This window comes from Curcuma longa, chromosome 13 (genome assembly GCF_044706935.1).
Source record: "Curcuma longa cultivar G26 ecotype Majalengka, Jawa Barat chromosome 13, ITB_CL_G26_1.1, whole genome shotgun sequence".
NCBI classification, from domain to species: domain Eukaryota; kingdom Viridiplantae; phylum Streptophyta; class Magnoliopsida; order Zingiberales; family Zingiberaceae; genus Curcuma; species Curcuma longa.
In genome coordinates, this window is record NC_133873.1 from 7,910,335 (window position 1) to 8,050,479 (window position 140,145).

The 140,145-nt window shown below is 36.3% G+C and overlaps 17 protein-coding genes, 1 long non-coding RNA gene, 1 other non-coding gene and 2 pseudogenes across 23 annotated transcripts in view; 6 read left to right on the forward strand and 15 right to left on the reverse strand.

Moving 5' to 3' along the window:
• Positions 1–2,885: 2,885 nt before the first annotated feature.
• LOC141843981 (putative 12-oxophytodienoate reductase 11) lies at positions 2,886–7,676 on the reverse strand (annotated as a pseudogene).
• Positions 7,677–13,839: 6,163 nt separating this feature from the next.
• LOC141844187 (pentatricopeptide repeat-containing protein At1g80270, mitochondrial-like) lies at positions 13,840–22,939 on the reverse strand. Its single transcript, XM_074732218.1, has 4 exons — positions 22,801–22,939; positions 21,301–21,407; positions 19,446–20,028; positions 13,840–15,304 (listed from the first exon to the last, which is right to left on the reverse strand). The coding sequence occupies exons 1-4, from the start codon at positions 22,882–22,884 to the stop codon at positions 14,060–14,062; spliced, it is 2,019 nt and encodes a 672-aa protein (XP_074588319.1). The 5' UTR covers positions 22,885–22,939; the 3' UTR covers positions 13,840–14,059.
• A 1,167-nt stretch (positions 22,940–24,106) lies between these two features.
• Positions 24,107–25,142, reverse strand: LOC141843982 (patatin-like protein 3; annotated as a pseudogene).
• A 1,209-nt stretch (positions 25,143–26,351) lies between these two features.
• LOC141844444 (large ribosomal subunit protein uL22z-like) lies at positions 26,352–28,822 on the reverse strand. Its single transcript, XM_074732497.1, has 7 exons — positions 28,781–28,822; positions 28,653–28,689; positions 28,431–28,471; positions 27,201–27,431; positions 27,024–27,126; positions 26,887–26,954; positions 26,352–26,558 (listed from the first exon to the last, which is right to left on the reverse strand). Exons 1-7 carry the CDS (start codon positions 28,781–28,783, stop codon positions 26,517–26,519), a joined length of 525 nt encoding a protein of 174 aa, XP_074588598.1. The 5' UTR covers positions 28,784–28,822; the 3' UTR covers positions 26,352–26,516.
• Positions 28,823–36,584: 7,762 nt separating this feature from the next.
• On the reverse strand, positions 36,585–39,024 carry LOC141844257 (protein FLX-like 3). The gene is made up of 5 exons (XM_074732294.1): positions 38,940–39,024; positions 37,619–38,157; positions 37,369–37,514; positions 37,029–37,108; positions 36,585–36,945 (listed from the first exon to the last, which is right to left on the reverse strand). The coding sequence occupies exons 2-5, from the start codon at positions 38,149–38,151 to the stop codon at positions 36,862–36,864; spliced, it is 843 nt and encodes a 280-aa protein (XP_074588395.1). The 5' UTR covers positions 38,152–38,157; positions 38,940–39,024; the 3' UTR covers positions 36,585–36,861.
• A 2,634-nt stretch (positions 39,025–41,658) lies between these two features.
• Positions 41,659–47,812, reverse strand: LOC141844113 (UDP-glycosyltransferase TURAN). The gene is made up of 16 exons (XM_074732116.1): positions 47,582–47,812; positions 46,528–46,561; positions 45,428–45,483; positions 45,205–45,339; positions 44,482–44,630; positions 44,313–44,402; positions 44,172–44,238; positions 44,040–44,103; positions 43,829–43,964; positions 42,838–43,004; positions 42,645–42,755; positions 42,492–42,553; positions 42,364–42,416; positions 42,212–42,287; positions 41,973–42,101; positions 41,659–41,886 (listed from the first exon to the last, which is right to left on the reverse strand). The coding sequence occupies exons 1-16, from the start codon at positions 47,687–47,689 to the stop codon at positions 41,875–41,877; spliced, it is 1,449 nt and encodes a 482-aa protein (XP_074588217.1). The 5' UTR covers positions 47,690–47,812; the 3' UTR covers positions 41,659–41,874.
• Positions 47,813–49,574: 1,762 nt separating this feature from the next.
• On the reverse strand, positions 49,575–52,512 carry LOC141844151 (BI1-like protein). The gene is made up of 4 exons (XM_074732170.1): positions 52,195–52,512; positions 51,198–51,311; positions 50,954–51,111; positions 49,575–50,134 (listed from the first exon to the last, which is right to left on the reverse strand). Exons 1-4 carry the CDS (start codon positions 52,454–52,456, stop codon positions 49,922–49,924), a joined length of 747 nt encoding a protein of 248 aa, XP_074588271.1. The 5' UTR covers positions 52,457–52,512; the 3' UTR covers positions 49,575–49,921.
• Positions 52,513–54,199: 1,687 nt separating this feature from the next.
• On the reverse strand, positions 54,200–61,832 carry LOC141844222 (protein ABCI12, chloroplastic). 2 transcript variants are annotated; one of them, XR_012603120.1, is made up of 8 exons: positions 61,439–61,832; positions 59,875–59,991; positions 58,344–58,580; positions 57,552–57,716; positions 57,352–57,427; positions 57,134–57,198; positions 54,568–54,987; positions 54,200–54,463 (listed from the first exon to the last, which is right to left on the reverse strand). XR_012603120.1 is itself a non-coding variant. In XM_074732252.1 (7 exons), exons 1-7 carry the CDS (start codon positions 61,682–61,684, stop codon positions 54,835–54,837), a joined length of 1,059 nt encoding a protein of 352 aa, XP_074588353.1. In that variant the 5' UTR covers positions 61,685–61,832; the 3' UTR covers positions 54,200–54,834. The 2 variants fall into 2 exon arrangements, 1 of the variants encoding a protein (XP_074588353.1); XM_074732252.1 differs by having other exon boundaries at positions 54,200–54,987.
• A 2,695-nt stretch (positions 61,833–64,527) lies between these two features.
• LOC141844555 (EID1-like F-box protein 3) lies at positions 64,528–65,437 on the forward strand. Its single transcript, XM_074732594.1, has one exon. The coding sequence runs from the start codon at positions 64,528–64,530 to the stop codon at positions 65,401–65,403; it is 876 nt and encodes a 291-aa protein (XP_074588695.1). The 3' UTR covers positions 65,404–65,437.
• A 1,967-nt stretch (positions 65,438–67,404) lies between these two features.
• LOC141844092 (zinc finger CCCH domain-containing protein 58-like) lies at positions 67,405–72,050 on the reverse strand. The gene is made up of 7 exons (XM_074732090.1): positions 71,788–72,050; positions 71,532–71,680; positions 71,224–71,289; positions 70,929–71,045; positions 70,544–70,828; positions 70,146–70,466; positions 67,405–68,096 (listed from the first exon to the last, which is right to left on the reverse strand). Exons 1-7 carry the CDS (start codon positions 71,837–71,839, stop codon positions 67,848–67,850), a joined length of 1,239 nt encoding a protein of 412 aa, XP_074588191.1. The 5' UTR covers positions 71,840–72,050; the 3' UTR covers positions 67,405–67,847.
• Positions 72,051–83,022: 10,972 nt separating this feature from the next.
• LOC141844253 (uncharacterized) lies at positions 83,023–89,784 on the forward strand. The gene is made up of 7 exons (XM_074732288.1): positions 83,023–83,154; positions 83,702–84,267; positions 84,382–84,496; positions 87,198–87,899; positions 87,979–88,106; positions 88,668–88,813; positions 89,591–89,784. The coding sequence occupies exons 2-6, from the start codon at positions 83,810–83,812 to the stop codon at positions 88,783–88,785; spliced, it is 1,521 nt and encodes a 506-aa protein (XP_074588389.1). The 5' UTR covers positions 83,023–83,154; positions 83,702–83,809; the 3' UTR covers positions 88,786–88,813; positions 89,591–89,784.
• A 1,979-nt stretch (positions 89,785–91,763) lies between these two features.
• LOC141844309 (F-box protein SKIP5) lies at positions 91,764–96,400 on the forward strand. The gene is made up of 5 exons (XM_074732347.1): positions 91,764–92,060; positions 94,508–94,652; positions 94,723–94,801; positions 95,589–95,647; positions 95,850–96,400. Exons 1-5 carry the CDS (start codon positions 91,919–91,921, stop codon positions 96,205–96,207), a joined length of 783 nt encoding a protein of 260 aa, XP_074588448.1. The 5' UTR covers positions 91,764–91,918; the 3' UTR covers positions 96,208–96,400.
• A 2,762-nt stretch (positions 96,401–99,162) lies between these two features.
• On the reverse strand, positions 99,163–100,388 carry LOC141844413 (uncharacterized). Its single transcript, XR_012603136.1, has 3 exons — positions 100,264–100,388; positions 99,660–99,823; positions 99,163–99,525 (listed from the first exon to the last, which is right to left on the reverse strand). It is a non-coding gene; the product is annotated as an uncharacterized LOC141844413 (long non-coding RNA).
• Positions 100,389–104,339: 3,951 nt separating this feature from the next.
• LOC141843983 (uncharacterized) lies at positions 104,340–107,826 on the forward strand. The gene is made up of 4 exons (XM_074731983.1): positions 104,340–104,978; positions 105,174–105,425; positions 106,254–106,305; positions 107,486–107,826. The coding sequence occupies exons 1-4, from the start codon at positions 104,340–104,342 to the stop codon at positions 107,824–107,826; spliced, it is 1,284 nt and encodes a 427-aa protein (XP_074588084.1).
• A 1,496-nt stretch (positions 107,827–109,322) lies between these two features.
• TRNAP-UGG (transfer RNA proline (anticodon UGG)) lies at positions 109,323–109,394 on the forward strand. The gene has a single exon. It is a non-coding gene; the product is annotated as a tRNA-Pro (tRNA).
• Positions 109,395–111,709: 2,315 nt separating this feature from the next.
• Positions 111,710–115,045, reverse strand: LOC141844226 (hydroxyproline O-arabinosyltransferase NOD3-like). The gene is made up of 9 exons (XM_074732257.1): positions 114,929–115,045; positions 114,313–114,855; positions 113,744–113,811; positions 113,439–113,640; positions 113,236–113,333; positions 113,078–113,147; positions 112,915–112,986; positions 112,687–112,800; positions 111,710–111,955 (listed from the first exon to the last, which is right to left on the reverse strand). Exons 2-9 carry the CDS (start codon positions 114,724–114,726, stop codon positions 111,890–111,892), a joined length of 1,104 nt encoding a protein of 367 aa, XP_074588358.1. The 5' UTR covers positions 114,727–114,855; positions 114,929–115,045; the 3' UTR covers positions 111,710–111,889.
• An 847-nt stretch (positions 115,046–115,892) lies between these two features.
• LOC141844307 (chromatin structure-remodeling complex protein BSH) lies at positions 115,893–120,864 on the forward strand. 3 transcript variants are annotated; one of them, XM_074732344.1, is made up of 11 exons: positions 115,893–116,006; positions 116,256–116,344; positions 117,432–117,526; positions 117,861–117,932; positions 118,039–118,086; positions 118,183–118,266; positions 118,357–118,395; positions 120,074–120,156; positions 120,239–120,298; positions 120,377–120,472; positions 120,562–120,864. In XM_074732344.1, the coding sequence occupies exons 1-11, from the start codon at positions 115,957–115,959 to the stop codon at positions 120,620–120,622; spliced, it is 777 nt and encodes a 258-aa protein (XP_074588445.1). In that variant the 5' UTR covers positions 115,893–115,956; the 3' UTR covers positions 120,623–120,864. The 3 variants fall into 3 exon arrangements, with proteins under 3 accessions (XP_074588445.1, XP_074588444.1, XP_074588446.1); XM_074732343.1 differs by having other exon boundaries at positions 120,074–120,155; positions 120,235–120,298; XM_074732345.1 differs by lacking the exon at positions 120,562–120,864 and having other exon boundaries at positions 120,377–120,476.
• Positions 120,865–124,213: 3,349 nt separating this feature from the next.
• On the reverse strand, positions 124,214–129,374 carry LOC141844032 (importin subunit alpha-1b-like). Its single transcript, XM_074732020.1, has 10 exons — positions 129,032–129,374; positions 126,952–127,048; positions 126,758–126,849; positions 126,535–126,666; positions 126,242–126,427; positions 125,979–126,142; positions 125,813–125,894; positions 125,524–125,652; positions 124,916–125,043; positions 124,214–124,769 (listed from the first exon to the last, which is right to left on the reverse strand). The coding sequence occupies exons 1-10, from the start codon at positions 129,257–129,259 to the stop codon at positions 124,397–124,399; spliced, it is 1,611 nt and encodes a 536-aa protein (XP_074588121.1). The 5' UTR covers positions 129,260–129,374; the 3' UTR covers positions 124,214–124,396.
• A 1,488-nt stretch (positions 129,375–130,862) lies between these two features.
• Positions 130,863–132,109, reverse strand: LOC141844346 (bZIP transcription factor 53-like). The gene has a single exon (XM_074732387.1). It carries the CDS (start codon positions 131,417–131,419, stop codon positions 130,982–130,984), a length of 438 nt encoding a protein of 145 aa, XP_074588488.1. The 5' UTR covers positions 131,420–132,109; the 3' UTR covers positions 130,863–130,981.
• A 911-nt stretch (positions 132,110–133,020) lies between these two features.
• Positions 133,021–136,182, reverse strand: LOC141844383 (DNA-directed RNA polymerases II, IV and V subunit 9A). Of its 2 annotated transcripts, XR_012603134.1 has the most exons (5): positions 136,072–136,182; positions 135,903–135,978; positions 133,589–133,747; positions 133,294–133,443; positions 133,021–133,188 (listed from the first exon to the last, which is right to left on the reverse strand). XR_012603134.1 is itself a non-coding variant. In XM_074732439.1 (4 exons), exons 1-4 carry the CDS (start codon positions 136,098–136,100, stop codon positions 133,363–133,365), a joined length of 345 nt encoding a protein of 114 aa, XP_074588540.1. In that variant the 5' UTR covers positions 136,101–136,182; the 3' UTR covers positions 133,253–133,362. The 2 variants fall into 2 exon arrangements, 1 of the variants encoding a protein (XP_074588540.1); XM_074732439.1 differs by lacking the exon at positions 133,021–133,188 and having other exon boundaries at positions 133,253–133,443.
• Positions 136,183–138,213: 2,031 nt separating this feature from the next.
• Positions 138,214–140,145, reverse strand: part of LOC141844457 (exonuclease DPD1, chloroplastic/mitochondrial-like) — a 2,048-nt gene continuing 116 nt past the window's right edge. Inside the window, 4 exon segments of the mRNA XM_074732507.1 lie at positions 138,214–138,572; positions 138,574–138,614; positions 138,974–139,179; positions 139,557–140,145. The exon segment at positions 139,557–140,145 is cut by the window's right edge and continues 41 nt beyond it. Of these exon segments, the coding sequence (XP_074588608.1) occupies positions 138,435–138,572; positions 138,574–138,614; positions 138,974–139,179; positions 139,557–140,145 (974 nt within the window). The 3' untranslated portion in view covers positions 138,214–138,434.

Below are 140,145 nucleotides of genomic sequence, written 5' to 3' on the forward strand. Positions count from 1 at the left end.
AAATCAAAATTATTTAAACTAGCCAAACTGTTCTCATCGATGAAAGCTATTCCATAAACCCCTCCTTGGTGAGCTCCTTTGATAGTGATATGACTTGATCATGCAGGCTTGCCTAATTCGTAACAATCAAATGGCTATCAAGAGAACAGGCTAGACAATTTAAATGTACAACCTCCTAGTTCTTAGAAGATGGTTTATTGAAATGTACAACCTCCTAGTTCTCAGTGGAACAATCTTGTGAACATGCTACCAAGGAAGCCTTCATTCTTCATGAAAAATTATATGTTGTTTTTGCTATGAAACCTCTACCTCAATGGAGAGGCTTCATCCAGAAGTTGCATTATGCTGGAGACATCAATTTGCCTATGTTTTTATGTTTGAAATGAAACTTTACTAGTTTACATTTACACGTACCTCTTTCTTCAAAACTGGTATCATTCCTGTCATCTGGGGCCAACAATCACCTACAGGTAGACCCGACCACGGTTCAGAATCGGTTCGGAACCGCCAGTCCGACGGTTCTGAACTGCCGGTTCGACGGTTCGGAACCGCCGGTTCGACGGTTTATGGCAGGTCGACCCTTAACCTTAACAACCCAAGACGGTTACGGTTCACGGTTCGGAACCGCCGGTTGGTTCGGAACCGCCGGTTCACGGTTCGATTCACGGTTCGCGACGGTTCGAGATTATTATATTAAAAATTTAAAATATATATAAAAGAAATATTGAAAAAAGCGAGAAAAATCGATGTAGTTTAGTGGTGCGTATTCCTTTTTCTCACGTGGGAGACTCTGGTTCGATCCTCACTAACGTCATGTAAATATAATTTTAAAATAAATATATAAATAAATTTATTGAATAAGTTTACTAAAGATGTTGTAGTATAGTGGTCTCTGTATCCATTTCTCATGCGGAACTCTCGGATTCGATCCCCACGCGTATTATAATATATTTGAAATAAATATATAACTATATTATATATAATATCGTATTGAAATTATGTATAAAAGTCATTGGGTACAGTGGTGAGTGTCTACGTCTTTGACCGGTGAAAATTATTCCCCATCAACGGCGTATTAAAATTGAATTAAATAAATATAAATATAGTATATATATAATTATATTAATTTTATAAATAAAAGATGTTGTAGAATAGTGGTGAGTACATGCGCTTGTGTCCTAAGATATCTTGGTTCGATCCACGATGTGTTAAATTATAATTTAATTAAAAATAAATATATTTTATATAAAAATGTATTGATAATATATACAAATATATTAAACAGATACTAAATCATAACCATTGATAAAAAACGATCAAACGATCTTAGCCATTGAAAAAAAAAACATAAAATTAAAAAAAATCCAAACCGACGGTTAACCTGCGGTTCACCGGTTTCAAATGGCTTGAACCGTAACCGGGCCGGGTCCGGGCTGGACTCGGCCCGTGGTCGAGTCTACCTCTTCCATATTCTTCTCTGCTTATCACTGCCTAAATAAATCAGGAAGTTAAACTGAGACATATCAACGAATATAAGATGAGCAGAACATCAAAGCATAGAGACAGAGCTTACAGTTTTCAGATCGGAGATCGTGAAAAGGCACAATACTGCCGCCGTTGCGCAGCTAGAATAAATAGCAAAATTGACACCTCCATCGCAAGCCGTGGCACCAAGCGACAAAGGTCTGCCAGCGAGTACATGAATGGGAGCCAACTCTGACCCCTCGATGACCACGGTCCCCACCTCGGCAGCGGCCCCACACACTGGCATTGCTCACCAAAGACTCTATCCTCCTCGAATCAGCAGAAACCCTCGACCTCAAGCTCACCGAATGCCTAAAAAGAGCACGTCTTCCTCCCATACCAACTGGAAGCCTGGAATACTTTGTCCAAAATAGATCGCAGTTGGCTGAGAAACTGAATCGTGAAGCAATCTGGGATAACGCCATCCGCACTGGGGATCGAGGGAGAGAATTGAAGAACGCAACAACGGAAAAAGAAGAGGAAGAATGCGTAGGGAATGGAAGCGAGCGCAAGGATTAGGCTTCCTCGAGGGTGGAGCACAAGGGAGGGTTGTGGGGGGCAGGTTTGTGCCAGTTTGCAGAAGCGGAGGTCAGGCGAGCTATGTATTTATAAGAGGGCTTCGCTCGTGATCGGGGATGGGAGAGAGTTTCGCTTGCGATCGGGGACGGGAGAGGAGGGTTTCACGCGATCGAGGACGGGAGCGCTTGCGGAGGGTAAGCGGACAGTTCGAGGGGTAATTTTGTAAAGAAAATTACCTTAATCCCGGAATCCAGAAAAACCAAAGTTTTCCTTGGTTTTCTAATTCCGGATTGGATGCCCTCTTTTGCTAACGTATGCTGACGTGTCGGGCATGAAACATTACTTGGGAATCGCCGATTACCTAAACCAAACAAGGTTTTTATTGATAACTTTAGATGGATAACCAAGGTAATCACAGATTACCCACAACCAAACGCACCCTAACAGTTATATATCATAACTACTACAATAGTGATTAAGTTGGAACGATTTTATTCAAATTTAAATAGATTTAACTAAGTTAGTGAAGAGATTTTGATATAAAAATACTTTATGATGAAGATGAACTTACATGAAATAACATATGTCAAAGGGCATCAAAGTTGTCGACAAAACTCCTCCAATGCCTAAGTTAGTCTCGGAGGAGGAGAATGATAGTAATGAAATCGTAAATGAAAAAAGAAAAGAGATAGGTTCAAATCCTCGTACAAGACAATTTCGTCTTCTCTCCTTTCCTATCCTGCCTAAAGACAAACAAAAGGGGAAGAAAGATATAGATAACACTTGTAAAATTCCACTATTGCCAACCTTAAAAGTTCAAGTCCAATATAATAATGTGAAAGTTTATGAATTCATATTGTTTTACATACAGCATATTGGGGCATTCCCTTAGAACATCGAAATCATTGACTATAAATCTGCTTTGTAACTTATTCTTAACAAAATAGAAATATTTATTGAAGGTTAAGTAAACACATTCCTATCCCACAGAAGAGTAGAATATAGAGTTGTATCTTTAATGAAATTATCGTAAATGAACTATCATAACTCAGAACTTGCTAGTTTATGAATCAAACTGAAGGAATGGATAGTCTGTATAGCCAACAACTAGATCACAAGTGTAGAAAGTTTCCCAGTTATACTTATTAAGTGGAGCATTCAACTCGAATCACCGAGGAAGGTCTGGGTTGGCCAAGAAAATGCGTCCATAAGCCACCAGATCTGCGTAACTGCTGATGGGAAAGTCTTGAAAAATCGTTCTGATAGATTCTTGCAGAACAAAAATTTTCTCGGAAACGATCTCAAGTTGCCCTCATAGTTGATTAAACTTAATTCGTTTGATCGACGCATTTAGATCATTGGGCTCTTGTGTTTGGTTTACAGGATCCAATATAAAAGGGATAATTTAACTTATGCGGAAACATTAAATTATACTTTTCTTCGAACTATTGCGAAGGATGTGGATGAAGTTTGTACCCGAAGACCTCTTGATCTTCTGCTGTATTCCTCTCCTCTTCTCGAACGTTGTGTGGACAACGATCCTTCGAGAATTATTCCACCAGAATTCTCCTCACCGATGGCTAGCTAAACTTTCCTTCCTTCTCTTTTGTCTGGAGAAAAGAGAAGAGGAAGAAGGGATTGGCTGCCGAGAGAGTCTCGGCCACCTAAAGCTATTAACTTCGTGTGTCTCTAAAACCCGTTGCAAGCCTCCTCTTTTATAGCCTAGTCATCTCACAAACTTGGTATGATTTGTATCATAAATATGGTATGATTTAAATCATAAACTTGGTATAATTATAATCAAATCAAATCTTCTTTTCCAGATTTGATTAGAAAATTCATAACCAATTTTGTCTGCGGAAGAGATAAAATTATGATTCTAATCAAATCAAATCTCATCCAGATTTGATTCTAATCAAATCAAATCTCATTCAGATTTGATTCTAATCAAATCAAATCTAATTATCCAGATTTGATTTCTAATCAAATCTCATTCAGATTTGATTCTAATCAAATCAAATCTCATCTAGATTTGATTAGAAAAATCATAATTAATTTTCTCTGCGAAAGAAAATTAATAATTTCGTAACAAAAATTTTAATCAAAATTTCTTAACAAAATTTTTCTTCGGAAAAATAATTTCAGAAATTCTTAAAATTTCCTATCTGAAATTTCATATAATTTTCTTAAGTGGATACGAGGTTTTATCCAGAGGCTACAGTAGGGACCTAGAGGAGAAATTGATTTTGGCCTCCTGATGGACTTGGGCTTCCTATGTTCTCCCTGAACACCCAAATTCAAGCCCATCAATAATAACTCATTCCACTAGAGAGTTATTATTGCACTACCGCACCAATCTCATATTATAGTATGGGCTCCTTTTTACTATAAGTACATTAATCTCTCTGAGTTTAAGATATCGTATGCCCGTTAATTAAATGAGTTACTGACAACTCGAATTTAATTAACTTATGTTTCCGAGAATAGTACCACTCATCCTTTGTTATCATGCGGATCTGAGTCCACCTACAGGGTTTACATGATAATCCTTTATGAGCTCCTCAAGGGGACGTCATCAGCCTAGATTATAGGACACAGTTTCCTTCTATAATCAATAATACACCATATACATAATACTATTTCCCAACTCATCGGGTCTTTTAATCTATCGCTCTAAATCTGACCCTTTGATGAATCAAGTAAGTATATATTAAGTACATGTGCTTGTTATTATATAGGGATTAAGAGCATGTACATTCATAGCAACAGAGGTTTAGTTCGATTATATAGTCAATATAAATCGAACAATCCTCAGATGGTCCTGCTCAATACACACTGAGTGTACTAGTGTAATTCTATAGTCAAGACAGACTAAGACCAAATTACACTACAACCAATCCAATGGTTTGTCCAATTCATCTTGGTTGTGAATACTGTTTATAATCTATAAGGAACTGATAACACGGTCTTCTGTGTGTGTCTCCGCACACCATGTTTATCTACAATATAGATTAAATGGACACTTGCATTAAATGCAAATTTTGACTAAATATGATTCTTATTTCAGAATGTTTATTTACATAGCTAGGATTCTGGTATACATCCCAACAACTGCTTGAGATGACATTGTTGCCTTCTTCTCTATCATAACCCCCAACGACAATAAAAGTTCCGTTGAATGCTTTCCTAATTGGAAGAAGACTCTTAGGGGCTTCCAAATTTTCCCCTACTGTCATCCTAGGCTCCAGCATATGACAGTATGCGATCCCATATTTGTTGAGAGCATTAACCATGTACAATCCGAGAGCTTTAGGATTGGAATCTCTAGCTTCTGAATAGTTAGCAAAAGGAGAAAGTCTTATTCCAACTCTGTCAGCTCCAATTTCATCAACAACAGCTTCAACTACTTCTAAAGCGAAGCGGCAACGATTCTCTAGGCTTCCACCATATTGGTCTGTGCGATCATTCACTTGGTCTTTCATGAATTGATCAATTAAATAGCCATGTGCTCCATGAATCTCAACTCCATCAAAACCTATGCGGCAAAGTAACACGTCCAAGTAAACAAAGCTTATTTTGGAAAAAAACAAACAGAGTCCCATAAATTGTGCTTGATTCTGATTCAAACTAGAAAATCAATTTTCAGGAATTAAGATGTAAAATTGCCAAGGGCAGAACTTTCCAAATAAAATAAGCCCTACGCTAAAATGATGTATAGTTATAAATTTTGTTTCAGAGTTATGCAGTTTGGTTAATCTAATATAATTTCCTTTTAAGCAAAAGGGATAGATATGCAAGATTATTTCATGAATTGGACACTATCAACATCAAGTCCCAAATATTTAGATTGATTGCATGGATTTTATCCTTTTATTAGACTCTAGTCAAAGCTATACAGTAGCAATATTCAATCTTTTAAATCATTTTAAATTGCATTAGCTAAATTTGTTTATAGGGCATGGGCATGCAAAGCCTTCAATCGAGCCAACTTGGGACTTGTTGGTTGGTTTTTAAGCATCTCAAGCAATGAAGGTGACTAGTGCAAGTCTAAATATCCTCCTAAAGAAATCTAAACAACCTTTAAAAAAAACCCTAACTACATTATCTTCGCTTTATAATTTTGTAAAATAACTTAGTTAAGAAAAAATATATATTTATTTCCTAAATTCTTCAAAACATCAACAAAAATACCATTAGGCCAACACTTTTTCACATATCTTATCCTAGTCTATCTTACAAACAAAGTTTATAATTTATAAGATTTTCTTAATTTTCAATCCTACAAGTAGATTCTGTAAAGAGTTCTAATTAATTGGTTTATAAAATATTCTTTTATAATTCCTAAATTTCATTATAATCAAGAAAATCTTTTGGTTTGTAGCTTTTGTAATCTAATATTTATCAAAATCTCTATATTTTCCTTAGTAATTTGATGATAAATACCCTTTCCTCATCCTTAATCCGAACTTGTCATATACTTTGAAAATTGCTATTCTTATGAGACTTCTGACTTTTAAACTTTTTTTTTATATATCCTTTATATCTTTTCACCACTCATTGCTAATTTTTAAAATATTTTTTACTTAAACAGATAACTTTTGTTCCCCGTACACCACACCACGACTATCATCTATCTTTAAATGTGGTATCTTTACCTCATGACAATCAAAAAATACTTTGCTCTAGTCTGAGGCTCACTAAGCTTAATTGATCCACGAACCATGAACCAATAAGATGAACCATGTAATCCTTATGTCTTACATATTGAAAGATCAAACTTGGCAAAAAAGAAGATATATGAAACTCTTAGAGAGCAGCTTGTGGCTCCAAGATATTTGATAATTGTGTTAGTATGGATGGAAAGGTGCAAATCTGGAATAATAAAATGAAGACATATATAAAAAAGTAGGTAGTCTTACCGGCTTCAATGGCATTTCTAGCAGCAAGTCTAAAATCATTGACAGCCAAAGGAATTTCTTCTGTCTCCAATCTCCGTGGAACAGAAAAATTCACTTCACCAAAGCCGTTGGCTGGTAGTTGAGGACTTATTGGAGCTTGGCCATTGGGCTGAAAATCTGCAAGAGGAGCATAGCGATATATGAATCAATGCTGAACATCCCCCTATATGGGTGACACTGGCAGTAATCCAGTCACAACAAGTAATCCTGAGCAGAATGGGTAGAGATACCTACCTCAGCATGTGTAGGATGTAAACAAATTTGGTCGATTAACCATAATGATGCAATACAATATAGATAGAAGGGGAAAAAAGGAATTAATTTTAGCTTAGGCAAGCCAACTATATCGACTAACATTCTTTCATACATCTAGAGGGTGTTCTCTTGAGAACCAACACAAAACTAGAGTGGTTCCAAACTTACAATCAGGACTTACACCTAAACAAAACATAATTTAGCCAAGAGAAAGGAGAAAGGCAGAGGTTTGAGACAAGTACCAGTGTTGGAAACCCTTCCGACGTGCCAAATCTGGCAAAAGAAGATGCCACCCTTTTCATGAACTGCATCCACAATGGGCGTCCAAGCTTCCACCTGTTCTTTGGTCCAAATACCGGGAGTGTCTTTATACCTTACCCAACCAGATTCAATGAGCAAACACAACAATAAAACACCCATAAACAGCGATCAAAATACGGACTTACACCAATGACTCTCAATCTCATTTTATTAAAATTTAATGATTCATTATCGACCTCTTTGTTCAGAATTCAAAATTTGAGATAATATCTTTTTGTTCTTGCAAAAAATCTACATCAATGGTCCAAATTAACTTTTATTTTTATTTTTATATATTATTTCTATATTATTATATGGCAGCTCAACCAATTCTACTCTTTCTCCTATCATGTTCACAGAAGACTTGTAGATTTATCTAACTCCACTTCTATTTGTCTACCAGCTTGAGCCACATAGAACGATCAATAGGAGTATCCTTGTAATCATAGTAACTTCCTCCCTCTAGTTCTGATTCTAGAAGCAACTGGTTCAGGATGAGGATCTATTACAGGTCATTTGATTCAAACTAGATATCTCTATTTTCTATGATTTTAAATAATTGTTTCATCATTTCATTTAGTTGGATATTCTCCATTGTTAGTTCCTTGATTCGATTTTGATGAGCAATACAGTTACAATATTCACAATTACTAGGGTATCTTGCTTCTATAGTATGTAATGTTTTGATGACAAGGGTCGAATCTCAGCGAAGCCGAGGCAATGCTCTTCTCCGTCGTGGCAACTACATCTTCTCAATTTACCTCCTTACAAATAGTTGTGGAGCCCACCATGTGAGACCGCTGGGGTGGTAAATTCCACCTTTTTGTTGAAATTAATGTCTCTAATGAATGTAGAGAATCATCGTGGTAAACAAAGTTCTCAATCCTTAAGAGAGTGAATATTAGGTAGTGAGAAGTCTTGGAAGAGTAAATTCTAAAGAAGTGAACCTTAGGTAATGAGACGTTTTAGAGGAATGAACTCCAAGTAAGAGAAAAAAAATCCTACGAGAGTGAACCTTAATGAGAAGTCTTGGAGTAGTGAACTCCAAGCAAGAGGAAAATCCGAAGAGAGTAACCCTTAGGTAGAGAGAAGTCTTAAGAAGTAAACTTCAAGCAAGTGTGATCGAAATAAATAGATTTTGGTGTACTAAAGTACAATGTAGGTAACACTGTTTTTTACATTACTATTATTGTTATTATACTAATTCGGTGTTGCAAGAAAGTCTTAGTGGATTGGGTCGATCAGATACTAAATAGAAAAAGTCTAAATAGGTTAGTTGGACCTAATATTTGGCAAGTAAGGTAAATCTTGGAGAGACCTTTCATTCTAGAAGACAGTGAGGACGTGCCCCAGTTAAGACAATCTTAGGCATTGATCTGACTGAAGAAACCAATGGAGGTTTCCGTTGGGACCGATGCGTGAACTAGATGGGGTAAATAACAAATTTTTCTGAACTTTCCTACGAGTTCATTAGCGGAAGCAGAAATAAAAGCAGAGAAACGATCACAATCGCTAATCCGTTGATTTATTACCTTAGGTAGTGAGACGTTTTAGAGGAATGAACTCCAAGCAAGAGAAAAAAATCCTAAGGGAGTGAATCTAGTGAGAAGTCTTAGAGTAGTGAACTACAAGCAAGAGGAAAATCCTAAGAGAGTAGCCCTTAGGTAGAGCGAAGTCTTAAGAAGTAAACTTCAAGCAAGTGTAATCGAAATAAATAGATTTTGGTGTACCAAAGTACAATGTAGGTAATACTGTTTTACATTACTATTATCGTTATTATACTAATTCGGTGTTGCAAGAAAGTCTTAGTGGATTGGGTCGATCAGATACTAAATAGAAAAAGTCTAAATAGGTTAGTTGGACCTAATATTTGGCAAGTACCAAAATATAACAAAGTAAGTAGTAAATCTACAATGTAGGAGAGACCTTAGTGGATTGGGTCGATCAGATACTAAATTCATTCTGACCTAATATTTGGCAAGAAGAGGTAAATCAGTGGAAGACAGTGAGGGCGTGTCCCAGTTAGGACAATCTTAGGCATTGATCCGACTGAAGAAACCAATAGAGGTTTCTAAAGTCGATATCAGACAATTGGATGATTGCCAAATGATATTATATTGTTTGTGAGCTAACTCGATTTTGCAGGAATCTAGGCAATCAGATAAATTCCAAGCGATTGGAGGTCTAGGCAACCTGTTCGTTTTCAGGCACCCAGATAGCAATTTTGTCAAGTCAGAACTAATAAAGTTGCGCTGGGGGTTTCAAGAAGAAAACCAGGACACCGGATGTCTAGGTGTCCGTAAGTGAATGTAGGTGACCGGAAGGGTTGATTTTTCAAATTAGCAAGCAGAATTTCTAAATCGACACACTAAATTGGAGTTACCTGGAAGGTAGTCCAAGCAACCAGAGTAGACCTATAAAAGAAGGCATGAGTTTCAAGGTTTAGTATCTTTCTTAAGCTTTCAACTCTTGATCTCTGTGCTCGTGTCACCATCCAAGCATATCTCTCGTTGTCGATATAATCTTACTTATTGTATTTTTCTTATTAAGAGAATTGTTAAGTGTAACAATCTTCTATATATTATAATCGTGCCCTCCTTTCTAAAAGTTATTCGAAAGGAGGATTTTAGTGATTTACCCACCGAGGTAGTCCAGTGTTGGATTACGGACCTTAGAGTAGCAATCCAATGAGAATTGTGAACCAAGTAAAATACTTGTGTGCCTTCTTTTTATTTTCCATTGCATTATTTGATTTCGAAAGTCTTTAAAAGAAAAAATTTTAAAATATGAGATTCACCCACTCCCTCTGTCTCGTCTATCTTGATCCAACAATATGTACCAGAAAAAAATAACACACAAATAAATATATACCAAATACATAATTTATAAAATACTAGAACATCATTAACTACTTCAACTCTATGGGTAGAGCTATCAAACAGGTTGACTCATGGTGGGACAGGGTAGAGTGGGGCGGACTAGGGGGTCAGCCTGCAGTCTTGACAGATTAGAAATTCCTCAATCCAATCCGGCCCGAATTAAGTTGAAAGTTAAACAAATCAAACCATAGGTCGGTCCACATGATAACTCTAGGTTGCATCCCCCATGCCCTCAACTTCCTCGGTGCCATCCAAGTGTTTGACTTGAGCTCCAACTCCTTGTCAGGCATTCAACATTCGACATCACTTGGTTCACTGCCCAACCATTGTTCTTGCCATTAGCTCCAACTCCCGTAGGTGCTCAGATCTCATGTCGCTACCATTATGGTTCTCTCTAAGACTCTTAACAAGAGAGAGAGAGAGAGTTACGTACGTCAGCTTGCAGAAAAGGGGGAGAAAAATAGACTCATGCCATGTGCCGACTGTCGAGCTCCTTCTCAACCCATGAGACAATCCATTTGGACCTACAATCCATGTGGATTGACCTGTTTAAATCTATTTTTAAATGAGTTGATAAAATTTTAATCCAATTTACTTAAATTATTTGACGGAGCGGACCAACCTGATGGGTTTAATCCAAATTAACAATTCTATCTTTAGGAATATATTTTATGAAACTCCTCAATTCTTGATTAATTGATTTTTTTTAAAAAATGAGCAAGAAGGAGGTTTTATTTGAAAATCTAAAAGTTTGAGATGTTGAATTTAATTGAAATATATTCATCAAACTTTGAATTTACTGAATATCTTATTTGTTCAAAAAAAATAGCAAAAATGGATTGTTTAATGATCGCTTTCGTTTATCATGTAAACGAACATAACCATGTTGCTTTCTTTTATTTCATAAACCATTAAAAAATACTATTAAAGTGACCTAAAATACTGATCTATTAGAGTTCTAACATCAACTAATGCTTATGATTTTGAAAAATAAAAATTAATAAAACGAAAAATCAAAATTCTCACAATCCAATAAATTTGAAGATGCACAAAGTATGATTACAAAATTTTAAAATTGATAAAACTCTATGTCCACCAACAAATTTTGATAAAAACTTATCAATAGATTTACAAACTTCAATAAAGCAGTATGGTTGTTAGGAACGAACAATGCAGATCGATACAAAATCAAATGGATGTAGACTAACATGCGAAAGATAAAATCTAAAAATATGTAAGAGATGGGGACTACCAGCTTTGGAGATAATCGTGTTCTTGCATCATTCTGCAACACAGGTATAATTTACAAGACTATGGTAGCGACTCAAAAAAATGATAAATCTCAGTCAGTCTCATGAACTCAATCCCTGGGAATGACCGGTCCGGTCCCACAGAAATTTCCCACTGACCACCAGGGTAAATCGGGAAGTGCATACGGCGGCCAATCCAGATGCCCAACATCCTTTGATTGCGTTCCCCATTTGGAAGAAAATTCTTGCAAACTATGGTAGCGATCCAAAAAATGATAAATCTCAGTCAGTCTTGTGGACTCAATCCCTGAGGGTGGCCGGCCTAGTCCCACGGAAGTTTCCCACCGACCACCAGGGTAAATCGAAAAGTGCATACGGCGGTCAATCCAGATGCCCAGCATCCTTTGATTGCGTTCTCCATTTGGAAGAAAATTTTTTGCAAATACGTCGTAGCTGGGGATCAAACTGTGGGTCCCTGGATCACAATCCGGATGTCTTACCGTTGCACCATTGCCCCGGGACAAACTATGGTAGCGATCCAAGATAAGAGAGGAGGGAGATGATCAGCAACAACAGGACACATAATGAGAAGACCAAACTAAATCCTAAACTTGAAAGGGAAAGAGAATTTTTATTAGCAAGTGAGTTTCTAGAAAAGAGGGGTGTTAGCGTAGTATATATTGACCTAATTAAGGATATGTATGAGGAAGTAACGACTAGAGTGAAGACTTCAGGCGGATTAACGGAAGCATTTTCAATAAAGATAGGGTTACATCAAGGGTCAGCTCTAAGTCCTTATCTTTTTACACTAATCATGGATGAACTTACTGGACATATTCAAGATACCGTACCATGGTGCATGTTGTTTGCAGATGATATTGTATTGGTAGATGAGACACGTGAGGGAGTAAATGCTAAATTAGAATCTTGGCGAGAAATACTAGAAGAGAAAGGTTTTAGGCTTAGTAGAGTAAAGACAGAATATATGGAATTTAAGTTTAGCAATATTGAACGTAGTGAGACAAATATTAAAATAGGAGATGATGAGTTGTCTGAAACTGAGAGTTTTAAATATTTAGGATCATTTTTGCAAGCCGATGGAGGGATTGAGAGAGATGTCTTACATAGAATACAAACAGGATGGTTGAAGTGGAGGAGAGCATCAGGTGTTTTATGTGATCGTAAAGTGCCTCTAAAACTTAAAGGAAAGTTCTATAAAACGGCAATTAGACCTGCCATGTTATATGGCGCTGAATGTTGGGCTATGACTCGAGCACATGAGCAAAAGATGAGAGTTGCGGAGATGAGGATGTTAAGATGGATGTGTGGACATACGAAGATGGACAGAATAAGAAATGAGAGCATTAGAGAGAAAGTTGGAGTTGCATCTATTGAGGGAAAACTCCGTGAGACACGTTTAAGGTGGTACGGACATGTACTTAGACGACCGATAAATGCTCCAGTTAGGCGGTGTGAAACTATAACAAATACGCATATCAAACGAGGGCGAGGTAGACCAAAAAAGACTTGGTTAGCAACAATAAAACAAGATAAAATTTATTTAAATATAAATGATGATATAATAGGAGATAGAGTTCAATGGCGTAAAAGGATCCATATAGCCGACCCCACTTAGTGGGATAAGGCTTGGTTGTTGTTGTTGTTGTTGTTGTGAGTTTCGACAAAAATCCTAACTTACTTTCAACAAGTTGATACACCTATAATAGGTTTTGACTACTAGAAAATTACTTTCAGCGAGCTGATAGAGAACGAAGAGATTTACTTTTCATGACTGGAGAAATTAAGATTATATACATCCAGCCAAAGAAATATCTTTTTTCAAATTGTGACTCGAATGCTTTAGAAAAAAAAGAACGGATCAGCTCTTAACGAGAGGATAAAATCAAACTATGCCCATTCAAAATTATGTAACTTTAAATACGCCCTTTAATCAATTAGCGAATAATAATTATATTTGAGGACACTCCACTTTCAAACTGAAGCAACAAAGTGCTCTTTTAACGATATGACTATTCTCTTTGTTGTTGTATACTTCAATAAATTTAGTAAGAACTTTAATTTTTAATATATCGATACAAAACATCAATTGTGAAATATACCTAAAATTCAATAGAACAAATGCATCCAACAATGAAGAACAAACGCAACATTCTTCTATTTTCATGCATTTAAACAACCACTACAGCCTTCAGCCAGAGTTCTCTTAAGAGGGCAACAGGCCTTGTTGCTATGCAATTCGATATGCATAAACAAAATACTACTGCCGAGATCAATTCGATATGCAATGCTCATGTGCAAGAATACATGATAGATTGCATCAACAATTTACCGGAAAATCGATTGTGATCTACCTTCAATCAAGCAACTTCGAGATCAGACTCTTCTTGAATGCATCGTTAGCCTCCAGTTGCGCGGCCATAGCCTTGTTAGGGAACATGTTGTCGGCTTTCATCCGTTCCAAGAAGCCATAGGCAGGTGTCTTTGCATTGACATAGGTCTGGAGCAGAGACTGGTATTGCTTGAATCTAGGGTCATAGCCGATCTGCTTCAGCATGTAGAAAATCTTTTCGGCATTATGGATATCGCCCCTTTGAGCATATTGATTCATCACAACTATAAAAGAGCCGTAGTGAGGTCTAGGCTTGCTTTGCTGAATAGCCTCGTGCAATACCGAGTCTGCTTTCTCCACCTCCCCGGCATTGACGAAGAGTTTCACTAGTGCATCCCAAGTCAAAGGATCGATTCGGCAGCCACTCTCAGACATCCGATTTACCAGTTCCTTTCCTTTGGCCAACAACTTGTTGTTTGCATAAACCTTTAACATGACGCCGTAGTACTTCGAAGGCAATTTCCAAGTCTTGACCATCTTCTCGAAGACTTCCTCCGCCTTTTCGATTTGCCCAAGCTTACCCCAAGCCACTATTGCAGCTAGGCACTCACCAAGATAAGGTTCTGTATGGCACACTTTCCATATTCTCGCGACGTCATCTGCTTTGCCCAAGGCAGCATACAGAGGGAGAAGAACTCTGCAAACGTATCGATTCTCCTGGATGTCATCGCCTTCGATCTCTTTCAATGTTGCTTCCGCTTGGTCCTTCAAACCAGCGAATATGTAAACTCTTGCAACTGAGGACTTGATCAGCAAATCAGGTTCCACACCTTCAGATTTCATTGTCTCCACAATTTGCTCCATACCTGATATGTCGCGGGCACGGCCCTTGACATCGACTAGAATCTTATAAGTGAAGAGCGTAGGTTTTATATTTTCCTTTTCCATCAACAAGAGTACATCTGCAATCTTTTTCCAGTTTTCCCGTTTGTAGAGCAGCAACAACTGGTCACAAACAAAAGGTGTGATTGGAAGACCGAGATCTCTGATTTTGTTGAACACTTCTTCTGCTTTCTTGACGTCAACAGCAGTAACACAATTAGCCAACAAAGTTCCGTAAACAACCTCATTCCTGAACGATTCTGGGATTTTATCGAAGTACTTTTCAGCCTTTTGTAGGCCATTAACCTTGGCGATCAAATCCAAATGAGAAACGTAGTGCCTCTGGGAGAATTCAATTTTCTTACTAGCTTCTAGCCATTCAACAAACTGCATGTCAACAAAAAAAAAAAAAGAAGCCAGAGTTTTAGATGATTAAAAACTCGAAAACATTTTCATTTCATATAAAAAACCAATAGTCTAAAGAACTATAAATATCGAGCTACCAATGAAAAAGTGCAGGAATAAATAGACATCAATCAAATAAGAGTCGTTATAGAAAAACAACAACCAAGACCTTATCTCACTAGGTAGGGTAGGCTGTATGGATCCTTCTAAGTCATTAAGTTCTATTTCCTTGCTATATCATCATTTATATTTAAATAAATTTTATTTTATTTTATTGTTGCTAATCAAGTCTTTTTTTATTTCTTTCTCGTTTGATATGCATATTTGTCCTAATTTTACATCGCCTAACTGGAATATTTATTGGTTGTCTAAATACATATCTGTACCATCTTAAACGTGTCTCTCAGAGTTTTCCTTCGATAGATGCAACTTTGACCGTTTCTTTAATGTTTTTATTTCTTAGTCCATCCTCGTATGTCCATACATCCATCTTAATATAGAAAATTAGTTCATCTCTACAATTCTTATCTTCTGTTCATGTGCTTGAGTCATAACCTAACATTTAGTTCTATATAACATGGAAAATTAAAACTTCCATTTAAATTTTAAAAGTATTTTACAATCATATAGAACATTCGATGTTCTCCTCCATTTCAATCATCTTACTTGTATTCTATGTAAGATATTTCTCTTAATCTCTCTATCTCTTAAAGCTCTCAATTCTCGACAACTCGTCATCTTCTATCTTAATAATTATCTCATTGCATCTAATATTGCTAAACTTAAATTCTATATATTTTATCTTTACTTTACTGAATCTAAAACCTTTCACTTTCAGTGTGTCCTGTCAAGATTTGAATTTAACATTTACTTCTTTACGAGTTTCATCTAACAAAACAATATCATCTACAAATAATATACACTACGGTACCGTATCTTGAATGTGTGCAATAAGTTCGCTCATGATTATTGTAAAAAGATATGGACTTAGAGTTGATCCTTGATGTAACCCTATCTTAATGGGAAATGCTTCAATTAATCCACTTAAAATCTTCACTCTTGTCGTTATATCCTCATATATATATCCTTAATTTGTTTAATATATGCTACGCTAACATCTCTCTTTTTCTGAAATTCTCTATATAATTTCTCTTGGACTCTATCATAATCTTTTCTAGGTCGACGAATATCATGTGTAGATCTTGTTTTTGTTCAAGTTGCTTGAGAAGATGTATAACTTCTATTGTCGACCTTCTAGACATGAATCTAAATTGATTTTCGATTATCGTGGTTTCCTTTCTTAATCTTTTCTATCTTTCCTAAAGTTTTATGGTATAACTCATCAATTTAATATTCTTATAGTTTGCACAACTTTGTACATCTCCTTTGTTCTTATATAAAGGAACTAGAGTACTTACCCTTCATTGATTAGATCTTTTTTTCATTTTCAATATCAAGTTAAATAACTTTGTAAATCATTCAATATGTTATCTCCTTAGACACTTCCATATCTTTATCAGAATATCATCTGATCCAACTACTTTTCGATTTTGCATCCCATGCACCACGGTACTGTGTCTTGAATGTGTTCAATGAGTTCGCCCATGATTATTATAAAAAGATCTGAACTTAGAGTTGATCCTTTATGTAACCATATCTTTATGGGAAACACTTCGGTTAATCTGTCTACAATCTTCACTCTTGTCGTTACATCCTCATACATATCCTTAATTAGTTTAATATATATTACGCTAACACTTGTCTTTTCTTTACTTAGGACTCTATTATAAATTTTTTTTAAGTCAACGAATACCATGTGTAGATCTTGCTTTTGTTCTTAATACTTTTTAATTGATTGTTTAAGAAGATGCATAACTTTTATTGTCGACCTTCTAAACATGAATCCAAATTAATTTTCGATCACCGTGATTTCATTTCTTAATATTTTTTTATCTTTCCTAGAGTTTCATGGTATGACTCATTAGTTTAATATGCTTATTGTTTGCATAATTTTGTACGTCTCCTTTGTTCTTATATAAGGGAACTAGAATACTTATCCTCCATTGATCAAATATTTTTTCCGTTTTCAATATCAAGTTAAATACCTTTGTAAGTTATTTAATATCTTACCTTCTTAAGCACTTTCTTACCTCTATCGGAATATCATCCAATCCAACTACTTTTCCATTTTGCATTTCATTTAAAGCTTGTTCTATTTATGAAGTTTAAAACGATAAAATTTTAAATTTTTATACTCATTTAATTTGTTTAAATTACCTAAGTTAAGTTGGTCACCTAAACTTTTATTAAAATGTTAATGAAAATACTTCTTCTACTACTAGTTTATTTCCTCATCATTTACTTCTTGGGATAAGATTTCTTGTCTTCCTCTCTCTCGCTTTAGCTATTCTATAAATATCAATTTTCTCTTCTTTTATATCTAATTTTCAATATAAGTGTTCAAAAGTTTCATTTTTAGCTTAATTTACTATTTTTTTATCCTTTTTCTTGACTACTATATATTTTTTTAAAGTTTTCTTTGTTCTTACAAGTATATAATAATATTTTTTCCTTCACTTTCTCCAATACTTTCTCATTCCACCACCAATATTCTTTATTTGGTAGTGCATATCCCTTTAACTCACCGAGTATACTCTTCGCTACTATTTTCAATTTAACCTATGTAGTTAAGTTTTCTCCAATGATGACCTTGTAATTTTTACAAAATTTTTTATCCTTGTTCCTAATCATAAGAAAGTCAATTTGCGATTTATTATTCATGAACGTGACCAAGCACTCTTTTCTTTTCTTAAAAAACATATTAGCTATAAGATCATATGTTATCGCAAAATTTAATATAGTTTTCTCTTTATTTCTTGTTCTAAACTCATAACCCTCATACACCATATCATATTCCTCATTTTTCCTTCCTACATGTTCATTCAGATCTCCTCTTATTAAAATTATTATGGTCGACAGAATATTTTATAATACTTTATCTAGGTTATCTCAAAATTTAGATTTGGTATGTTCATCTAACACTACTTAAGGTGCATATAAGATAATTACATTAATAGTTTCTTTTGTCGCCACTATCTTAAAAGTTATAATTCTATCCGTCTTTCTAACTACTCATACTACTTCATTCTTTAACGAACTATCGATAACAATACCTACTCCATTTTTTGCTTTACTCATTCCTATATATCATAATTTAAAATTTGAATTCTCTTTCATCTTTACCTTCTTTTCTACCCATTTTATCTCTTGTACACAAAATATTAATTGTTCCCCTAATCATCACATCTACTAGCTCCATTGCTTTACCAGTGAGTATTCCTATGCCCATGTTTCAAATCGTAGAAAATTAAATTCTCTATAATATTTGTTTTTACCCAACTTATGGTGTGAAAACTCTTACATATTTAACACTATACTCGAGTTCTCATGGAGATGTAATGGTTTTTACCATGACATTACAGTAGAACTCTGCAATGCGAATTCTTACATATTTAACACTACACCCAAATTCTCATAGAGATGTAGCAATCCTTGTCGATACACTACAGTCAAATCCTACAATGCGTTTCTTCCAAAGAACAACCTAAAAAATGGAGGATAATTTGATTCAAAATTTGATTGTGCAAAATGTAATGGTCCTCAAAGTGAAGACCAGCTATGCCCCTACTACAACTTCAATGCATTTAATGGATTAACATTTAACACAATACAGACCACATTCGGTCCTAGCGCAGCGGGCAATTTGCCTTTTGCTCAAGCATGTCCAATGCATTTAAATTAGACAATAGTGTAAATGCCTTTTGCTCAAAGTGAAGACCCTGTTTAGGATAGTATATCATGATGAAGTACCAGGATGAATAAAACTTACAAAAAGAACTAAATATTATAAAAACTAATTGCAAGTCCCGATCAAAATCTAAGAAAGAAGTTGTTTGTATGGTTTGACCATACAATCAGACAAATCGAAAGGGAAAGCCCTAATCCACTTGGTAGTAAATGATACCAAAAAGAAAAGTTTGATCTTCAATTAGTACACCAGAGGTCAAAATCAATTTTAGAAACATCATAACTTTAGGTAAGTACTAGGGTAAGATACAATCACCTGCAGTGCCATTGGGTAGGCACGTCTCTTCCTCAGATTAAACATAGCAAGAGATATCTCATCTGTCCCAAGAGGTTTCCCTTCCTCAACATACTTATCAAGTGCTCTTGTTAAAGAATTCCTCGGAGTTTCCATTATTATATCGAAAATTGGAGAATGCGAGAGCCTTGACCGCTCCTTTTTTGCCCCACCTTCACTTGCTTCAACATCTACCAAGTCAGGTGAACTAACTGCAGATTCATCATATTCTTCGGATAACTCCCCTTTGGAAATGAGCTCTTCATTGTCTTCTTTGCCTGAATTATCCACAGCATCAGCAGATTCCAGTGGTAAATCCAGGTCAGAAAATCCATCTTCTAGATCGTCTTCCCTATCACCTGAATTCGCTCCAGCCTGAGAAGATAAATATCGACTCCCAAGGACAGGTTTCAGAGAAATAGGTCCACAGGAATATGACTTCAGTTGAATTGAGCTGCTACTTATATTAGAGCCTCCTGAGTAAAGGCGCTCTCCATGCTTCAAGCTACCACATCCTACATGTGTACTCAAGGTAGGACTACAAGGAAAACCAATGCAGTTGCTCCTGAAATATTAATGCAAAAATGAGAATTCTATTCTAACCTTCAGTGCAAAAATCATGAATATAGCTTTTAACTCGTCGAATGAGAATGCTTCCAAAACTTGATGATAATATATTAGAAAAAATATATCCTTGAAAATATGCATATTTTGGAGGAAGGATAGATTCTTAAGCAAGCAAAGACAAAAAAAGACAACTTAAAAAGAACTAGGATGATAATGATTAGCAATTTGACCAAGCGTTTCTTTTAAGTTCGAACAAATTGAAGTCTGACAATTATATTAAGTTGGCTTGGACCTCAATTTGGCAATGATAGCCAAATGAATACAAGTAGTTTTGAGTTTGATCGATGCCAGTTGAAGCTTGATTCAGTTCGCCTGAGTTGAACACTTTTTGCTCAAGGTGGATTGGAAATTGATTTTAGCCCAAGATGCCCACAATCCAACCAAGGTGAATAGGTCGGTCTTCAAGTGAGCACCTTGAAATGCTTCTTACCACAAGACCCCAAGTTGACACCGGCTAATTCTACAAAGTAGCATGTGTTCGCACTATTGATTACCAAGGCCATACGTGTAGAAGCCATTTAAGGGTAGTCATGCTGATGGTTAATATTACCAGCACAATGGAAACTTATGTGAAGAGACATATTCTGTGTTAAGGAAATTGCAGCAATTGGGCCATCTACTACAACAACATAAGAAGAAACAACAAACAAATATTTTGAAAAGCAGCATAATTCTCCCCCCATTATGTTGGTGATGGTCAAAGTGATATTTAATAAGGAATCAAAATAAATTCTTATTTCGACTATATTCTGAGATCCGTATGATTCTTATAATGCTTTCATTAGATTTGTTTTGTTTGTAAAATCCTTATTCTTTATATTGACTTCATAGATGGGCAATTACTATTAGTTATCTACAGGGTACAGTAGCTAGGATGCTTTAACAATTCCTTTCAGGATATTTCATTTCCTTGAGGAAAAGCAAATAAACCAACTTAAGTAGATGCTCAAATGGTCTATTTATTCTGTGAAATCTAGTTAAACATCTTAGCTGAATTAAGGCATTTAATTGTTCAAAATAACTACTAAGATCCTCATCAACCCCTACTTACACTCTACCTCAAATTGGGACACAAGTTTGATCATGTAGTGGTATGGTAGCATTACAAATTTTAAACTTGACTGACAAACAAAAACTACTTTACCAACATTTAGACATCTTCACATTTGTTCTACTTTACTTTGGAAACTGAGTCACAGAAATATCATACCTTTTGTCTCTCAGCTTCAGCAGAAGAAGAGAGTAGCCGTTCTTCACAGGATTAGGATTTCCATTTTTATCACATACCTCAGTACCGACTACTACTCCATAATCACACTGTAGACGAAAGCACAGAGAAAATTAATAATTAAAAAAACATGAAATAAATTCTTAAGAAAAGAGGATGAGATAAGTTCTTCAAGTCCTATGGAGAATCAACATTAATGTCACCTGATTGACAATTAGTTAATTAAATAAAATCAAAACAGAAATTTACATGCACAAGTTGCATGCAGACATCTTAATTAAATTAGACTTTGTAGCTTTCATGAGCATGAAACCCAGACAAATTACCAAAACAAAAGATTAAAAATAAGTCAAAGCTATGTAGTTGTAAAACAATGTAAATATACAACACTAAAAAATCTATAAAAAATACCAAAACAAAAGATAACAGAAATGGTACAACTACAGAAAAAGACTATAGTACAACAATGTAATGCACAAAAGCCCCAAGAAAATTGTGTATTACATTGTGACTTGAATTAGCTGTATTACAATTGTATGTACTAGATATTACTAGAAATATCTAGTACATTGTCATATCCCAACAATGTAATTCAAATCTAGTAGTACAACTAGATGTTACTTAAATGATTCCCACCAGTATCTCATTAGTTGTGGAGAAAATTGTAAATGTAGAACTCAATCATAGCCACCTGATTACAGTTTGATGTAATTTTTAAAAAAATAATAATAAAATAATCAACTCAAATTCAAAGCGTGATTATCAATGCAAATCTGATGGACCTGTTTCTGGTTTTACCCGACAGAATATTGTGTTTTTGATTTGAATTAGCTGATGTCTCTTTACTGTTGAATGGCTATAATAGTACCTCTTCAAATCAAATTCGAGGTTCATGTTACCTTGTTCCTTTCAAATTCTTTAGAAGAAAACATAGTTCAAAAAGAATTATCATCTAGATAAATATCAAATGGGCAGACATCGATAACTAAGAGTAGGATGGGATACTGTCAAAGTGTCACCTAATCAGGTAACTATGTTTCAGTCAAAGAAAAAGTTATAAATAACACTAACACAAGACAAGCCTGAATGAATACTGTTTTATGTTCCTTCCAGATTCCACATATGTAGTGTTGTTAGGATCACGATACGGCCAGTAGGATCAAAGTCAGAAAATAAACAAACCCACCATCCAAAAATCAAGTGGAACATCCAAACTACAACCTTTGATATGAAATTCATAATTTCAATATCGGAGGATCAATAACCAACACATTTGGAGCGATTTCACAGTGGTATACCAACGCGACTACATGGTATCTTCCCTGATAAGATATTTACCAACAGTTGACACAAGCCACGGAGCATTGACACAGTGAATCAGGAACAACAGGCACAAACAACCGCACGACGTTGCCAAATCGCAAGCAAGAGTTTACCATCCAAATCAAAAGGCGATTAAAATCAAGGCTAAACTACGATCACCTTAGCTATCTTCTCTGCCTTGGAGGGAGGGACAGCCTTCTCCACGAGAACACGGTTGAGCAAAGGAATCTGACGCTTCGCCATTGACGTCAGCGAGAAGCAGAAGCGCCGGCGACCCGAGACGACGTCGGAAGTCCACCTTTTTGGGGACAGCTCGAACTAGAAATGGGGAACAGAGTGGGGGTCAGGTAGGGTTTTATCGGAGCGAGCCTTAAAATACTAAAATACCCTCAACTTTTAGCTAACTATTGGATTTTTTATGAATGAAATAAGGGGTAAATTTGGAATTTGGGATCTAGGGTTTTAGAGCCCACTGTGGTCGAATGCGTTTTGACTTTTCTTAGATTTAGCCCAACCGTGTGATTCAATAAAAATTTATTTATATTCATTTAATACATATAAACTGATTAAATTTAAATTATTTGTCATATTAAATAAATAAATTTAAATATATATATATATATTTATTTAATTTATTAATATTCGTGAATAACGAATAATATTCATGAATAATTTTTATAAACTATTTCATCAATAAACTCTTATAAACATATTAAACAAATAAAAAATATTTTTAAAATAAATATATTATCAAATTTAAAATGTAAAAATTTTAAACCATTTAAAAATTTTAAAATGAGAACTTGATAATATTTAAATCAATTATGCTCAAGCCAAGTGAATAAGAAAGTATAATCTATTTTTGTTATCTAAAATATTATTTTTTAAAAAAAATAAAAAAGTGTGTTATTGTATTTTTATAAAAAAATTAATACTCATATAAAATGCAAAATAATAAATTTAACTGGGTTTAAAAAATTTATAAATATAACAATTTTATACAATTTTTTTTTCAACTTGGATATATTTTTTAAAATTTATCAAAATCATAGATAAAATTATCGCAATAATATTATTGTAGACATCATTTAATAGTTACTATACATTCTAACCGCCATTAATTAGTTGTTATAATATTTTAACAACTTTATTATGATTATTTTCAGCATGCGATTTTAATTAAATTTAAACAATTTTAATAAATTAGTAAAAAAATTATATAAAAATATTCTACATTAGCATATAAAGTTATTTTCAAATCGAAAAATATAATAAGATGTCGTTGTAATTTTTTATATATATACGTGAAGAAGTTTTCAGTATTACTTATTTCACTTATCCAATTTTCATAATTCTAAAAATAAATATCACATTTTCGTTATATCCCTTCCTTCTTTATCAAAAACAAATAAACTTGCAAAGACTAAGACAGCCAACATCAACAACGTATTAGAACTTTTTGAATTCAAGCTTTAATTAATGAATGGGGAAAACAGAGTAGGAGCAGGATGCAAAGTGAGGCAGAGGAAGCTATCCGTACCACGTCGTCGACGCCTTCGCCTGCAATCCTCATGAGTTTCGCCTGCGATGGCAAGGACCTCCCCCTCCGCAGGTTCATTTCTTTTCCAATGCCGCCGGCGGTGGCGCTTTCGAGGGAGAGCACCATGAGGTCCCTCATCCTGTCTGCGAATGGGAACTCGCGCTTGTTGTTGAGCACGTGAGTGATGGCGGCGGCCGCGGGGTTGCCCATCGCTACGCCGCCGCCAATGGCCGCGATCCGCGCCCGGCCGTCCACCGACCGAAGTTCCACCGGCTCTGTCCCCGCCGCGCAAGTGGCGGCGCACACCTCCTGTAGGTGGAAATCGTATGAGTCCCCCTCCACCGCGTCCGCCCGCGAGAAGAGGAACGGTGCTCCCGTGGTCAGGTCGAAGCAGGGAACGAGCAACGGCTTCACGGTGTCCCGCAGCGTCGCGTCGCCGAACAATTTTCGGAGCGCCTCGGAGGCCCCCTGCGACCGCCCCCAAGCGAGCGGGCCCCGCCTCGCGGCCACGAACGACGACCGGCCGCTCCTCGCGAGGAGAAGGCGAAGCGCATCGGCGGCTGAGTGCAAGGGGCGTCCTTCGGGGCCGCAGGAGAAGAGCATGGCCGCGAGGACGCCTCCGACGCGGGACCTGGTGGCGACGTCGAAGAAATCGGCAACGCGGGGCAGAGGGGTGGCCGGAGAGGCGGCTGAGGGAGGACTCAAGCCGGACGAGGGAAGCGGCGGCTAAGAGGGCATCGACGGGGCATCCGCCACCATCGATAGAGAGGATGCGGACCCGACCATCGGAGGCGACGGGAGGGGGAAGAATCGCGACGGATGGGGAAGAAAAGCGACCCGCGGGGTACTGTCGTCCACGAGAAAAAAAGCGCCGCACGTGGGAATGAGTTTTGACGATAACCAGGGGAGGGGTAGGGTATGAAAATAGGGATATCATATCCTTATTTAGATATCCATTCATGTCTACCAAGCATTAAGAATGGGAATGAAATCTATTTCATTCCCATTTCCCTCTCCTAAAACCTGCGTACCAAGCGGCCCCTGAATCCTAGAACCCTTTAAGTCAAAAAAATTATCAAAATTTTAAATAATACAAGTTCATAAATTAATAAATTATATTCAAAAACCTAATCAAAATCAATATATTCCTACATTTCTCTTTAATATATACTTGTACTTAGATTTAAATTCGATAATATAAATTAAAAATAAATTTTAAAATGGATTTTAAAAAATTTAAACATGTACACATGCAATCCATGAAATAATTACATAGAAAGAATGAAAGAGAAAATGGATATGTGCTGCACATTTTTTAAATTATAAAAGTTAAAATACGTAAAATAGATAATATTGAAACTTTCTCTTCTAACCATGACTTTTGTGTCCAAAAAAATTTTGAAATTTAGTTTCTTTCACATATTTTTATCAATGTGCATTATATTATAGTAGTTTGAACTCAAACAACAGTAATAGTTTTCATTAATTTTAAACAAACTTCGATCCATGTTTAACGAGGCCATTAATTAAGTGAGATTGACACATAGTTTTTGATGAAAATCTAACAAAAACCGATGGCACCATCAAATTAATTTTTTAAAATTATAATAAATTGATTAATAGAGGTGAACGTTTGAGACACGAGCACAATTTCGAGGAAAAAAAATAATTGTACCCCAAAACATGCATGGACTATCCACGCAGCAAACTTTCAATTCAATGACTACAAACGACATCCATCTACGCTCTGATCAATAAAAAAATCATATCAATCACTTAAGATTAATTGAATCTTAAAAACTAAATACATAAATTCTCAAAAAATATAATATAGTAATTGTTCATTAACTAATGTTAATTCAATATATATATAATTAATTAAATAAATAAACTAGTTAATATTTATAAACATAAATAATAAAAAGTATTAATATAATAATTAAATAAATAAACTTTCAAAATCAAATTTACTAATTAAATAAATGTAAAATATAAAAATTTATATAATCAACCTCAAATTCATTAAAAAAAAAGTCAAATCAAATTTAAACATTGTTTCAATGATTTAATCGCTAGACTCGATTATCTTATCAGATAAGTAAACTTGAACTAAGTAAACCTTAATGACTCGTTTACAGCCCTACACAATTTCATCTTGAGTTACTGCCCAGAACAGAAGGGAAATTGAAACAATTTTGAAATCATTCATTACAAGGGTAGTCAAAATCCAACAAAATTCTCACAAAAAAAAAAACAACTCATTAAGATTTTAAGTAACAAGAACTTGAAAAAAGAAACAAACTCTTGAGAAGATTTACCTCACTTGTAGCTGTGCTCAAGCTTTCCTTGGCTTGGTGGTAGCAAGCTGGGCCTCAGGCTGCATCAGTATAATATACAGTAAGAAATCGACAAAACAGAAAGAGCATAGAGATCTTTGGTTGCTTTGTTTTTCTTTCTGAAACAGCTTGCAGAAAAGTGGATAAAACTTCCAAGATCAATCGATCCATTCGAGTGATTCGAAGAGAGAAAAAACAGAAGAACGAGGTAATAAGCAATGAATGAATAAGTCAGGTTAGATTTTCAGATTGTGGGAACTAATATAAATTGCACAATCAACATGAGAGGAAAAGGTATTTGTATTGTTACTTCCAAAGCCTTATGAAACATGTATTTCAAATAAGTCGACCGTTGAAGGAAGAAATTACCTCTTTCTTCACAGCCTCTTCCTTCTCAGACAGTATGAGTTCAATGTGGCATGGAGAGGACATGTAAGCTGCAATACAGAGTATTGCAGTCGATTAGATACTAAAACGAAACGCATTGACTCAACAAAGGAGCTTACGATTGATTCTTCCATGAGCCCGATATGTCCTGCGCCTTTGTTTCTGGGCTTGGTTCACCTGAATGTGAGAGATGTAAAGAGCATCAACATCCAAGCCCTTCACCTGCATGAATGAAATGAAAGTTAGAAATATAAGCAGAGCACTGAAAATGGAAGGTGGTAGAATATGAGCATTACTTCGGCATTGCTTTCAGCATTTTTAAGCAGATCCAAAATGAATCTAGCCGATTTCACAGGCCACCGACCCTGCCCGTTCGGGTGCCTGTTCTTGGCCTGAGCAGTTCGACCCACCCCTCTGCAAAACCTCCGGAAGGGAATAGCCTGCTTGTGGGCAATTACATCCTGGAGATATCGTTTTGCCTTGGATAATGATAGCTTTCTCACTGCATGGGCAGTCTCTCGAGTGTTCTGTTGACATAATCAAAATTGAAACATGTATTCCTGTCAGCCACACGCAATGAACTACACAAATTCTGTAGCAAAGATGAATCCTACTTACCATTGAGAGTACCATTTCATTATAAAAAAGGGAAAAAGAAGAAAATTTCATAACTAAACAGTAAATTATAAATACAATGAAAAAATAAAATCAAAACTCTTGTAGAAAATGTGATAAAGATCACAATAATTAGGAACAAAATCATTGATAGTCAATCAGAAAAGAAATGCATCAAAGGTAAACTCATAGAATTGAATTGATAATCACAATATATATATATATAAAAGAATCATTTGTGATCAATTACTTAGATATGTGAAACTAATGGATAATTTACAAATTTCTCCAATTTCTATTAGGTATATTACAGTCAAATGTTACATTATTACTATATTAAAAAATTTATACCAAAATATAATCATTATCTTTTGGCAGACATAAATCTAAGGATACTTTGCGTTTAAATTAAAACTATTCTACAGCAAAGCAAGCATTAGCATATACAGTTTTCTTCCAAGACTAGTTATAACAGTAAAACTAAATTGATATGGTGATTAATTCATTACCGAATAATCATTAATTATCATAAAAATAACCAGTTATAGGAATTGTAGTTCAAATACCAATTCAAAATGCGTACATCTATGTTTTATATATGAATTCAATTCAATTAGATAACAAAGAAGACAAGCAGACTTCTTCGTGAATCAAAATACAACATCCTTAATTACAATTACAATATCACTTTAAGTTTCTTGAGGGAAACAAATATTGCCCAGAGTCAAAGTCTTTCCAAATGATATGGAACTTGATTTATCATCACCCTTAATTTTTTACACATAATGCCTGCAGAATATTTTTTTCTCCAAAATCGGGGTTGCAATTATTCAATCAATCATCAAATTCTAAGAACTAGAAATACAGATTTTTTAGAACCTAGAATAAACCAATAAATGCCTGTAACGTACCTTGAAGTGAACCCTCAAGTCATGGCCCATGGCCTTGGCAGCTGCAAACACCCACAAAAATAAGTTTGAATAAGAATTCAATCACAAGCTGAATTCCATTTAGGAGCTAGATTTCTCCTCAAAGAAAACAGAAAAGTCCATTAAATAGATTAACTCGAGGATAAAACCAACTCAAAATCAAAACTCGAAGCGAAGAAGCCATCGCAGAAAAGTGAAACTTACACTTAGTAGGGTTGGAAGGCTCTCTCGAGTACTTCACCTGATCGAAACGATCGGCGCGCAGAGATCAAATCAACATTAGATTAGCAACAAAATTAACGTCTCGAGGCAACGCTAAAGATGGAACTCACCATGACTGCAGATAATTCTGAGCCCCTGCAACGGGAGGGAGAAGGAGACGACAGCTTGGAGTGGAACCCTATAGCGATCCCTTCTTAAATAGGCGAATGGGACGAAGTGGGCTGGGCTTAGGAATCCTAATGGGCCTAATTGGTGTTTAATTAATAAAATTCTCCGTTTGTCAAAATCCAAGGAAAATAATTTTTTAAAAATAAATAAATAAAATAAAAAAATATTGTAAAATAAAAGATAAAAGGAAATGATAGAAATGATTGTTTAGGCAATGAAATGCCAAGAACAATCAGAAATAATTATGGATAAATTTGAAAGGAATCAAACTAAATCAGATACGATGACAAGAACATTCGATATAAAATTAAAAATAATCCATTTATTTTATGGATCGTAACTTCTTTTTTTTTTTACGGCAACGATAAATTGACAAGTTTCAAGGAAGAAATCAGAAGAGCGCTTTTTTTATGATTTATTTTAAGCTCAATTAATATGGAGACGGATCTAGCGAGCGCTCATTTTTATTAAAATTATTAAAAGAGTATTTTTTGTTAATTTATTATCAAAACATTTCATTTCTTTAACACATTTTTATTTTTAAAATTATTTTTATTTTTGTCACGGAGGTAATAACTAATAATATTATTTTAATTTTAATGAATATTATATTATAATAATTATGAATGATATTATATTATAATAATTATAATATCATAATTATTATACAATTATGGTAATCATGATTAATAATAATTATATTGTATTGTGTCGAAGAGGTACTATCCTCACCTGGAGAACCCCTCAAGTATTGCCCAAAGTAGCTACTAATCATGTTACAATATAGGAATTTTTTTTTTGATTGGCCGGTCCGGTCCCACGGAAGTTTCCCACCAACCACTAGTGTAAATCGGGAAGCACATATGGCGGCCAATCTAGATGCCCAACATCCTTTGATTGCGTTCCCCATTTGGAAGAAAATTCTTACAAATACGCCGTAGCTAGGGATCGAACCGCGGATCCCTGGGTTACAATCCGGATGTCCTACCGTTACACCATTGCCCTGGGCTACAATTTTATAATTGGTATATGATTAATATTGTATTGTACAATTATAAAATTGTAGTTGTAACAACTATAGAATCACATAATTTTTTTTTTGATAATCCAAATATCCAAGTCGTACCCGACTAATTCTAGAGATAACCGATTCTAACACCACGTAAATTTCCCATCAACCATTAAAAGAACATCAAGAAACACAAATAAATCTTGACGGACCTATTATTATAAAATTTTCAAACTCCTCAATTATAATGTACATAATTGAGTTGGTTACGACGAAACAGAATTACTAAAGTGAGCAAAGTCGAATCTCGACGAAGTCGAGACAATACTCTCCTCTATCGTAGTCAACTGCAACTTCTCGATTTACCTCCTCATAAATGATCATGAAATCGACCGTATAACACTACTAAGGTGACAAATTCCAACTAAATGAGATTTGAATCCTAATTACCTAGAAAACCCGTCCTATTACCATCGTAATTTTAAATTATATAACTATATAATCATAATTACCACAACTTATATAACATCATGAAAATCAAAGATATTTTTAAAAATAAAAATAAACTAAAATAAAATAGAATGCTAATTTAATAATAAAAAAACACTTCATTTTAACAATTCCAATAAAAAAATACCCTTTCAATTTTTGCCCAAAACTTTATTTTGACCTCCTTCTCGTTATAATAGGTTTTCCATTGTTAATTTAAAATTTTCAAATTAAATTAATAGTTAGGAAATCAACCTAGAACAATAAATAGAATTAGTTTCATAGTTGATTGTATTTGTTTAAAATATCATTTAATAATTTATTAAATAAAATTATTCAAGTTTTGATTTATATTATTTATTCAATATCACTAAAACGATTTTTTCTCATAATTTTATAATTTTCATTTTCCCAAACAACCTTATAATTTTATAAATGATATAATAAAAAATATAACTCATCTCACCTGATAGAATAAAATTTAATTATTATATTTTCTTCATTATGAATTTTTTTCTTTTAGTATTATTTTCTAACTAATTAATGTATGACAAAAAATTCACAACTTACAATATCTCTTTAACATTAAATATATAAAAAATAATAATAAAATTACTTTGATTTTCAAAACATAATAGAGGAAAAATAATGCCAGATGAGAATGCAAAAGGTTGAGGAGCTGAAACTATACCCTAAACAATACCCTATTTTAGGGTATGGAGATATCAAGACCGCTATTCGTCACCGCTATTTAAAACCGTCACTATGACGGCCCTTCCAAAACGACCTCACACTTCATGGAAGGATATAAATCACGAAGAACTTCACCCAACAACGGTAGCATCTGCAGAGGGTGAGACAATCAATGAGACAACACACCAACCTATTAAGAATCAACTTCAAACCTATTGATCACAACACCCTTACAGAAACCATCTGCGCCAACCTATGAGAGCATTTTATGATCCTTTAGGCAAGAACCATAAGCTGTCGGTATCGCTCCATGTTCTCGGGGGCATACTCATTGTTTTGTGGTTCGACTCGGGGACAGTACTGCTCAAGTAAGCGAGGAGTCGATGGGTTATAGAATCCCCTTATCGGCGATATATGCAGCTGATAAGGAGGCATGGCTAGTTGTGACGATATAGAGCTCACCGAAATCATGAATGCAGCTGCCAAAAATGGAAACAAGTCGGTCAGCTACAAGTTTTATCATGTAACAAGCATGCTTGTATCGAAATCTCAACATTGCAGTAAATCTAAAGCAGGGTTTGAATCAAGAAGTGGCAGTATGATAATCGCGGAAGAAGAAACAGAGCAAGATCCTCATTTACGCTATCATCGATGATATTCAAATTAACGGTGCGGCGAAAGAGAAGCTTCGAGTGGGTTTTATCAGAAACCTTCTTAACAGACATGTAAAGAAACTAAATTGCCCAAGAGTTTATGATAATTCAGGATTAGCAATTGGCGATGATCTTATCGAATGAGAGACTAAGCTTAAAATACCAGACCAGAGAAGTTACCTGGAGCTTTCGTATGCAGTAATTAACGAAAAGGGAAATGCAAGATGATTTGCTAACAGAGACTGATGAACTTATGAGAATTGAACAAGGCACTTATATCCCGAAAAAACATATTTCAGAGTCGAACATATAGCATATTTATATCTACAAAGAATCGACATTTATCGAATTCATTTTCTATCCAGAGCAAAGCAATCAAAGCATATAAGGGGGTTACCTCGGCGATGCTGGTTCTCCTGGATGACAGTAAGTATAAACTCTGAGAGCAAAAGCAGTTGCAGATTCACCAATGATCAGGATCTTCGTTGGACGCGACACTAGCAACATTCGAATAAGAAGTTACCTCCCTCTGCAAACATGAAGAGATTCATTCATTTAACACTGGTTCCATTAACATCGACAAGCGAAGAACATGAAAACCAATATAGGCCCTTCCTAAGCAAAACTAGTTGCCCATTGCACCGAAAGACCTCATGTAGATGCAAGAAAAATAAAGGATTATATATGACAAAAAAAATCAAATTGCTACAAATTATAAATGTCAATTGATTGTGACCCGCTAAGCAACTCCTTAGAATACAGCCAAAAAGCAAACTGAACACAATGATCGAGTTTACAATGGTAATTGGCATACACAAAATAAAAATATAGAAGAGATGATAAACTATCAGACATCTCACTATATATTTATTATATGGATAATGCAAATGCAGAAGACGATAACTGTTCTTACTAAGAATAGACAAGAAAAAAATAGCACAAGTTCTTAGACTAGTGATATTTCATAGAGGAATCAATAGTTTCTAATGTCATATATTGCTTTCAATCTAAAATGAGCCAAGCTGTTCGCAAGTAGCACAAGTCTCAGCTAGTTGAGCTAGTAAAGTCTGACTGATTCTAAGTCCACTATCTAGACAAATCCACTCTACAACCATCAAAAACCTCAACCCTTGTAAGCTTGTGAACAATCTCCTTTGTTAATAAACAAGTTTTATCTATCAGCTTTAGGACATGATCCCGATAGCAACGCCGTCCGTAAGCTCGTATCTAATCTCCTCTAGAAGCAAACACACATTCTCATGTATAAGCTTCATTATGAATTTGTTTATTGCCTAACAATAAACTGATATAGCTGCAGAGGTGGATACACATCAAGATGGGAGGATCGACATTTAAAAGAGGAAACACATGGGAAATGGTGGTATTGACAGACCTGAATCGGCAGGATCAGCAATGCAGAAGCTGCAGCAGTTAAAGGATGGTGGAATCGAGAAAGTGGTTTCAATTTGGTACTACACAAGAACTTCCCAATCCAAGCAGGAACACCACTTCCTCACCTCCATTCTGGGTCCATACCATAATTTGATAAACAACTAAATTTTGGACTGTCAAATCTAGTTAGAGTTTCACTCAATCAAAAGTTTCAACTGAAGTCCAATTTAGTCCTCATTCTAATATTAGGGTTTGAGCTCAAGCTCAACAATGATGAAATTCAAATAAACTAAGCTTGAAATCAATGCGACACTTTGAATTGAATACACGATCACAGAGATCCTGAACCAAACATACACAAGCAAAGCTCGACTCAATGGAACTTGTTCACAACCATAGGTGTTAGGTGGCAACGCCTGCCAGTAAAACTTCTAATATCAGAACAGGGAAGCTTGACAAGTACCATGAAATTTCAACTCATTTGCAAATGAAAACCTTCGGTGAAGTTTTACTGAGCAACGAAAGCAACTTTGTTAGCCTAGAGTCAATCAGGTCAATCTTCAAATGGAACTCCAGACTTCTATATAGCAATATTTTGACTTCAAGTTGCTTCTCTCTCTCTCTCTCTCTCTCTCTCTCTGTCACTCTCGATCCAAAATTCCTGATCCTCTAAATGTGGTTTAGTTGTTGTCCTTGATACTTAACCCTACTTAGGCAAAGCCTTGCCAAACCAAGGCATGAACAAAACTAAAATTGCCCAACGTAGTACGCATTGAATCTAAATCAATATTTTAGAGTCTAGAAACTCATTTGCTAATTTAAAGTTTCAGCTAACAGAGTTCTAGGGCCATTTCTTATTGTTTAGGTAGTAACCCAACAAACTCTAGATAGCTAAGTACATGTCTGTCATTTCGATTTTTCAAGTCTTAGCATCTTCAGATGCAACTAACTAACTAAGCATACTAGAATAATGTTCATATAAAAGAATATCTCTAGAACACTACATATTCTTGCACCCAAAAACATATAGTGGCATTTGCATCAAGAGTAGAAAATGGATCGACCAGATACAAAGAGGAGTGAGGAAACATCAACCTTAGAGCAATATGAGAAGTCAAACAAGAATTTCAAAAAAGTATTCAATCAAAATTTAAGTACAGAAGAAATTACTTGCCTCTATAATTCTGATCATAGACAGTCCTTCTAAGATTCTGGTCATAAGCAGCCAATCAATTCCAAGCACATCATCTCTCCAAGATTTGACCGCTTAACCTAGATCTTCCACTCAGAGATCTGGGGCTTGATCTTGATTTTTGTTTAGTATGAAGGTACTATTTCATAGGTATAGTTACATACTAGGAAAATCCTCCAATTCAGGTGGAGCCATATGACGATCCACAACCTTTGGCCCACAACCTCATCTCCCATACTCACATCAATTGAAAGATTCAGAGTAGATTTCATACAGATCATTCTCACAGTGCAAAGAGAAACTAACAGAATTAAAATGATGTCAGGAATCCGGTACAAACTTGAGAGCAGTGATCCAAGTGAGGGAGAAAAATCAAAACAATATTGCCATACATCAGGAGTGCTTCTTTCACACATCACCCATCTAGTAATTCAAGTAATGCCTTGGACAATCACCCCCTACGAATTTAATGCAATGTCCCTTTTGACAACACATGAATCAGATAATTCTGACAGCCAGAATATGGACTGTATAAACCACAGGAAAATATTCCAATGCTGATTCTTCGGCAAGCTTGACATTCAAGCAAAAGCTCCTCCTTTCTCAGTCTAATCAACTTTGAAGAACTAATCTCTTCTTTGATCATCTCAACCAATATCTAGCAGACCCCCAACACTTCCATCAACAAAAGCAACAAAACAGTGCACATAGAGGTAAAACGTGTATATTAAATATCATGTAGCTACTTTCTATGATCCAACCTCCAGAAAATTTCATCACTTCAACCTTCCTTGGCTGGTTTGACTGCTTGTATCCAGACTATCTTAATGATAGTCTAATAGTTCACGGGCATTGCTATAAAATGTTATATATATTCTTTAACCTTGACTGCATTAATTTAAGTCTTGATGATTAACATCAAGTCTAATAGCAAATTCACTTCCAAACTTACCTAACAACTAGTCATCACATAGAGAATCAACCAAACAATTTTTTCCTCAGATCCTGATAAGCATTGAAGAACTACATCTCTGCCATATGTCACAGACTTGGGCAGCGCTTCCATTAACATAAGTCAACAAAAAACATTATATCTAAAAATTAAATAATGAGCTTTCAGGTAGTGCAGCCCTCCTGGTAAATCTAAGATCCAAACAACTAAATATTCTGTCACTGATTCCTTCAAAGCCTTAACCATCACATACTTCACATTGATTGGGAATGGTAAACCATCATAAACCAGTAAAGGACTGTTACTGTTCAGTTAGAAATGCAAAGAACAAGCATCCAATAGAAGTTCTCATTATAGTTAAACAGGTATGGTGGGTGTTGGTAGTATGGAAAGAATATAAGAGAAAACTAGTTGCATCTGAAGACCCAAATTACCAGCTTAGATAATTCAATAGGCCACACTATGCTTCCCCGTTTGAAATTTTGAATAACTAGTAAAAAAGATTATCAAAGCAATGTTTCAAAAGCTGTTGCTCATAAAGATCTAAAATAGGCTCTCAAAAATTCAAGAATTCACACACACACACACACACACACCCTATATGAATAATTTAGTAAGAACTTGAGCCCAAATATGGTATATGAAGCTTTGAGTGAAGATAAAAAAAAAAACTATTACCCCTAAAGGTCTAAATTAGCACCTTCAATAATTCAGGAATCTATATTCTCCCTCTACTTGAATAATTTAGTAAGTAAAAGGAAGCTGTCTCATTGCATGTAGGTCCTGAAATTTGGAACAGCCCACTTGGAAATAAATGTAGATTCACTTAGCAGAAGAAACTATGGAAATTCTAGATTCTTCCTCATCAATCTCAGTAAATATCCAACTACTATGTGTAACGTTGACAGACTAATCACTAATCTAAAAAACTCAAGCTGCTAGCAAAGAGAACAATTTATACATATATATCCTTAAGCCCTCCTGTACTGATATGATAACATAATTACCAAAGCAATCAAATACGAACTATTGTTCTAATACTACATAAAAGTGGATTGACTAATCACTTATCCTAAAAGCTCAAAGTGGATTGACTAATAACTTGACCTAAAAACACAAACTGCCATACTAGAAAAATGGCCTCACTAATGCATGTGATGCCCTTAATACCCTTTTCTTTCATTGTATTAACTGAACACAATAAAGTCAATTAGCACATGCCATGACTTGTAGAAATTTTTCTATAGTCCTAGGAGCCAATGACCATCGCAGACTTGCAGAACTGTACATGAAATATTTTCATTTTTTTTAATTATAAACAAAATGTTAACCAGCATCATTAGACTAATGAATAATCCAAAAAGGCTGCAAAAAAAATATGGTGTAGAAATAGAGATAGAACCACATCAAACATATTTGGTGCCCCATAATCCCAAGTTAAAATCACATAGAACATGTCAAAAATTAACTAAAAAGCATAGAGAATAACTGATGTTATCTAGCTCCTGAAAAGCATTCCAATAAGTGAATCTGGTGGACCATGCACCAATTGCAAAGCTAGAAAACCATCTATCCCTCTAGTGTGCAAGCATCAGGAATAGAAAGAGCATAGGTCCTATTTAAGGCCCATATGAACTAGATTCTCAACGACGAGCAAGGTGAGTCTTGCTGAGTGCTCCCCATGATCCAGATCCAGCACCATAGAGATTAGGCTTGTCAGTAACAGGCTGTAAAAGATATAATGGAAAAGCACATGAACAGCCATGAATCACCAAACTGGCACTGAACTGAATCTCCAAAGTAAATTTACCGGCTTATTGCCATATTCATATCCAAACGTTGAAGAGTAGGGTCCGTCAGAGCTGCCAAGTTTAGCCGCATAACTTTCGCCTTCAGTAAACCATCATAAAACAAAGTTAAATGAATCAATGAACAGATCCATAATTAGCTAAAAAAAGTATACAACAAGAACAACAACAGAACAAATGCAATGCAAACATGCAAAACTGACAAACAGATCAAATGTATACAAAAACCACAATCAGATGGCAGCATAACTGAAAATTTTTAGTTGGTTTATATCAAATATTCAGCTTTCGACAAGTCAAACTATTAAGGAAAATCAGAGTACTAATGGTCAGCAACATTACTTGCAGTCTGTGGCCTCCCCTCAGTGCTAGCTAAGTCAGAACGCAATTTTTCAATCTCACGTGCCATGGAAACCAAATTTTTCTCCATTGATTGCCTTTGTCCCATCAATTCAAAGTTTGATTTCTTCTCGTACTCAATAGACATCCTACACGAAAGAGAAGTGCGAGATTTTAAAATAAGGAAAGAGGCATGGGCATGAGAAGAGCTGCACAATTAGCAAAGTCAGCTGCACAATTAGCAAAGTCTAACCGAAGATGCATAAGTTCCTGATGAAGCCCGTCAATTTCCGCCTTCATGGCTGGGATCTGTTGATTCTCAGATTGAGTCCTTGTCAGATCATGTGAAAGAGAACGAACCTGATCATTGAGCTCTTGTCTAATGGCAGTTAGCTTCTTAATTTCTGCACGTTGTTCCATGGCCTCTTCTCTAAGAGGTTCAGCAGCTCTCAGATCAGCTTCTAGCTTTAATCCTTTTTCAATCATATCCCTTGCGTGAGCTTCTTTCTCAGCTTGGATATCTGCAATCACCAAGTTCATCCGGTTGAGTTCCTCCCTGGCAGCAGCCAACTCCCTGTGAAAAGCTGCACGATCCTCAGCTAGCCCACGGTTATCCGCCAAAAGTCTCCTTATGTCCATCATCTGCAATTCAAGCTCCTCTTCAAGTGCCGCAGGGTGAAGAGGCTGGGGAAAGGGTCCACCAACAAGTGGCCCTGCAGGAGGAGCAGGATAACCCCGCCGAACCTCTTCAAAAGCTTGGCGACGCCCACGAACTCTACCAGCCATCTGGATCTACAATCAGAAGAAGTCAAACCAAAATATGTATGAAAGGAAATGCTGTGCTTCATTAAAATCAACGAATCCAATTTCAAATAGGAAATAAAAAAAATAAAACATTGAATCAGAAATATGAATTCAATTGCGACTTGAAGGCAGCCACCGGCGAATTTGTCATTCAAATGGCAAATTTCTCATTCGAAAAGTACGATCTGGGGCCACAACAACGTTATCCTGTCGCTCATATAAGCTCCTAAAATACTGGATCAAAAAATTGGATCCATACCTGCTGCCGAAGAACTATTCTCCACTCTTAAACATGAATCTCAACAATTCAAAATACAGAGCACCAACTTTAGTGATTAAAAAGACAGAAGGCAACGGGAAAAAGCTTTGAAAAAACGCTTAAAGGAATCCCTACATGCAACCAAAGGAACTTTTCTCCACTCTGGGGCCACAACAACGTTATCCTGTCGCTCATATACGTTTCCTAAAATACTTGGATCAAAAAATTGGATCCATACCTGCTGCCGAAGAACTATTCTCCACTCTTAAACATGAATCTCAACAATTCAAAATACAGAGCACCAACTTTAGTGATTAAAAAGACAGAAGGCAACGGGAAAAAGCTTTGAAAAAACGCTTAAAGGAATCCCTACATGCAACCAAAGGAACTTTTTCTAGACTTCTCCAGATTACTCTATATGAAGATCCAAACAGAATCGATTAGAAAGTAAATATATATAGAAAAGCAGAAGAACTTTCCGTCTTCGGCCATTAGATCGTCCGAAACCTACCAACAACAAGAAGATCGAAGCTTAGCGAACGAAACGGCAGCGGAAGGAAGGAGCGCCGATTGAATTCGCGAGGGCACCGGCGAAACCCTACGGAAGCCTCAAAAGCTTTCCTTTTAACCAAATTTGTCTGGATTGCCGACTCTGGAATTTTGCATATTTACCCCTGTCACATAGATATTTCCTTGTTTTTACTGAAACTGACATTTTCGACATCTAATTTATAAATTTTTCTCTATCTACCCCACTGAAATAAGGGGAAAAAATTAAAATTAAAAAAATTATGAGGAAAAAAAATAGTGTTTTGTGAAGTTAATTTTTAATAGCAACTTAATTGATATTTGAATATATAATTAATGTAATAAAGTTTAAAAAGTTAATTTTTACTAACAAATTAATTGATATTTGAATACATAATTAATGTAATAAAGTTTTAAAGAAGTGATTATGCAAAAATGATATTTTTTTTATATAAAAAAACATACCTGGAAGAGCTTGGTCGTCTGAAGGATTTTGGATACAAGATTATTCAATGCTTTGCTGCAAGTTCTTTTAAGTGCCGACCAACTAGGACCAGTTTTTTTGGGAACAAGTTCACAATAGGCTGCTTTGCCCATTCTTTGTGAGATTTTACTCTGGATACAATGTTATGTACTCAAATGATTAGTGGATTGTTGGAAGCTTCTCTTTTTGAGGAAGCCATGTCTTTCCTTCATAGGATGAGGTCTAATTTTTTATGTTGTGACATATAGGACATTGCTTTTAGGGTTTCTCAAGAAGAAGCAGGTATTATCGAAGACAGGAAAATCAGAAAGCTTATTTTGACTCTACCAGTGCAATAAAGCGTGTATTTTCTACAATGAAAATTGTGAAGAATAGGTTGCGGAAAAAAATGGAAGATGATTTCTTATCAAGTTCTTTGATAATATATATTGAGAAGGATATTGCTCGCAGTAAATCGATGAAGTGTAGATTGCGTTGAATGTAACTTATTTCTTAGTTAATTCAAAATTTATTTTATTAGTGTGACAATGCGATGTTAGAGGCCTAGCATCTTCTATTGGATTAAAAGGGGTTGCTAGTATTTAACATTGGTCTAAAATACTCTGGCTACATAGACCATGTAGAAGCTACATACTAGATTTTATACAGTGAATCTAGATCAAATAAGTTTATTTGAAATATAATAAGTATTATAAAAATTTCATATGTTATTTTACTCATTGAAATACTATTTTAATCAAGTTATCACTGATAAATAAAATTAAAATGATATAAAATCACATATTTCTACATGTTATAGAAGCTAGTATCTAGCTTCTATATAATGTAAAAGTCTACAACGTGTAGAAGTTATATGTTAGCTTCAATATGTCCAATTATGATCAGATAATATTTATTTAAAATGTAATGAATATTATGTAATCTTCATCAGTTATTTTAATCAAATTATTACTCAGAGAAATAAAATCCAAATGATAAAGAATTTCTATTACATAAATTAATTATTAACTTCTACACCTTGTAAAAATAGCGCATGTAACTTCTACATGGTGGTGTAGAAGCTAGCATGTAACTTCTATACGGTGTAGAAAGTTATATATTAGTTTCTACACGATCGAGTGGATCAAATAATACAAAGATATTTTAGACAATACTTTTTGTGGAACAGTATTTTTTTTTTAAATTTTGCACGCTCAATTTGCATATTAAGTAAATTTAGAGTGCAATTTATACTTACTTAAAAACATATATATAATTTTGTAAATATTTTATTTTTATGAGCAAAAATTAAAAAATATCTTAATAATTTTCAAAATTATTTTTTAAAAAAGCATGTTTTACTTTTAAAAAATTAAAAGGACATCACATTATATATTTTTTATTAAAAATATTTTTATTCTCTTTATTCCATTATTATGGTAGCATGCACAAAATAACTACTATATATATAACGTATAAAAACTGCACTATAATTACTATAATAATATAATACTTACACTCCACCTGCTACATGTTGAAATACATCATTTTTCTTTTTAATTTAATTTAATTAAAAATATTATAATAAAACATTGTATTCTATTCTTTAATATATCATTATTTATATTTAAATAAATTTTATTTTATTTTATTATTATTAATCAAGTCTTTTTATTATCATCTTAAATCAGATACCATCTCAATTCTTTCTTTAATATTTTTATTTTTTATCTTACCTATTCTTATATCTCCATTTTATCATCCCCTTCACTGCAACTTTCATTTTTTTACTTAAGTACTCAAATCACAACTTAACATTCAACTCCATATACCATAACAAATCTAATCTCCATTTTATAAAATTTTTCTTTAAATTTTAAAGATATTTTACGATCACAAAGAACACCTAAAACTCACCTCCAGTTGAACCATTCCACTTTTATTCTTACGTAACTTTTATTCTTACGTAAGACATCTCTTTTAATTCCATCGTCCTTATAAAATAATCCTAAATATAATTCATCATCTTCTATCTTAATTAATATAAAATCATTTTAAAAAATTAAAAACATCATAAAATTATTACAATAATTATTTAATAACTACTACAATAATTCTAAAATAATTTTAATCTAATTAATAAAGAATTTAAATAATTTTTACCCAATTAAACCAATTTATTTTAACCTCCAAAGGTATCGATTTTTATCCTACTAAAAAATTAAAAAAGAAAAAAACAAAGGTAAAATCACAATTCTATACGATCAAAAATACAAACACTAGAACAAGCTCACTAGTTCTTGTCTCTTGTGTCAAGATACAGTTGTTGCACACAACACTTGAAATAGTTGCTGTCGAAAATGCAACAAGATGATTCCCACTGAATGGGCAACAACGGTGGTTGCGCCGAAACCGGCAGTTCGAATACAGTCATCATCGTCGTATTCGATGTTTTCTACGATATGATCTGTATCGAATCACAACCAAAAAACTCAGCTACTCAGTTTGTTGAAGTAGAGAATCCTTAGACATTACTGGAGAAACTTTACTTACCTCGGAAATAAGTGGCATGGCATGAGTTTCCCATTCAGTAGACCATTTGGAACTTGAGCTTGTAGCCAAAGCACCATCCTTCAAAGATTTCAGGGACTCGCATTTATCCGGGAAGCCTTTGAAAAGCATCTGCATCCAAACTCGACGATATCGAATGTTCAAGATTCGGGGATAACAAACAAGGTGGTAGCAACTAATTCAACTCGACTGGATGGTTCTCAAGGTTTTTCTAAACTAACCATAAACTCATCGGCGAGCTCAGATGGTGAAGAAAACAGCAGTCCATTCTTCTCAACCTTAACTAGCTCCTTGATGCTAGAGACATACATGGAAAAAAACCGTTTAGTTCGTAAATGCGAATAAAAAATCAGAAGTAATTTGAACATCGTACCATGAGTATGAAGCAGCGCATACGGGCAGTCCGCATCCAAACATATCGACAACCTGAAGGATTGAACTTTAATAACGATCGAGGAATCCCAGCAACCATCACCAGCATGAAATTCAACCAGGAGTTACCTTCATGGGAAGGTCCAAACCAGATGAAGAAGTGTGCAAGGATACGCCTAGATCGGCAGAGCCTGCACAAGGCAAAAAGTGAGGAACTACTTGATCATTTCGACATGATAAGCTTCTATAAGAAGTTACCGATAAATTGGTCTCTAAGCTCACCGAGTAATAATGGATAGTCCTCGGCTGATAGCCACATGGTTCTGAAGGCCACACGCCTAAGTTTTAACTTCTTTATCTGTTGTTCATATTTTGCTTTTTCTGGTCCCTTACCTTCATAATCGTACTGACATTTCAAAGGCATCCTATAACCAGCGATAAATATTGTACTTACAAAGAGTGCGCAAACACATACCAGTTATGATAAACAACAATCTAGGGTACAGTTGTTGTTCCCCCTTACTGATATCTGACCAAAGTTTCTCCTCGGCAATTGAATCATCCTCACCCAGAACCCCAGAAACACGTCGATCATACATAAGTGCCGCTTGTAGAAGTATACTAAAATCTTCATCTGGCGTCCTGTGTGTCATACGAAAATTCCCTTGAGCCACACCTAAGATCAATCAACTAAATATGCAACAACAAAATTCAATCAACTCTACGCGTACGTGTATACACAGAAGTCTAGGTAATGATTGTATGTGGACGTCTGAAAAGATAAACATATCATCCTCAATTAGTATAGTGAAAAAATCTGTTTTACGAGGAGGCAGATATCTTCGCTATGAATCTCAGTCTTGGCAACTAAGTTATTCCATGAAGATTGTCGATTTGGCCATAATATTGGATGTATGAATCAATACTATAAGCTCAGTACACTTATCATTATAACTTGATCTTTAATTTATTTATCAAGAAGGTCATTGAACCTGCACATGGAATACCATCCCATGTATGTAATTACGGTGATTATAAACGATTAGACACATTCCTAAATCAATATAGGCATAAATGAAGATATTACATGTATTCCAATAGAAAATTGCTTAAAATTTTCTTTTTTTCCTGTATGAGAAAGTTCCAGGGGAAAATCTTAAACATGTGTCTTATTTAAATTCCACCATGTCCTGGAACATTTTGAGATATGCACATGAAATTCTAGGGAATTGACAAAGTTAAAAGCAACAATATTTCTGTGAGCAACAGAAACTCAGTTGCTTGTATGGTAGTCGGGATGGACTAGCAGATTTTATCCTACTAGATTTAGGGAAGGAAAAGATTATGCGCACAACAAGATACGTATTAAACATCTAAAGTGAAGTTCAAGGAAGGATTTTCATACATGATATTAGGAGAAAAATGAAGAACATCATACTGTGAAGCTCCTCGCAGATGAAGCTTACCAGCTTGTGCTGCTGACGACAAGAGCAGGTCTGTTTGGTTTCAAGAAAATGTCATTGCCCACTTGAGAAGTAAACAATGAATCACTAGGATGATCCAACTCATTGCTGGCTTCAAAGCGGAATGACTTTTCATTCCCTACAGCATGGAGATAAAAGTGTTCAGAAAATTCATACCGCAATGAATTTGAATAATTTAGATGTAAAATATAACCTGTGTGGATGCAATCAAATGCTCCATTCGGCGGACAGATATCATTCTGCAACCTACAAAATAACTATGGCATGTCTCAGAAACAGATTTGCAATATAAAAACAAGAAAGAAATGCATGACACTACAGTCACCTCATGCTTCTCCTTCATTGAAGTAGGATGGAAGAACTCAGGGGGCTGATCATAAAGAACTGTTGCTCTGTGATATGATTATATGATTCAAAATGGATGTAATATAAAACCAGAAATTTTTAACAATTCAAGTTTACTCACTTGATTCCCCAATTTTCAGCAAGTTCGTGCTGCATTGCCTTTGTAACACACAATGAACCATCAGCCATCCTCCCAAAGTAACTTTCAAACCTAAAAAATACAATCCAGAAGAGGCAAAAATAATTTACCAAGATTAAAATATACACAAACCAAACCCAAGAATAATTACCAACGGTAGGTTTTCACAATGATATGATTTCTTCCATGGGACAACCCAAGAAGTGTATATCCAAAATTGTGCCAATCAATTATAAACTTGGACCGTCTTAGCCAACTAGATAATTTGACAGCGGCTAATGTGGGAACAGACGGTGGATTCTGACAATATAAAACACAAGGCATCAAATTTCTCGAGAAAGGTGGATGTTGCTACCTTTATTATGAAACAGAAATTCTGTAAGTCATATTTTAGGGGAAGAAATCAGTTTTTAATTGTTCACTTGTGTCCACATAATACTAAGAAGAATCTGAATATTTCACTTCATCAACTAACCAAGCACAACTGAACATTTTGGAACAAGAATAGTATTTGTACAAAAAAATTCAGTTTAATTGAACTTTCCTCTTTTCATGATTTTTTAGGGTGTTGAATTGCTTGAATAACACACTATCTACTTATACAATACAATGTAATATGGATTAATAAGATTTAATGAAGTACCATCATTTATACATCCATCCATTTTAGAATTTCTCCTGTAATTAGAGTATGCAATATAAAAGCAATACACAAGTTCATTCAACAGTTTCATAAGCTGACAAACTCCCATGAAACCAAAACAAACTCATATGTGCTAGTTTTTTTAGGGGAACTCATAAATGATTGTCATTCTAGAATTTATATTATCCAGCAATCATATAGGAATAAGAAATTCTTGAAATGGTGATGAACCTGAACAATGAAAGCATCTGGACGAGGAATCTTAACACAAAGAAACCAAACTAGGATAACAAATTGAATTGCAGCCTTGACTACTAGTGCCAATAAGCCTGATATCTTTGATAACCCTTTGAGGTGTACTGACCCCTGTAAGGGGAAAAAGTTTCTTAGCAAGCAAGCATCTAACAACATCTACAAAGTGCTTACAGAAGAAATAAAAAAAAGAAATATGTACCATTTGGTAAATATGAATTGAATGGTGCTCTCTTATGGACACATGAGGATCACTACCTGTACATAATGCCAATAATGAACAGAGGAAATGAAATAGAATAAAAATTTGTTCTATAGTCGCTAAATAGAAATCAGTTTAGTCCTAATGCTAAAATAACTCAGAATCAGGATGAGAATCCCCATCTGCAACAACTAGAAAGAGTTAGAGTCTATTACCATCGGAAAAGGTTGAACCATGTCTTGAATAAGATTTGTTTTTTCCATCAGTGTTTTTTTCAGAGAAAAAGACATGGATGTCATTTAAACTTGAACAAACAACAAAAATTTCAGTTGAGTTGAGCTTCTTAGAAACTAAAGTTCAAGATATTATTTAAACTGGTTAAACCCATCATGATTCATTTCACTTAAAGTTCACTTATTTCAGCCCTGTAGCTGGCAAAAGGATATGCTAATAGGCATGGTATATTTCGAGTAGTGTTGTGTCAAAACATATTAGAATGCAGCCAAAATATAGAAGAGCCATCCTTGTTATAGACCAAGCTGAACCTTAAATATAAATCTGGGACTAAGTTAAAAAGTATCAGTTTTAGTAAGATTTCAGTCAACTCAAGATGCATTTTCCAATTTAAGACCATTAATAGAATAACATCCACAATAGTCTAGGATATTAAAGCAACAAGAATAATTGACAATAAATCCTCCTATTGCCGCCTCTCTTTTGTTAAGCACTAGTAGCAATACATGCAGATTCTATAAGCCTTATAAACTTATTAACAGTTATCAGGTGTTCCTTGTAACTCTCTTCTGCATTTCTTTAAGCAATAGCAATTTTGTCCAAAATGGAGAAATAGGAAACTAATAAAATGAGCTTATGAGCAATTTGCTCAACAAGTTAAAAGCAACGACTGACAATCATCAAAATAGATAACAGATTATAAGCAATTTGTTCAAAAAGCCAATATTTTAGCATATTGCATTTCAGAAATAATACAATTCAACAGAGTGACCAGTAACATAACAACGAAACAAAAAATAATCCAGAAAGTTAGAGATGTAAAATAAGCTCAAAGACTCAGACCATGTAGCATATATAGATTGTACCTCCATTTGCAACAATGTCTACAAGTAAATTTTCCTGCATAAAGAAAAACAGATAACAATAAATTATATATATGAAAAAAACATGTCAAAAAGTAAAGGGAGAGGGCAAAAACGTCAGAGAAGGTTTAATATACAGTATGGATAAGGGCAGCAAATATTCCATAAATAGAACTTCGTGTTTCAGTTAAAAGTTAGATTCAGTAACATTATTCATAGGTCACCTGCTTCACAAGCAATTTATTGAATTCATGTACAACATTATAACAGACTCAAAACTCCTCAATCTTACAAAATCAATCTAAAACTTAAAACATACTTAAAGTTGTGGCAAAACACGTAAATGATGCATATGCAATAAGTCTGTCAAAGTGTTAAGAAGCCAAGGGGATTTTATGGATAAATTAAAAATCTTTAGACAGTACTGTATTTTTAGGCATGAAGTGAAATTTAACCAAAAGTATGAACATAAAAAGGATAAGTGACTTACAACAATTCCATCAAGAAGACTGCCAAAAGTGCAGTAATGGACAAGAGAACTAGACTTTGAGCCAATTACCTCACTACCAAGCATCTATGCTTAAATTTTACACAAAACACGGGCTGCTCCCAAGTTGGCCAAATATTTTTAGCAGAAAATTCAGTATGCTACAAGGGTCTCTATTTGGTAGGAAACTAAAATCCACACACGCGCTGTGGTATCTAAAATAGATCAACAGGAAAGAAAATAGCAATATCGACAACTCAAAAGAGGTAGAAAGATTAGAGTGTTCATTCCCTGAAAACCCTTTTTCTTTTCTTGTTTGAAGGAAGTAAAAATAAAATCAATATTATCAATCCAACTCGAGTGAACTAATTCAATAGAATTATCACAGAGTTTTTGAGTGATAAAGAAAATTATTTTCTCCATACAAAGGTCAATTAACTACGACGGGTGTGCATCGACTTAATACGCAGAGTATTATGATCATGGAACTATATATCTATCTTCCGGAATATGTGTGTTAGAGGAAAGCGACGAAACCAACGAAAGTAGTAGGATTCGAAAGAGGAGCACCTGGTCAGCAAGGGAGCGGGCGTGGTACTGCATGCGGGGGCTTCGACCAATGTCGCCAAGGACGACCACCGCGGCTCGGCATCCTCTCTTCTTCTCCGTCGATGCCATCCTCCGCGGCGAACAACGCCGTAGGAAGATCTAGACAATCCGATCTCGCATGCGAATCGGAAACCAACGGATCTTCGAAAACCAACCAACAACGAGGAGATCGAAGCTTCGCGAAAGAGGCGGCAGCAGTAGGGAGGAGGAGCGCCGATCAAAGCTTTCCGTCGACTTTATCCTTCGGATCACGGAATCGGGAAATTTGCATATTAACCCCTGTAATTTAGACATTCAAACTTACATTTTTGGTCAGGTTTGGTCGCCAATCTAATTGAATTTTGATAATAATTATTGGTTTATAAATATTTTTAACTTTTTATGATAAAATTAGAAATAACAAAAAGTAGATGAACAGATAAGTGTTTTTGGCCTCGAAATCGGCCGCCGGTGTCTGGCGGTGATTGTTGCCCTGGTTTCGGCTGGAATTCCGGCCGGATTCCGATCCAATCCGATCGAAATCCGATGCCGAAATGTGCGCCGGCGAGTCGCGGTTCCAACGGGTCCGGTCCGACGGTCGTTGGTAGTCAGACAGCGATGAACGAACGGGCGAAGCGCGTGGAGGTCGGCGGTCGGCGCGCACGGACGCGTAGGAAGCGGGCGCTCATAATTATATATATATATATATATATATATATATATATATATATATATATATATATATATATATATATATATATATATATATATATATATATATATATATATATATATATATATATATATATATATATATATATATATATATATATATATATATATATATATATATATATATATATATATATATATATATATATATATATATATATATATATATATATATATATATATATATATATATATATATATATATATATATATATATATATATATATATATATATATATATATATATATATATATATATATATATATATATATATATATATATATATATATATATATATATATATATATATATATATATATATATATATATATATATATATATATATATATATATATATATATATATATATATATATATATATATATATATATATATATATATATATATATATATATATATATATATATATATATATATATATATATATATATATATATAATAATAGCAAAACTGATATATATATATATATATATGAGAAATGATATACTGCGGGACTCATGTTGCACGACCCTGTGAGCGACACAGCCGACCTACCGCCGCTGTCGCCACCCCCACTGCGCCGTCCGACCATCAGCTCAGGCGCGATCGACGTGCCACTCGTCGGCGCTTCGATCGGCGTCAGATTTCGGACGGATTGTGGACGGAATCCGATGCAATTTGGCCAGAACGTGACCGACAGTGGCACGCGTCGGATTTCAACCAAATCATGATCGGATTTCAGCCAAATCACAAATCGATCTCCGACCGCGATTTGATCGGAATCTAGCGCGCGCCACTATCGACCGTATTTCCGACCAAATTCGTCGGATTCCGACCAAATCGTGGTCAAAATCTATCGGTAGACGGAGCGCTGGTGAACGGCGCATCAATCGCATCCGAGGCGGCGAACGATGATGGCCGGACAAGGCAGCGACAGCGGCGATGGATCGAAGGTGTCGTGCACGGGTCGTGCGAGATAAATCACGCAGGATATCAAATTTCTATATATATATATAATTAATATTTTACACGTCTTAAAATAGACGACGGTGCGCAACATAAAAATTAAAAAAAATTCAAACACCTAAAATAATAAATAATATTTTTTTTATTTTACAATTAAGCATACGATTAAATCATTTAATATTTTCTCTTTAAAATTGAGAGAGTGAATTATAGTATTAAATATAAAAAAAATTAAAATAAAATATATATATTTACTATTTCATACGTTCAACAGGCTTTCAAATATTTCAATTTTGATATTGCACACTGTCGCGTATATAGCTTCCAAACATGGCAAGGTTGACCTGGTTATAGTTAGACTAGGCCATAACCATAACCTAATTTAGGTAAGTGATGACTGAGTTAGGTTCGATTGACATATCGGACCTACACACAAACACCATTGTAGACATAGTTTTTACACTTCAACCTGACTCCAAAATATTACTAGACCCATAGGATGCTCTCCATAAGCATATACAATAGACAATAGATAGTAGTTTGAATGCATTCTGGTTACCCTTCCTCCGTGAAACTGTCTTAGGAGTAGCAACTCTACTTGGAAGTTACCATTTGAGATTCTCCTAACCATCTGATTGCATGCCCCTGAGCATGTTAAGGATCGAAAGGAACAGGTTGAGGACGTCGAGGTACAGAATAACGGATGCCCAAATGTACTCGTCGTAAGAGTAGCGCTTGATCAGGTTGTCGGTGTCGTAGACGATAAAACCAGAGAAAACCAGAGCCCCGAGGCCGCCAAATACTGCAACTGAGGTTGGACCGAGCGGGAAGAAGATCTGCAATAGAAATTATGAAGAAAAAAAAATCAAGGCTAGAGCAAGATAAATAGGACAACTTGTCATTTTGAGGGACTTCCAGTTTAAATAATATCGAATTCTTCTAATCATTTCATATGTTTTTACAAACCCCCTCTTGCAGTTGAGGGAATCTTCGACTAGTCTTTTCTTGGTGTATATCAGATGCTCTCGTAACCGGAGTTTTGTAATGCACAGCGTTCGTTAGATCTTGCTGATTCGAAGCTCAAACAAGCAAAGAGTCACAACTCTTTGATTTAGATGCTTTTCACTATGAGATGTAATTTTTCCTCGATCATCTTTTACCCCTCACTTCCAACTCTACTCATTCGTCAAAGGTAAAAGGAAAAGGTAGGCATTTTACGAAACCATATCTTTCCTGAGTCTGACCTCCATTGTCTCTAGGTTCTACTATTGTCATGACAAATTATAAAAGTGAGCCGAAATAAGATTTTAGTGTTGTTGATTCAAGTTCCAATTTCAGTTCCAAAACAAAGATTCAGTGTCGTAAAAAAGTGATTTTGACTACGTGCTAATTTGTTGGAGTTCGGTAATAAACTTATATTTGAAAGAGGAGTAACAAAAGATTTCTTCGTGTAGCAATTAGTAACTAACCTTTTATGTATATCATCTTAGCTTCACGCACTAATCAATCCTTGTGGTCATAGAGCATTAGAGTAGCAGTATTTGACAAACTCCAATCAAATAAACTTCCAGTTATAAAAATTATACGGTTCTATTGATGGCTTATCAGTGAATTCTATTTTTCATGCTATTGGAATCAACTTAATTTCGACATACCTGGATAAAAGTAGTCAGGAGAAGCACAATGAGACTAACAAACAAAATTGGTCCAAGGAAGCTAAAGTCCTTCCCCTTCCTTGAAGCCCAGAAAGAATATCCAGTTAAGGATGCTACGACAGCTGAGGTCAAGATCAATGCTTCCAGGACAATTCTTCCTGTAGAGTAATTGAAGCGCGACAAGGTTTACAAGAGACACACACACAAAAAAACTGTTAAAAGGACCATAATCCAGTAGCATCACCTTGGGTATTAGCACAGGCCACGCCAACGCTTAAGCTTAGACAAACAGTGAAGAGTCCAAGAAACACAAAGTTTAGTGGATGCTTCTGCTGATAATGGTACAATGGCCACAACACTGGGATATAACACTTGACCAATTAGCTATTACAAAATAAGATATGCATGACAAGAAATACAAAAAAATCCATTTTGGAAGATGATGAAAATTCATGAAAGCAGGTTGCAGAAGAACAAAGAGTGGTGTATTAAAGATTCCTTCAAACAAAAATTGTCAAATGGTGAAATTTGATGAAGAACTAGGATATAAACAAACATGATTAAGGGTACCATAGTTCAAAAACAAAGATGATCTAAAACAATTATTCTATGGAAACAGTTGGTAACTGCAATTAAAGTAACACAAGTTTGTCCTATGCTTGCATTGTACATCCTTTTTCATAACAATTTTATTGGCAAAAACAAAAGATATTTTCTTAGAACAAACTATTACCAAACTATCATCATTTTATTTGAGAACTTGTTTGATAGACACATTCATTCTTAGCACAAATCACTAGAGTTAATTAGATTACAAGCATCTTTAGAAAGCTTGAAAATTGTTAAAGTAGCAATATGATCCATTGTGAATAGGTCAAATTAACCAAGAGATGGGTTTTAGAAAGTCATCAATTTGGTGAATTTTGTGATCCCCATCTGATACCTAACCAAAATTCGGTGGTGGGATGTATTGCCAAACATCATCATCATTTCTTATGTGGAATCAAAAAATCCGAGATCTCTCGGATTTCAAATCAATACCAGCGGAATCACTGAGCTAATGTTGATGAAATATTGTTACAGCTAATCATGCCATTTTCGGCAATTCTAAGCAGTAAAATCCTATAGGCTTCCATGTACTACCTCAAATTGAAGATCTGAAATCTACAATAACAAATAGAGAAATTCAAAGAGGAAAACGAGTCGACAAAGATCAGATCTAGAAATTGAGGGGAGCGTACAGGCGAAGGGAAGGAGGGCGAGGAAGAGGGAGAGTCCCGGGCTGGAGATGAGGGCCAAGTTGAGGGGTCGGTGAAGGACGGTGACGGCGGAGACGGCGGTGGTGAGGATCACCTGCGTGGCGAGGATGCCGTAGACCTTGCGGACGAAGCCCCAGCGGAGCTCGTTCTCGCCGCGGGAGAGGCCTGGGTAGAGCGTGCCGCCGGCCTCGAGGTCGACATCGAGGCCGCCGGCCGCCTTCTCCACCCTCTCGTAGCCGAGCATTCTCGCCGGTTGACTGAAGTCTTCGCGGGGCGTTGGCAATTGTGGAATTGTGACCGCTCAACGAGGTCAAGAAGAAGACTAAGAACTGGGCAAAAATGTAAAAATAAAAATAAAAAATAGCTCTCTCTTTATTTGTTTATTTATTATTACTATTATTCTATTTTTAACTATTTTAAAATAGATAAAAATCAAGAGCACACCTGATTATTATAATGGTCCAAAAGATATTCATTTTTATAAAAATATTAAAAAATATTTTTCGCCACTTGACATATTAAAAATACTCATATTTCAAATCAATCTGTAATATTTTTTTAGTTTAATTTAAATTATTATATATAAGATACTTTTATATTAAATATTTTTTATTAACTCAATTAAAATTATATAAACTTAATTAAAATGGTTTCCGCTTAATTAAAATCTACAACATAATCAAGTTTGCACAATTTGACTATGGTGATGATATATTAGTGTTGTTTTAATATGTTTTGAAAAAAGGAGTATTTTTTTATGATTTTAATAATTAAGGATGACCTTTTATTTTTTTTCTTTAAAATGTTTATAATTATTATTGTTCCAGTATGAGATTGTGGTCCGGTGAATCAACAAGAAGATGTTGAGGTGGAGAGGAAGGTGACGTTGACGATGATGGAGTTAAGGATATCTGCAACACTCAAAATGAGAGTTAGAATGGACGTTGAGGTCGAACTCGACATGACCACTCCAATATTCAAGTTACACACAAGGGCTATGAAGAGACGAAAGCAGTGGAATAATGGAAAAAGAAGAAAACGTCGTCTATGTGTCCCCCTTACGCGTACCTTCTATAGGATATAGGTTTCTCCATCTACTAAGCATCTTCACGTCAAAGTCAATGTGAAGACTAGATCCGACAACAGTTAGCTACTTCTCTATCCGCTAAGTACCACGTGTTAAAAGGAGGACATCTAGGAGGTCAAATTCGACAATCGAATAATCGCTTCTCCATTTATCTTTTGAAGACAAAGTGGATCCTTTTTGAGTTTAATTATAAACTAAATTGATTTAGTTTAAATTAAAGGTGGTTTGATTTTGAACCAATACAATTAAATTTTTTTTGTAGTTTAGACTTTTGGGTTAATAGAAACAAGTAATATTTATGGAACTTATTTTATGACACTTGTTGTCTGACCAATTGATCCAACCCAACCAACTTGAGTACTTAGACCGACTCATATGTTTGTTAAGCCCAATCACCTCATTCAAGTTAACCAGTGTGTCTGGCCAATCTGACTAACCCAACCGACCTACTTGGTCACCCAACACATCTACCATCTACCCCTCTAGAACTACCTGACCTGACTAGACCACCGAAACTACACCCAACTTATTCGGTTCGATGTAAACAATAATTATTTGAAAATTTTAATCATACGCAAATTCAATCAAGAGTACGACAGTACAAGAATTTGTTGATACACAAATGGTCTATTGAACCCCACATACGTAGTCGAGTTGATACTCAAGTGATAGATTTATAATTATTGAGCAAAGTTCGAATCCCCACGAGTGCATGACTTTGGGGGAATTATTTCCTCCCACCTAGGAGCTCGTTCAGTATCGTGATTTATCTTCCTCCCATAAGGCCTTAGGACGGACAGTGAACGTTATCATCTTTTTGCAACGACAAATGATCTATTGAACCCAATCACAAACTTAAATTTCAGTGGCAAACATTGTGCCAAGAACACAGTGAAGAAGTTTGTCACATCCAGAACAGATGCTCTCTATTCAGAAGAACAACTGAAAGTTGGAAGGATCTACAAATCTAACAAACACACCATATCATAATTAGATCAATGGTTCCGATACTAATTCGTATTGATGTAGTTTGTGAATCGATTTGCGGAAACAAGATGCAATAGACAGGAAAGAAGAGCTCGACTCATACCCGAAGAACAAGAATGTCAACTGTATTGTTCATCAGCAATAGTTCTTCAAGATTCGCAGATGCTCTGTAAAATACTGCACCAAGTTCATCCGACTCTTGAGTGGTTATAAAAATCGCAATATCTGCAACTTGGAAAGGAATGTTAGTGAATGAAATCTTCTGAATGATTTCGACAAACCTGTGTTCCTTCTTCCCAATCTTGTACTGCATGAGTTTCACTAAATTCAGTGTCAAATTGGAGCTTCCTTAATCATAGTTTCAACAGATGAACACTTGCATATCCACTAGCAGAGAATACATTCTTGCTTTTTCGACGAGTACACATTCAGGTATGCATGAGAATGCTCGCGAGTTGAAGTAATGATATAACAGATGAGGATGTAAAATCTTCTTTTCTTCAGTTGCTATGTGGGATAGTGTTTATCAATTGTGCACTTAGTGTATGTTAAACAAGGAGCTGCTCTGACAATATCGCTGCACCGATTAGACTGAGAAGGCAAAATATCGAGAGGAAATCAACAAAACCAAGTGAGGAATCAGAGAAGAGGTGAATCTTGTGTGAATCACTGTCACCACGGAAACCTCTAGCGATCATCGCCTGCAGAAAATAGAGATTCAATAAATATGTTTACTTTTGACAGCTATGCAATATGGATTGATGCTTCAGATGAAAAAAAACAGTTGAATCTTGAAAAGTGAAGTTTTGATATCACCGTTTCGTTTCAAGGGCTACAACTAGCAATAAAAGTGAGATGGACAAAATCTAGTTAACAATTAAATCGATTCTTCAATCAAATAGTTTTGATTGATTAGTCACCATTCTTCCAGGAAAAGAGGTTTTCCCACACGGCCCAAAGAAATCAGAGAGCAGATAACCAAGTAACAATCTGACACTTCAGTTTAGTCTTTAGTTTACTCTAACATGATGAATTGTAGACTAATAAAGAAGCATTATGGACAAAATCTAGTCAACAATTAGATCGATTCTTGCAACCAAACAGTTTTGATTGATTAGTCACTATTCTTCCAGGAAAGACGTTTTCCCACACAGCCCAAAGAAATCAGAGAGCAAATAACCAAGTAACAATCTGACACTTCACTTTAGTCTTTAGTTTACTCTAACATGATGAATTGTAGACCAATAAAGAAGCTTTACAAAATTAGATGAGTGAGTTACGATTAACTTGGCTTAAACATTTTGGGTCATTGTTGAGCCTAACAATTCAATGGGCCAATTCTTTCATCTAAGTGATTTATGACAATCGATATTAAAGTGAATCTAATCCTAATTGTGTGATGGTGTAGCTGCCATTAGGTCTGACAAGCTAATGAACAGAGATGACCATGTACTATGAGTTCATCTGTGAGTCTTGTGGGTCTTGATGGGAATGGTAAACCTTGAGAAAAGGACATTCCAATCATCACATAAATTTTATTAATCTCAGAGGGGAATCTGATTTCTCACTCAAAATTGGACGAACAACAGCTGATCATAATCTAAATCGATAGTATCAGCCAATTTTGCCAAACATAATATTATTAATTTATCTAATGGCATAATTAGATGGTGGGCATGCCACATGTATGTCATATGTTTCCTCCAACAAGACAATTAATTGTGCTAATAGTTAAGGTGTAAGATGATAAGAGTTTATGGAAGGCATTTAGACTAGAGGTGCAAATGAATCGAGCTTGTTTGTGAACTTTTCGAACTGGCTAGAAAAATATTTGATTTGTATTCGAAATTATCGAATTCAAATCAAACTCAAACATGTTCAATAATTTTTTCAAGCCTAATTCAAACTCATAATATTTTGTTCGATTATTCACGAGCCACTTGTGAGCTGAATTGTATTTATTGTTTTCATAATTTTAGTGTAAATATGCTCAAATTAAGGTTCGAATAATTCGAACCGAACTCGAATTTAAGTAATTTCGAGCTATAGTTCAAGTCTGTTCAAATCAAGGTTCGAACAACTCGAGATGAACTCGAGTTGAACTTGAGTTCGAATTTCATTTTGAACCGAACTCAAGCCATAATCATTTATATTTTCGAGCTTCAAATCAAATTCTAATATCACATAGATTTTCAAGCTCTAACTTGAATATCAATATTTTTATACTATTTGGCTCAATTTGGATGATATAGGAACTTGGATATTTTGAAAAAGTCGATAAATTACATGGGCAAAAATGAAATTTTACTACTCATTTTAGCATAGACTGTTTACCTTGAACTAATGATGTTAATCTCTGGGGTAAATTGTATGGATTTCCAAAGATTTGAAGTGTATAAAGTTAAGATGGCAAATTCCGGAATGCAGAGTGAAATTTTCTCAACTAGAAATCCCCACTCTACAAATAGCATTGACTAAATATGTATCTGAGTTTGTAAATGAATCGATATCGTAGGTCACTACCCTAATACGAGGTGGGTTGCAAAGTAACTAGTCACAAACTGTAAAGCACAATCATCCAAAGTAACAAATAGCTGCTTGACTTAGAGCATCAATAGCAGTGGCAATAAAGCTCACTCGGTCCACTATAGGTTCCATCCACCGAAAATGGTCTGGTAACATTGTATAAAGTTCGTAACATGATGAACAAACAAACTGAATGCTCCCAAACAAATTGTATGCTCCATTTCATGTGGTTGTAATGTTGTTCCACTTTATCCAAACATATTGTATGTGAAAGTGAAGTATGAATGATGAGATGATGACCATCGTGGAGAGAAAACTAACCTTGGAAATTTGCTCTGCGTGACTAAATATGTTTTTGAAAATCCGGCCAACATACAGAAAGAAAACTGCATAATTTAATAAAACAAAAAGAGAAATTATAAGTATTTTTTTCATCATAATTTCTACCACAAGTTTTAATTAAATTGCTGCAACACCAGTTATAGCAAGTAAGCTTTCGATATTCACAGGCTATATATGTTGAAGAAGAAGATATGTACCATCCAATGTTTCCATTAGTGTTAACTGATGCCAGCATATGCGACGTGCAATAACACCTAATGCAGCACTCCGTACCTGCGAACATTAAGCACATCATAAGCATACAAGGAAACACTTCAGGAAATAACTAATGAATATTTAATTTACTTGGAAGTGCGTTTGACATGTTCACACCATAACGATTAACATCACAACTTACCTCATCAAAGACCAGACTGATGAATCTTAAAGAAAGCAGGAGAGTAAGTATTATCTCGGATACTGGGGTACCCAATAGAGATAGAGGAGCCATAAACCATCGAAGTGCAGAAGCAATTTGCTCAGGCATTGTCGTTGTTAAGCACAGGCTTGCACTTTGGAAGATCTTTATGAATGGTAAATGAACAATCAGTTGCCAGACATATGTTACAAATACATGTAATTGATATACTAAGATTCAGCTAAGTCAAAATAAAATGGTCAGAAGAGGAAAAATGAAATCAAACAATCCGCACGGATGAGCAACAGAGTAATTGACATTGGAATCAGAAGACTGATAGTGTGCTTAATCTGTGAGCAATGTATTTGACAGTCTTTGCCAGGGAAGGTTATCTTATCTGAGACTAGTTTTTCCTTGGAAACCAAGTATAAAACATTACAATAACGAGAATTGCACCATAGGGTTCAGAAATGTTGTCGAGCATTTGGATATTTTATTCCTATTCCATATCAAAAAAAAACAGAAATACAAGAAACATTTGCCAAGTGAGATTAAAAGATTCTCATAGCCCTTGCTACTTTCATATAGTTGTCTTCAATTAAACACCATATCAATTGCATGAATACTGAGTTTGGGCCTTAAAGCTTAGAATGCAATAAAATTTAGAGATTCCCATCGAATTCTATCCTACTGCATCAAGGCTTTATACTTGGTTAATGTTATGGTCATCCAACAAAAGATAAGAAAAATAAGAATGACCAGAAAAGTAAATAATAAGGGTAAGAATTATACAGTGAAGGATAAACAAGCGGATGTACTAGCCACTGACAATCCTTTCCTTGTAAATTGCAGTGGACCTAGCTTCATGATTGTATATGTGTAGCCTCTTAAGGATGATGGAACGTTTGGTAGTCCTGTGACGGATGGTGGAGGAGTTCTCAACTGGGCAAGTGAGGGTACAGTATCAGAACCAAATCCCAGCATGATGAACAAAATTCCTGAAAGCAATGCCACTCTGCCCAATTGATCCTACAAAGTAGAGAAAAGTTCATAAAAAGTTTCCAACTTTTCTATTTTTATTTTAATAGAAAAGGAAACAATTCATGAAACTTATATTTAATAGCACTTTTTTTCTTCTCATTTTTAGGGGAAATCAGACATCTTAATTAGAAAAATATAGTTTGCTCATAGAGAAGTCAAAAATATAATGATTTTAAAAATTATGTTTCCATATTCTCTATTTTGGATAAGTAGAACTGAAATTTTTTACAAGAAGCAAACACATCCTAGCTTTTTCGGCTTTGCAAAATGCATATGTGCCTTGAGCCGATATATCTCAATAAATAACCATGACAACACATAACAATTTTCCAAGATATTATTTCAAATACCTCTAAGAATCAATATTGTTGTTTAAGGTTTGACAATAATGAGTCTAATTATGCTTAGGAGATTTAGAATGGCAGAGACAAAAATACACATTCTTGGAGGTGAAATGAAAACCAAAGTATCTATTTAAGATGCTAGGAATGACCTTCTATAAACTCTATGATCTAAAACAAACTGAAGTAGATCAGACGATTTTGTTCAATGTAGCAATAGCTTGCATTTAATAAATGGTAGTTCTATGAATTCATGAGATGTGGAGTGTAGATAGAATAAAGAATCATCAAAAGAATGAGAAACCAAAAACTTCAGTGTATTCTAAAGTCAAAAGAAAGTATATGTCTAGAAAACTGATGCAAATTGAGGAAACTATTTTTACAGGTTTGCTGCAAAAAAAAAAAAAAAACCAAGCAATCCTTAATCCACCAATGTGAGGGCATCTGTTGTAAATGTTAGTAACCAATTGGTAATTTTACTGCTACATAAATTTTTAGATAAAACAAGAAGTGAATTTCTTTTTCAATATTTTAGCTCACCAGAAGTTTATTTGGTTCAAAAAGGAAAAAATGGTGCAAAAGCCTCATAAAAACTTAGTCAGAACTTGTGCATTCCTGCAAATCCACGTGTTCTTCTTATCAAGCATAAAATTTCAGTAACTTAACTTTGATGTTAACCTCCCCAAAAGAAATACAAAAAATTATTGTAGTAATTAAAACATCGATGATAAAATATAGATTGGACAGTGAAAATAATCAGAACTTGTGCTCCTGCAAATCCACTTGCTCTTCTTATCAAACCTAACATTTCAGTATTCCTGATAACTTAATTTTAATGTTAGCCTCCCCAAAGGAAAAACAAAAAAATATTGTAGTAATCAAAAGGTCTATGATCAAATGTAGATTGGACAGTGAGAAAAGCTCCAAACTTACAAGCTTACCATCCAAATACGAGTTGGAAGGATCCAGATTGACAGTACAGTAAGATATAAGACCAAACCAAGGCGCATATAGATATGTGATCTTGCTGGTAAGACAACAAGGGCCAACAACCATGCCTGCAACGCTAAAATTTTAAGCATATACAACTGAAGTTGCACATGGAAGGATAACATAACAAAATATAAATAAGAGAAGAATAGGCACGCCAATATGGATATAAGGATAGAACATTTGACATAATACAACGATCAAACAAAACTGAAACAGCGAAAAGTGTTGGCATAGTCTTACAGGTATTATTCCAACATCAAAACATAAGCAGAATACTTTGTTAACCAGATAAACATCAAAATACAGCAAATTACACTTGAGAAACTGATTTGGTATTGGAACAAAATAAATCCAAAAAGATAAAAATATACACTCATCATCACCATCAGATAAAAATATACACTCATCATCACACTCATTATTAATGTCAATACACTTAAATGTTTAAGAAAAGCTTTTGGATGACCAGAATTCTTGATTTAGCTAACTTGTTGAAAACATTATATTGATTTAGCATTCATAATATGGTTTTCATTATATTCTTGTTTCTCTAGCTCTTTAGCTAAAATATTGCTTCTTACCTCCCCACACTAAAATGGGCAAAGAGTGTAAGAAAGTGGTGGAAGACATTAGAAGCTGAGGGAAATTTATAAATTTGGAAGTAAATGCTGTTACAAAACTACAAGAAGCAAGAATCAGTTTCTCCTTTCTGGCTTCTTCATATAAATCTTACACAAGAAAAGAGGGAAAAGAAAATAAGAGCTGAAATGCACAAATAAAAGAAGGGAAATTATGAACGACCCCAAAGGAAGCTCATGCCCAGCCACTCATAGAAGAGCTAGAAGAGGCATCATATGAGTTGGCAATTCAGAATTAAGAAAAGCAATAGAACTCTAGCTTGTGACTTGTATCATGTCTAACGTTTATCATAAAGAATTGGACCTATTTAATGATTTAACAGAAAAACATTATGAAAATTTTAATACATGTTGTTTGGGTAGAACATTAAGATACCAAAAGGTGTTTACGTTTAATAACTTTTAGAAAAGCCCCCAAAGGTTTTATCAATGTCAAAACGCTCCTAAGGTTTCTATTTTGCTGTCAAAAAATCCCCTATTGAACACTAAAGTACCTATTTTACACTCTTAAATTACCACTTGAATCACTAAATTATCAATAAGGGGGTATTTTGATAACAAAATGGAAATCTTAGGGGATGTTTTGACATTAATTAAACTTTAAGGCATTTTGAAAAAAAATGTTAAACATTAAGGCATTTTGAAAATTCCTATTTTTCCCCCAAAACAAACTAACGCAATGCTAAGTTAGGGTTGAGAATTCTATAAATCAGGTCCAAGCAGCCTAACACTAACAAACTCAGATTAGTCATCGATCTAGAGATTCAACTACCATGGAGTGCTTTTCTCATAGTAACTCAAGAAATGCATTGTCAAGAGCAAGTTTTTGTTCAATCAAAGATAAGCAAAACTAAGAAGAAAATAAAACCATTACCAATTTGATACGGGGATCAACGGAGTGGAGAAAAGTGCGTGGAGACTCGATGAACTGGCAGATAGGGCTGGAAGTAGCCCCAGCAATGAGTCTGAGGACCTTCTCGGGCCCAACCCCGACGCCGCGTGGGATCAACGCCGCCCATAGAGGCTCCACCTCCTCCTCCTCCTCCTCCTCCTCCACCACCAGTTCGGTCCTTTCCGCCGTTCCGATCTGCCGCCGAGCAGCTGATGGAGAGGGCGCCATTCAGCGTTCTGGTGGCGGTGGAGCCTTGGAACCTTCCGCCGGATCAGGGTAGAAGCGTAGCACCGGCGACGAAGGGCGCCGAGTAGCGGTGGAAGGCGCGGCGCCGGCCGATGAGGAGAAGAGGAAGAGATGGGAGCAAGACACGACGCCGTCATCCCCCTTCGCTCAGCGTGAGGATCACGTGCCTTCGTTGAAAATAAAATAAAATAAAATTTTAAATTTGGTTTGATAAATACGATTATATAATTTATTGTTTTAAGATTTATAATTTAGTAAATATAAAAATGTGATTTTTATTTATCATATATATATATATATATATATATATTTAAATATCCAATTCTTATTTAATCCTACAGATAATTAATTCAATCCATAGAAATTTTTCATAAGATAAATCTAGAATCACATCAACTAACATCCTAAATTTTTTATTCTACAGTAGGAAAATATCCTATATTTTTTTTAATCAACTATCTAACTTTGACGGTCCGACTAATTTTAGAAATAGGCAACTCAGCTCCACAGATTGACCGTCAGGTAAATATAGAGAAGGACAATGGATCTAAAATTTACCATCCAACGGCTTCACATAGTCGATTCCACGATCATATATGAAGAGGTAAATCGAGAAGCTATAGTCGATTACTATAGGGAGGATATTACCTCACCTTTATCAAGATTCAATTTTTATCTACTTTAATAAGTATGTCCCATAGTAACCAACTTAACTATACCCAAGGACATAATTCAAATATCATAAACATTTGATACGTCTTGCTATTTATCAACTTCAATAAAAGATGAAATATGTCACTCCAGCAGTCTCACACGGTAGATCTCAAAATCATCTGTGATAAAATAAATCGAAAAGCTACAGTTGGACCACGATGGAGAAAGACATTACTTCAATTTATCAAGATTCAACTTTTGTCTTACTTCAATAAGTCTATCCTATCATAATCAATTCAAATATACTTGCTATTTACAAACGCATCATGCCAACGCATCATGCCTTGGAGGGCTAAAATATACATCCTAATTTTTATGTTAAAACTATTCATTACATTTACTTATTAGTTTTAACTAAAAACTATTTGAATATTGATTAAAATTAGTAAAACTATTATAAATATCTTATATTGTTGTATTAAAATATAGGACGTAAAATTTAAAAGACGCCCTTAATTATCTTAATAGCTAGAATGAAGTTAAAAAAAAAGTAAAAGTCAAAATAACTTCCCATTATATTTTTTTTATTTAAAATATTCTTATTTTAATGTTATTATAGTTAATTTTTTAATTTAATTTGATTAAAAATAATATACATAGAACACACTTTTACATTAAAAAAATCTTTATCAACCTATGAATATTATTTAATCTTATTAAAATCACTTTAAAAAGATTGCTATATTAATATTTACTACAACAATTCAATAAAAATAAAATCTATCACTCCAGTACTCTATATGATCAATCCTATGACCATCTATAAAGAGATAAATTGAAAAATTATAATTAGTAAAGATATTATCTCAACTTCATCAAAATTTAATTTTTATTTATTTTAATAAATCTATTTTACAGTAACTAATTCAATCATCTTTCGCATATAATATTTACTACAATATCATGATTTCAAAATAATTTTAATCAAATCCATAAAGATTAAATTGAATTGATTATTCAGATAAAAGTCGGACAAAAATTGATGTACAAATCAAGCGGAGCAACGTGGCGAGCGTTAGGCGAAGGTCCCCAGACACAAAAATACGCTTCCATTTTTCTTTTATGGGAAAACATAAAAAGGCGCCCTTTGTTTTCACACAATTTCGAATATAATTATTCAACTATTCTATTATTTTTATTATTATCCTGATTTAAGTTTTAAATTAATCAAATATATTATGATAATTATAAAATCGTAATTATTATAACAAGTTAAATACATTATAACAGTTATAATTTCATAATTATTAAAATGATAAATAAATATGATTAAATTTATATTATAATAATTATAAAATTATAATTATTAAATATAAATATTTATAAATAAATTAATTATGTATTATAATAGTTATGAAATTATAATAATTATTATATAAATATTTTAAAATAAGTTAGGTTATCTATTGTAATAGATTTAGATGAAAATTTAAATAGGAAATAATAATAAAAATAATATTAAAAATTAGACGGGATAATTATACTGGATTTTTTGAAGCGGGATGCTTTTTTATAAAAAATGAGAATAAGACGCCGGTTTTAAAAAACAGAGACGGTTTTAAAAAATAGAGACATTCTTTTTCACTTTAGTTCTTTTATTATTTTTTTGTCTCGCCTTTTTCCCGCAATAAAAGCATTAAATCATTTTTAAAAACAGTCCGAAAAGCAAAAAAGAAACTATAAAAAAAAGTGTTCAGGAAGCACGTGGACGGTGGGATCAACCCGCGCCCGCTTCCTGGCCCCTCGTCTAGCTCACACGTGTCCACGGACATGGAGACGTCACGTACTCCGCAGATATTTTCCCGGCCCCACCGCGGATCTATATCTGAGCAGCCCTGGGGGGCCCCACGTGTCCCCCAAGCTTTCCTCATCTTAAAGCACTCGTGTCCGTTAGGAATCGATGCTGGTTGCTATCACGACACGCGTCCGTGACGGCCCGAAGCGGCACGTGTCGAACAGGCAGTGGATCGCAAGCTGAATCCTCGAGGCGACACGCGTCCTGGCTCGCGTCGAACCGGACCGATAAATCGAACCGGCTCGGCCCGTGATTACGAGCCTAATTTCAACGGTCGGACCGGCCCAATCGAACCGTCTCCTCGTCGTCGTTGTCGATGATTGGTTTAATTGCCAGGGTCGAATCGAATCGACGCAAGGCGGCGGCGATGGAGAGCGGCGGTAAGCGTCGGAGTTGCGACTCTCGGCCGGAGAGCGGCGCCGGCGACGGGAACAAGGGGATCATGGACGAGACGGTGCTGTTCCTGGTGTTCCGGAGCATCAACTGGGAGCCGCGGGTGATCTGCTTGGCGGCCTGCGTGAGCAGGCGGCTGCGGGCGGTGGCCCGGCGGGTGCTGTTCCGGGAGCTGTGCGCGGCGCGGGCCCCGCGCATGGTGGCGGCGCTGACGGCAGGCGGGGTGGCGCCCGCGGGGCGGCTGGGCGGCGGGTGGCACGCGCTGGCCAAGCTGCTGTTCTTCTGCTGCGGCTGCGCCGCCGCCACGAGGTTCTTCGCGCCGGTCGAGAGGCCCGCGAAGGGGCACTTCGTGGAGGAGTCGCGGTTCTCGAAGACGTCGGGGAGGAGCTTCCTCCCGCGCGGGTGCTGGGGCGACCTGCTCTACGTCAGCGACCAGTGCGAGCACGCGGCCTCCGCCGGCGGGGGAGATGATCTGGGGGCGTTCAGGGGGGTGTTCCGGGGGTTCATGAGGTCGCGGACCAGGGCGTGGCTGATCGGGAAGCGGGCGGAGCTGGAGGCGCGGACTCGCTGCCCCTACTGCGGCGCCCGGGTTTGGAGCATGACGGCGGCGGGGCTGGTTCCGAGAAGCGCTTCGCGGAGGCTGGGCGCCCACCACGGCAGCTTGGAGTACTTCGTCTGCGTCCACGGCCACCTCCACGGATACTGCTGGCTGGCTCATTTATCCTCCTCCTCCTCCTCCGGCGAGGACGATAAACTTCAAGAAGAAGACGAAGGCGACGAGGGGAGAGTCCAATTCTGACCTTGCTCTCTGTTTTGCTCTGTTCACTGTTACACAGAAGAACTTTTTTTTTCTATTTGTTTTTTTCCAAAAATTATAAATTATATATTAGAACTTTTAGTTTTACTTAAATACGAGTTTGCTATACTGCGCACCGATTTCCTACGCGCTCGTGCGCAACGCGGGATCACCGTCCATCACGCGATCGCAAGCCTATCTAACCGTCCAAATGTGGGAATGTACAGTGTTCCGCCGTCGTCGCCGCGCTGTCCGGCAACCACCGATCGCCGGACCAAGCGTGATCGACGCGTTGCTCGTCGACACACCGTTCAGCGTCGGATTCCGACCGGATTGTGGTCGGAATCCGACCGCGATTCGGTCGGAATCTGATGCGGCCATTGTCCGTCGCGATTCTGATCGAATTCGACGAATTCCGACCACAATCCAATCGGAATCCGACGTCGGATGATGCGCCGACGAGCAGCGCATCGATCGCGCCCGGTCCGGCGGTTGGTGGTGGCTGGACGACACAACGACAGCAAGAGATCGCGGGTGTCGCGCACGAGTCGCGTATATCCTCGTCGTGCAGCATAGCATTCCCTCTACTTAAATAATATTTAAGTAATTAAAGAAAGTATTTGGAATGTAAATGATCATAAAAGAAGAGTAGGACAAAAGTGAGTTCTTAAGCATCTTTTTTTTTCTTAACTTTAACAAAAAGGTGCTGCTTATTTGGATAATTTAACTTGTTAGGTAGAGTTGGAATGGGGACTTGGCCAATGAAATGATAAGAATTATGGGTTGCTTTTTGGAAAAGTTATTTGGTAGATAAGTCTCACATCATTGGATGATTATGGACTATTTTAAAGATAAAGCAATCAATCTTAATCAAGTTGAAAAAAAAATAGGATCTTAATATTTATAATTTAATAATAATAATTAACATCTTATTTTAATAAAATTAATTATATAAATTATGTTTCTTATTCAATATATTATCATCTATATTTAAATAAATTTTATATTATTTTATTTTATTAATATGCATATTATTAAAATTTCATATCACCTAATTAAAACTTTTTAAAATTTTAAAAATATCTTAAGGTCACAAAGAATATCTAATATACTTATTTCGGCTGGATGTCATGGACAGTCAAACCACCAAATAAAAATATGCCACCTCAATCGATGTGAACCCCGTCGGAGCGAAGAACCTGAGGAAGAAAAAAATTGAACGAGCGAATTAACAAGATGCCGGAGATTCCCGACCGATTACTCCGACACTCAAGTCAGTAGAGAGAGAAAAGTATAAATATGCGTGAAAATTGCTGAGAATTTTCAAGAGAGATCATACCTGCAAGCCGATCGATTATATACTACGGAAAGGAATCTCCATGCTGACATGGAGGCAGACCTTGATTGTGCTTGAGGAGACAAATCCTGAGCATTACTGACAACCGAGCCAGTAGCATGGCATCTAAAGGACAAAACTTGCCAACCTCTTAACTGCCCTAAGGTTCGACATCCTTGATTATTCTTCCTCTTTTAGCTTTATGCTCAAACATGAGAGCTTTGAGAGGGACAAGTATGACAACCTAATAACCCTCCCGATCTTCTTGACAGACTTCACACGCTTGAAAGCTTTTGTCATTCTAAGATAAGGAAAGGAGTTCAAGCCCGAGAGGCCCGAGGGAGTTGAGATAGCCAAAGTGAACTGGCTGAGGTGATGACCAAGAGAGCCGAAGTGACAAAGGTCAAGCTAGCCGAGTTGATGGAGATCGAGCTGATCCGCCACATCAATACTCCATTTCAACTATCTCAAGCATCTCTATCAACCTCTTCATCTTTTTATAAAATGATCCTAAATATTTAAATCTTTTAATTATAAATAACTCATTCCTATCTTAATAATTATTTTATACTCAAATAATTTAAGATTACATATGTTTACATTATCTGTCGATAATGTTACCATTTTGTCACCCACATCTGATGATTTCAGATGAACACAAGTCTGAATAGAAAAAACTTCAGTTCATCAACAGATCTTATACCATATGCCAATGCAGTTGCAGAGGTGAGTCTATCAGATATAAGTCCTAACATGACTATGCTCAATGTTTACATATAGAATCTTAGAAGAATAAATAATCATTGATAGATAACGGGACCGATCGATCGATAATTTTCGATGAAAAATCAAGCAAGTTTTACAAGTGCTTACTGGGTAAACTGCTAGTCACTGCACCTGTTTGAAGAGAATGTCCTGGATTCCTCGACTGAAGAATTTTTGGCCTTCCAGCTTACTGAAGGGCTCCTGCATTTATTAGGGAGGGGAAGAGATCCCGACGAATGCCGCATCAGCATCAGTCTTAGCTTATTGCGAAAGAAGTTTGGCGACGTCTGTGGGAACAATGACGATGCAAAGAATGAAAGGTTGAAGTGAGAGAGCTGCAGCTGGGTCAGTTCTCAGATGGCATTCTGGAAGAGAAATGCTCTTGGTTAGCAACAAATTCAGGCTGCAGCTCTCTGGCTGTTGAAGGGGTGAATGCTGCGGCGGAGTATCCAGTAGGGTAAGGGACGAGTGGCATATCGGAGAGAGAGGACATTGATGAATTGTAGCTCAAGGTTGAAATCGGGTGATCAAATTTGCATGTCTGTCCAAACTTACACAAACCATGCTGCAGGTAGTAAGAGCAAGCTTGAGCACCCTGTCAGTCATAGCATCCAGACAAGAAATGAAGTTAACAATCCGACGATGAAACACAACTTTTTAGGATAAAATAAAAACAATATGTACTTTCTATGACATCTAATCTCGCTTATACCAAACATAAAGGATAGCTCGATGCGTGAAACTCCCACTAATACAAGATCTTAGGGAAAAATCCATTGTACACAACTTTACTTTACATTAAGTCTTATCTTAGTTTCTTCTAAAAAAAAGGAAATTATTATTTTGCAATTCTTCTTTTTTTTTTAAGTGGTCATTTGCGCCTTCTCTTTTCTTCTAAATCTTACTATCACTTTTTGTGCCAAGTCAACTAGGACCTTGGTCCGACCTTCCTCAACAAGAGTTTTTGGAAAGTGGCAGAATCACCTATGAATGACTGCTTCTTCGAGGTGACAGAAAGGCAAAGGTTTTATCTACTGAAAAGGAGAAAGCAGAAGCAGCTGAGATGTGAAGCACTGTTCCAATCAGGGGAGGGGTTGGAGAAAGGAGGCTTCTGAAGGAGTGGAGAAAGGGGGCTGTTTGGAGGTACTATTCTGCCCAAGAGGGGTGATAGGGCCCATCACTGCAAGGAGACATGCAGGGAAGAGAACAGAGGGGGTAGAAAGGATTGGAAGAGGCATTTACAGTTGACAAAAGGGATCAAGAGGTGCCTTCAACTTTTGGTACCAAATGTCAAAGGCAAAAGATTAAGAAAGGAAAGAATTGCTTGGTCATATTGTGCTGTAAACCTTATCCACACAAGGTTCTAAATTCAAATCAAATGCAATTATCAAGGATGCGCTGATGGTGTGTGGAATGAGCACAAACTAATTAACTGACATGGAAGAGAAGCACATAACAAATATATACATAGAAAACAAGGTACAAAGTTCAATAAGTTCATGCTAGGTTATATTAGTTAATTAGCCTCTTATATACAATATTTGTCTCACTACTTTTGATCTTGATATGATTAATTTTATGACACGACAATCTCTGTCGTTTTTCTATTGGTGAAAGAAAGCATATACCATGTTGTAACAGTGGGTTGGACTAGTCTGACATGATTTAAGTAAACTTTAGTCCCACTATTTGAGAAATACTAAATTTAATCAGTCACTATGCAGGGCATGTATTAGTATATGATCCATGTTGTCACTTAAAACCACGATTTGTTTCAGTAGACAAACTAATGCAAACTAGGAAACTAACTTAAAATCATGATTTGTTTCAGTGGACAAACTAATCCAAACTAGGAAATTTATTTATAAAAAACTAAATTTTCAAAAGTTTATTTTGGTAAGATCACCTCTTTAAGAGAATAAGTCTTCAAATATGGTTTCCAAGTTGGCAGTTGTGCTGTTTAGGATTGTATGAAAGTTTTGGTAAGAAGTCTAAGTTATTTTATTCCTAAAAGAGTATGTTTTCTATAATAATTTGATTGTAGTCTTTAAAAGGACCTCAATCCCCCTTGTGCAAAATCTTCCAATTCGTGCAGTTATTTATTTGTGCAAGATAGTTATCCCTTCTGTTGTGTCAATTTAGTTCCAACTCTTCATATCAATTTGGGTTTGATTTTGGTATTGTTCATAACAGCCAATTAAATACCCAACATAAAACCTATCAAAGACCACATACTATGTTTTTCTCATTTATTAAGCAGCTAGAGAGGCCAAGGCAATGTTTCTAAGTACCATATGTTCGTCTTTTTTCCCTTCAACAAAAAAAATGAAGAATTAGTATTCAATTGTTACCCTAAAATTGTGCCTAGAATAAGGATCCTGAAATTGATTAATTGGTAATTGAGGTGATGTATAATTTCATAGTTCTGACCTTAAAGGTTATTAACATTCACCTAGCTGATATAACATATAAAACAGGTTGGATAAACATGCTATGAAATGCATTATGCTTTAGACTATGAAATACGAGCACGTACTTTCAGATGTATAAGAAATTATATCTAAGGGACCATTTCAGCTCTCGGTAAGTCATTAGCTCATTTGTTTTTAGCATGATTACATTATAAAATGGTGTAGATGTGTACCGGACGAAGTGGGAGGCCTAGAGCATTTAGTACAACATTAGTCCTCGGCATGCTCCAATCTGATGGATGATGGAACTTACACATGGCCCCAAATTTACAATCCCCTGTCCTCATGTAGAATTGGCATTCAGGTTGTCCAGGTCTCACAGGAAACTTGTTTTCCCTTAGGTCAGTGCTTGAAGGCCCAACAGATGATAACGTAGATATTTGAGGTCCATGCAAAGTTGGTTTTGTGGAAGATAATTGGCTTGGTGATCCATATATCTGTCCTGCTTGAACTGATTGCTGAACAGAAGATGATGAGGCGGGATCAATTGGTGCCTGGGTAGCATAAATGCCATGAAATAAGATACTGGCACCTGATAATTATTAGTTCAAACACTAAAACTTCTACAAACCGCATAAGGGTTCCAGCCCTGAACTGGAACAATTCCAGGCGATAGAATACGAGGATAAGATACTGGCATATATGATCCAGGCAGTACAGAAGGTCTAGCAACTTGCCAACCAACATAAGTTGGATATTGATGATGGGAAGGAACTGATACTTGCTGCACCGTTGGGTAAAATGACGGTGCAGGAGAGGTGACAGATGTCCCAGCAGGTTGTGGGTGATGGAATTTACAGGAAGCACCAAACTTGCATTGTCCTGTCTTAATGTAGAAGGCACACTCTTTCTCACTCTGCATCAACCTCAAAAGATGCTCATCAGCAAAAATTTCAGATTGTATACAAATCAAGTAATTAGTTCTATTAAATGCATCTGCAACTTGAAAGTCTAACCGGTCGTAATGGGTATCCACTATAATTTAAAGAGACTCCAGCAGGTCCGCCTCCTTGTCTAGGGTGGTGATACTTGCAAGTAGAACCAAACTTGCAATTTCCAGTCCTCATGTAGTGCTACAGAAGACATTCACAACATTAACAATATAGAAATATAAGAGTACAAGACAGAATAAAATCACTAATGCACAAAATTTCAGTCCAAGTTGTTGTGCTGCAAGTTATTGAACAAAAGGTAATTTTTTATATGAACGCCCTCCATGTGATTGAAATATAATCTAATAAAAGGTAGTACCTCACATACGGGCTGACCAACTCGCTCAGGATACTCCACCGCAGCAGTCCTGCCAGCTCCAGTCAACTAATAATAGCATTAGAAACAACCAAAGTTAGTAACGCAAGTGTCAAACTGCAGGATATGAAAATCCAAGTAACTATTTTTGAAGTTCTGTAAATTTTGTGACTCAAAATAGCAACTTCATGGCAATCCATTTATTTGCCAAGCAGTTAAACAGTACTGCAACATTGTCAAAAGAGACTCCAAAAGGGCTAACTCAACCATTGCGTGAAGCAGTTCAAATTTTTTTTCAACAAAACGCTTACGGATGCACGATCCCGGGGATGATTGTAGCGGCACTTGTCCCCATAGCTACACGTTCCGGTCCTCATGTAGTAGGCGCAGTCCGGCTCTCCAGGCCGCTCCGGGTACTGTGCTTCCCCTCCACCGCCGAACCCCAATCGCCACATGGATTCTTCATCGCACAAAAAGAAAGAGAGAGAGAGGAAATTTCACATCATCCCAATCTCCGGCTACAGAGCTAAAAACCAAACCACCAAAAGAGATAATCAGGGGAGGTACCTTCGAGACCGGTTTCGGCATTAGAACCGCCTCCGTAGAGCTCCATTAGCATGGATCGGCGGCGGAGGGCGGCGATTGGCCGGGGGAGGGGTTTAGGGAGGGTTCCGGACTGTTTTAGGTCGCCGCGATGGATTAGGACCGGCAATGGGAGTGTATATCAAATAGATCGCCGTCTCAGTTGAAGTCTCCGCCGGTTCTTCTTCTTCGAGTCCCTTTTCTCCTCGCCGGCGATCCTTCCTCCCCTCTTCTTCGTCCTCCGCCTCTCTCCCTCTCTCTCTCTCTCTCCTCTTCTCTGTGCTGTGGTTATTATATACGCGCCAAAGAAAGGGAGAAAAAGAGCCTTATTTATTACCTGTCCCCTTCGTTTCGACCCATCGTCACAAGAATAAATACCTGCGTGTCCATTTCCTATTTTACCCTTCCATCTACTTACAAAATTAATTCAGCCCTATTTACTATAAATAGATTTGTTATGCTGCGCGTCGACTTCCTACGCGTGCGTGCGCGACATCAAGATCACCATCCATTACATGTGATCGCAAAAATCTGGCCGTCAGTGAGAATGCACAGTATTCTCTGCGCCTGACCTGCCATTGTCGCCTCGCCGTCCGACCACTGCCGGTCGCCGGATCGGGCCCGATCGGCGCGCCGAGTGGGCTGTCGATCGGGCCCAGTCCGGCGGTCTCCGGTGACCGGACGGCGTGGCGACGGCGGCTGAAGTGGCTAGCGTCGGACTGTCGCGTACGGATCGCGTAAATCTCCGTCGCGCAGCATAGAAAAACTCTTGCTATAAAAGCTCTCCATTCACAAGGCAGGTACAAAGCGGGTGGGGAATCCGCGCGTAGCCGGCCATTCGTCGAGATCGAATCCGCCTTCACGCGACGCCGCGATGAGCGACCGACAGCCACGCATTCGGGGGTCCGGAGCGACAGGTGTCGCTCGCCCAAAGGTCTAATTCGGAGCGCCCGTGGTCAGGTCGGCCCAGCGGATCCCTGCACGCGCCGCAGTGGATGTGTCGGCGGAGCGCAGCCAGCAGTGGCATTTCCGTAATTTAGTCGGGCGGAGTGGGAGAATCAGAGCGGTGATTATTGGGATTGCATGAGGGCATTTTCGACATTTGGCTTTGCAGGTCGTCGCCCATCCGCTGGTCTCGGCCCACCAGGCGTTGTTGTTGGACAGAGCCAATGGAGACCCTCCGCGTGTCCAAAGCCATGTACGCTTTTGGGGATATCACGGGGAGAATGGTCCCGGCGAATCGACGCGTGTGATTGGATGAGAAGGAGGCAAAGTCGCCGGTGGCAGTGTGACTAGCGTAGAAACGAGTCGAGATTGTTCGTGAATTTTCTAACGAATTTAAAAAATATTTAATTTATATTTAAAATTACTTAATTCTAATATGATCGATAATTTTTCAAATTAAATTAGAATATATAATATTTTATTTAATAATTAAAAATAAAAAAGAGCGTCCTTTTCTTTTAAAAGAGTATTTTATTTTTTATTTTTTATTAAAAAGGCTCTTCAATTCTTTACATAAATATTTTTTGATATATTATTCATTTCTGACATGTTGATAAGTGCATTAAATTGGGATATATTATAGGAGTTAGGAAATGATAATAACTACACATCTGTTATAACTGAACTACCACATAGTTGAGGGCAAGGTTGAATTGGTTACGATATAGCAAACTTATAGAATAGTGCAAGGGATTGAATTTTGGCGAAGCTAGGTAATACCCTCCTGCGTCGTGACTAACTTGTGCAATTTCTTGATTTACCTCCTCATAGATGGTCATGGGACCGACTGTGTAGGGCTGCTAAGGTGATAGATTCCACCTTTTTACAGAAGAACTACCACATAGTTATAGTAGGTATGATTTCGTAGCTGATACAACATATGTAAGGTTTAGGGAAAAGAGCTCGTCATGATCGGATAAATTTTGAAAGGTGATAATTTTTGACTCGAGGTTGAACTATCGGATGCATAATATATCAAATCGAAGTTCGTTCAAATCTATATTTTATTATGAGGTGAAATCTATAACAGTCTAGTTTCAAGCTCAAAAAATATCATTTAAAGCATTTTCGAAAGCTCTAAATAATTTTAATTATTTTTTAAAGATTTATTTTAATATTGTAGCAACTACGAAAAGGTAACTGCTACAATTGTATAGCAGTTACGATTTCATAATTGTTACAATTGTTGGACTCGGTAGCTCCGGAAGTACGCAAACTGATATGTATCGTCGAGGCTAGTGTTAGACACTATCTCCGTAAACGATATTGCTCCGCTACTGGTGCTAACGGATAGCAGCAACTCGTTCCCAAGATACAACGACGATCGCCTCGGAATAGTAGCACTCCAAATTCCGAGACCGACGAACTTGCTCGTAGGCTTTTTGGACTCCGAATGCACTAGATGGATGAATGCACAAGGAAGGCTTGAATCGATGAATTCGATGAGTTTTCCACCATCTGGAGAGTTCTATTTATACTAATCAAAGGGGTTTGAAGAGAGGATGTGTTCTTTGGATCTCATCCATCAGATCTGAGGGACACAACCCTCAGATCTAGCTTATTACCATCAGCCATCGGATCTGGATCCATTCACTCCGACGCTTCAGATCAAGTCTCTTCCCAAGCGGTCTGATCGTGACTCTTCGCGATCCACCGCTCCAGATCGCATCACAAGCGATCCATCACACCTCTTTGATCGACGGTTGCCATCTGCCTGCCCAATCAACAACACAGTCACCTCTACTTGCCCACGCGGATGCCACACAGGCAATGCCACGTCACATGCGCGCCCGACACGTCACCCGAGTGCCACGCAGGCACTGCAATGTTACCCGGAGCAATAAATTAAGCTCCTCGCGACGACGCGTACGTGCGAAGTGCAAAGTGCGCCTACAAAGCGCCCATTGCGCACATGCGCACATGCGCACGTGCGCACGTGCGCACGTGGCGGGTGGCGGGCTCACAGGTGCGAGCACCAGCTCGCCCATGGATAGAGAGTACCTGTGCTTCTTGTGTTAACTTCATTAACACAGCAACACATATAAGGAAACATTAGCTATCGCCGGTTAGCAATGTGGGACTAAAATCCCATCTTTCCCTTAATATTATTTTGGACACCACTTTAGCCAATTAATTTCTCATTCACCCATAATCGGTTTTGAGCAAATTAATAGTCTAGATTTATCTACGCGAAACGTAGATTTCGATTTTGAAGTCATATCAGACTTTCAACGATCGATGGCACTTTAATTTTGCCTTGCAAAATCATATCCAACAATCCCCCACATGAATGGAAATTAATGCAATGTATGTATGCATGCTGACACTTTACAAGAGTCCAATCGATAAGTCACTGCATCAGGAGAGGTAGCTTGTGGCTTTGAACCTTCCGTAGTGGAATGCTATCGAGTATACTAGGCTGCGCAGTGAACGTGATGTCTTGAACTGCTCAGCTGTTGGTGTATACTAAGACAATAACATCCACACAGAGACCTATCTCACCTACTTTAGGTTCTCATGGTTGGTTCCGTTTCGGCCATGGACACCATCTTAGATTCATGAGTGTTTCATTGAAGCGGCCTGTCTTCACACTCACATAGTTGACACTTCTATCAAGAGTATCCTACCATACTCCACCTTATAAGGTATAGAAGTCATTAAAAGCATAAGCTTAACCTCACTACATGTGGTAGGACAGCACAAATTCATCCTAGGATTGGGATAGAGATAAAATATCTCATGTGCTGTAACACAACTTCTGTAACTTCGTTATCCCATTGAACCAAGATCTTGGGATCTCCAGTCAACAAGGTTGGGTTACCGCTACAGTCGTTTTCAGTTGTAGATTTTTAATCCCATTCCTCTTGATGAGCAGTATACTTGATCTCGACTTAGTCCCTTCGTTAGGGGATCTGCCAAATTATCTTTGGATTTGACATAGTCGATTGCAATCACTCCGTTCGAGATCAACTGCCTAATGGTATTGTGTCGACGACGTATATGTCGTGACTTACCATTATACATACTACTCTGTGCTCTTCCAATCGCCGATTGACTATCACAGTGGATCAGTACGGCAGACACAGGTTTCGTCCAGCTCGGAATATCTTCCAAGAAATTCCGCAGCCATTCAGCTTCCTCAGCTGCTTTGTCTAGTGCTATAAACTCGGATTCCATAGTTGACCGAGCAATGCACGTCTGCTTAGTGGATTTCCAAGATACTGCTCCCCCACCGATCGTGAATACATATCCACTAGTGGATTTGGAGTCTTTTGTATCCGATATCCAATTAGCATCACAATATCCTTCTAACACAGCGGGATATTTTCCATAATGTAATCCATAGTTCATAGTATATTTCAAATACCTAAGAACTCGCATTAATGCTTTCCAATGGGTATCGTTTGGATTACTCGTAAAACGACTTAGCTTGTTGACCGCACAGGCAATATCCGGACGTGTGCAGTTTGTGAGATACATCAAACTGCCTATTATCCGAGAATATTCCAACTGCGATATGGGTTCACCATGGTTTTTCGCTAAGTGTTGACTTAGATCCATAGGTGTTTTTACTGTAGAGAGATCATTCGCATTGAACCTTTTCAATACTGACTCTACATAATGGGATTGTGTCAAAACTATCCCATCAGATGTCCTGAGAATTTTAATTCCCAATATAACATCTGCTTGACCCATATCTTTCATATTGAAATTCTTGGTCAACATTTTCTTTGTAGTCATGATTACATCATGATTTCTACCCATTATTAGCATGTCGTCTACGTATAGACACACGATTACATATCCTTCAGGTGTGTTTTTGACATAAATGCATTTGTCACATTCATTTATTCTGAATTCGTTTGACAGCATTACTTTGTCAAATTTTTTGTGCCATTGTTTAGGCGCTTGCTTAAGTCCGTACAATGACTTAACAAGTCGACACACCTTCTTCTCATTTCCTGGAGCCACAAACCCCTCGGGTTGCTCCATATAAATTTCTTCTTCCAACTCACCATTTAAGAATGCAGTTTTAACATCCATTTGATGTATTTCAAGGTCATACAGTGCTGCAATGGCTATTAGCACTCGTATGGACGTAATCCTTGTCACTGGTGAGTAGGTATCGAAGTAATCAAGGCCTTCTTCTTGCTTGTACCCCTTGGCTACAAGTCTGGCCTTATACTTGTCAATCGATCCATCAGCTTTATACTTGCGTTTTAGTATCCACTTACAACCTAATGGTTTATTACCAGAAGGAAGGTCTACTAATTCCCAAGTATGATTATTCATGATGGACTCGATTTCACTATTGACAGCTTCTTTCCACATTGGAGCATCGGGACTAGAGAGAGCTTCACTTAATGTTCTTGGGTCCATCTCTGACATAAAAGTCATGAAATCTGGCCCGAACGATTTCTCAACTCTAGCCCGTTTGCTACGACGTGGCTCTTCGCTTTGATCATCAATAGTTCTTTTATAACAACTAAGTTCGGTAACGTCATTTCCGTTTGAACTTCCGTTGTTATCACTTTCAACGTTTCCCTTCTTATTTGGGAATACGTTCTCAAAGAATATCGCATTCCGAGATTCTATGGTTGTTCCCACATGAATATCAGGAATGTCTGATTTGTGAATTAAGAAACGATATGCACTACTATTATGGGCATATCCGACAAATACCGCATCGAACGTTTTAGGTCCGATCTTTACTTGCTTTGGTTTAGGTACTTCGACCTTTGCCAAGCACCCCCACACTTTCAGGTATTTGTACGATGGCTCGCGGCCTTTCCATAGTTCGTATGGAGTTTTATCACTTTTCTTGTGAGGGATTTTATTGAGAATGTGATTTGCTGATAATATTGCTTCCCCCCACAAGTTCTGAGGTAAGCCTGAATTTATCAACAAGGCATTCATCATCTCCTTTAGTGTCCGATTTTTACGTTCGGCAACACCATTCGATTGAGGTGAGTAAGGCGCCGTTGTTTGATGAATAATGCCAGATTCTGAACAAAATTCATTAAACGGTGCACCATATTCTCCACCTCTATCGCTACGAATTATTTTAATTCGTTTGTCAAGTTGATTTTCAACTTCTGTTTTATAGGTTCTGAACGCCTCTAAAGCTTCGTCTTTACTTCTTAAAAGAAAGACATAACAGAACCTTGTGCAGTCATCGATAAAAGTAATGAAATACTTTTTACCTCCTCTAGTTTGCACGAATTTCAAGTCACATAGATCACTATGTATTAACTCTAGAGGAGTCGTTGACCTTTCCACCGAATGAAAAGGTAGTTTCGTCAATTTAGCTTCCACACACACTTCACATTTGTGTGTTTCGTCAACATTGACGTTCGGTAATAAATTTAATTTGACGAGACGTTTCAGCGTATTATTATTGACATGCCCAAGACGATCATGCCATAAATTGAAACACTCAACAATATAACTGGAAGCTTTTATTTTATTACCATTGAACTCACGGTGTACAGTCATTACAACCATTTTGAACAAATTTTGTTCCAAATATCCCTTACCTACGAAGACACCGTTCTTCGTAAGTACAAAGTTGTTGGACTGGAACACTAGTTTGAATCCGGCTTTAACAAGTGCCGATCCAGAAACTAAATTCTTTCTGATGTCCGGAACATGAAGCACATCAATAAGAGTTAGCTCCTTCCCAGACGTCATCTTCAGAACCACTTTCCCGAGTCCAACAATCGGGGATGTCATGGAATTGCCCATATAGAGCTTTCTTCCATTTATCGGGGTATACTTGGAGAACATATCCTTGTCTGAACAGACGTGACGGGTTGCTCCAGTATCGATCCACCATTGCCTCGGGTTGTCCACCATGTTGGCTTCGAACACGACTGCAGTGAGATCCAGGTCCTCAAGAGAGGTTGCGACGTGGTTCGCTGCATTCTTTGGCCCGCTGGTTGGCTTCTTTGGGCGTCTGCACTCCTTGGACATGTGGCCTGACTTCCCACAGTTGTAGCAGGAGCCCTTGAACTTCTTGACTTGAGCCTTCTTTTTGAACTGCTTCGTCTTCTTGGCGTTCGGCTCAATCAGATTGGACATCTCGTCGATAGTCCGCTTTGTTCCTCTAGAGTCGGATAACTTTCGATTATCCTCCTCTATTCGTAGCCTCAGGATCAGGTCTTCCAGTCCCATCTCCTTTTGCTTATGCTTGAGGTAATTCTTGAAATCCTTCCATGACGGAGGGAGTTTCTCGATTACCGCGGCCACCGCGAATGACTCGTTCAGCTTCATTCCTTCGGCATCCAGATCATGCAGTATTAATTGCATATCTTGGACTTGAGATGCCACGCTCTTGGAATCCACCATCTTGAAATCCAGAAACCGTCCGACGATGAATTTCTTCAGTCCGGCGTTTTCGGTCTTGTATTTCTTCTCAAGTGACTCCCACAGAGATTTTGCCGTCTCAAATGAACAATACACGTTGTACAACGAGTTGTCCAATGCGTTGAGAATATAATTTCGGCATAGGAAATCTCCGTGTGACCACGCATCGCTAGCAGCCTTGCTACCATCTGTAGCGGCTGGCGGGTCTTCACGCAAAAACCGTACGAGGTTTAGCGTTGTCAGGTAGAACAGCATCTTTTGCTGCCATCTCTTGAAGTCGGCTCCGTTGAATTTCTCCGGCTTCTCTCCGTGCGGAATTGATGTCGGCGGCATGGCGGTTGGAATGGTTGTCGGAACCGTCGGAACGGTCGTCGGAACGTCGTTGGTAGCCATATCAGATTGCACGAATATCGTTTACGACTGTTGACTCCGGTAGCTCCGGAAGTACGCAAACTGATATGTATCGTCGAGGCTAGTGTTAGACACTATCTCCGTAAACGATATTGCTCCGCTACTGGTGCTAACGGATAGCAGCAACTCGTTCCCAAGATACAACGACGATCGCCTCGGAATAGTAGCACTCCAAATTTCGAGACCGACGAACTTGCTCGTAGGCTTTTTGGACTCCGAATGCACTAGATGGATGAATGCACAAGGAAGGCTTGAATCGATGAATTCGATGAGTTTTCCACCATCTGGAGAGTTCTATTTATACTAATCAAAGGGGTTTGAAGAGAGGATGTGTTCTTTGGGCTGGATCGATCTGGATCGTCCAATTTGAAGGGTTGTAACCCTTCACACAGCCCACTCGAATCTCATCCATCAGATCTGAGGGACACAACCCTCAGATCTAGCTTATTACCATCAGCCATCGGATCTGGATCCATTCACTCCGACGCTTCAGATCAAGTCTCTTCCCAAGCGGTCTGATCGTGACTCTTCGCGATCCACCGCTCCAGATCGCATCACAAGCGATCCATCACACCTCTTTGATCGACGGTTGCCATCTGCCTGCCCAATCAACAACACAGTCACCTCTACTTGCCCACGCGGATGCCACACAGGCAATGCCACGTCACATGCGCGCCCGACACGTCACCCGAGTGCCACGCAGGCACTGCAATGTTACCCGGAGCAATAAATTAAGCTCCTCACGACGACGCGAAGTGCAAAGTGCGCCTACAAAGCGCACATGCGCACATGCGCACATGCGCACGTGGCGGGTGGCGGGCTCACAGGTGCGAGCACCAGCTCGCCCATGGATAGAGAGTACCTGTGCTTCTTGTGTTAACTTCATTAACACAGCAACACATATAAGGAAACATTAGCTATCGCCGGTTAGCAATGTGGGACTAAAATCCCATCTTTCCCTTAATATTATTTTGGACACCACTTTAGCCAATTAATTTCTCATTCACCCATAATCGGTTTTGAGCAAATTAATAGTCTAGATTTATCTACGCGAAACGTAGATTTCGATTTTGAAGTCATATCAGACTTTCAATGATCGATGGCACTTTAATTTTGCCTTGCAAAATCATATCCAACAACAATTGTATAGTAGCTCAATTGTAGCAGCTATGAAACCGTAATTACTGTAACTCGTCCGATCAATTTAGAATTTAAGTGGATAATATAGGCAGGATAATAATGAGAATGATACTTAAGGATAGTTGTGTTAGTTTACAAGGGTTGGTACGCCCTTTTAATAAAAAAAATCAAAGTAGAATGTCTCTTTGACAATTTTGAAAAAAAAACATTATTCACGAGGAGCTCCCGAATCGAGTTAGAACCTAACTCTATTCATTTTTTCATAACTTTAGTGTAAATATACTTAAATTAAAATTTAAATAATTAAAACCAAACTCGAATTTAAATCATTTCAAATTATAATTTAATTTTATTCGAATCAAGTACTAAAGCCAAACTCAAGCTCAAATTTCATTTTGAACCGAACTTAAACCATAATCATTTATATTTTCAAACTTTTGAATCGAATTCAAATATCACGTATATTTTTTAAACTTGAACTCAACTATTTGGCTCAATTTGGTTTTGCACCCTTAGTTGGAACGAGTGGCAAAGGCGATCAATGGGTTAGCAATCCACAACTTTTTCCGCATTCTTTACTCAGATATCTGTTGCCTTTTCAGTATTTTTGTCCCTTTTTTTTAGATCTCTAGAAGCTAAAAACCCCAACTTTCTTCCAAAGTTTGTCCCCTTTGTTGCATTTTTGTGCAACATGAAACTTAAAGAGGGAATTTTGCTATGGTGGCGACTAACTCTTGTTCTTTGTATTATTTTGTCAAATTTTGATCCTCTATGTAATGTAGATTTGCATATTGTTGAAATCCCTAGAACATGTCGTACCGATCGTGAGGTCGAATGTAATGGTGATGGCTAGGATGGGGAGGTGTTCTTCCCTGATAACGCAAAGATTAAGTTTTAACATCGATATCAATCTCACTCTAAGTCATAGGATGCGTTAGCTCTATCTTGAACTAGTCAAGTCATCTTATTGGATCACTATTATTTGAGTCACCTTTGGCTAACTCATCGAGTTAGTTCGAGCAACTTATTATGTTTTATTTAACGGGATCCATCGAACAAGAATCTAGATCCTCTTTCTTTTAAGAGGTGATTCTTGGGAAGAAAATGAAAGTGATTGATATCCTCTTACAAGGCATTCCACATCAATAGGCTTAATACGTGACATAGAATCCTTAATCCAAATGCAACGGGATAAGGTCTGTGTTGAAAGTATAAACGAGATAAAATCTACATCATCATATCGAACTCTATTGATTTTATTCTTAAATATGGATTCATCATCGAGCTAACTAATTAACTAGACACAGATTGTTAGATTATTCTTTCCAATAATAGTTTTTCATGTAGCATATGCTTTTTGTATCTATGATTAATTAGAGTTTGTGTATTTTTATGAGTAACTTGGGCTCCCTAACTTGATCCACCCCACTTAAACAACTCACCTATACACAACCCTATAAAAAAAAAAGCTTGCCAAGTAAATCAACTCACTTAGTTTATTCACCCTCATTGTTCCATCATGTTGCCTTTACGGTCTAATGAATTATAGAGGTGATCGGTCCGATTTTATAGAAATTTTTCATGATCATCAAGGTAAATCGAGAAGTGTAAATGGATTCGCTAGCATCATAAATTTTTAAAACTCCCTAGATGTAATGTACTTTAGGTGAAATTTAAACTTTTATTGTCTAAGGAGCTCATCTCTTCAGCAAAAAGGTAGAATCTGCCACCTCAGCGCCTTCAGACGGTCTACCTCACGACCATTTGTAAAGAGCTAAATCGGAAAGTTGCTGTTGGCTACTATGAGAAAGGATATTATCTTGGCTTCGTCGAGATTCGACTCTTACCTACTTCAATAAATCTGTCTCATAATAATCAACTTAACTTATGTCCTGAGGATGGGGCGTAAGGAGCTCATCTCACCTCTGAGCCCCCGGGCTTAACAAACTATTTATTAAATTATTTAGCAAGGCCCTCTCTAATTAGTTGCCCAATAAAATAACAAATATATATAATATTTTTAAATAATTTGTATATGCATAACAATAATTTCCATCCGTTCTTTTTCAGATAATTCTTAAATTATTAAACAAAATAGAAGCATTCGACTCGACCGTGGGCTTCGACGGTGCGGCCGGCCCACAAAGGCCCAACAACGAGCCCATATCAAGCACTGTGGACCCAGAAAAAGATATTTATTTATTTAGACCAATCAGAAGTCCTTATCCGATATGCGCCGCGCGAGGATGCATAAACAGATACCGTTCTTCCAGGTGTCGGGTCTAGAATGTTCCACACTGTTCCTCTCTTCCAGGCCTTTCCTTCCCTCGATTAGCTCTTCTCCGCCGGCGCCAGCGCCGCCCGGGTTCGATCCGAGCTGCTTCCCCATCCCCTTCTTCTTCCTCCGGTATCGGCGAAGAACAGCACCAGGTTTGACCTATTTCCTCCTTGGCGGCTTGAGATTTGCACTTGTTGGTGGAATTCGTGTTCAAATGGAACAATTTCAAAGCGATTTCTAGTATTGATTGATCTTCCGATGCCTCGTATTTGGAGCGTGCATTTGTTGGGGGAATTGATTCTGCTGCTTGAATCATTTCGGTATCATGTGTTTATTTGTAAGCTGAGTAGCTGTAGACTGCATTGTAGTCCAGATCTTCCGCTACAGAAAATTGCATGGTCATCTTTATTCACCCATACCATTTTTCAAAAGGGGAAAAAGAGTACGAAAGAAGCCTTAGTTTCTGAATTTTGCAACTGTTCTTTCTTACTTTGTTCCTCTTCGGGTACCATCGCGAGGCATCTGAACTTCGAACTATTTGTTATTTTAACTATATGACTATAATCACTGTCTTTGCAGCGTACCGCAGTGTGACGCTGATCTGTTATGTGAAATATTTAGCGAGGCATTCGTTTGTTATGCTTCTGGAAATTAGGTTTAGGTGTATTGACGAACGTCTACTTTGATTTTTTTTTTCAGGTAGAAGATGAATTTTCTTGTGAATATGGCAAAAGTCTAGATCATATGGTTAGTCGTACAGACGCTGATGCAATAGAAAGCACTTTGGATGTCTTTTAAGACGACAGAATGAAAGACAAGAGTAAGCCCTTTTGTGCTGGTGTGAGCGCCAGGACAATTTCTGGGAGTGATAATTGTCACTTTGTGGAGAATAAGTCTGTATCTAATGGATCGACAGATGTTTCCACTTCAAGTCTTGAAATTGACCATACTGAATGTGGCAAAGGGCAGGCTGATGCAAGTGACATGGATTTCGAGCAGACTGAGTGGATTAATGATCTTGTTGATTCAACAAATTTGAATAAAGTGAGAGATTCTACAATAGAATTTCGAAACACTGCTGCTATGCCTCATGATGAAGATTCATTTATGGCGAATGGATCACATAGTTACTCAACCACAAACTCAGTGCAGCTAGACAATAAACCCAAGATTTGTGCTGATAAGCATGATGATGCGGGGAGTGATAGCTTTTTGGACTGTGATTGGGACAGTTTTGAACATTTTGATCTAGATGGAATTTTCAGGTAAGTCAAATCACTTTTATTCTTGAACTTAGTTGTAGGGGATGTTTACTAGTTCCTGATACAAAATGAATGAGTGGCTATACCAGCATTTATGATTTTAACATGATTCTGCAGATCAAATGACACTATCAATGACATTTTTGGAAATGATACGGTTGAAACCAGTGATGGATTTCTCTCACCATCGGAGGGTCTAGTTGGTAGCTTGACTGATTTTGTTCCATTGCCTGTAAGTATTTGGGAATTAAACTTGAGATATTAAATAATTGTTCCTTCTAGAGTTCTACAGAAGGTTTAAAATCTCAACCTGTGTCAAGGTTTCGATCGTAGATCGGAATGATACGGTTTCGGTACCCTATTGTGCCGTGCCGATATAGTTTCGATATTTATTTATTTATATATATATATAGTAATTATTAGATAAATATGTTTATTGTGTATAATTTAAAAATAAGTAGGAGATCTAATCCAATAACGTAAGAGGACGCATATAATTGACCCCACTTATTGGAATGATAGTTATTAAGCCAAATGAAATGGGATTGCATATGCAATAGTCGATTTTTCAACCGAAGCATGATAGTCATGATAATTGACTTGCATGTAGATTTTGAGTGAACAAAATGTTTTGATTCCAAGTGAAGTTGATTGGTGTAGTTGACTCGGTAGTTGATTGGTTAAAGGATCGTTAGTTTTTTACTTGACTTATGATATATATTTTAATTTTTAAATAATTAAAATTTTAGAATTATTTACAAAATTTTAAAATTATTTATAAAATTTTAAAATTATTTCAAATATTTTAAATATTTTTTAGAAATTTTATTTTTTTTATTTACAAAAATAATCTAAGGTTTGATTTTGAATAAATTATTAATACAAATTAAAATTTTTAATTAGAATATTTTTATATTTTATATTATAATTATATTAATTGATTCATAGTTTATTTAATTAATTATTAATTTATATAATATATAGTTATAATTTATATAGTAATTAATTATTAATTAGAAATTATATATATAATTTAAATAATATGTTTTATAAAAATAATTATATATTTATAAAATTTTATTTTATTTTAACATAATGATTTTAATTAAAAGCATTATATTAATTAATAGTATAATTTTATTAGACTTTAATAAAGTCTATTTAAATTACCTCAGTTATAGTTGAGAGTTATTAAAATTTTTAATTTAATTAAACCAAAGTTCACAACCAGTGCTATGTTCCACACTTGTGCCGTTGTGCGACACCGTGCAACACCTCGGCACCACCGCACGAGCTCGGTGATGCCTCCGGAAGTGTCACGCGAGCTCGGCGACGCCTCCGAAGGTGTCCCATGAGCCCAACGATGCCTCTGGAGGCATTGCTCGAGTCCAACGATGCCTCGGGCTCGTCGCACACCGATGGGAACCCCTCCAAATGAGTCGTGAGGGCTCGACAATGCCTCCACGGGGCCTCGGCATGTCGGCACAGGAGACATGACTGTGTTGGTTTCGGTTTGCTAAACGAGATGTTTTGCTCGTATCAGACGTCCTTGAGATTTCATTCCTCTACGATCTTAATTCTCAAGCAAATAGAAGGTAAAATGTCATTATTATTTATTTATTTTTAATGTATGCAACATGCAACGCGATCCGAGGAATTACTTTCAGTTGAAGATCTTACCTCCCTCATATTAGGTGAACTGTGTGATGCTAAAGGAAATGCATTGCAGAGGAAGACGGTATGGGATTTTAGGAGAGAATCTGAATTAGATGTATCTGACAGCTCTGAGGCAAAGGTCAATTGCCAATTCAATACATAGACTATAGGGTATTAACTATAGTATATTCCTCAATCGAGTTCATAGGCTTATTCTTTTGAAATTGGTTACATGAATTCATAGAAGTGTTGCAATTAGGTAAATGACCATTGAACAATTTTGACGGCTGCCTACATGGACTTTTTTATTATGTTATCTCTCTTGTTTCCCTCCCATCTTCTCCCTCTTCTTTCCTCCTGCAATTTTTCATCCCACTTCATCATCCTCCCCCTGTTCCCAGGTGAGCTGTGCCTCTTCACTGTTCCCAACTTATCTTCCTCACTGCCACATCTGGTTTCCACCTACTCTCTTCTCTCTTCCTTCCTAACTCTTTATTTGATCGTCTCGCGGAAATGTCATAAAGAGCTCCTTCAACCTACTCTGCACTGGGGGAAGTGCCCATCGTAGATTCCCAATGTGACAACCAAAGAGGTAGAGGAAGGGGGAAGAAGGGAGAGAGAAGAGATTGAGAATAGGAGAGGGGTGAAGAAGGGTGAGGGTGAGGGGACAACCCAATGGAAATAGAAGCAGAGGGAGGAGGAAGAAGAGAGAGAGAAGAGAGGGGTGAAGAGGAGATACGAAACAGTTTGTGATAGCCACTTTGGTGCACAGTCAACTTTGTTTAACGGATGCATCCAATTTCAATAGTCAGATAAGTTCACGCACCCAATTCTGTTGCAGCATACCAATAGGAAAAGTAGCATATGAAAGTTATGGTCTGTATGTCATGCACCATCAACTTCGTGGAAGATGATATAGGGTAAACTACCATATGCCAATTGTGAAATCGACATGTTTTGCACTATCACCTGTGAAACCTTGGCATTTTGCTCGCTTGAATTAGGATCTTACCCATTAATGTTATCCACCTCCAAAGAAAGTGATGCTAGTAATCAAAAGAAAATTCTTACATGTTCAGATAGCATTAGGCTGATGTCTTTTTCTTTCTATAACTAGCAATATTTTCTTTTCACTAGCTAAAGTAGTTGGTTGGCACTGAGTTTGGTTGTACCTATTACACACGCTGCTACATTAGGGATGACTTTAAATGATCATGCTACTTGTTCACAGCAATTTCAAACGAATTATATATGCTACCATTCTATTATTTTTGCAGGTGGATGTGTATGAATATTTTTTGAAACCATGGGAAAGTGAAGAAGAAAACGATAAGAAGTCAGTTGTTTGTGGCATTGATAATCAAAAAAGTCCAAGCAATCTATTCCAGAGTTTTGTTTATGACACACAATTACCATGTCAGTCTCCAGATAGCAATATGCAAAGGAAAGCTAGTGATGAGGAGTCTGTTGTTTGTGTTGGTTCCTGCATAGATGTTGGATCCAATGACTCTGGAAACCCATCATATCTCATACCTGCCATTGAAGATGGATTTGATTGTGGTGCTGATAATAGTCAAAAAGGACAATTTTCATATAGTCATTGTTGTCTTGATGGAGGGAACCAAAATATATCCTTTCCTGGTCGTCAAAGATGTACACGCGCTGCAGTAACTGTCAAACCTGAAGAGAGAAATGTGAAACAGAGACTGGGACAACAAATAGAGTCCAAGTTAGAAGCTCAGCAGAAGTTTATGCAACACCGCAATCTGAAATCTGATTCTAATAGCTTAACCTCTCAATCATGCCTGAGTAACTCCAGGAGTCAGACAACTGAATGCCTTCTTGGATCTAAACAAACATTTAGTGACCTTACAGTCTTGGAGAAGAACATGCTCCCGGATTCGCCAAGGACCTTCAATACTATTGATGACAATTTCATGGCAGATACAATCTCTCAGTTTCAGGCTACAATATCAAAGGTCAGAAAATTTAGTCGAGTTGTGATGCATCTTCAACTATTTATTCTTTTCCTGTAAAATTCGTTTTTCCATTTTGTAGCTGGATCATAACTTGAAGTTAGCTATAAGAGATAGCATGTTCCGTTTAGCTAAAAGTGCAACGGAAAGACATAGCACTAAAGCTGAAATCAAAGCTACAGTAGATGAACAATCAGAATATAAACACAGGTATGCTTTTCCCTTACTGCAAATTCACTTTACTTGTTTCAAGGATTCACTAAAAAAAGTGTGTTTTAATGATTTGTTGCAAAACATTTTAGCGACGACTATTTTGGTACTATTTGGTGTCTGCCTAAATTTAATGGTTAAACTTAGATAACTTTATTTTATTATTGATTGATAAATTATTTTATGGCATTGTCACAAATATAATCATTATTAGTAGTTTTGTCTATGACATTTGAAATTGTTCAATATTTAAAGTTCAACATTTGAAATTAACTTTTGCACGATTAGATCAAACCCTTGACATCCGAGAAACAAACCATGCTATTGGTGATGGTTGGATCAAATTAGAAGTGAAAGAAAATATGTCACCTAAACTTCATGTTGGGAATAATATTTTTGTCTACTGACACCTTCAATTCTTTTACAAAAGAATTCATAAGTTGGCTCGTTGCTGGTCCATAATTCAGAATGATTCAAGATGAGACAATTTGTTTTGTTGTAAATAATGTAGCATGAGGGCAAAAAAATTAAATCTTATGTTTGATTTTTCCTTTTTTGCAGAGCTAGAAGTTGGGTATCAGAAACTGATACGAATCCTGTAGACAGGACTGTGGCTCAGTTGCTCTTTCACCCGCCTTCCAAGTTTTCTTCTTGCTCTCGCATCAAAGAACTTTCTTAGTTGTTCTACGAGTTCGTCCACGTAAAAGGTTAGAATTCATCTTTACTGCTGTCTTAGTTGTTGTTGTTCTTAGTTTTTACTGCTGTCTCAATTTTCTTAGAATTCATCTTTTCTTTATTACGAAATGAGTTGCCTTAACGTTAACTAGATGTTTTCCATTCTTTAGCAAGTATAGGAATGCAAAAAAATCACCAAAGGGGTGTCTCAAGTTTTTTTATTTCTTATCAAAACAACGTCCCATTCTACATATTTTTATTTCCGAAATCACTTTTATTTTTGGCGTTATTGTAGCAGTTGTGGGTTCATAACTGGATATAACATAGACGCTTAAAGTCTAATCAACGCTAATAAACCGTATTATAATAATTATAATTCATAGCTGTCATAATATAAGTATTTCATTACTAATCAACATTATGTATGTTGTAGCAATTGCAATTCATAGCTCGTAATATAAAATTTTTATCTCTAGTCAACATTGATTAATATTGATCAATATCATATTATAATAATTACGAATCATAATTGTTACAATATAGATAATTTATTTCTGAAATAATTATGAGATTATAGCTGCTATAATTTTATAGCAGCAATGATCTTGTAGCTATTATAATAATGGTAAAAAATAAGGATAGTTTTAAAAAGTGAAATGGATAGAGGCGGGATGAGACATCCTTATGATGATTCTAATAAAAAAATATGCCCTTTTAAGTTTTGCGAAGAAAAATATTTTGTGCAAAATGTTCTAACTTTTTTACATTCAAATTCAATCTCTAGCAGTCTAACTCAAGTATATCTCCAGTGTTCTACAGGCACCTGCTGTTTCCCTCACCGATCATGTTCAACAACAAATTTGACGCAATGCCTCACTTTGAAATTTAAATGCGATGTTAATGTCTAGTTAACAACATCTATGATATTGATCTAGATTTGATTAAGATTAAGATAAATAGTTTGTATATAACAGCTATGACTGTGGAAATGGTTTTACTTCTAATGATCTTGTTTTGTTAATTAAAAAAATGCTAATTTTGATGTGATGATTTAATAAGTTCAGTCTAATCCTTCACATGTTGCTTGTTTAAATCTTACCTTAAATAGCCCTTGTGATATGTTCTGGTGATAAGAGGTAGGGTGTTTCTAAAACAATCATAATTTAAAATTGATACGATGTTTGAACAATTAACGATGAGATGTTATGTGCGGAGTTATTTTATTTTTTAGATTTATTTGATGGATGAAATATGAAATTATTGAATATTTAATATAAAAAAATATCATATCTTACCGTTTTAGTATGGTATCTAAATTGTCAAAAATTTAATGTTATTCGACATTAATAAATATGTTATTTTATGTTAGAATTGTAATTTTATATGGCCATATAATGTAATATTAAAATTGTATCATTTTTGTTGGGTAGACTCCATGGTGGGGAAAAGGAAAGGAGAAGAAAGAAAAGAACAAGTGAACTCATGATCTTGCTCATGTTCGTGAGTAGGGTGTGTCAATTCGTATGGATTGAGTCAGATCAAATCGAGTTAGATTGGATCAAAATTAAAAAATTATTTAAAAAATTTCAATTCAAGCTCGATTTGAATTCGAACTCAATTTAAAAATTTTAAACTTAACTTGAATAACTAGATTTTTTTACTTTATTTTAATACTTTATCATTATTATATTAATATTATGTTGAACATCTTAATTTTTAAAATAAAATTTGATTTAACTTTAAATAAAACTCCTAAAACTTAAATTTTGATCAACCTACTCGATTTGAATCCAAAATGAAATGAACCGTACTCGAAAACCTTTAACTCGAATTCGATAAGTTTCAAGTTAACTCAGATTTGGTTGATGGGTCGGATTCATTTTTGACATCTTTAACCGTGAGCAAGGCTATTTGCAAGTGCGAGAAAGGTCTTTGTGGTTGTGGGTGGGCTTGCATGCACTTGTGAGAGCCCACAAGGTTAGATTTTTTATGAGGGCGGAATGAAAGTTCGTTTTTCTTGATTGAATAGATAAAAAAATATTTACATAACGATGGATTCTTGAATCTAGTTACGAGTGAGATCACAAGGTTTGCACGAGATGGATTTAGAAATTAGAAGTAGGTTGAACTTTGGGTGTGGAAGGGATAGACTAAACATTAAAATAAAATGAAAAAAAAAGAAAAAGAAAGAATTCATCAATTCTCCTTGATGCCAAATTATAAATTATAAAATATCTATATAAATTTTTTTTGTACTAGTAGAGTTAGATAGCCTTATCTTAGATCCACTTTGAGGTCTACACCATCGGAAGAAATTTTACTGGGAGGAAGGAAAGTTCATTTTATTCGATTTCGATGAAAAAAATATAAAAAAATTTACATGTGAATTTTTGAAATTATCCGTGATTTACTTTTCTTTCTTTCCTTCCTTCTACTTTTAATTCACATAACTATATTAAAATTGAATTATTTTCAGTAATTATTTTTTTAATAATTCAAGTATATATTTAATTTTTACAAATTGATTAATTCTAAAAATGACTATGTCAATTTCATGGAAGTCTTTCACCAACTACTAAGATAAATTGAAAAGAACAGATGAATCTTAATGGACGATTTATTGTCATAAAATTTTTAAACTTCTCAAGTATAATATGTTCCGATGAAATTTGAATATTCGTTGTTTAAGGAGTCTGACCTCTTATCATGACACCATAGCTCCGGAGACTATTTTTCGATCATTATTATTCATTGCTTGCTCTTGTGATATTTGATGGAGCGATAGTTAGTATACTTGTGCTCTGTTAGTTAGTTAGTTAAGGGAGAAGTTATCTTTGAGAAGAAGCCTTTGTAATTTGAGAGAGCATTTTGATAATTGCAGAAGCCCAGGGTGTTTCATAAAATCCACACAAATTTAGGAGTGTTTTTATAATTTTGCGACTATTCAATCTCAACACGTGGAAGGCCGCCGTCATAGTTTTTGCCCCAATCCGCTCCGCCTCGTCTCGGCCGAGCGTTCTCCGCCGACCGCCGCCCATGCCCGCGCTCCCCGCCCGTTGCTCTTTCGATCCATCGGGAAAGGGCGATCTCTGAACCGGAGAAAAGGCGGAGGAAGCCGCTTGCCCAGGGAGCTCACGATGGCGAAGAGGAGGCGGATGGAGCTCGCCGCCGCAACGCTGGCGCCGGCGTCGTATTCTTCATCCGCATCCTCTTCGAAGATTCATAGCCTCGACGATGGCTGCCTCATGCACGTTTTCAGCTTCCTCACGCCTATCCCAGGTATCTGGCCAGGCCCTATGGTTGCTACCCTCGTTACTAAATTTTAGGGTTTTCATGTCTGATTATGGTATGCGGCTGCGGAGCAACTCTTTTTATTCTACACCAACCACCGTTCCTGCTTTTGCCTGTTCCCGTTGATCTTCTTGTTGAGTGTCGTTGAAAAAATTGTTCTTTTATCTTCTTGTCCCGTTGGTGGAAGCTATAATAGGGAAAGCAGTTGATTTCAGTCAAAAACTGCAATCCATGGGGGATCTCTTCCCAAAGTTCGCATTTTTTGTAGAAAAAAAGGCTGTATGTTATCTTAACTGCAGTTATCATCTTCCTATAGGATGTTTACTAGTATAATCAATATTCAGTCAATGAATGCGATACAATAAGAGAAGAATTAAATAAATACTTCACATTCTAGTGGATCTCTGTCATCTTTGTTGCCAACTCCATGTTACTTGTAATCTAATGGAGGATTGAAATGCAAGAATCTCTCTGCTGGGTTCACAGAAGTAAAAGATTTTATATCTAGAACTCTGAAAGGTTCTCAGAAGTAATAGTTTCATATCTAGAATTCTAAATTTGTTCTTAATGATATTGACGCTTATGCAGATGAAAAGTGTTTTGATGAACAAACAATTCTTTAGCTTTTGTTCCTTGAATTACAGTTTTGTGATAATCTTGTTCAGTGAAGTCCTGTTTGCTTGTGTGACTAAGCAGGAAAAGGCATTTAATTACTTTGTAGCTGGTAGGCCTAGAAAACTTGTATTTGTGCAGGCACTTAGTTGTCAAGGGAGCTGCCTACTTACATTCTAGATTCTAATATGATTGATAGTCTTGGTTTGACTGGGCACCTCAGCTCCTGTTTAGCCAGTATTCCACTTGGCAGGTATATTTATGGTTGGAGAGACAATGACTACCTCTAATGGTTTTTTATTTCTATTGTTGTGTCATTCATTTGGTCTTCAATCAGGCTTGTCTTCATGTTTTAGCCCGGCTCCATTTTGCTAACCTGATTTTCGGCAGATGTATTGGAAGACACTGATGGGGACTATTTTGACTTGTTGGAGAAGACTAATAGAGTTTTTTTACCTGTTGTTTTTCCTATTTCCTCTTCACTTTCGAAGAGTTCCATAGGGATTTTGGTTGTTTTTGTGGTGGCCATGAACTCATGAGTGCAACCAAGAAGTCTTTATACTTTCCCTCTGCAGATGTAATTACTGCTCCTATTGGCAATGTTTGCCTACAAGTGATGAATGCCTAGAACTTCACACCACCTAGATTGTGGATGGTGAATTAAGATGCCTATTGCCCACTTTGAAATTATTTTCTTAAATATCATACATATATCGAAATTTACTTCTCGCTCATTGTTTCCCTTAACCCTGTTGCACCTATCATTCTTTTGATAGTTGATTTACATGGCAAATATTTGCTTATGATTTGTCATGAATCGTGATTTGCACATTATGTTTGTTAAAACTACATAGCTCTTCAAGTGGATTTGCCGATGAAGTTAGCATGAGGGGAATGCCTTTTGAAAGGGACAGTGATTTGACCAATCTGTCCATTGTTTTTGGGTCCTAGACAGGTCACATGGAATTGAATAATTGCTACATTTGTCTAATGCCTAAGTAACCTTCCTAAGGATCCAACCTGAGCTAACAAACTTTGAGAGGATGAACATTGGAGATTATTTATAACTTAAAGTAGTGAATGTAAAAAGTAAATTGGCTCGCCCTTTCCTAATCGCTTAAGATTTTGGCATAATTGGTCATTTGATCAGCTTTCTCTGAATTATTAGAAGTCTCCAAAGCCTTTTCCTGTCATTCTGTTTTTGTGATATCATAGGTCTTTCAAAACTGCTGTTTAAGGTGATCATTTGCTGTAGTTGATACAAATTAGTGATTTCCAACATCAGTTACTTTCTCTTTGTTTGCTTCATTTACCTGAAAGAAAAATCTTCCATAAGTATGTACATGTCTTTACTATGGCATTTATCTATTCAGTTAGTTCTTTGTTGGATCAGTCTAATCCTAGGCATGATAAAGTGTTCAGAATGGATGGTTGTCAATGGAAGAGCATCTATTAGGCCTCAAGTGCTCTCGATTAAGGGTGATTATATGTTATGACTTGGACTTCTAAGTGTTGATGGGGACATTAGATTGTGGCATCCTAGTTTTGTTTCAAGCTGAGAGTTGTGAGTTAATGAGGGTGCCGATGGTGCAGCACAGCAAGCTAATGGGTCAATTGTGCCATTTGGGTAGATTGTTACGCTGATAGTGTTACACCAATTCACATTGTCATAGATATCTCATGGATGTTGTTACATTCATAATTAAGGTATGCTAGAACTTCACTGAATTTTGTTGAACTTATATTTTATCTTTACAGACTTTGCATTTAGTTTCCGGGAGTTTCTGTGAATTGCTTTTAGCAACCTGCTACTCTCTTTGCAGATCGTTATAGCATTGCCCTTGTTTGCCACAGATGGCGCGACTTGGCATGCCATCCTCGATTATGGTTGCGTGTGGAAAGGTCCACTAAAAACACAAGTGAACCTGGAGTTTTCCCAAATCTTCAGGATGCAATTTCTGCTGCAAGGTTGGTGAACTTAATTTCCTATGAGAAGCAGAGAGTGTGATTTATTAATTGAATTCTGTCTCTGTTGAAGACCTGGTGATACCATTCTTATTTCGCCTGGTGGAGATCACGTTGCGTGTAATATCCAGATCAAAAAGCCTCTTTGCCTGGTAAGTTGATCCAATAACTAGTAGATTATTCTTCTGCTCTCTCAGATGCATTCTTAAACAAGTTTATCTTCCAATAATTTATCATTTATGGACTATACGAGAAGAAACATAAAGAGGAAATTGTTAGGGTTCAATTTGCATGGTAGTTTCCTCTGTCTATGTTTATCATTCATCAACATAAAATTTAGTTTAAATCTAGTAATACACCATATATACAATTAGCTATCTAATGTTTTACACTACAACCAAATGGACTTTGTTTATCTGATAAGAAATCAATTATCTGGAAAAGCACTTTATAACAATTTCAGAATTCTTTTTCATATGTGATGATCTGATCTTTCGAATTGTGACCACAATCACCTTGATAAGTTGTCTATCATTAAGTGACTGAATGATCTGACTTCGCTCCATGGATAACGAACAATAATAATAGCACCAATACCCTATACCACTTGTAACAATAGCGATGTTCTTCCATCTCGGAGTAGAAGCGACACGGAGGCTCAATTCACCAAGCTCCCTAGGTAACAACCCTTCTCCAAGACAATCTATACATTGGAGGATCTTTGAGTAAACTCCAAGCTTCCACAGTATCTGTGTCAAATTGGTTTGCCAAATGTTTTGTTACAGTTTTGACAAATTGCCATGGCAGTAAACTCCAAGGAATGTATGTGTTCCAGTTTCGATAATATGTTTGCATTTTTGTCGACAAAACTGTCATTCACACAGTCTGTTTTCGATAATCTTTCCATGGGTTTTTATCATTCCTTTTACTTGCACACAGATTGGTGGAGGTGAGCTCCCAGATGATACTGTACTGACATGTTCTCGGGGCTCAGAAAGGTTTGATCATTCATTCATGTTCTAGTTATGATCCCTAACAGTTAAACTTGATTCATTTCGGCTTCCATGTGTATGTGGATTATTTTCTTCCTTATCGATATTCCTAAAATTTGCAGTTTGCGGAAATTAACATTGTAGTATGCTTGTTATTTCTATTCCACTGTTTTTATCAACTGAGTCTGTCTGTCCGTTTCCATGGCAGCGCGTTGGAGTTCCTTTCGACATGCAAGATAACGAATTTGACGATCCGGACCGAGCTAGGATATTGCCTACTGCACCGCAGTGGGAGGTTAACAATCGAAGGATGCATCCTTCAGTGTGAAGAGAATCCTTTAGATTACCTCTCCTTTCCGATAATTAGCACAGCCAACATACCCAATGGATTTCGACAATCACTGAAGGGACACGGCCGCGACAGCATCACCGTTGCTCGGACAAGAATAGAAGGCGGTGCCAAGGCTGTTTTCACCAGCGGTAATCTGGCATTACAGCGTGTGCGGGCTATTTACACGCGAACTTGCATCTTTTTCTGGTTCGAAGTTGGGGAGCAGGAGATATAAGCACTATTATGTTGCTTCCGGTAGTGTTCATTCTTGTTAAGATTGGATAAATATCAACACTCTGAAGGTCGATTGTATGAATACTAGTTCTCACTTATTTTAGATCGACTATAAAGTCAATGACTTCATAGTTCACATGCTTGTTTAGATTGCTAAACTTTAATGAATCTGTGTGTAGTTTCAATTGTGATAAGATTGTGTTTGAACATTGAAACATTTCGATTCGATCTTTTTTCATGTTTGTGCTCAAGATAAATTTGTTGTCCAGTCTCTTTAGTAGTTTATGATAAATCAACTCTGCAACAAATATTATTTAGTGCAAATATTTCATTTTCATAATAATGTATTTCGCATATTCCAAATTTCTTTTAGTAAAATGCTCCACTTTCTAGTTTGGCAAAATAATGTTGGCAGGTAAATTGTCGTGGAAATTTATTATATTATTATTTATCTATTTATAGGAGTGTAATCAAAACTAAATTGTTTTTCCCTAAGCTCAAACTTTGATTCTAAATCATAAACCCTAAATTCAACTAACTTTAACTTTCACTTCATAATAAAATTAAATAATTTACAAACAATTCAAATTGTATTAAAAAATAATTCATTCAAAAATTAAAAAAATAATTTTCACTTTAAAATTTAAAAATTATATTATAAAATAAACAAAAAATAAATTTAAAAAATAAATTAATTATTAGATGTGTTAGGTTATAGATTTGATATACTGCGTAATGATTTTTTACGTGCTTGTGAGTGACACGAGATCCACAATCCATCACGCAATTGTACTTTAAATTTGATTGTCCAAATGTAGAAATACACCGTGTTCCGTCCCGATCTCTCGCCGTCTCGACCTCTCGCCACTGCCATCGCTCTCGCTGTGCCGTCTGGCCACCATCGACCATCGACCCGAGCACGATTGATGCGTCGCCACGTCAATCGATGTCGATGCCAATCTTTCCTCAATCAATCTCCGATCGCAATTTGATCGAAATTCAATCGCGATTTGATCAAAAATCGACGCGTGCTACTGCTGACCACGTTTTTGGCCAAATCGCAATCAGAATCAGACACGCACCACTACTGAGACACGCACCACTACGATCGCGTTCCGATTAAATTATATCAGATTTCAATCACAATTTGACCGACGATGTCGAAGCGCAAATGAACAACATGTCAATCCCGCCCGAGCCTATAGTCGGTGACGGTCAGACAGCGCAACAGGAGTGACGACAATAACGGTGGGTCAGCTATGTCACTCACGAAGTCGCACAACACGAGTCACACAGTATATTACTTGTCTAGGTTGTTATACCAAATCTCTAATGGTAAAAATTTAATTTTTTTACCATTCCAATAAAAAGGACATCTTTTTTACTTTTTATCCTTTTATTTATAAAATAAGTTGATCATATTTTTTTAAAAAAAACTTAATTAATTTTAGATCATATAAAATTAGTGCTTCTAAAATTATCTTTATATTAATCGAAATGACTTAATACAGATACAGATACGAACTAATTCAAAATTTTTGTGCAAGTAGCAAAAGAAAAAAAACATTATTTTAAAATTATGAAATGTGCATGATAAATACTGAAAGGGGAAAACTGCACTGTTTTAAAATCGACAGATAATATTTATAAAAAGAAACATTAAAAAAGTATACATTAATTTAATTCAGCAAACAAATCTTTCACTGTTCTATCAGAATAAAAAACATAGTACAAACCTCTACTTTCCTTTAAAAAAACAGGAATACTCAAACATACATAACAGAGGAAAAGCCTTTACAATTAAATCAACAAGAAAAGCTAGAAACTTCTATAACAATGAAGACTGTAAAATATTTAAAAAAAATTACGGATCACACAAATATCATATACTCACCCATATAGTCGTCAATTTAAATAGAATCTGTCCAGCCAACTAATGCCAACTAATTTAAATGGATTAGATTATAATTTTATTAATCTATTTTAAAATAAATTCAGATGAATTAAATCACTTAAGCTTATGATAAAACTGTCAAATAGAACAATCCATGACAAAGCGGATCAATCTATGACGATTCCGTCATATAGTAGAACAGAACAAGCCAACCCATCAACTTAACAGATTAAGAAATCTCCAACTCAAGAAGAGTCATAGATTAAGCAAGCTAACCCACAAGCCTATTAAAAAATAAAAAATATTAAAAATTTTAAATTAAAATTAAAATTATAATTGATTAAATTGAACATTTTAAATTAAATTATAATTTTTAAACTTAAATTATAATTAAAACCCACTAATTCATTAAATTTTCTACTTTGATTTTAAAATATAAAATAAATAAATAAAAATTTTCAACCTAAGTCTACCACAGCCAACTCACACAGATCACAAGCCAATCCATACGGGTCACAAGCCATGTGAACCTAGACAACCCATCTGAATTCATCATAAAATGAGTTGATAAAACTTCAATCCGTCCTACCCCGCTATATTATAAATTTTTAGTGGATTGACTCTCCCTGCATCATCATGAATTGGCTTAATTGAGAGCTCAACTTAACCTCGGATCATCATCTCACATTGAGCCCAAAGTTAGCTTCAATTTGATTTCAATCAGGAGTTTCAAATAGCAAACCAGTGAAATAATGAAACACACTGTTTTAAGATGGATTGAAGAATTATGAAAGAGGTTTGGGAAGGTATAGGGTTTAAGGCTAGATCTTTCACTAAGATAAATAACAATGTTTAATCTTGAACATAAACACATGAAAACGCTAAAATTTTGACATTAAATAAAAAAAAAAAATCTCCCTTGGAAAGTCTCCAAGAAGAAAAGAAACAAAAAAGGCTCAGACTTTAAACAGTTTCATCGATCATCTTATGATTTCTGAAGCAGAACTGGCTAATTGAAACTGAAATGATAGTCATCATCACAAAAATATACTAATCCAGAAATCCTATCAAGAAATTCAATCATTTCATAAGATGAACAAAAAATGGACTTTTAGAAGAAGAGATGTGGTAGAGTCCTTAACGGCAGAATCGTTTAGCAAGAATCTGCCTCATGATAACCCTGCAGCATTGATCTATGCCTCATTGACTGAGCTCTTTGGGTAATGAATCCCCAAAGAACTGAAGGTGTTGAGAGGCACGATTGCAGATAGAATGAAATAGAAAACAAATTCAAACGTACAAGTAGATGATTGCTGGTGCGAGATAGCTTTGCAGGTAGCTCCCAGAGAAGCCCATGGTCGAGGGTGTGGGTCGCCAATGTAGGAGAGACGGCAAAAAAAGGGTTTTGGATCCAGCTCCAGAACCCTAATCGCGAAACAAGCGCAGAAGCCGATTAATTTTTACAAATAACGAGAATATCGATGGCACCCTGGAACCGATTAACGGAAACCTTGCGAAGACAGGGGGAAGGAGAGGAGGCGAGAAGGATCAGAGAATACCTCGTGGCCCAGGCCTCCTTGCCGACCTCCGCGACGAGCTGCACGTCCCAGACCCCTGACGACGCACCGTCGACCTCCAGTTGCGCGAGGAAGCGGCGCGACGGCGAAAGATGAGGCCCATAGTAATAATCCAAGGCAAATTAGCATTGACTACAAGATCTTACCTATAATTATCAAACAAAAATTGAAGTAGAAAGAATCAACAATCCATTCTTTCAAGATTACGAGAAGAAAAGTGGTCTATTTTGAAATTTAACCTAAAAAACAAAATTTTCCATCAAATTGAGAGGAAAAAAGATTGAAATAGAGAGGATCAGCTGGTGCTCGAGTTAATGTAACCATCATATGGGTTATCAAATAGATGAATAAACAGTAAATAAACCATCATCATCTCCACTCTGTTCAATAGAACATCGTTCAAATCGCTATAAAACCAGCGGGAAAACAGAATAACACAGCTTTCAAATTGTTCTTAAATCTAAAAGAAATAAAAATGATCCATCAAAATCGCAACCATAGATTGATCCAGAAACGAAAAATAAGAAGAAAAAAGAGCGAATAAATTGGGATCAGATCTCCAAGGTGATACTAGACGCAAAATTACCGGTTCGGAAACGGAAGAGCCTCCTCATCTGGCGAGTTTGAGGCAATGGAAACATTCATCTATTGAAGAAATCGAAGAGCAAAAGGCAGAAAAAAAAAATGGAGAGTAAACTGAGGAAGACGAGGAGAGGCGGAGCAGAGAATGAAGAAAGCAAGTGCTTACGCGGAGTTATATAAAGCGAAGGAGGAGGATATTAGGGTTAGGGTATCGTTGATTAGAGACGATCTGAACCGTTCATTTAGGGACACTCCATGTGAAAATAAATAAAATTAAATATTTTTTAAAAATAAGATTTTTTATTAGCAAAAATCATTAGATAAGATTTTGAACACTCAAAAAATGTTTTGAACATCCGAAATAGAAATAATATTATTTTTTTCTTATAGGTAAATCATTTAAGATTTCCTCTTTAAAGGTTTAAGAGTTGATTATAATATTAAGCACAAAAAAATTTTAAAATAAAAAATTTTAATTATTCATGGAATGTGTCGGATTGTTATCTTAAAAGTTTTTCGTTGATTAATAAGGTAAACTGGAAAGCATAAATGAATCTGACGAATGACCTAACATCATAAGTTTTTTAAACTCCTTAAATAATATGTATCTGAGTGAGATTTAAATTCTCGTTATATAATAAACTTGTCCCACCACTTACTATGACACCATAACATCATATATATCTTTCTTAGTTGCTATAACAACCTATAAAATAAATAAATTATTTATTTATTTTAAAAAAATACATGGAACACTTATATCTCAAAAAATTCTTTATAAACCTGATAAAATTATTAATTGATCTATAATTTTTTTATAGTAAAATTCATAATATTACAATGATTTTTTTAATGAAGATTGAGCAATTTTAATTAAATTGGTCAAGATTTTATTCCGTAGTTGCTACAGTGATGGTGTATATACATTTTGGTGCTTTAATATTTTAACCTAGTATGCAGCTTAGTGTTAGTGTAGCTCGAGTGCAAGTTTCCTTCGGCTATTTAAATCATCTTGGTCATGGAAATATACTTTGGCATATTAAGTAAATGTCTTTAATGTCTAGAATGATTGAATTTAATTATTGAGTGGTCAACAGTGGATTCATCATTCTTTTAATTAGGGGATGTATACTGTATGACCATGACCATTTGTTAAAGAACATATAGAATTGTAGCTGTTGAAGTAGGTTGAAATATATGGTTCTAGAATCAACTATGATTTTTCGATTTATTAGAAGTCATGATGTACTATTTGATATCATTCATGATCAATCTGTAATTAATGGGTAATTATGAATGATTAACATAAATCGAGAACTTATAAGTCACACACACTATGAGATTCTTTAAGATACATAAAATATGTTTGAGAATTGGATTCTCAGATAGAAAGAGATTGAATTTGGTAGGATCCGACGAAAGATAAATATGGAAGATATTTTATCAGAATGGTAGCACAAAGGGACCACGTCTTTTGAAGACAAAGTGAGTCCTCTTTGGTTTAATTATAAACCAAATTAAGTTGGTTTTAATTAAAGGTGGTTTGATTTTGAATCAACTCGGTTTGGTCTTGAACCAAACTTAAAGCTATTGGTTTGAAATTTGGACTAACGGATGTAGATTTTTGGTTAGCAAACCAAATCCGTTAAAGATCTTTAAATATATCTTAAAAAAGAGTTATTTAGCATATTAAAAACCTAATAGTTAGGTTTTCAAATCATCCCCTCTCTTCTCTTCTAGCCACTCACCTCTCTTGTTGCCTCAGCCTTCATCTCCACTTGGATTTGTTGCCGTTGGAGTCTTCTCCAAGCTAAACTCTGGCTAAGGCTCTTTCTATAGGTAAGTAACCTCCCAAGGTCGGCAATTCCCAATAGGGGTGCAAACGAATCGAGCCGGTTCGCGAGCTTTTCGAGCCAGTTCGAATAATATTTGATTCGTATTCGAAATTATCGAATTCGAGCCGAACTCGAACATGTTCGAATAATTATTCGAGCCGAATTCGAATCTATAATATTGTGTTCGAGTATTCGCGAGCCGCTCGCGAGCTTTCATTAATAGCAGTATATAGAAAATGAATTAATAGATTAATATTTAATGGGTTAATAGATTTATTGGGTTAACGGGTATTATTCATTAATATCCATTTACAAACCCTAAAATCTCCCGATCCTTACTCTTTACCCTTCGCACATTCCTTCGGCCACAAAACGCGAGCAGCTGACGGCGGAAGCGAAATAGGGTTCCACTTCCATCGTCGTCCCTTCGGCCACAAACCGCGAGCAGCTGACTGCGGAAGCTTTCCATCGTCGTCCCTTCGGCTACAAACAGCGAGCAGCTGACGGCGGAAGCGAAATAGGGTTCGGCCACAAACCGCGAGCATGACGGCGGAAGCGAAATAGGGTTCCATCGTCGTCGTCGACCCTTGACTACCCACAAAGCTCTCCCTGCTTCCGCCCTTCGCGAGCTCACTGAGTGCTAGAGGAACGCAACGGCGGAGCGCTTCCCTGCTTCCCTCTCTGCGAGCAGTTGGTTAAAATGAAATTTGGCTTCGAACTTGGCTTTCTATGAAACATCACATCATGGAGAAAGAAAAACTAATCTGTGCAAGAAGTGAAGACATGAAGGTCCATGGAGGTGGACAAATCCTGGAAAATGGTGAGCCCTTGCCATAGATGTAGGCCAATTGTATATCTGTTTTCTTTCATCACCTGATGGAAGTTAATTTAATCAGGTTCTCATAGGCATGTTGGTCATAAATATATCTTTAAAAAAGAGTTATTTAGCATATTAAAAACCTAATAGTTAGGTTTTCAAATCATCCCCTCTCTTCTCTTCTAGCCACTCACCTCTCTTGTTGCCTCAACCTTCATCTCCACTTGGATTTGTTGCCGTCGGAGTCTTCTCCAAGCTAAACTCTGGCTAAGGCTCTTTCTATAGATCAGTAACCTCCCAAGATCGGCTATTCTCAAGCCAAAGGAAGCTATAATCGACAGTGAAATTATGAATGCATTCTGGTATTAGTTTCTGAAGATTAATACTACTATGGTGTTATTATTTACTTCAGCAAAAGATAGATCTTATCCGTCACCCCAGCGGCCCCACACGGTCGGTCTCATAACCATCTGTGAGGAGGTAAATCGAAAAGCTGTAGTTGGATACGACGGAGGAGGGCATTGCGTCATGCTTCGTCGAGATTCGATCCTTGTCCACTTCAGTAAGTCTGCTCCGTCGTAACCAACTCAACTATGCCCCAGGGCTATGGTGTTGTTATTCAAAAGATTAGCACCATAGTATTCTTCTGAATTATTAAGAATTCTTTATTTTTGATAAGATTTAAAAGTTTTATCTATTGGAAGTTGTAGTCAATAATTTTGTCCACGTCGTAGTTTGTCCGAGTTCTTAGTTTATTGATTTGTTTTAGCTCATATTAATTAGGATATAGGGGTTGAAATACTCTTCGGTAAAAGCCTATAAATAGGCTCTGTTTCTTTCTTTTAATACAAGCTGTTTGTTTTATCTCTTTCATTTTCCCTTGGCACGTTATCAGTGGTATCAGAGCGTTGATCGAGAGGCGAGTGTGTGAGATCCCTCTTCTTCCAAAAAAGAAGCGCAACCTTGATCGCTTAGGATCCCGTAGATAGTTTTGATCTTGTTCGGGCAACCCATCAAATTTGGGAGCAACAGAAACCTTCAGCAGAAACCTTCACCAACAGCACTGCTACAGATCCCTCACAAAATCAGAAATCGGCAGAAGCCTTTGGTGCACTAACATCACAGGAGGTCCAGAACCTTCCGGCTGTTGCTATTGTTGGCGTTATTTATCTGCATCAAGTAAAAGGCAAAGACCATCACCAAAGGCAGAAGCCTTTGGTGCACTAACAATTTGCCATTTGGGTATATTTCACAATTTGGAGACTTATGCCATCATTGGTATATTTCTCATATTTTTGGAGTTGATATTTTTCTCTCCTTATTTTAATCCCGAATTCGGGGGAGATCAGAAGTTTAAATAGTATTTGGATTTCGACGGTAGTGATTTATTAAATTGCTCCTATTTTGTGTGATAAATTGTCTTATTCAATGACATCTGAAAATAATTTTGTGCAAGCTGCGATTCTACGCTTTGATGGTCACTATGACCATTGGAGCATGTTAATGGAAAACTTCTTAAGATCCAAGGAGTATTGGCAAGTTGTTGAATCTGGAGTAGCAGAGCCAGCAACTGGAGAAATACTGACGAGTGCACAAAGAGCGGAGTTAGATGCATTGAAGCTGAAGGATCTTAAGGCAAAGAACTATTTTTTCCAAGCCATAGATCGAGCAACCTTGGAGACAATTCTTAGCAAAGAAACATCCAAGGATATTTGGGATTGCATGAAGAAGAAGTATCAAGGGAATGCGAAGGCTAAGCGGATGCAGCTTCAAGGTCTTCGAACAGAATTTGAGACTTTACGCATGAAGTCTGGGGAATCTGTTTCAGATTTCTTTGCAAGAATCATGACAATTGCCAACAAGATGAGGATATATGGTGAAAAGATGAAAGATGTCACCATTGTTGAGAAGATTCTTCGATCAATAACACCAAAATTTAATTTTATTGTCTGTTCAATAGAAGAGTCAAAAGATATTGATGAACTTACAATTAATGAGTTGCAGAGTTCTTTGTTGGTTCATGAACAAAAGCTCAACCAGCAAGACAAAGAGGAGCAAGCATTGAAAGTTTCAATAGAAAATCAGTCAACACAAAGAGGAGATAGAAGGCAAGGAAGAGGAAAATTTAAAGCAAGAGGAAGTAAATGATTAAAACGTGGAAGAGGAAGAGGAAGAGATAATCATTCAACAACTTATAAATATAAATAAGTAGATAAGTCCAATGTTGAATGCTATAGATGTCATAAGTATGGTCATTATCAGTCAGAATGTCGTACTAATCTGAATAAACAATATGAAGAAAGATCTAACTTTGTTGAAAAGGAAGAAGAAGTCTCTCTCCTAATGGTGTGCCATGTAAATGAAGAAACTCAGCAAAATATGTGGTATCTGGATACTGGCTGCAGCAATCACATGTGTGGAGATAAGACGACATTTTCTGAACTGGATGAATCATTCCGCAACACAGTCAAGTTTGGTGATAACTCTACAGTTTCTGTTATGGGAAAAGGAATGGTAACTATCCAAACCAAAAGAAATTCTTCTCATACAATATCTAATGTCCTTTTTGTCCCAGATCTAAAGACCAATCTCCTTAGTATTGGTCAGCTACAAGAAAAAGGGTATGAGATTTCTATTAAAGATGGAGTATGCCAAATTCACGATGCAAAGATGGGTTTAATTGCTCAAGTTAACATGACAACAAATCGCATGTTCCCACTTTACTTGAATAATAACACTTATCCATGTTTTTCAGCAAAGGTGAATGATATTTCATGGCTGTGACATTTTCGTTTTGACCATCTAAACTTTGGTGGACTGAAGACTTTGCAGCAGAAACATATGGTGGACTCAAATTATTGCTCCTTCTGAAGTTTGTGAAGAATGTGGTTAGCAAACAACATAGAAACCATTTTCCAAAAGGAAAATCATGGAGAGCAAAGAAAGCTTTAGAGTTGGTGCATTCTGACTTGTGTGGCCCAATTAATCCATATTCTAATGGAGGTAAGAGATATATAATCACTTTCATTGATGATTTTAGTAGGAAAACTTGGGTGTATCATGGGATTAAAAGGCAATTAACTGCAGCTTATACTCCTCAACAGAATGGAGTTTGTGAGCGAAAAAACTGCACTATTTTGAATATGGTGCAAAGTCTTTTGGCAAAATGTGGTATTTCAAAAGCTTTTTGGCCTGAAGCAGTCAACTAGAGTATTCATATATTAAACAGAAGTCCTACACTTGTAGTTCAAAATATGGCACCAGAAGAAGCATGGAGCAATCAGAAACCAAAGGTAGATTATTTCAGAATTTTTGAATGTATTGCTTATGCTCATATTTCAGATTAGAAGAGGATCAAGCTTGATGACAAGGGAGAAAAATGTATATTTCTTGGGTTAGCGATCAATCAAAAGCTTATAAGCTTTATAATCCTATCACTAAGAAGATTATTATTAGCTGAGATGTGGTTTTTGAAGAAAGAAAATTTTGACAATGGAATAACAACTTTATTGAAAAACAAATACCTACTAATTTTGATGGAATTGATGAAGAGCAGCAATCAACAATAGAAAATAACCAATAATGTTCATCAGAAAATGAAGTAGACATTCCAAGCTTACCAACAATAGAAAGTACTGAAGAACTACCTCAACGCATTAGAAGAAGACCTGCATGGATGACATATTACGAGGTAACTAGAATTGGTCAATCTGATGATCAACTTACATATTTTGCCCTATTTTCCAATTGTGTTCCTACAGTTTTTGAAGAAGCGGTTAAGGAATCAAAATGGCGAAAGGCCATGAATAAAGAAATTAAAGCCATTGAACAGAATAATACATGGGAGTTAACTGATCTTCCAAAATGGCATAAAACAATTGGGGTTAAGTTGATATACAAGACAAAATTTAAAAAAAAATAGTGAAATTGACAAGTACAAGGCACACTTAGTTGCAAAAGGCTACAAGCAAGAATTTGATGTTGATTACAAAGAAGTTTTTGCACCAGTTGCAAGACTTGACACAATTAGATTGGTGATAGCATTGGCAGCACAACGATCTTAACATATCTTCCAATTGGATGTTAAATCAACATTCTTGCATGGTGATCTTCAAGAAAAGGTATTTATTGATCAACCACCTGGTTATATAAAATATGGATGTTAAAATAAAGTTTATAGACTCAAAAAGGTATTATATAGACTGAAACAAGCTCCACGTGCTTGGTATAGTTGCATAGCTGCATATTTTTCAAAGGAGGGGTTTAAAAAATGTCCATATGAGCATACACTTTTTACAAAGATTAAAGATGGAAGAAAAATGCTTATAGTCTGCTTATATGTGGATGATCTTATTTTTACAGGAAATGATAGTGTCATGATTACAAAATTTAAAAAATCTATGATATGCTTGAATTGGATATGTCTGATCTTAGAAAGATGCATTATTTTTTGGGCATTAAAATAGTTTAATCAACAGCTGGAATTTTTATTTCACAAAAAAAGTATGCTCAAGAAATTCTGGATAGGTTTCAAATGGAAAATTACAACTCTGTTAACACTCCTGCTGAAGCAGGATTGAAGCTTGTTCAAAATCTTGAAGGAAGAAAGGTTGACAACACACTTTATAACCAAATTGTTGGGAGTTTGATGTATTTAACAGCTACAAGACCTGATATTATGTATGTTGTAAGTCTTATCAGCAGATACATGGAATGCCCAAAGGAGATACATCTTCAAGTCGCCAAGAGAATTTTTAGGTACTTGAAAGGAACCATTGAATATGGTTTGTTCTACAAGAAAAATGAAAAATCAGATTTAATTGGTTTTACTAACTGTGATTATGCAGGTGATCTCGATGATAGAAAAAGTACCTTCGGATATGTTTTCATGATGAGTTCAGCAGCTATTTTATGATGTTCAAAGAAGCAACCTATTATGACTTTATCCACAACAGAAGCAGAATTTGCAGCTGCAACAGTTTGTGCTTCTCAAGCAATTTGGCTAAAGAAAATACTTGAAGAGTTATATTTCAAGCAAGAAGGTGCTGTTAAAATTTATTGTGATAATAGCTCAGCTATTAAACTCTCTAAAAATCGAAGAGAAGCAAGCACATAGATGTCAGGTTTCATTTTTTAAGGGACTTGACGAAGGATGGATTATTTACTTCTGCACAAGTGAAGATCAAATTGCTGACATTATGACCAAGCCATTGAAGTTATCTACATTTCAAAGGCTAAGGAGATTGACTGGAGTATACGCATTTGATAATTCTTAAACATTGAAAAACATTCAGTTTAAGGGCGGGTGATGAGATTTAAAAGTTTTATCTATTGAAAGTAGTGGTCAGTAATTTTGTCCACGTCGTAGTTTGCCCGAGTTTTTAGTTTATTGATTTGTTTTAGATCCTATTAATTAGGAGATAGGGGTTGAAATACTCTTCGGTAAAAGCCTATAAATAGGCTATGTTTCTTTCTTTTAATACAAGTTGTTTGTTTTATCTCTTTCATTTTCCCTTGGCACGTTATCAATTTTTAGGTGATTCATAAATAAAATGTTAGTTATATATTTTTATTAACAAGATTGTAATCAAGTTTTTAGTTAAATAGACATGTAAAATAGTTTTTTTTTATGTGAAGGATTAGATTTAAGGGTAAACAAAAGTTTAGTTAAATAAATTAATGGATCGTATTCACTGGATTTAAAATTTTAATTTAGTTATTTTAAAATTTTAGTTTTTAAAATCGATTATTTTAGATAATTTGATTTGATTTTAATTTTAAAATTTTTAATTTGATTAAATTGAATAAACTAAAATTTTTAATCGAATCAGGCGAAACCATAGTAACATCATAATGATGTTGATTTTCAAAACTATCACCACAATTCAATTAATATAAATTTAATATTACTTCTAAAAAGATTATTTAGAGTGAATAATATTAATTTAATATAAAATATAAATTTTTTTTAAAATCATAATGATTTTTTAAAAAATCATTAATAAAATAATTAAAATTTTATTTTATTATCTATTTATTACATTTGTATTCTTTTGCAATTAGATATCAGTAGAAAAAATATTTTTAATTGACTTTTCTATTTTAAAAATTTTTATTAAAGTTTTAAAATTAAAAATGAATAAATTTAGAGGATTATTCTGAATTTAATAATTACATTAAAAAATAAATTTAAATCATGAAAAGTCCTTGATATTATAATTAATTTTTTTATATTGATATCAACACACGAGCTGAGAGAGAAAAAGAAAAGGGAAGAGAGATGTTAAATCATAAAATTATTTTTTTAAAAAATAATGGATTAAATTATATTTTTTCATTTATATTTGTTTGTGCCAAGCTAAATACTAAACATAATTATCAATTAAGTAACTTTTAATCAATATTACCACAGGGCATTTGGTCTAGTGGTATGATTCTCGCTTTGGGTGCGAGAGGTCCCGAGTTCGATTCTCGGAATGCCCCATTTATTTGATATTTTTCTCAAAATATGTAATTTTTTTATTTTATTTTTATTTTAAAATATAGTAGGGACTAACTAATAATCATTCTATTTTTTATTAGACCAATATTTCATATTTTTTAAAATGATAATGCCTAACTCTAAATGAGGTCGAATGTATTTATAATGAAAATTTATTATTAACATTTATTAAATTTGTTTAAAAATATTTTGATATTAATAAAATATTAAAGGTTATTTTTAAAAAATAATTTAATGTTCAATGTATTGTAATAAATATATTGTTCAATATTAAAGGTAACTAAAAGTTTGGGGGCTCAGAATATAAATAGTAATATTTTTATTTATTATTCATTTATTTTTTATTTAGTTAAGTCATTTAAAAAATTTCTTTTAAGATATAGGAGTTGGATAAGAAGTATGAGATAACAATTGGAGTAATTAATTTTTTTTATATTTAATATTATAAATCTAATTTTTAAATTCTAATATTCCTGTTGAGATCCGCTTTTGGGTGAGCAGCTATTTTTCCAACACCCCACTTGAGCTAGCTTGGGTGAAGACGAAGGTGGAGAGCTTCTGGATCCTGCGAGCACAATAAACGTGAGTAGGAAGGCCAGGGGTTATCCCGGCGCAACCACTCCGATGCTTAAGTTAGCTTCTGGAGAAGGATGAGGAGATTGAGAGCGAAAAGAGAAAGTATATGTGAGATTGCATACCTCCTCCAGTGCTAGGCTAACCTTTTATATAAACCGAAGATGTTATGTCATATCTCAAACGTGACTGAAGTTTCATCACCGTTATGAATGTGTCAGTTAAGCAGGATATAGTCAGCGTATATGTTTCATCGCTGACCTGTATTAAAACGGGGGTCATATCATGCACGTGCTTTACCATGATGAGTTGCAAGGGCGGCAGGAGAACATTCACAACCATGTAATAGGGGAGTGACCTTTGGAAAAAGAGAAACCTGTATAGGGCCATACCGGAACGGTAAGGTTGGTGGGCCTTATGTCCAAATGGATCGGTTTGGCTTGGGGCAGAGATAGCCGAGAATCCGGCTCGATCCGGATGCCGTGACGCTCTGAGCCTGACTCGACGATCCGGCTCGGTCCTACTATCAGCTCGTCGGACATTGCGCGGGGATTCGATATCGGGTACTCGGGAGGACGAGTCTTGATCTGATTACGGCGCCCTTGGTGAAGTACTGTAGTTCTTGTGTCCTACCTGATTCCTCCATTTCGATCCTTGGGACTCGATTCAGAATAGAAATGCCAGGATATCCGGACCGTCTCGGGAGGAGATGTCCATGTGGAACCGCGTCTTCCTGGAGGAGCCTACTTCCTTGTTGGTTAGGCGAGGTTCCCGTGCTGACTCGAAGGATTCAATAGGTGTCTGAGAGGGGGAGGTTGGATCTGACTACGAATGAGGATAAGGAGTCGGTGAGTCGGCTTGGTGGGCTTGACTGACCATGACCCGCTCCCTTATGCCCATAACATCTAAAAAAAATTTAAATTATTTAACTGTAAGTCAAAAAAAAAAAAATACTATTCATATTTTGAGCACTCACAAATTTTTTCAGACACTTTGAATATAGTATCGATTACTTTATTAAATTTTAAAGTAAATATCAAATAGATTGAATAAGGCTTATTATTCATAGTCTCGAACTTATAACCGACTCATAGTTGGGTCCGTGTCAGACCACTCCAACAAACAATATAATTTACAACAGATTTTAAAAAATAATTAATAATTATATTTATGAAACAAGATCATCTAAAATATTTTATTTATATTTAAAATTATCAAATTTAAATAAACCCTATATTTTTTAAAATTGAATTCGAATTCATAATATTTTATTTAATTATTTATAAATAATTCACGAACCGAACTTTAATTATTTTAACATAAGTATAATTAAAATATATTCAAATTAAATTTCAAATAATTCAAATCAAATCCAAATTTAAATCAATGTAAATTAGAATTAACTATCAAGATTCCAACTCAAATTTTATTTCAAATCGAATTTGAATTAAAATTATTTATATTTTTAAATTTTGAATTAAATTTGAATATTATAATTTTTTTAAATTCAAACTCAAATATCAATATTTTTATACTATTTGATTCGATTCAATTCATTTGCACCCCTAATCGAAACAATCAATCTCTTAATGATTCTAAATCTTACATGAAACAATCATTCTCTTCTATATTTGCACTTCATTCAGAAGCTTGTCTCATGTTACCCGGTAGAGATGCACCAACACAGCCATCAAAACTCATCAAGTGAAGAAGATCAAAACAATTCAAGTCACAACATTTATCATTTTTCAAAAAGAAGAATAAGAATGCACCAACAAACAGACTCGACATTGTTATTCGACTACTTTAGTTCTAAACCCTCACAGTATCGATCTTTGTCGTGCTACTTCTAACAAAACTTCCATGCTTTCCTTTCTGTACTCATGCGGCCTTCGAAATTTAGCTACCTTCCGTCGTCCCACCCGGGGATGCTAGCTGACGCCTCGTTAACCATCTTTACTAGCGTTACCTGCACCGAGAAGGTAGGTTGATGAGATTGTTCTTGTTCGATCGGTCAGTATAGAAAAGAGTTTTGCATTCTGAATTTGCAAGTAGCATTCTGAAAAGAGTTTAGTACATTTACTAGAGCATAGGTTAGCTTGTATGTACAATTCTTCTCATTTGTGCTCTACAATTGAAGAGGAATTCTGCATCCCTACTACTGAGCTTATTTACTTGTCGCAATAAACAATTCGGGATATGAACCGAAAGTATCCAACAGCCGTTGAATTTGAGATCATTAGAAACAACTTTCTACTTTTCCCCATTTGTTATCGCAGATCAAGCACTGACCATTATGTTTGACATCCAAGAAACAATATCTTGAAATCAGTCTATTAGGAGAACATGAACTACTTTCGATCAGATGTAATTAACCTGAGACAAACAGTTTAATAGTACAGAAAGCCATGCGATCAAAGAAGAACTCAACATTGATCTCGGCATTTGGAGTTAAGGCATTTCAGACTAAGGACCCAGGGTTTCGACTCAAACTATTTCCTCCCCAATTTTAAAAACTTGAAAAGAAGCAAGAAATCAATCACCATAATAACCCCAATCAACATAAAAATACTAATCCATGGATTGGAATGGAGGAGGAAACTATACGGTTCGACGTGTGTATGGTTGCAGCACTCGGTGTCTCCTAAGATCCAAATCTTATGCACTGATATCTCAATTTGACAACAAAACATTACATACCACACTTTCAGGTACTCCTGGAGGGGGTAAGCTTAGGTTCCTTGGCGGTGGACCGTGAAGATAGGATCTCTTGTCAAAGCGCCATTCTCCAATTTTACCATAAGTTAGTTCGCCCTGGCACAAACAAACAGTGACAGACTGATCTTAATGTTCATGTTCATAAGCGACAAGGATAGTTACAAATCATTGCTATGAAAAATGTAGGAAGGAATAGGCTGAGGAAGTCACCTTCGATGAATAGTCACACCCATATGTGAAATGGACGATGTAACTCTTTCCCAACTTCAAGTCCCAAGGGGGCTGTATCAAAATTTTAGAAAGTGAGATTACAACATAGCATTGTTGTGATCTAAACACACACAAGGGCGCACAAAAAGAATCGATAGAATACGTGTATCATGAAATCTTTACGAAGAATATGTTGCACACCATGTAATGCACTTGCAATGGCATAGGCGTACCTATACGATACCAAATCTTAAGATGCATTAGTATCTTCACGAATTCAAAATCTATTGATACACTGTAAGGAAGAACACAAGATCTCACATTTCCAGCACCCATCCAAAAGCTTTATCAGTTTCAGGGTCCTCCTTCATATTCAATGAAACATTCATCCATGTAGGAGCAATCTTCTCTAGCTCAGACTTAAGTGAGACATACAGAAATAGAGAAGCAGAGTATGTTATAAAGCCGAGGATGGAAGTTCAGGAAATCTTCCAATGCTTTCTTTACGAATAATAAAGGTTTACCTTTTTAACAATCACAGGAGAATTGCCAATCGGGTCGATACTAGTCAAAGGACCCTTCTCTTCTGGAAAAAATTTCCTTACTATTTGTACATGTTCTGTTGGTTTAATATAGAAGAATGGGAAGCCAGCAGGACGATCTTCATGAGCCAAGTTTGGCAATGGTTTGACGAAAATATGATCTGGTTCGGCCATTAATATATAGCTGCAGAGTTCTCATTCAACAAAACAAAGAAAGCCTTTTTAACACAGTGAAACTGAAATAAAGTCGAATGAAAGCATCTTCTAAATCAAACAAAAAAACTTACTCTTCCTCAATAGTTGCTTTCTCCAGCCATTGGACAAAAGCCCAAGGTCTATTCAGAACAATGTACCCCTGGAAAATGATACTCTCCACTGTCAAAGATTTACTACATCATCAACCAAACACACATTCAGTCGTCGTAACCACACATCGGCAAATGAGTTATGCCAAAACGAAGATGCGGGCATTCAGCTTATATCGTTAGAACAGTAGTAATTCTAGTGAATAAACAACTACCAATTGAACAACTTAATCTGATCCCTGAATAACCCTAAGCCACCAATTGAACAATTTCATTCCTTAAACACATTTCTTGAAGATGAACAGCATATAAACTAGTGAAAAGAATCTGTAGATTATTTATTGCATGCATATGAACAATTGGTAGATTCTGCATAGAACAAGATGTAACTTTTGCTTCATTTCATTCTTTTAGATTGCAGAAATTATCTAACAAATTCTATTTCTTCATTGTTTTCACAAGTTTGGGTGGATTATGATTCAACTAGTGTTCTAGATTGATGCAAGTGCAGAAACTATGAAAGAAGACCAATCACAGGGGAAAAATCTCACCCGATCGACTCCGGCTGGGAGGGGATCAACTACAAAGGTCGGGATCTCTTGCATTAGACTGTCAGGCTCGCCGGAGTGGAGCACCCTGGTGAACCCTCCCATCTCTGAACCCTCGCCGTCCTTCTTTTTCTTGTACCAGTAGTACATTACCCGGCACTGCCACTTGCTGTACGGCGCATCGGTGGCGGTGACCGCCACGTGAAACGGCCGCGTCCGACGGCCCGGTCTCCGCATCTCGGCCGCCGTCCCAGTGACCGGATCGCCGCCAGCAAGCTCGCTCCCCGACTCCCGCTTCTGGTGGTGGTGGTGGTGGAGCGCCATCGTGACCAGGTTGTAGGTAGCGATGAAAACCGCAAACCCTAGCAGCAGCAAGAACAACAAAGCCCCGTTGGCCGCGCTCTTCCTCCCGATCATCCTGATAACAAAAAAGCGAGGTTTTCCTCACCGCGAAGATCCGACTCACTGCCGAATCGCAAATCCCCAGTTTTTCAAGATCAGCAGCCGCCCACGAACTCCGAAAACACCAAACCACAGAACTGGAAGCTGAAGGAATCAATAAAGGACGTGATTCAACAAACCATCCGCTCGCAAAGGATCGAGGCGGTGGAGATCATACGCGAACAAATGCTTCTTTTTGAATGCAGATTTAGATGGCGACGAGCAGAAGGGACGCCATGGGAGTTCTTCGAAGCACAGCAGCGAGAGATCGACGAGTGATTGCAGCAGAAGAGGTGGAAGGCCTTCGAAGCACAGCAAGAGATCGACGAGTGATTGCAGCAGAAGAGGTGGGCCCCACCCTACACAGGAGAAAACAATTTACAAGACTGGTACATGAACGGGTCGGCATAGGTTGCGTTTGTTTTTGATTTTTTGTTTTCCTTTTTTTGGGAAAAAAATCTATTTTTTTCCCTTTTTATAAAATAAAAAAGATAATTAATTGATATAGTAATTGATGGGGTGAGAAAGGATATAAGAAATTTATTTATTTTATTAATATCGTAATGGCCTAGCAAATTCTTGACACGTGGAATGCTTGGGTTGGTGGTGTGATTATAGTAGATTCTCGGCTATGAGTTAAAATGGAGTATTTGATTAAAATTGGATTAAATTAAACTCCGCAATGTAATTAAAATTTAATTAAATCAATTTTTTAAAATTAATTGAAGCCCTAAATCAGCGTTGATATATTAACAAAATTTTTAATTAAATCAAATAAATCAATTAAATCGATCAAATTTAAAAATTTATTTTAATTATTTTAAAATTTTAATTATTTTTTAAAAATTTGATTAAATTATTCGATTTTGATTTTAATTTTTTTATTTAATTAAATTAAATAAATCAAATTTTAAAATCAAAATTAAACTAAATTAATTTAATTAATTCATTTTTAAAAAAAATAATTAAAATTTTAAAATAATTAAATTAAAATTTTAAATTTGATCAAATTTATTCGATTTATCGTGGGCTCTGCAGTGTGTAAAACAAAATTTAATGGGCCATTCAGGCCCAATTAATGGCGGCCCAGATTTTAACCGAAGCCCTCGCCAGCCACAAGGGTTCTAGCGTTCGATCCCTTCTCTTCCCGGAGCGAAAATATTTGAAGCGGAAGTGAGAGATCGTAAAAGAGGAAGCAAAAAAGCGATGAGATTCTTCACGCCAGGCGCTGCGAAAGCCTCCGTCAAATTCCGGATGTAAATTTTCTAACCGATTCTTTGATCTCGCAATTTTCCTTTGCTTTCGGATGTTTACCACTTCCTTCCTTCGAGTCTCTTGTAAAATCGCGATGGATTTTGTTATTTCGTCACAAGGTTTCCCTTTTGGCTTCATTGTCCGTAAAAGTTCGAATCTTGAAGCTCAGGATTGTTGTTCCTGTGAGCTGTGTTTGCTAGGGGGAGAAGCGAACGGGATGTAATGTGTTTGTTTCTACTTGTTTATCGCAGGCCAACAGCGGAGAATCTTGTGCCCATCCGGTTGGATATTGATGTCGATGGGAATCGCTTCAAGGATGCCTTCACCTGGAATCCCAGTGGTATTTTTTTATTCCATTTTTGTTTTGCTAGATCTGCAAGGTTTTGGACGGTGATTGATAATTCCTTGCGACGCGTTAAGTCTGCAGTTTTTTCTCTCTATTCAAAGTATAGTATGTTGGTGATAGAAATCATTTGTAGCTGTTGTGGTTTTGATTTATTTTGGACTTGCTGAAATTTTTTATGATTTGTTCTGTAAGACTACTGAAATTTCATCTCTTTGATTGACCCTTATTGTTTATCGTGCAACTCTTGAGCCTTCCTGTCATAATGCACTTTCTGTTGATTTTGAACTTTTATGGAAGATTAATAGTCATAGAGTGTCATGTAAATTTTCTCCACCTTTAAAGAAGCCAATATTTTTTTTTTTGCTTTTTGATTGACATAACAGAACTTTGTTTTTCTTTACATGCTGAATCAGTAAGTTCTGAGTAATTATTCTACTCTCTACTTGTCTCACTACAACCTTATTTTTGTTTATGACTTTCGATGTTCTGCTGTAGATATAGAGAATATGGAAACTTACAAAGTAAGAAAGCAATGAAGAGATCAAGTGAGAGGAATAGTTCTTAAGAAATGAAAGAAAAAAAGATAAACCTTAATACATAGTCCATTTCAGCTAAAATACTCCAGTTTCAATTATGAGTAACAGATGATACTGAAAAGAGGGGGTGGTGCTTAACAAATATAAAAAAAAATCATGGAAGTGGATGAAGTTCTGTTGCTGACTCAATTATATGACTTTATAACTAATTTTGGTGATCAATAATTTATGCATGTCAGAAGTTAGTTTTTATATGCTATATCTATATCTACTACATTGCAAATTGCAATAAAGTTTGTCGAATTACTCCTAATTTGTGACAACTGTTTTTTTTTTTTTTTACTAAAATAACTGGTTTAACTGATAGGTTTGAGTTTTCATTTGTTGTTTTATTGTGTCAGTTGAAAATTTAAAATAACACTTTGAGCTTCTGTGAATGTATAGACTCATTCCTTGCTGAGTATTTCATACTTATTAGCTTACTGCATATGGAAATGTTTATGATGTATCGTTGTACTCAACAATATTTTATGTTACTTTTGCAGATCCTGATTCAGAAGTGACCAATTTTGCTAAAAGGACTGTGAAGGATCTCAAATTACCATCAACATTTGTGGCTCATATTTCTCAGTCCATTCAAGTAAGCGATACACTATTGCGAATTAGTTCCTTTGCTTACACCTTATTTTATGGTTTCCTAGAATAAGTCATTTGATCCTACGACAATCAAATATATAACACAAACCAAGTAATGACAATGGAAAATTGTTGTTAGTTTCATTCTCTGCTTATCTTTCTTCGCTATGTTTTTTCCACTGTATAAAGTTTTGGGAGTGTTAAACTGGTCCTAATTTTTGTTCAGAGAAAAGGAAATGTTGTACTGATTTTAACGAATACAATAACAATATTGATATAAGATTTTAGAAGTCCTTTCTCATTGTGCTGAAATTCTCCAATTTTTCTTGTCGTGGCAGAACCAATTGGCAGAATTCCATTCATTTGAAGGTCAAGATATGCAAATCAAGGAGAAAATTGTTCCTATCAAGGTATGCCTGAAATAAATCTTCCAACAATAATTTTCACCTGATTTAAATCTAATATCAGTTGCCTGAATATTATCTTATTCTTGACAATCTTGTGATGATTTAACAGATTGATCTTCGTGTTAACAACACTGTAATAAGAGATCAGTTATTGTGGGTAAGTTAGAAATTTTATAAACCATAACTACTAAAATTTCATAATTGTACAAAGTGTTTTCGTATATTGCCAACATGAACTTGGATCATTCCATAGGACATGAGCAACTTAGAAAGTGATCCTGAAGAGTTTGCACGAACTTTCTGCAAAGACATGGATATTGGAGACCCTGAAGTTGGAGTAAGACTATGCTCATGAGGGAATTTCTTATGTGATAAGATTTTAGGTTCTTTCTTAAATCTTGACAATTCTTTGAATTAATATTTAAAGCCAGCAATTGCAGTTTCGATAAGGGAGCAGCTTTATGAGGTTAGCTGTCTGTTCTAGCCATATTGTTTTTGCTAATCAACATAAAGTGACGGTATTTTTGTGTAATTTGTGTCGCTTCATGCTCTTATTTCTTATTTGTCGATCTAGTCTACTTATAATATGGCTGCATGTTACTCTTGCTATTGCCTTGTTGATTTTCTTCTATATTGAGTATTATGCATCAATATGTCTCTAATTTGCGACTGCTCACTTGCTATTGTCTGTCAATAATGCATGTCTGAAGCAATAACTCGAGGTAGATCTTAATAGCTTGTTTACTTGGTGGATGAATATGAGAGGAGAGTGGAGGTGGCAAATGAACAAAAAATTGCATGTCGAATACATTTGTTTTACTGCTCCTTCCTATTCATATACGCAAGCAAATAAGTCATAAGGCTCTAGGTAGCTTCCCAAGCCCTAAGCAAGAGTTTCGGTAACTTCTTTGCTTGAGATTCCAAAGGCACCTGGAAAATAGCCAGTGAGATTATCTACTGCCTTGGTGAAACCTGTGAGAAACTTTTGACGTATTGAAACATTCGTTTTCCAAGTAAATTCGAAACTTTCATTGCTTATACTTCAGCTTATTTGAATAGTGAGAGAGTGACTCATCTTAAGATATGCTCGTTGTTACTTTTCCATCTGCAATTGCAAAATAATTTATTGTGTGTGCCTAGGTTGATTGCCAAGGTTAAAGTGGTTCATAACTTGCATTCACCTTTATGAGGTGGTGTCAGATGGGGTACCTGTAAAGTTTTTGCTTCCCAATACCCATACTCATGATAGTTGTTACTATTCTATCCATACAAGTCTCATCACTATTGGCGATTCCCGACTAAACCTGAACTTGGCTCAAGGTTAACATAACTTGATACCTTCAATATTTAAAACAATAGCAAGTTGAACCTCTAATTAACTAATTCAATCTTTCATAAATAAAATATGGCTAAAAGCATGGAAGTCAAGTTCAAATAATGATAATGCCCAATAAAATCAGAATATCCCTCAATTTAAGTTAAACATACCCGATAAATCTTCAAATATGTAAGTATATATTATCTATATATGGGTACCTGTGTGACTATGCAATTCCAAATGCGTCCTCTACCTGTGACAGGTATCTCCCATTTCATGCAAACGTGCCCCGAACCTGTTTAGTGAATACTCACTCAATTATACCTTACCAGCTCTTATATAGCATAATGAACAATTTGGGTACTCCCTTTGCTATGTCATGTAGTGAGGTGGGGAACAATTGTTTTGTATGGAATCTATCGCTTCAATTGCTGCATTGGAAATGCGTCGCTTTTAGTAGTTTTCTCATTTTAGGTTGTTCTCAGTCTGAAAACTAAAACTCAGTCACTTCTATCAGTCTTTTCCTTTTGAATTTCTGCTTTGTGCATTTCATTCACGATTCTGAGCTTGCTTTTTTAGTGCCGGGAGTAACTGCCCCACATTGAGTAACCTTGAAGTTAGCTTGACCTAAAGTAACATTATCGTCAAAAACAGTATTTCTGTTGCAAGGCTTTACTTAGCATGTAATTTTCAGTATCCTAATGTCGGTATTAGTGCAAGTTCAGCCACTTTGGTACACTTTTGCTACTAGAAATTATGTTGAATGTTTATCAGTTACTTTTTGACTAACTCGTAACCGATGATTTTCTGATATGTCATTGTTCAGATTGTAACTCAATCAGTTTCTTCAGCCAGAGAGACCAGAATAGGGAAAAAGGGTCGACGAGCATCAGATATTCTCACGAACAGGTTTTGTTTTCTTATGGCGGAAGAAACAAATGGAGCTCATTTTTCCTTGTTATCTTTATCGCTTTGCTTTGTGTTTTGGCAGTAAAGCAGGTATCACTATGGACTTAGGGAAGCTATTTGGTAGTAAAGGAAGTGTTGTTCGGTGAGACGATACTTTGTGCTATGGAATCAATATTTTTGAATGTCTTTTCCTAGTAAAGTCCTTTTTTTCCTGAATCAGAAAAAGGAAAGAATGGTATTTATACGAGCCCATTGTCGACATTTTGTCAAACGAGGAGGTCGGGGCTCTTGATGCAAGGGAAGAACTAAATGCGCGGTAAGTTTATCGTCCTAGCATAGCTCTATGGATGTGGTCCACATCAATTTATTCACTGATAATCGTTTCCCCATCGGAACATGCATCAGTTTGAAGAGAAAGTTGGATGAAAAAGATGAGAGCTTTCAGACTCGCTATTCTCACGGTTGAACCTATGCCGGCGATGATGGCCATAACCCGTTGAAGGTCTTCTCCACCGTAAGACTAAGGTTAGCAATTCCGACAGGAAAAACTACTCATGGACAAGTTTCTGTGTCATTATCAGTTTGATGTGTTGAAATCGAGAATGTTTCTTTCGACAAACTAAACATGTTTAGATGTAAAAGCTGTAGGACAACTTCTTCTGATGTGTTTGAAATTCTCATGAAGAATGTGAAAACTGCTCTCCTTAATCACTCGACCTTGCCGAAAGTAAACGATATGGATAGGCATACTTTCAGTCGTCAGATTTGGTTGGATTTGATCGTGCTATTAGCACCGGGGGCTGAGGATCAAATCCTGATCGAATCGGACTGCTGAAAAGGGTTGTATGTGCTCTGTCTGAGTTCCTTCTCATCTTCCATTAGATTAGAGTTGCATCCTTTTATCTAATATTAAGGATATCTTGAATCTCATTGTAACCAAAGACGGGCGACGACTAAGCAAGGGCTCAACATGACTCGGCGAGGTCAAGGACATGGTGTCGAGGTTTAAGGCTTGGTGATACTTGAGGCACACTTGAATGATCATCGAAGAGAGTCAAATGGATGTGTTTTTAGTTAAACTCTCATGTTCATCAAGCAAGTAAGCACTAAGGGGTCTATCTAGGATTGTCGGTGTGCACCGTATGCGATTGATGCGTCGTTGGATCTTGCTGACGATGCTTTCTACATAGATTAACACACATCAAAGGACTCACTGGGAGTTATTTCGGTGAGATCACTTTGATGCTTAAGTCATCAAGGATGCTAGAAGGAATAGAACAAAGAAGGTAGAAGATAGAAAATAATTAGGGTTCTCATACCATAGCAACTTTTTATAGAGAACCAAACTCTAAAATGCTATCGGAATATTGGATTTGCAGGTTGCGAGTTGTGCGCTGGAGAGACATTATTATCAGGTGGTATCGGTGATCGTATATGACTGTCAATATGATAAGAGTTTATTTATATTTATTTAATATATATAAAGTTAATTAAATCTTGAATAATTTATTAAATTAAATGAACAAACTTGAATAAATATTATAAATTATTAACAAACTAAGTTTATTAATAAAACTCTTACTAAATTTGTAAATAAATAAATAAGCTCTCAAACTAACAAACAAGTTTGTTATATCAATTAAACAAGTTTCAAAATGTAAAAAAAAAACAATCAAACAAACTTGAATTAAGAGTTAACAATATCAATTTCAGAGAAACAATAAAGAGGATCAAGTTTGAATTTCAGTAATCCTCCATTTGCGAGTACATTATGCTACAATACTCACTAAATGAAGCCCTCAGCAATCCTCCATTTGTTGATGTAATCTCTGTCATTGCCGCGATCGCCATTGGAATAGTAGCATCCCTTCCTGACTGATCGTGTTGCATTTTTATGCGCTGCTTTGCACTCGACATCACGAGATGCTTCGAAGACGGTAAATATTTCGCGGTCATCTCTTTTTACAAGAGCTCTAAAGAACAGAAGGATAGATGCCATTTGCTCTAGGATACACCAATTCCTTAAACACATCCAGCTATATATACTCTTCAAGTAAAGTAGCATACCTGAACTCATTTTTTTTTATTTCTGCCTATTGAATTTGGTGTTTGGCTTGTTCTTGCAAGACAATTTTGGTGGATCAAGTGGAATTCCTTTTGGTGGTTCAAGGCACTGCAAGTCAATGGTTGTTGACCAAACAATTACTATAATTTCAAGCTTTGTGATTGTCTTATTTCATTGATTAGGAATAGAGAGTTTGCATTGCATCAATTTACTACTATTTCTGGGCTAATGAAGAGGTCTTGTAAGCTTATACAAAGAATGAGCTACTATTAACTCAGGTTTACATATTTCAGGGAAGTGGTTGGATCTAGGGGTGAGCAATTGGTTAATAACCGAACCGATCTAATTGATTAAATCGAAATCAAACAAATTGATTATTTCGATCGATTATTGAATTAATCGATCTTTTGTGACAGTCGGCTAATGTTGTACCCATTAGACAGTCGAGTCGAAAATCAAAATTTCAAAAGTTTTTTTAAAAATATTGATCTAACATTATTCGTCGACTATTTATAATATATTTTTTTTATAATCTAATTTTGGAAGTGATCGGTCTGACAATAAAAATTCGAATCTAAGATATCTGATTATCTATTGAAGGGTCTAACCATTGTATTGTAGCTCGGGAGCAGCAATTTAATCAATTTTTGAATTTTCAAATTAAGACCGAACCGAATAAATAAAAATAATTAACAATTTTTGAGAAAAAAATTTCGAATAAACTGAACTGAACTTTCAAATTTGATCGAATAATTCAATTTAATCGATCTTTTACTCACTCTTAGTTTGATAAATTCAGAGTTTCTTCTTCATATTTTGGACCAATATATTAATCATCATATTACTAAGTACTAGAGTTTCTCTAAAATGATAATGATGGTCTTGTTGAATAGATTGTGACTCACTTCTTCTTTATCCATTGTGACACAACTCTCTTTGTGATTTATTATTCTTAATAAGTTGTTGAGTAACCTCTTGACTAAATGACTAAAGAGAGGATCTACAAAGTGGAGTTGGTGGCAAATTTAAAAAGCTAATTTGGTAGTTCAGGTTTTTGAAGGAAACTTATTATTATTATTATTATAGATTTTTATTGATCTGATTTGGTAGCATTTTAACTTTTCTCTATGCTTGACTGTTAGATCTTAAGGCCTTAAGGTACTCAGCTAGCTATCTACCAGCTAAGCTAATTCTCCATGACTGAAACAAGAAATCTCTGATTAAGCCTTGTGGAGAAGAGAAAACAACCAACATCCATCCTTTTTATTTTCCATGATGAAGTTGCATTTTGTTATTTAGGGCATCCACATTAGTTTGGTTTGAACTATACTACTCCCTTCATGTCACATATTCACATTAATTGCATTTAAAGAATTAAATATTGACATGTGTATGAGTATTATAACACTCATCCACATTGATCATAACATCATTTGAATATTATAATACTCACACATTAATACTAATGAACATGGTGTGCTCTTACCATATGTTTACTGATTAATTTTGAAAGTAAATGACTTTCAAAATGATATACAAAGTCAATTCTAACTATTACCATTCGATCATTTTGAACATCGAGAGTCAACCTTTGTGATTAACCTCGTTGGTGTTGCTCATCGATCTTATATAATCTAGATGTTCAAATTTTGCATGACTAATTTTGAAAGTAAATGATCTTCCAATTCCCCTAGTTCTCCCGATAAATATAAGATATAACAATAATAATAATAATAAATATGACACATTTCGGAATACTTCTCTTAATTTTATCTCCTATTAAAACCAAATTAATATTTAAATAGCTTTTTGTTTTTTAGAAGACTAAAATGTTAGCCAATTTCTAATATTTGAGGAAAACATACGATGGTGAAGACAATAATAATTAAATCATATATAATAAAATTCAGATGTAGATTTTTGTAAATTTTTTATAAAAAAAAATGAGAGAAAGACCTTCAATTATCAAGATAAACTCCAAAAATTTGCATCTATGATTCTCAAGAAATCAGTAGCTACTTACATTTCAAGAATACCGTTGCTGCACAAAAAAATCTGGTTTATGTACAGAATATCAGCATGATCTACACACAACACAAAATTAACCTTCAACCAAACTTGTGAATCAGATGTAACCAAAACTGTAATGGTCCGACACAACAAGCCGGCTCTCGATCATAAACGCTCAGTCGAAGTGAGATTAGATTGGTCGTCTCGGAACTCATACGAAGGTTCAGCGCATTCGGAAGTGCCTTGTGCATCCTGTGCTTCATCTTCTTCTTCGACCCAATACTTCTCGAGCATCCTAACAGCCTTCACAAATATCTCATCGTTGTCGTGCATCTGCAGCTCCTCAATCTTTTCTAATCCCTCGCATTCATCAACGAACCGAGCATACCGATTCAGTCCGCATTTATCGAGCCCCTTCTCCATCTCTCCGGCATTGAGTATATTATCGAGTCCTAGAAGGCATAGCATAACCATTTTGGGGTCTGAACAAACAAGAAGATCACAAAAAACCTCGATGCACCCCTGACTCACCAAATACCTGCAAGAATTTGCCTCCACTTTTAAGTCAATTGATGCATTTGTGATGAAAGTATGTTTTAGAGGAGAACAGAAAACCGATTCCAGGAGATTGTCTGAAGAGCACGAGCAAAACATATAGCGACAAACTTGGTGTACTAAGCTTACTGAATTTGAAAATTAGAAGCCCCAGAAGTCGCATTTGATAAAGCCCATGCAGCCTCTTTCTTGACTTCAAATTCCGCATGTCGCAATAGATAAACTAGAGGACCGATAATATTGGCATCGATAACGGCCTATGACAATTGAAAGATGAGATGATAATTATACAAGCTATTCTGAAACAATACAATATACCAGAACTAAATACCAACAGAAATTGACAATAATACTCAAACTATTTGAGGTCACATAAATAGTGCTTGGTGACGGACAGGGCAGAATGCCAGATCAACATATTTGTCTATATCATCGGCTGACCGGAACTAGTCAACTTAAGCGAAAAAGGAAAACATTACCAACTAAACGTCTACAGCATAATATTCTTTCCACTTAAGTTGGTTACATGGCATGGCTAGATTAACTGATCTGGCATCCTGCCACCAACTCAACAACAAATGAACAGAGAGCAGAGGGATAGATTTGATAAAATTTGAAACTATAACTTAAATGTTGTGATAGAGTTTTTTTTTTAAAGGTTACAATAGATATAAAATTTCCAACGGGTGTAGTAGATCTATCAAGCATATATAGTCGATAATACTGTGAGCTTTTACCTGAATTTGTGCTTGATTCCCTGCTGTAATGTTGGAAATGACCCAGCAAACTTCCCATTTAATGTGCTTTCCGTTATCTTCTGAAAGAAGTTGGAACAAGAAAGGAAGAGCGCCTTTATCTATAACAACCTGCAAATTCAATAAAAAGATATTTTCAACATTAAAATTGGCAGAGATTCTCTATAGCCAACAATCATTCGCAGTATAAGAAAGTATAGAACCATGATTCGTTAAATTAAATAGAAACATAGGACAGTTTTTGTATAGTAAATCCAAAATTAACATTCACCTGAGTTTGCAGATCATCTCCCATAACGATACTGCCGATTGTCCTAACTGTGAATTCAACAACTTGACGCGATGGATGCTTGCTACAGCATGGAGCTTATTGTTAAGAATAAACAAAAGCATAACAAGATTGATAAAAAAACAAACTGTGGGCGAGAATGCTTTACGACAAAAGTTCCACTAATAGAGGACAAACATCTGCCTCTATGACAGCTTGAATTCTTTCACTTGTCCCATCAGCAATGCTAGCCAAGGCTCGACAGGCATCTACTATAATTCTTTCATCCGATGAGAAAATAAGGTGCTGAAGTATCTGAATAGCTGGTTTTGTCTAATAAAGACACCAAAAGAAGAACTATGAGGACTTTGTATGTACAATGATACCCAAGAACCAATGCATTGAGAACATCAAGGAAATTAAGTTTCTCACATGTTCCAGTGCTGCAGGTGGACTCCCACAGCATAAATTGGATAACGTCCATGTGGCAATTCTAAGCAACGACATTTTAGAATGTTGGTTGAATAGGGTCATTAAATATAAGAGCCCCCCTTGAGTAAGAATAAGATCCCTAGCACTTGATGAATCACCAGCTATGTTACCAAGTGCCCACACAGCCTGTTGAATTTAGAATAAAAAGGAATATTGTCAATTTGTTTTGAATGATAATATGATTAAGATTTAAAAGGTGAGAAATCGCAAAGGCTAGCAAAGATAGCTTGAACCTGTTCTCTAAGATCCTCTGTTGGAGAATTGAGAAGTCGTATGAACATTGGAATTGCACCGTTTTCGATGACAACTTGTGTATGCTCGGAGGTTCCAGAAGCTATATTGATTAGTACCCAAGCAGCCTCAAGCTACAAAGGAAAGACAACATTAAGCTTTTTGGTCAGCATCACAAGGTTTTCTCCTTAGAAAAATAAAAATATTACGCCCTACAGAAATCACCTGCAATGGCGGACTATCATATCGTGAAAGAAATTCAACAAAACGAGGAACAACACCAGCCTCAATGACTTCTGTAATTGTCGGATTGTGATCTACAAGAAGTTCAAGAAATATGGATAACCTGGCTTGTTTCTTAATTCATGCAATCATGCAAATTCCAACTAAAATTCTTTCAATAGAAATAACAATCATACCGAATGATAGCATCATCCTGAATTGCCTAGTTGCTTCTAATTGCACGGTGGGATTTTCAGACCACACTTCCTGAGTTATTCTTTGCAGGCTTTCCGACTAGCATGGACAGCATATATCTTAGAATAGAAACAAAACTTTTTGGTTGGGCACTTGAGTTGCTTCAATCAAATATCAGCTAACAAGTACTATCTCATCTAGTAATCACACATCATAAGTTTAGTATGAAAGTTTCCATCTACATACAAACTTTTGCACTTGATAAACACATAATAATTTGAATTTTGGAAGGTCCTTGTGATCGTCAAAAGATGCTCCTAACAAGCTTCTCAAATTCGTGGAAAAATATTAATAAACTATTAACTAATAAAAACAAAATATTCGTGGATGACCATGTGTTGTTCTCTTTCTCTACAACACTTAGGTGCTAAGTTTACTCTCATCTCAGCTGCAGCAAGAGAGTAGGTTAGCATAGAGGACCATGAGAGACAATTCTTACAGTCCAGTTTCACCTGAAGGACTTCATATCAACTTTAGGTGACAATGGTCCTCCAAATATCTCAAATAAACCTGTTTTCAGTTATTAAATGCCTTACTGGCTACTCTCTTTTGTAGGAGGTTCTTTTCTCCCTAAAATAAAGAAACACCAATTTATGTGCATGATCCTTAATACCCCAGTTTATGATTTAGAAGAGCATATACATAGTTAACTTTGAAAGGCATCCAAGAAATTAGTTGTGAATGCATAATGCATCTTAATATAAATTTAAAAAATAGGCGGCATATTACAGGTATGTATCTTCATCTCTGAATATTCTCAACACAGAAGCTTCATGAAACTTGACAAAGTCCAATCGATGTAAATGAAGTTGATTTGAAAATCCCATTTGCTCACATAGTTCATTCTTACTTACTCCAAGAAAAACAATAGAATTTGAATTCTTTTCTTATGGCTGGTAATTTCCTCCTTTTGTCCTAACTGAAAAGTATCACATAGTTTTTCTTTTCTAGAGTTTGTGTCATCACAGAGCCAAATTCAAATATTTGTTGTGTTCATATACATTCTTGTAGCATTGCAACTTCCATCAATGGTGCCAATCAATATTGCTACTATATACCAGTCCATGTCGTCTAGTATAACTGGCTCACCTAACTGAAGTACATATAGCAAGTCATCCCTATCCTGAAATCAAGAAATACACTGACTTATATGTATGTACAGTAACATTGCTTCTCATCCATTCTCAAAGCATATATCAAGGTATCAACTTCAATTACTAGTCATTACTAGTATATGCTCACTTATAATGCAATCATGAAGCCTTTCAGTATATGCAGCGGATCCTACTTATAAGTTAGTAGAAGAGAAACACCTACCCTCCTACCAAAACAGTTGTCAAATAAGTTGATTTTATTGATTAATTCAATGAATTCATAGACTTACAAGTAACATTACTTTATTTTAGCATGGAAGACATACCACACTAAAAAATTTAGAAGCTGTAACACTTAGAAACCAGCCAATTACTGACTCAGATACCAGTCAACACAATCTTTTGGTAGATTCATGTAGTATGTCACTGTCATGGTATTGCTATAGGCTTGCAACAAGTATCACCAAGATTTCAGGTTTCTAAGAACTAGAGGTAATCCAGACCAAGAATGCATGGCATCTACTGCATCCAGTGCTTGTAATAACTCCAAAGAAAACTACTCTTGCTATGTGGTTTAGGCATAAAAGAACCATGTCTCTCAACAAGAAGCCACTGTAAAATCATGCATCTACTCATCGTTCACCAACCCAGCTACAGTTTGCCAGTTTCAATACAATCGTTTAGTGAACTTCTGTTGATAGTTAAGCTAGAAGAAATTCAGCAGGATACGAGCAAAGACCCAAGTGTAAGTTATCCGCAAAGATCATTACAAGAACTAGAAAAAAGGCGAGCGGCCATGAGGAGAGGATTTGAAGGGAAAAGAGAATAAGACGAGGCTATAATTCTTGAGCTGTGTAAGAAAATCAAGATCAAACCATAATCGCATCAAACCAAGCTCGCATCGCAAACAGAAGAAAAGCAAGAGCACCTTAGTGTCGACCCACGCCGAAGCGACCGCGGGAGACTCGTTCGGCGCCTGATGAGAGGAGGCCTGTACGTGCTCCGATCTCCTCTTCTTGACGAGGCTGTCCTCGCGCTTGGCCTTCCTGATCTCCACCAGGTTCTGCTCCCTCCGCCGCCGCTCGGCGACGACGTCCACTCCGGCCTTGTACGACTTCCTCCGCGCCGCGGCCTGAGTCCCGGGCCGCAGCGACATCGTGGTCCTCCGATCGGTCGTCTCCACGATGGATCGAACGGAGAAGTCTAGGGTTTGGGATTTCCCTCTAATGGTAACTGTCTGTCTCTCTTCCAGTTTGGGTTGTTGCGGAGAACATTACCTTTTATAGGAAACGAGGCTCTTTGAAGATCCATTTAAATGAATTTGAAAATAATTGATTGTTATCAGTTAATCAACGGTTGAGATCTGTTCCCCTAACATCCAACGGTCACACATGGATCTTTACACACAAGTATTATAAAAGATCTCTTCGTGCTAGTTTTTTTCCTTCTTTAGCTCGATATGGAATTAGTGTTCTTGTCTTGCATCGTGCTGACCATGAATTGCAGCTAGATCATGGTTTGCAAGCTCACGAGCTCATCGAGTGTCGTTGGTTAGCAAGAAAGTTTTGTTGTCGAGGAAAGAAAGACTTCCGATAAGTAAATCATATCGAATAGCACAAGAAAGACAATGTGGCATTTCCTTCCTTCGTAGGAACCGCAACCCTAACCGCGAGGATGAAACTCAAAGATGAAAACTATGAGTAGTAGATCAAGGTAAACAACAACTAGCAAGAACCAAACCCTAATTGCCAAACATTGACTATATTATCACATTAAACAATCACAAAAACTAGAACATGAATGACACTTTGTTACAACTAGATACAATGAAACAAGTGTTATGTGCAGAGAATAACCATGAAGACAATAATACTTCTACACTGATCCAGGAAGACGAAGCTCTAATCCGCAGAGGACTGATTCGAACTGAATTGTGCTTCGAACGATAACCGCAAGGTTTTAGGATTGTTTCTGGTGTCCAAGGTATGCCCATGGAGATAAGAAAGCATGAATGGCACTAATGCACAACACAGGACACACTATGATACACAGCAAGCTCAATACAAGTCTAAAGGGGAACACACTGGAATACCACACAACAAGCTCTGAAATAGAAGTTTAAAGTATGGAGACATACTTCAACACTGATCCAGACAGACGAAGCTCTAATCCGCGAAGGACTGATTCAAACTGAATTGTGCTTCGAACTGATAATCACAAGGTTTTGGGATTGTTTCTGGTGTCCAAGGTATGCCCATGGAGATAAGAAAGCATGAAGGGGACTAATGCACAACACAGGACACACAAACAATACACAGCAAGTTCAATACAAGTCTAAAGGGCGGCAACTAACCATGGAGAGGGACTATGATACTGAAGCAGACCAAGGGGGACACACTGGAATACCACACAACAAGCTCTGAAATAGAAGTTTATATATGGAGACATACTTCGACACTGAAGCTCTAATCCGCGAAGGACTGATTCTGAACTGAATTGTGCTTTGACCAATAACCACAAGGTTTTAGGATTGTTTCTGGTGTCCAAGGTATGTCCATGGAGATAAGAAAGCATGAAAGGGACTAATGCACAACACAGGACACACTAAAACAATACACAGCAAGCTCAATACAAATCTAAAGGGCGGCAACTAACCATGGAGAGGGACTCTGATACTGAAGCAGACCAAGGGGAACACACTGGAATACCACAGAAGTATGAAATAGAAGTTTCAAGTATGAAGACATACTTCTACCTGAACTATGCATCGAACGAACAGGTGAGGGTTTATGGCACAATTCTAAGCAACTAGAGGACACACTAAGATACTACATAGCAAGTCTTGAATCAGAGGCAAACCATACACTACAGCACTGGTTCAGACTTGAAATGTGTCAGCTGCAGTAGAGAGGGGTTGCACTGGCGAAGGCAACTGCCAAGGCTTCGTCATTGTTTCGGGCATCTCAGGAATGTCCATGGGCACCCCACACACTTCCTGAAAGATCTGAAGTATTGAATTCATCGACCGCAGCTTCTCTGTCAGCTCGCTAATTTGAGCCCTGAGGATGGTGTTCTCTGCATCCAGCTTCTCAAAATGTTGAGTCACTACATTGATCTGAACCTCAGCCTTGCTGTTTTGGGTTTTGATATCCGCCACTTCCTTCACCAGATCTTCCAATTTCTGCTGCTTCTTCATCCGAGATCTCCTTGCGGACTCCCTGTTCGAGAGCATCCTCTTTCTCTTCCTCTCATCGATCACAAGCCTCGCAGAGGAATCTCCAGAGCTCAAATCTTGATGGACCGGCGAGCAAGGCATTGCTTTTCTCGAGAACGGCAAAAATCGGATTTTTTCCCCCCTTCAATGTGTGTAACAAGCAACGAGATCTACTTCATGAGAAGACGTAAAACCAGAAGAGGAAGACCACTGAGAAGGACTGGAGGAAGCAGATCCGAAGAACAGCGAGATTCATATGGGCTAGATGATGGTTTTCTGCTCAATCGAGTGACAAAACATCGAGATCGTGAATAGAAACTCGTCAAGAATGAGATGTTAAGCCAGCTAAAGTTTAACCCTAAAAGATCAGATTTGGGGATAGATCTGCAAAGCAAAAAATGGATTCAACCAAAAGCTAACAGGAAGTAGCAGAATAATGCTGAAATATCAGATTTTGCAACGCAGAGACCACCTCGAAAACGAAATCAACCCTAATAGATCAGATTTGGGGATAGATTTGCAAAGAAAAACTGGATTCGACCGAAAACTAGCTGAATAACGCCGAATAATCAAAGAAAAACGCCAAATGCCGGCAAGATCAGATTTTGCACCTCAGCGACCACCTCGAAAACGAAATCAACCCCAGAAGATCAGAAAACTAACAGGAAGTAGCTGAATCACACCGACTAGCCGAAGAAAAGCACCAATCTTTGGGAAAAACAAGGAAGAAAAAAGGGGGAAACGGATAGAGAGATCAGAAGACTTATCCCAGGGAAGAAGACGACGGATCGCACGGTGCGAAGCGAAGGGAGAAAAGGATCGGCCTTAAACGGGCCTTTTATAGAGAAGAGAGCGGGATATTCCGGTAATATGCGAGTGTATTTTAAATATTATTATTAAACATTAATTGCGTCATAAATGTAAGCCAATAACGTCACGCTTGCGTTGGTAGATGAGATAGATTAAAGAGTAGGTAGTAAATACCTTCAATCAATGATTTTAATTAATATCTTTAAATAAGAAAAAATTTTTAAAAAGTATTAACTTTTATTTATTTATTTATTTTCTAAAAAAAGAACATCTACTAATAGCCACTTATTACTATTTTAAATATATATCTTGGAAAATAAAGATAATCGATTCATTCTAGATTGAATATTCGATTAAAATCGTAACAAATTAATTAAAAATTAAATAAACTAATTTTTTTTTTCAAACCAACCGAATCAATTAAATTTTTTAATAAAAATCAAACAAATTGAATCAATATTTTATCAGTTAATTTAAATTTCAAATAAATTAATCAAATTTTTTAAATATTATAAAAATTTTATTAATTAATTAAAATTTTATAAATTTATTTATTTAAAATTTATAAATTATTTTTCTAAATTAATTAATTCAATTTATTCAATTTAACCAAATTTTTTTTTTAAAATTGAACGAAATTAATCAATTTTTTTTAAAATAATTAAAATTCTAAAATAACCAAATCAAATTTATTAATTCGATCGATTTAATCAAATTTTTGTTCACCTCTAATTCATTCATCATCAATCTTACTCCAAATAAATTTGAACACCATACAAAGCCCAATTCAACCAACTTAATATAAATTCGATCGATTCGATTAGTCTCTCCATCAATAGCCACAACTCGGATGGCAACAGACGAAGAAAGAGGGTATATATCATGAAAAATAAAGATAATCGATTCATTCATCAGCAATCTTACTCCAAATAAGTTTGAACACCATAATTTGCAAAGCCCAATTCAACCAATTTATTCTTAAAACAAACCAAGAGGGAGTAAATTCGATCGATTCGATCAGTCTCTCCGTCAATCATCCCTTCCTCTCCCCAGCTTGTAGCCTACAAAAATAGGTTTGCAAAAACCAATATGTTCGATATATCTCAACTGAAATCTATGTTTAGGTTTGGATGTCAATAGCTGAAACCAAACTTGCATTTGCTTACATCTGAATATGAGTTCGATAAGAGGAGCTTGTAAATTAAAACAAGAGAGAGTAAATTCGGCCAATTCGATTAGTCTCTCCATCGATGGCCACAACTCGGATTGCAACAGACGAAGAAGAGGGTCATCCCTTCCTCTCCCCGGCTTGTAGCCTGCAAAAATAGGTTTGCAAAAACCAATATATTCGATATATCGCAACTGAAATCTATGTTTAGGTTTAGATGTCAATAGCTGAAACCAAACTAGCATTTGCTTACATCTGAAGATTCGAAAAGAGGAGCTTGTAAATCAAAATACCTGGAAGAAAACAGCCTCTGGATGACCACATACAGCACACTTGACGGCCTTGGTACGCGGAAGAGTAGGGTCAGCCGCAACGTCCTGCAAAATCTGCGTGCGTTCGCCTACCTCATGAGCTATCACATTCCGATATACGCAGTTGTTATCGGCAACCTCCTGAGTAACATAGTAAGCAAGGATATTTTACAGTGGAAAACAACCAAAAGACAAAAGTAACATCAACTTGAGGAAGGGACTTCTGGTATCGAAATGGTGTCGTGTGGACACAAAGTAGAACAAACAATTCGATGTAATGTACCAAGTTTTATTCTTGTTCCTCTCCAACATTTGCAAAATTCTACTTGGTTTGTTAGGTTTTGTTCCTCAACATCAAAAGAGATATATAATATCGGTTCTTTGTTTTTAGGAGCCGATCTCACTAGCCCCGCAATCAAACACTCGTTGATAAGTCCTACCTCATCTCTGTTTTTCTAACTAATTCAATTGACTAACTATTTCGACAGGGATTCTACAAAACAATAAGAATGCAAAGTGTAGGAGAAGATAGGAATCCACCAAATAAGTCGATACACATTTCGAAAGAACAGAAGTTTCAGCAATAACTCCTGAGTTTGTGTGAGCACAGAATCAAGAAAGAAAAAGGAAGCAAACATCGAGAATAGCCGCTACATAATGAGTCGTAAACCCACCAACTCAGGATCTCCCTTACAACTTCGACATTATCTTCCATGGAAGAGAAACAGTTCAACGAGCTGCTCATTTTTCAATCCGAGATCTACACGACTTAAGTAACTAGGCAAGACTTAACAAGCTTAACAAGTATCATGAACGAACATAATAAAATTGGTATTATCCATGAAGCAACTAAATGAAACAACGAGAGCACCAACACTATTCCATCCGATAGTTCCTTGGCTATTCACTTGCCTAGGTACCTCCACTCATGCAGGACTTCCCGATAGGGGTGAGCAAAAGATTAGTTAAACCAAATTAACCGACCAAACCGATCAAATTCGGAAATTCGATTATTCGGTTATTTCAGAAATTAAATTTTTAAATATATATATTGATTTTTTAAAATTTATTTGGTTTAGTTTTGATTTTAATTTCACAAATCGATTAAACCAAAACATCATTGGTCGACTGTTTACAATATAGCAATCGACTAATATATCTAAATCAGACTACACAACTCTGCAATTTGACTAATAAATCAGACTCATTCAATTATCCAATATGAGTCGACTAATGATGTCATCAGTCGACTGATTGGTTAATTTGATAACCGACCGAATTAAGCAATTTTATATCAGTTATATTTGTTTGATTTTGATGGCAAAATTTGATCGGTTCAGATTTGTCCAAAAAAAATTCAATTTAATTGGTTTCAATTTGTTCGGTTTTGAATCGATTGCTCACCCCTATCTCCCGGAAAGAATGGAAATGTCTCTAGATAAGCTAATTGGAGTGAGGCTTCACTAGCATTACCTCCTCTTATCACCAAAACAATGACATTCCTCTCACGACGAAGCTTATCCCCAATCAACTCATTGCTTGACTATGATCCCTCTTCCACCCCTACCTCCTTTATCACTAAGCTTCTTCACTAGATTGTAATATCCTCATCGACAAAGCTCATCCCCCATCATCTTATTGGGCCCTTGTCGTTGATTTCGGTTATCTCCCTCTTGCAAAGAATTATATTATCACTAAGCAACCATTTATCCCTCCCAACAATGAAGTTTATCTTGCATCATCTCACTATCTAATTTAGACCTCCCAAAAGGCAACAAAGGTATGCAATGGTTTCTCAGGCTCAACGGAGATCATCATTCGAGCTCCAAGGTAGAAAAGAGCTTCACTCTTTATCCTCTTTCCCCTATGGATTTCTAAGAAAAATAACTGCCCATTTGCCTTTTCAAGTCATATAGCAAGTTCTCAACAGCAATTCTTTCAGTAACTCAATCTAAGCAACCATTTATCCCTCCCAACAATGAACTCACTATCTAATTTAGACCTCCCAAAAGGTAACAAAGGCATGCAATGGTTTCTTAGGCTCGACGGAGATCGTCATTCGAGCTCCAAGGTAGAAAAGAGCTTCACTCTTTATCCTCTTTTCCCCTATGGATTTCTAAGAAAAATAACTGTCCATTTTCCTTTTCAAGTCATATAGCAAGTTCTCAACAGCAATTCTTTCAGTAACTCAATCTAGATCAAAACCCTAAATTCACCCCCAAAGTCTAAAATCTTCCACTCCAAATCACTGGAACAACCCTAAAAGTTCAAGCTCGAAGAAAGGAGAGGAAGAAACCTGGTGGTCGCAGTTGCGACAGGCAAAGAGAAGAATCTTTTGATCTCTGTCTTCCCTCGGATAAAGAATGTTGTTGCTGGGAAAAACAAGCCCGAGAAAGGGAAAAAAAATTAGGTTTTTGGAATACGGTGATGAAGTAGAAGAAGAGGAAGGCAGTGGAAGAGCTCACCATTCACGGCAGAACTTCATGGTACTCATGGCGGCTGCGGAGGCGGAGGCGGAGGCGGCGGAGATGGAGGTGGTGGTGGTGGTGGTTGTTTACTTGAGCTGGCGGTGAAGAGTGGAGTAGGTGAATGGAAGGTGAAGAGTTCATGAATGTGGAGGGTGATCTTTATTCATCCAGCAGTTAGATTTATTTTTTTCTAAATCTGGACTGTTCATTAGCAAATTGCAAGATTGAGAGAGATTTGATGGTCAAATTTGGATCTTTTGCATGGATTTACGAGAAGATTCCTTAGAACTAATTTGTTCAAATTTTATATAGGGTAATGATTTTTTGCATGAAAAACTAGCATGAAATGCTAGTATGAAAGACACAAGGGGCTGGGTTCCACTTGCATGCATGTGGGTCCCACTTCTATGCTTGTGTCTTTCATGCTAGTTTTTCATGCAACAAATCATTATTATTATTATTATTATTATTATCATTATTATTCAGATAGGAGATGAAAATAGTCATGTGGCAATCAATATTCGATCAACATAAGAGTAATGTGACAGATCAACAAGATATCATCAGTATTCAATCTGTCGAGTGAGTGCCTCAATCAAATGTCTGACTGAATTGCGCTTTCAAGTGCTCAAGTGACTGTACTCGAGTAAGATGACATCTCTGAGTACTTAACATCCCAAGTACTAGGACATCTCAGTACCATAGCATCCCTGATACTGTGACATTCCGACACAATAACTTCCCTATGTCCATGCCTGACCTCGAGTAGATAACATCCCTGAGCACTGTAGCTTCTTAGGCACCGTAGCACTCGAGTACTATAACGTGTGATATTGTAGCATGCTCGAGTTCGAGTGGGTGATGTTCTCGAACATTGTATCTACGTCATTTTGATTACAAGAACAATGTGAAGCGGGATTAGAAGAAATGTTAGTAATCGAAAAGGAGCATCAGTTGTAAGGGCGACAATAGTTGATCAAAAGGCATACCAGTTATCTTGTCAACATTTAGAGTGTCAAGAGAGAAAGGGGCATCAGTTGCACATCAATGTTCTCGTCAGTAGTAATGGTGCCAAGGGAGAAAGACGTGTTAATTGTAGTAGTAAATATCGTCGCCAACCGTCAGCAATAATGATGCTAGGTGACGAAAAAGATGTGACCGATACAGAGGGCGTGCCTTCTACCATTTTAGCGCTCCTCTATATAAGGTGATGATATTAATAAGGAGGATGAATATTCACAACCAACTAAAAAAATTACTATTTCTATTACGATTCTCCATTCTTTCCTCTGTTCTCTTCTCCAACTATAACTTGAGAGTTAGAGGGATCACATCAAAGTGCGTCTTGGCTCTCTCTAACCTCTGATTGATCTATTTTAGCAAGGAAGATGGACATTCAACGAGGCAAATTAAAGGAGTTAGTTCACCCAGTTATGCTCATCTTCTCTTCATTTGGCAATACGTGTCCGATCCGTTATGAGCCAATCCAATTGAAGAAGACAGATCCAATAGCAACCGATATAACAAAGTCAACAAAAGGAAAAGGGAGTTCCATTGACCCATCCCTCGTATTAAAATAATTATTATTAAAAGAGCATCCTCTCTAATGAATATATATATTAAATTAATATTTTATTTATAATTTTTTATTCAAAATATTTCTTTATTCTTAATCTATCTCATCCTAGTAATATTTATTTATTCTTTAATAATTTTTATTTTAAAAAAAAGCATTATTTTAATTTTCTATCAATTTTTTTTATTTATTTACTAGAAGTAAAATTAAGGAAAAGATAATTTATAATCCTATTTACAAATTCATTAGTTGTCTAACAAGCTTACCCTCTACTCGCAGAACTATTGGTCACACAACCATAAGCTCACGACCTTGTCGAGACCGCGACCTCATGAGCCCACCAACCTAGTCTCAAGCACATGAGTTTGTCGACCACATGACCGTAAACTCGCCGATGGTTATGATTACCATGAGTTATAATTTTCTTCCTTTTCGTTCACCAAGGTAAACAAAAGCTCTCCCTCTTTCTTTTCCTTTCTTTGAAGCTAATTTCAGAGATTTAACATTCAGATACAAGAGATTCACAGGGATTTTCCATTCATTTTCCACCAAGAATGATGACAAATTACAACAATGCTTCATAAACAATTTAAAGAGATAGTTCATACACGAAATTCCCATCAATACAGATCCCAAGGAAGAATCGGATCATATTAGATCTATTGTACGCAATCTTACTTGCATTTTTGTAAGCTTTAGAAACAAATTAACAACAATAAAATAAAAATAACAACAACAACAAAGCTCCATGTTTTATGTTTCATGGAAGAACATGTCTAGTGACTTAGGGCCGGAAAGCCTTCTCCAAGAGCTGAGGAACTGTCAATTTCAGGTCGAAAGTAAGTCTCTGGAGCACATAGCAGAGTACCGTGACATCCGGCATCGCTCTGTGAGCCGGTCCAGTCAGAGGAATTCCATAATGCTTGATGGAGTGCCAACAGTTTTGCAGAAGGAAGCTTGCATCCTGTGAAAGACAAAACAAAGGAAGAAGGGGGTGTTATTGAAGTCCAAGTTCTTCGGGTACTTTTATGGCTCTCTAATACAACTGAACAAGCTGAATACGATAAACACGCGAAAAAAGTGAAGAAATACTAAAATCAGAATGAATGGAAGTTAAAGTCAGATGTGTATAATAATACAAACTTAGAAGTAAAGAGCTAAGGCTGCCAGATAAAGTTTGATCGCCGCAGGTAATGTAAGAAGTTAATTTGGAAGAAGTTGAAGGCTTAAATACAATGAGAATTGATTTATTCATCCAGAGTTTGTCACATATTTCATTGACATAACCTTTTTATTCAGCTACCAAAGAGGTAATTGACATACCATTCGGCAAGACCAATTGGCGTGCAAGAGGAAGAGTATCGAGAAACCTCCAGTCTTCAGGAATATTCATGGAACAACGTTGGAATTCATTGACGAGGAATGGTACATCAAAGCCGCGCGCATTGTGAGCAACCAAGAAAACAGGTTTTCCAGGAATTTGGCGACTCTGAACGTACTGCAGAAGGATAGGAAGTAGCTCTCTGAACCTGAGATAAGGAAACAAAGTCTTCAGAAATATATAAAACATATTATGGAAATTAGAACAGATCAAAAGGACAAGATTATCAACGAGTTCCTCCCCAGAAAATAAGATACAATAGCACAGATTTGATGAACACACCTATTTTGCTATGCCAGAGTTCTATGAAGGTTACCATCAGTGCTAGATTTACATCATAAACACTACCAAAATAGAACTTCAAAAGTGACCGATCGAAACTCTTCATAAATGAATTCTAACACGGGCACCATAAATCTGACTTATTAGACAGATGTTTTAATAGTGCAAGTCAATCATTCGATCCATATTAGTTTAACAAGAGGATAATCAGTTAGAGAACATTCAAGATTTAGATATGCTTACGTTGGTACATTGGGCTTTCTGACCATATCATTCCGAATTCCATGAACATCTGTATTTGTCACAGGTTTCCCTGGATTAACAAGTGATTCAAAAGTACTGTTCTTGCCGCCATTAAGATCACGGGCTGCAAACTCAATGATCCTTTCAACTTCTCGGCTAAACCCTGTTGTTTCAATGTCAAAAACAAGAATAGTTGCAGGTCGGTCTGTGACTTTCCCAACAGAACTACCTGGTTCGTTATCATAACAATTAACAGCTTTAGCTCCACAGAGCTCTGGCTGCTTTGTGATATTTTTAGTTGATGCTCCGACTATTGGTTTCTCACTTTTCCGTGGAGTAGCTCCAATTGTGGATAACTTTCTTGACATCAACCTGGTAGTTTCATTTGACGGAGCTCCGACATGCACCAGTCCTTTTCGAAGATGCAGCAGAGGGTTGTTACATGTTGCACTACAACTATGTGGTTCTGATCTTGCCTCGTTTACTTTTGCGGAATTTCCTAGATTGTATATACTAGCAGGAAATTGCTTAGGACTGGTGTATCGGAGCTTGAGAAACTTAATAGTCGAAGTGCAGCCTAGGTTGCTCC

What these genes read in the sequence shown, in the direction of transcription:
- LOC141844187 (XM_074732218.1), bottom strand. Translation starts at nt 22,884, where the DNA reads ATGGCGAAGCGTCAGATTCCTTTGCTCAACCGTGTTCTCGTGGAGAAG. An exon ending in AGGCAGAGAAGATAGCTAAG is followed by an intron (nt 21,408 to 22,800) that starts GTGATCGTAGTT and finishes TTTCGTCTACAG; the next exon opens with TGTGATTATGGAGTAGTAGT. An exon ending in CCTACCCAATGGCACTGCAG is followed by an intron (nt 15,305 to 19,445) that starts GTGATTGTATCT and finishes GTTGACATGCAG; the next exon opens with TTTGTTGAATGGCTAGAAGC.
- LOC141844444 (XM_074732497.1), bottom strand. An exon ending in GCCTTCCAACCCTACTAAGT is followed by an intron (nt 28,472 to 28,652) that starts GTAAGTTTCACT and finishes GGGTGTTTGCAG; the next exon opens with CTGCCAAGGCCATGGGCCAT. An exon ending in GGCTCATGGAAGAATCAATC is followed by an intron (nt 26,955 to 27,023) that starts GTAAGCTCCTTT and finishes TCTGTATTGCAG; the next exon opens with CTTACATGTCCTCTCCATGC.
- LOC141844257 (XM_074732294.1), bottom strand. Translation starts at nt 38,151, where the DNA reads ATGGCTGGTAGAGTTCGTGGGCGTCGCCAAGCTTTTGAAGAGGTTCGG. An exon ending in CAGGAACTTATGCATCTTCG is followed by an intron (nt 37,515 to 37,618) that starts GTTAGACTTTGC and finishes TCTTTCGTGTAG; the next exon opens with GATGTCTATTGAGTACGAGA. An exon ending in ATGAATATGGCAATAAGCCG is followed by an intron (nt 36,946 to 37,028) that starts GTAAATTTACTT and finishes TATCTTTTACAG; the next exon opens with CCTGTTACTGACAAGCCTAA.
- LOC141844113 (XM_074732116.1), bottom strand. Translation starts at nt 47,689, where the DNA reads ATGGCATCGACGGAGAAGAAGAGAGGATGCCGAGCCGCGGTGGTCGTC. An exon ending in AGACATTGTTGCAAATGGAG is followed by an intron (nt 45,484 to 46,527) that starts GTACAATCTATA and finishes CATTATGTACAG; the next exon opens with GTAGTGATCCTCATGTGTCC. An exon ending in AGCTCGCCGATGAGTTTATG is followed by an intron (nt 42,102 to 42,211) that starts GTTAGTTTAGAA and finishes GTTTGGATGCAG; the next exon opens with ATGCTTTTCAAAGGCTTCCC.
- LOC141844151 (XM_074732170.1), bottom strand. Translation starts at nt 52,456, where the DNA reads ATGCTCGGCTACGAGAGGGTGGAGAAGGCGGCCGGCGGCCTCGATGTC. An exon ending in CGCCCTCCTTCCCTTCGCCT is followed by an intron (nt 51,312 to 52,194) that starts GTACGCTCCCCT and finishes GTTATATCCCAG; the next exon opens with TGTTGTGGCCATTGTACCAT. An exon ending in GGCCTGTGCTAATACCCAAG is followed by an intron (nt 51,112 to 51,197) that starts GTGATGCTACTG and finishes ATTACTCTACAG; the next exon opens with GAAGAATTGTCCTGGAAGCA.
- LOC141844222 (XM_074732252.1), bottom strand. Translation starts at nt 61,684, where the DNA reads ATGGCGCCCTCTCCATCAGCTGCTCGGCGGCAGATCGGAACGGCGGAA. An exon ending in TCAGTCTGGTCTTTGATGAG is followed by an intron (nt 57,428 to 57,551) that starts GTAAGTTGTGAT and finishes TAATGTTCGCAG; the next exon opens with GTACGGAGTGCTGCATTAGG. An exon ending in ACTAATGGAAACATTGGATG is followed by an intron (nt 57,199 to 57,351) that starts GTACATATCTTC and finishes TAAATTATGCAG; the next exon opens with TTTTCTTTCTGTATGTTGGC.
- LOC141844555 (XM_074732594.1), top strand. Translation starts at nt 64,528, where the DNA reads ATGATTGGTTTAATTGCCAGGGTCGAATCGAATCGACGCAAGGCGGCG.
- LOC141844092 (XM_074732090.1), bottom strand. Translation starts at nt 71,839, where the DNA reads ATGCTAATGGAGCTCTACGGAGGCGGTTCTAATGCCGAAACCGGTCTC. An exon ending in TTGGTCAGCCCGTATGTGAG is followed by an intron (nt 71,046 to 71,223) that starts GTACTACCTTTT and finishes TGTCTTCTGTAG; the next exon opens with CACTACATGAGGACTGGAAA. An exon ending in AGGGCTGGAACCCTTATGCG is followed by an intron (nt 70,467 to 70,543) that starts GTTTGTAGAAGT and finishes TATGCTACCCAG; the next exon opens with GCACCAATTGATCCCGCCTC.
- LOC141844253 (XM_074732288.1), top strand. Translation starts at nt 83,810, where the DNA reads ATGAAAGACAAGAGTAAGCCCTTTTGTGCTGGTGTGAGCGCCAGGACA. An exon ending in GATCTAGATGGAATTTTCAG is followed by an intron (nt 84,268 to 84,381) that starts GTAAGTCAAATC and finishes ATGATTCTGCAG; the next exon opens with ATCAAATGACACTATCAATG. An exon ending in TTCAGGCTACAATATCAAAG is followed by an intron (nt 87,900 to 87,978) that starts GTCAGAAAATTT and finishes TCCATTTTGTAG; the next exon opens with CTGGATCATAACTTGAAGTT.
- LOC141844309 (XM_074732347.1), top strand. Translation starts at nt 91,919, where the DNA reads ATGGCGAAGAGGAGGCGGATGGAGCTCGCCGCCGCAACGCTGGCGCCG. An exon ending in TCAAAAAGCCTCTTTGCCTG is followed by an intron (nt 94,802 to 95,588) that starts GTAAGTTGATCC and finishes ACTTGCACACAG; the next exon opens with ATTGGTGGAGGTGAGCTCCC. An exon ending in TGTTCTCGGGGCTCAGAAAG is followed by an intron (nt 95,648 to 95,849) that starts GTTTGATCATTC and finishes TTTCCATGGCAG; the next exon opens with CGCGTTGGAGTTCCTTTCGA.
- LOC141843983 (XM_074731983.1), top strand. Translation starts at nt 104,340, where the DNA reads ATGACATCTGAAAATAATTTTGTGCAAGCTGCGATTCTACGCTTTGAT. An exon ending in CTGTTATGGGAAAAGGAATG is followed by an intron (nt 105,426 to 106,253) that starts GTAACTATCCAA and finishes CTCATATTTCAG; the next exon opens with ATTAGAAGAGGATCAAGCTT. An exon ending in GAAAAATGTATATTTCTTGG is followed by an intron (nt 106,306 to 107,485) that starts GTTAGCGATCAA and finishes CTGCTGAAGCAG; the next exon opens with GATTGAAGCTTGTTCAAAAT.
- LOC141844226 (XM_074732257.1), bottom strand. Translation starts at nt 114,726, where the DNA reads ATGATCGGGAGGAAGAGCGCGGCCAACGGGGCTTTGTTGTTCTTGCTG. An exon ending in TCCCAGCCGGAGTCGATCGG is followed by an intron (nt 113,812 to 114,312) that starts GTGAGATTTTTC and finishes ATCATTTTCCAG; the next exon opens with GGGTACATTGTTCTGAATAG. An exon ending in TTTGGATGGGTGCTGGAAAT is followed by an intron (nt 113,148 to 113,235) that starts GTGAGATCTTGT and finishes GGTATCGTATAG; the next exon opens with GTACGCCTATGCCATTGCAA.
- LOC141844307 (XM_074732343.1), top strand. Translation starts at nt 115,957, where the DNA reads ATGAGATTCTTCACGCCAGGCGCTGCGAAAGCCTCCGTCAAATTCCGG. An exon ending in TTGGAGACCCTGAAGTTGGA is followed by an intron (nt 118,267 to 118,356) that starts GTAAGACTATGC and finishes TAATATTTAAAG; the next exon opens with CCAGCAATTGCAGTTTCGAT. An exon ending in ATCAGATATTCTCACGAACA is followed by an intron (nt 120,156 to 120,234) that starts GGTTTTGTTTTC and finishes CTTTGTGTTTTG; the next exon opens with GCAGTAAAGCAGGTATCACT.
- LOC141844032 (XM_074732020.1), bottom strand. Translation starts at nt 129,259, where the DNA reads ATGTCGCTGCGGCCCGGGACTCAGGCCGCGGCGCGGAGGAAGTCGTAC. An exon ending in CAGAGGATCTTAGAGAACAG is followed by an intron (nt 126,428 to 126,534) that starts GTTCAAGCTATC and finishes TAAATTCAACAG; the next exon opens with GCTGTGTGGGCACTTGGTAA. An exon ending in GAGATGATCTGCAAACTCAG is followed by an intron (nt 125,653 to 125,812) that starts GTGAATGTTAAT and finishes TTGAATTTGCAG; the next exon opens with GTTGTTATAGATAAAGGCGC.
- LOC141844346 (XM_074732387.1), bottom strand. Translation starts at nt 131,419, where the DNA reads ATGCCTTGCTCGCCGGTCCATCAAGATTTGAGCTCTGGAGATTCCTCT.
- LOC141844383 (XM_074732439.1), bottom strand. Translation starts at nt 136,100, where the DNA reads ATGAGTACCATGAAGTTCTGCCGTGAATG. An exon ending in ATGAAGTTCTGCCGTGAATG is followed by an intron (nt 135,979 to 136,071) that starts GTGAGCTCTTCC and finishes TGTTTTTCCCAG; the next exon opens with CAACAACATTCTTTATCCGA. An exon ending in CAGAGGCTGTTTTCTTCCAG is followed by an intron (nt 133,444 to 133,588) that starts GTATTTTGATTT and finishes CTATTTTTGCAG; the next exon opens with GCTACAAGCCGGGGAGAGGA.